This window comes from Arvicola amphibius, chromosome 9 (assembly GCF_903992535.2).
Source record: "Arvicola amphibius chromosome 9, mArvAmp1.2, whole genome shotgun sequence".
Lineage (NCBI taxonomy): Eukaryota > Metazoa > Chordata > Mammalia > Rodentia > Cricetidae > Arvicola > Arvicola amphibius.
In genome coordinates this window covers 58,583,127-58,727,305 of record NC_052055.2, presented here as the reverse complement: position 1 = coordinate 58,727,305, position 144,179 = coordinate 58,583,127, and the positions used below count along the sequence as shown (strand labels likewise).

The 144,179-nt window shown below is 43.3% G+C and overlaps 2 protein-coding genes and 1 pseudogene across 2 annotated transcripts; 2 read left to right on the top strand and 1 right to left on the bottom strand.

Annotated features, from left to right (window-relative positions):
* Nucleotides 1-32,507: 32,507 nt before the first annotated feature.
* Nucleotides 32,508-35,141, top strand: LOC119822687 (annotated as a pseudogene).
* A 1,378-nt stretch (nucleotides 35,142-36,519) lies between these two features.
* Nucleotides 36,520-90,225, bottom strand: Larp4 (La ribonucleoprotein 4). Its single transcript, XM_038341667.2, is given in 18 exon segments — nucleotides 36,520-37,701; nucleotides 40,027-40,195; nucleotides 41,705-41,835; nucleotides 47,945-48,106; nucleotides 49,658-49,706; nucleotides 50,612-50,827; nucleotides 51,359-51,462; nucleotides 52,113-52,325; nucleotides 54,509-54,561; nucleotides 56,066-56,177; nucleotides 58,720-58,823; nucleotides 59,301-59,308; nucleotides 59,642-59,726; nucleotides 59,729-59,769; nucleotides 62,631-62,706; nucleotides 68,436-68,591; nucleotides 69,619-69,757; nucleotides 90,093-90,225. Coding segments are annotated over 18 exon segments (2,175 nt in total). The 5' UTR covers nucleotides 90,111-90,225; the 3' UTR covers nucleotides 36,520-37,362.
* Nucleotides 90,226-104,426: 14,201 nt separating this feature from the next.
* Nucleotides 104,427-143,974, top strand: Fam186a (family with sequence similarity 186 member A). Its single transcript, XM_042055743.1, has 13 exons — nucleotides 104,427-104,528; nucleotides 120,960-121,176; nucleotides 121,519-121,689; nucleotides 130,241-132,971; nucleotides 133,116-133,191; nucleotides 133,387-133,605; nucleotides 133,801-134,007; nucleotides 134,170-134,433; nucleotides 134,542-135,633; nucleotides 135,781-138,392; nucleotides 141,079-141,271; nucleotides 142,419-142,574; nucleotides 143,737-143,974. Exons 2-13 carry the CDS (start codon nucleotides 120,987-120,989, stop codon nucleotides 143,917-143,919), a joined length of 8,094 nt encoding a protein of 2,697 aa, XP_041911677.1. The 5' UTR covers nucleotides 104,427-104,528; nucleotides 120,960-120,986; the 3' UTR covers nucleotides 143,920-143,974.
* The last annotated feature ends 205 nt before the right edge of the window (nucleotides 143,975-144,179 follow it).

The window sequence follows — 144,179 nt, the reverse complement described above, 5'->3', positions numbered from 1 at the left end:
GTACAAACCCTGGGGAAGATTCTTTTAAATTATTTAAATAAATAAACAATTCAGGTGTGGTGGTGCAGATTTAATCCCAGGACTTGGCAGGCAGAGACAAGAGGATCTCTGAGTTTGAGGCCAGCCTGATCTATACAGTAAATTACAGGGCAGCCAGAGCTACACAGAGAGACCCTGTCTCAAAAACAAATCAATCTATGGGGGCCAGGCATAGCGGCTTCTAAACCAGCCTAGACTCTCTTTGCAACGAAGGGGAAAAAAATAAGTAAAATCTACACAGCCCCATGGGAGAGCGCTCACGGGGGTGATGGTGACACAGTCCCACAGCAGAGCGCTCACCCGGGTGATGGTGACACAGTCCCACGGCAGAGCACTCACCCGGGTGATGGTAGACGCTCACTTAGCATGTGTAAGGCCCTGACTCAATCCCCAATACTCCAATAAAGAAAATCATACATTTTAAACACATGGATCTGGGGCTGGCCCAATGATTCAGCAGGAAGGCACCAGCCAACAAACCTAACACCTTAGTTCACCATTCAGACCTAGATGGTGGGAGGGAGAAAACTGACCCCACTGTTCTCTTGATTTCCATTCACACACCATGACACGTGTGTGCATACATGCACATGAGCACACGAAGACACACACACGAGCTCATGTGCATATATAGTATGTAATTAATAATTAATGTAATTTAATAAAAATCTATAGGACTGAGCGAGGGTAGAAATCAGTGGTAGAATGCTTGTTTAGCATGCAGCAATATAAATAAAAATAATCTATATTCCAGACTTGAACTCTTGACGTCAGGTATTTCAGTTGCCTGGGGCGGGGGGGGGGTATGTAGCCTACAACTCCATGAATTCGTGACACATCTGGAGGGAAGTGAGTCCCCGCTGCAGGTAAACAGAAATTTACAAATTTTCTGCTGGTGAAAGTTGACCTGCTCATTTCTGAGATTAAAATTCAGTCTGCCCATATTTCCCCTTTCTTTTCAACTCTCCTACAACTCCTAAGAAGGTGCCCTCTATGTCTCCGCCTCCAACGTGGACTCTGTGCCACTTTCAGGACCTCAGAGACAGGGACTGAAACATGTAGGGACAGGGGGTGTGATGCTGTTCATGCCCAGAAGTGTCCAAACAAGAAAAGGGAGGCTCCCTTCCGGTAAGTGTTGTTTTATCTTAAATACCTTTCCAGCCGCCACTGTCTCTGGGCTGTTCTCAGACACGGAAAGACTTGCTCACCCTCCAGCCTGCACCACCAGCGCTGGCCTAACACCCAGTGCTGTGCGCCTGCCAAATCACAGCCTTTGCTACCAGCCACACAACCTTGTACTTACAGCTCTCTGATGCCTTTCACAACGAGAAAGCTTCCTCTTTCTTAGAAGACAGCCCCTGCGCATGGCTCTATCATGGTCTTGTGTGACTTTTTTTGACTTTTTTTTTTTAGAGATGTCTCCTGGCAGGCTGGCACAGCATCCTGCTCACCTCTGTATCCTCTGCACAGAGAAGGCAGCTGAGCAGCAGGCAGGCACCGTGAATCTGAGAACCGACAAGGCTATGCAGAACTGTGGCATAAACACTGAATGCAGTGTTTCCTAGGGGGGAAATCTGAGCAATCACAACTCAGATACTGCAATCGTCCAGATCCCATGATAATATCACGGATTGAGATAATGGTGCCCACTCGAGGGGCAGTGTTAGACAAAATCCTTTAACCTTTCTGAGTCCAAATTGTCCCTGCTGTTAAACCAAGGGGGGAGGAGTAAATATACCTGTTCTACCCCATCGAGAAGGTTAGTGATGTTCAGATGACAGTGCATAGGAAAAGCATCACACAACAAACGATAGGACAGATTTAAACAGACAATTCTCATCAAGCCCATTACACCAAAGGGGTGAAGTTCAACAGAGCTTACTATCAAGGGAGGACACAAGCAGATCCCAAGAAAAGATAGAAATAGGAACCATGTTAAGAGCCATATCCAATTATCTATCAAGTTCATTTGTAAATTCAGTTTCTAAATGGTTCTCCAGACAGTCCCAGGCTGTCAGTGCAGAAGCGGTCCCTGGTGAGAGGTTGGAGAAGCTGACCCATCACACAGCTCTGCATGGGATCTGCACGGGGCTCTGCACGGGCTCTGCACGGGCCCTCTGCGGCAAACAGCCCAAAGGAGGCACCGACCTACTCTCACCCGATGTGTGAGCAAAGCCTGCAGCAGAACACACACAAACACACACTGATACACACACCAAAGAAAATTCTCTGCCAGTAGTTTGCTCAGATTCTCCTACCTTTAGGACCACTACATCCTGAACCTAAGGGGAAAAAAAAAAAAAAAGGAAAGACTAAATCTGCCAATGTCAGCAAACACAGAGGCCTTTAAAAAGAAAAAAGAAAAGCAAAGTTTTTTTGTCAGAACAGTAAATTATAGAGAAAATATTTTTTTGAAAAGGCTAGTTCAAAATATGCTGCAGATGTCACCACCACAGATTTGGGGACCCCTGCTGATGTCACAAATACCACCAAAGATTTGGGGACCCCTGCTTATTTTAAATTCACTTGAACTCCAAATAGCCCCAACCATCTGTGTACTTGAAGCAAGACAGACAGATTGGCCAATACGCTGACATTGCAGGCTCAAGGTTTTCTCAACTGTTATCTCCTTCTGGAGCAGGGAAGAATAAAACGCAGGCTAATGGCAGTACAAATCCTTAAGAAATAAATTTTAAACTAAGCCATGTGCCAATCAAAACATTCTGCCTGGGAAAATAACCATTCACTTGACCTCCAGCTGTCTAAAGGCTACTGTCTCCAGTTTCTAAGACTTCACACCTTTTTCAGAGAGCAGGGTGAGCTAATCAGCGGCAGATCCTCGAAATAGGTCCTCAGAACAGTCCTCTCCACAGATGTCTAGAAAACACCCCGAGTTGTAAACAGTCACGCAGAGCAGCTCAACATCCAGAGGAAGCCGCCCGGGACTTCCCCCTTCTTCCCGATGAAAGCAATCAGAACCTATTTTAATCTCCCTCTCACGCAAACATCCAGCCAAACCTCCCCTTCTGGCTAATGAAAGCATAGCTGATTTGGTTATAAAAAAAAAAATAGTAACTGTTTTAAAGATTTGAATGGAATTAATCAGACTTAATGACAAACACTTTCATTACAAGGATGACAAGGCAAAGGAAAAATCTTAAGGGAAACATATTTTAACAAACCTACTTCAACTTGATTTTTTTTTAACCTGGTGAATATTTTGACCAAAGGTATCACTGGGCAACCAGCCCAAAGGATTCCTATCTTCCTAAGCACTTCCCAACTGATTAATTGAAAAATAATATGTTGGTAATTACATGCAGGTGAAAACACACCACCCTATACATTGGGAAAGCCTTAAAGTGTTATTAAAATTAATTATTTCCTTCAATTGCTTAAGATTTGTAACACTCAAATTCATCCTGGTTTTTCACTGTAAGTGACTTTTAAGGGGAAAACCCCTTTTAAAAGCCATGATAAGTTAACAAAAGTCAAAACTGGAACTCTCCTGGGAACTTGGTCACATTCTTTCCCCCTACCCCATCAACAGTTTCTAATGCACTTGAAAAATAATGGTGAAGGCCTTTGGCAAGGAATTCAACAATATGTAACTCTGGAGACATCAGCAAAGTACTGACACCCAGCGCGGAGAAAATGCTGCTTTTGTTCAGAGGCCGCCTGTGATAAAAACAGGAACTTTACAGAGAGCTGATGGCAACAGCGCATTCCCTGATCACATGCCCACAGCCGGCATTGCGCTTCTCATTGTTGTCCAAGGGACTTTTCTAGTAACAGTGTCTAGATATAGTCCATGTTTGAAATTATCTAAATAAACCCAACCCTCACCGTACTAATCCATTGTCAAAAGAAAGAGGGTGCTGGCCAGGATTTGCACGTAACCGGTAGCCACCTCTTCAAAGACTCCAAAAGATGATCAGATGCGGAAACCCAGCCTGAATACAGGTGCCAAGAAAAAGCCCCGCTGCCCCCCATGAGAGAAGCGGTCTAAAAGCAGCAGCATCGGGTGTCTCTCTGGGTTAGCGCCACTGCCTCTAACCTCGGACCTTCAATGTCTCCCCAGCTCCTTTCTCATGCCTGTCACTGGTGAGGCACCTCGCATTGTTAAAGAAGCAGGAAGAGATGGAGCTGCGGCGTTGCCCTGGGTCTCTTTCCGAAGGCAGGAGATGGGTGCAGGCGTGCGGCCCTTCAGGAGAAAGGCAGGGCAGAGGGGCAAGGTGTCAGCCGGAGGGCGCAGCTTTGTCTCGAGCTGACCCGTCTCCAAGTCCTGCTGGGGCCCCCCAGGGAACAACAATGAAAGCGCAGCCACGCTCGCGGGTGGGGAGCAGCGAGCACCCGGCCCAGCCTCCCCCGCAGGCCGCCGCCCGCCCGGCCCGCCCGCGCGCCTACCCTCGACAGCTCCAGCTCCAGCTCCGCCAGCCTGCGCCCGCACCTCGGGGGGCAGCGCGGCCACCGTGGCCGGCGACGGCTCCAGGCCTCGCTCCGCCATCGCGGCTCCGCCAGCCACACTCCGGAAGACGAGAGGGGGCCGAAGTGAGGGACGGACTGACGCGGGCCCCACACCCGTTACAGGATCCGGCTCCAGCCGCCGAGAGCCGCTGGCGCCGCCGCTGCCGCCGCCGCCGCCACCATGAGCTGGGATCACGTGAGCACGCGGCCCCCGCCCCCCGCCCCCGGAGGACGCCCCGCCCCGGAGGCGCAGGCACGGGCGTGGGCTACGGCGCCCTCTGCCGCTGAGCTTCGGGGAAAGCAGGAATGGAGTCGTCCTCCTCCCCGGCAACACACAGCACCTTACCTTCCAAACTCTCAAGCAAGGAATTTCCTCCGAGGCTTTTGCCCTACTTCTTCTTCCAGACCCTTTCATCCCATAGAGCATGCTACTGTCCTCTTCTTTCCCCCCACTTTGCCTAATGGCCACCTCTCTAAGAGGACCTGCAACAGGCCATGTCATGTCCACCAGTTACTGAATTCCACCTGGCAACCCCCCCCCCTTTTTTTATTTTTCAGTTACAAGCTTTAAGACAGGAGAAAGCTAAGTGTCTCGTGCATGTAATCCCAGCATTCCGGAGGTGGAAACCGGAGGATTTGAAGTTCAAGGTCATTTTCTTTCCTCAGTGGGAGCCAGCCTGGGCTACCTGAGACCTGTCTCAAAACACGAGAAAAAAGGATTACAGTAGAATGTGCTACATCTTGTCTTGATTCATAAAGAATTATAAAAAATAAAAACAAAAAAAACTGAGTTAGCAGTGGAGGGGGTGGAAGACATGGTTCTGTTCTTAAGACCGCTGATTGCTTTTGGTAAGGACTGAAGCTCAGTTCTCAGCACCCATGCTACAGGACCTGAAGCCTTCTGTGACCTCTGCAGACACCCCCACATTCGCATATAAACAAAATTCTATTTATTTGCTTCTTTGGTTGGTTGGTTTGATTTTTCGAGACCCGGTTTCTCTGTGTAGCCCCAGCTGTTCTGGAACTCATTCTGTAGACCAGGCTGGCCTCGAACTCAGAGATCCACTTGCTTCTACCTCCCAGTGAGTGCTGGGTCTCAAAGCATGCCAGCACCACCACCCGCCAAAATAACTTTTCATTTATTATTATTATTTATTTATTACATACCAATCCCAGAGGCAGGATCAAGGCCTTCCCCCACCGTCACCATCCCCACTCACTACCTAGGCTGAGCAAGGTATCTCTCTATAGAGTACGGGCTCCACAAAGTCAGTTCATGCATTTGGATTAGATCCTGGCCCCACTGCCCATGGCTCCACACACTGCTCACACCACACCAGGGTCACCTGCACTCAGGGGACCTAGATCAGTTCTATGCAGGTTCTCCAGTTGTCACTCCAGAGTCAGTGAGCTCCCAGGAGCTCAGGTCAGCTGAATCTGTGGGTTTCCCCATCATGGTCTTCGCCCCTTTGTTCAGATCATCCCTCCTCCCTCACTTCGATTGTACTCCGGGAGCTCAGCCCAGAGGTTACTTGTGGGTCTCTGCATCAGCTTCTGTTTCTGGAACAGGGTTCTAGTTTCTCTGGGGTTGTGGAAAGGCTGGTTATCCTTTGCTTTATGTCTGATATCCACTTATGAGTGAGTACATACTAGATTTGTCTTTCTGGATCCGGGTTACCTCACTCATGATGGTTTTTTTTTCTAGTTCTGTACATTTGCCTGCAAATTTTAATACGTCATTTTTTTTACTGCTAATACTCCATTGTGTAAATGTACCACATTCTCCTTATCCACTCTTCAGTCGAGAAGCATCTAGGTTGTTTCCAGGTTCTGGTTATTACGATAATGCTGCTGTGAACATAGTTGAGTACATGTCCTTGTGGTATGAGTGTGCCTCCTTTGGGTATATGCCCAAAAGTGGTATTGCTGGGTCTTAAGGTTGACTGATTCCTAATTTTCTGAGAAATCGCCATACTGATTTTCACAGTGGCTGTACCAGTTTGCACTCCCACCAGCAATGCAGGAGTGTTCCCCTTACTCCACATCCTCTCCAGCATAAGCTGACAGCAGTGTTTTTGATAGGTGTAAGATAGCATCTCAGAGTTGTTTTGATTTGCATTTCTCTGAGGGCTAAAGATGTAGATCATTTCCCTAAGTGTCTTTCGGCCATAAAATTCTTCTATTAGATCTGTACCCCATTGTGTAATTGGATTATTTGGAATTGTGTTGTCTAGTTTCTTTTTTAAAGATGTATTTATTTATTCATATGTTTATTTATTAGTTTGTTTGCTTGGGGTTAGTGTTCTGTATCCCTGCAGGCCAGAAGAGGGCACCAGATCTCACTACAGAGCCACCATGTAGTTGTTGGGAATTGAACTCAAAACCTCCGGAAGAACAGTCAGTGCTCTTAACCGCTGAGCCATCTCTCAGATATCTAGTTTCTTGAGTTCTTTATTTATTTATTTATTTATTATGTATACAATATTCTGTCTGTGTGTATGACCGCAGGCCAGAAGAGGGCACCAGACCCCATTACAGATGGTTGTGAGCCACCATGTGGTTGACTGGGAATTGAACTCAAGACCTTTGGAAGAGCAGGCAATGCTCTTAACCTCTGAGCTATCTCTCCAGCCCCTTGAGTTCTTTATATATTTTAGAGATCAGACCTCTGTCATATGTGGGGTTGGTGAAGACCTTTTCCCTTTCTGTAGGCTGTTGTTTTGTCTCATTGAGCATGTCCTTTGCTTAACAGAAGCTTCTCAGTTTCAGGAGATCCCATTTATTAATTGCTGGTCTCAGTGTCTGTGCTACTGGTGTTATATTTAGAAAGTGGTTTCCTGTGCCAATGTGTTCAAGTATACTTCCCACTTTTTCTGCTACGGGGTTCAGTGTAGCTGGCTTTATGTTGAGGTCTTTGATCCATTTGGACTTGAGTTTTGTGCATGGCGATAGATATGGATCTATTTTCATTCTTCTACATGCTGACATCCAGTTATGCCAGCACCATTTGTTGAAGATGCTTTCTTTTTCCATTTTATATTTTTAGCTTCTTTGTTAAAAAATAAGGTGTTTATAGGTATTTGGGTCTTTGATTGTTCTACCTGTCTGTTTTTATGCCAATACCAGACTGTTTTCAGTACTGTAGCTCTGTAGTGGAGTTTGAAGTCAGGGATTGTGATGCCTCCAGAAGTTTCTTTATTGTACAGGGTTGTTTTGCCTATCCTGGGTTTTCTTTTGTTTTTCCATATGACGTTGAGTACTGTTCTTTTGAGGTCTGTGAATAATTTTTCTGGGATTTTGATGGGTATTGCATTGAATCTGTATATTGCTTTTGGTAAGATTGTCATTTTTATTATGTTGATCCTACCTATCCAAGAGCATGAAAGATCTTTCCATTTTCTGATGTCTTCTTCAATTTCTTTCTTTAAAAATTTAACGTTCTTGTCATACAGGTCTTCCACTTAAAAACATAAAACAAAATAACATAAAACAAGGTTTTTTATGTTATTTATGGCTATTGTGAAGGGTGATGTTTCTCTGATTTCTTTCTCAGTCCGTTTATCAACTGTATGTGTGTGTGTGTGTTACTGATTTTTTTTTTTAGTTAATCTTGTACCCTGCCACATTACTGAAGTTTTTTATCAGCTGAAAGAGTTACCTGGTAGAATTTTGGGGGTCACTTATATACACTCTCATATCATCAGCAAATAGTGAAAGTTTGATGTCTTTTTTTTTCTATTTGTATCCCCTTGATCTCCTTTTGTTGTCTTATTGCTCTAACTAGAACTTCAAGTACTATACTGAATAGGACAACCTTGTCTTGTTCCTGATTTTAGTGTAATAACTTTGAGTTTATCTCCATTTAGTTTGATGTTGACTGTTGGCTTACTGTATATTGCCTTCATGATAAAGCTTTCATTTTGTTAATTTGGATAAAGGTTTGTCAATTTTGTTTTGTTCTAGAACTTTCAGGTGTTCTGTTAATTTTCTAGTGTGAGATTTTTCCAGCTTCTTTATGCAGGCATTTAGTGCTATGATCTTTCATCAACACTACTTTCATGGTGTCCCATGAGTTTGGGTGTGTTGTGCAGTCATTTCCATTGAATTTTAGGAAATCTTTAATTTCTTTCTTTATTTCTTCATTGACACAGTGGTGATACGGTTGAGATTGTTCAATTTCCATGTGTTTGTAGGATTTCTGAAATGAGTGTTGTTGTTGAATTCTAACTTTAAGTCGTGGTGACCTGATAAGGTACATGGGGTTATTTCAATATTTTTGTATCTGTTGAGGTTTGCTCTGTTACTGAGTATGTGGTCAGTTTCAGAGAAGGTGTTTATATGTGTGCTGAGAAGAAAGTATATTCTTTTGTGTTTTGGGTAGAATGTTCTGTAGATGCCTGTTAAGTCCGTTTGATTTGTGACATCTGTTAGTTCCCTTCTTTACTGTTGAGTTTCTGTCTGGTAGGCCTGTCCAGTGCTGAGAGTGGGAGCGTTGAAGGTTTTCACTATTGGTGTGTGTGGCTTACTGTATGATGTAAGCTTTAGTAATGTTTCTTCCTTTTGATGAATTTTTCCTGTGATAAGTATGAAGTCCTTCTTCATCTCTCTTGATTGACTTTAGTTTGAAGTCTATTTTGTTAGATATTAGGATAGCTACACCAACTTCTTTCTTGGTCCATTTGATTGGAAAACCTTTAGCCAATCCTTTACTTTGAGGTAATGTCTGTCTTTGTAGTTGAGGTGTGCAGCAGAAGGATGGATTCTGCTTTCGTATAACCTGTGTTTTTTTATAAGCAAATTGAGTGCTATTATATTGAGGGATATTAATGACCCGTGATTGCTACTTCCTGTTATTTTTGTTTATGTTGGTGGTAGTGGCATTGTGCTATGGGACAATGGTCTTGTATCCTGTCACTTGTATTATTTTAATAAAATGCTGATTGGCTAGTAGCCAGGCAGGAAGTATAGTCAGAATTACCAGGCAGGGCAATGAAACAGGAGAATTCTAGGAAGAGAAAAGAATCAGTCTGCAGTTATCACCCAGACACAGAGGAAACAAGATGAGAATGCCTCACTGATAAATGTACCAAGACAAGAAAATAGACTAATTTAAGATGTAAAAACTAGTTAATATGAAGCCTGAGCTAATAGGCCAACAAGTTTATAATTAATGTAGACCTCTGTGTATTTCTTTGGGATGAATGGCTGCAGGACCGAGCCGGACAGAAACTTCTGGCAACAGCATTGTGTGTGTGTTTCTCTTCTTTGGGATTTGCTGCTGTGAGATCATCAATTCCTGTGTTTTTGTGGATATAGCTGACTTCCTTGGGTTAAAGGTTTCCTTCTACTACTTTCTGTAGGCCTGGGTTTGTGAATAGGCATCGTTTAAATCTAGTTTTGTAATGGAATATCTTGTTTTGTCTGTCGAAGCTTTGCTGGGAATAGTAATCTGGACGGACATCCATGGTATCTACAGCACATCTGTCCAGGACCTTCTGGCTTTCATTGTTTTTATTGAGAAGTCGGGTATAATTCTGATAGATCTTGGTCTTTTTCCTTTGCAGCTCATAATATTCTTTCTTTCTTCTGTATGTTTAGTGTTTTGATTATTATGTGGCAACAGAACTTTTTTCTGGTCCAGTTTATTTGGTGTTCTGTAAGCTTTTTGTATCTCCATAGGAATGTCCTTTGGGTTGGGAAAGTTTTCTTGTATGATTTTGTTGAATATATTTTCTGTGCCTTTGAGTGGTACTTCTCCTTCTTTTATCCCTATTATTCTTAGCTTAGTCTTTTTACAGTGTCCCAGATTTCCTGGATATTTTGTGTTAAGAGTTTGTTGGCTTGAACATTTTCTTTGACCGATGAATCTATATCCTCTATCATATCTTCAACACCTGAGATTCTCTCTTCCATCTCTTGCATTCTGTTGTTTATGCTTACATTTGTGGCTCCTGAACATTTACACAAATTTTCTATTTCCAGAATTCCTCGTTTGTTTGTTTGTTTTAATTGCCTCTATTCCAGTTTTCAAGTCTTGAACCATTTTATTCACCTGTTTGGTTGGGGGTTTTTTGTTGTTGTTTTGTTTTGTTTTTTGTTTGCTTTGGGGTGTTTTGGGTTTTCTTTAAGGTATTTGTTGATTTTTCCAATTTGTTCTTTGTCTTTTCCTCCACTTCATTAAGTAATTTTTTCCTCTTTAAGGGCCTCAATCATCTTCATAAAGTTATTTTAAGGCCAGTTTCTTTTGTTTCATCTGCATTGGGATGTTCAGGTCTTGCTGTTAAAGAACTTCTAGTTTTTAGTGGTGTTGTATTGTGGTGTGGGAAGTCTTTCTGTATATGTGTTGCTTTAATTGGTTAATGAATAAAGCTATTTCAGCCAGTGACTTAGCAGAATAGAGTAAGGTGGGAATTCCAAGCAGAGATAGAGGAAAAAGCAGGTGGAGTCAGTGAGAAGTCACGTAGTTGCTAGCAGAAGATAGATGCCTCTGCTGGAACCTGCTGAAACATTGCCGGTAGGCCACCACCTCCTGGTGATGCACAGATTAATGGAGGTGGGTTAGTTTAGTATATAAGAGCTAGCTAAAAATACACTTGAGCTATTGGCCAAAAAGCATTGCAAATAATATAGTTTCTGAATGATTATTTTGGGTCTGAGTGACTGGGAACAAATGAACACCCTCTGTGTGCAGATTGACAACCAACTTGGGGCTAGCTAAATCCACATGAAACCTGATAGAGCTTGGAAAGGAATTCTAGACAAAACAAAGTTTTCTGGTGGGCTGCAGTGGAGATGTCTGTCTCCTGCATAGCTACATCACTTCTCACTGACTCTGCCTACTTGTTCCTCTATCTCTGCTTGGAATTTCCCTATTCTGCTAAACCACTGGCCGAAACAGCTTTATTCATTAACCAATAAAAGCAACACATATGCAGAAGGACTGCCCACACCATTTCCCCTTTTTTGCTTAAATAAAAAGCAAGGTTTTAACTTTAACATAATAAAATTACATATAACAAAACAGGTGACAAGCAAGAATTACAGTTACAGTATTTATATCTACTTTATATTTTGTCATAACTAAGGTAAACTATAATTATAACTATCTATTCTTTAACTCCATCAAAGACCAAAGAAGGATATAATATTATGTTAGTAAACAGGAAGTGCATTGTAAGCAACTTTCAAAACTCTAGAATTGACAGATACCTCTCACTGCCTGGGCAGTCACCCAAAGTTCTTCTGAAACATTGGGCCACCCACTTTCAGCCTACAGGCCCATAGTATCCAGCAGACTTTTCCATGAAGCAGGAAATTTGAAGATCTCTTATGCCTTGTATTAGCAAAGTTTATCAGTTGCTTTCTTCTGTGTTCTGCAGAATGCCTGGCAGACTCTTTTATGAAGCAGGAACCCTGAAGGACAGTCTCATCTTTAGGCAAGTTTAACACTCATTTTTCTGTGGGTCCTGCCTATCCAGTTCATATAGCATAACACCGAGCAGTCCAGACAAGAGTAGTTTCTTGCCCAAATGGCTAACAAAGTCCATAAGAAACTTCTTCATTGCCCATTATCCTCTTGAAGTAGATTGGTGCTGCCAGGAGCAAATGTGTCTCATTGTCATAAAAAAGTCTTAAGTTTTTAAAACATTTTAAATGCCATATTCTGTAGATCTTGGAAAGGTTTGAAGATTATCTAACTGAAATATATGTTTATATATCTAGAAAACCTAGCTAACATGACTACAAGCTTGACTATTATAGATGATTGTCTACTAACCTGTATTTCTTAATTATACATTACATTTTTAAATGAGCTGCACAAACACAATACCTTAATCAAGAGCAGGAATATAAATATAACAAAATTGACCTAAAATTAGTATCAATAGATTAAGATCCATATCAATTTAAACTATTCATATCTATAGTATATCAACCTTTAAATGTAAACAAACATTTATAAACAATCATATAGAGAATTTGGGTGTTGTTGTCTAGACTACTTCCTGCTGATTGGAGATGCTGCTAATTAGATCTGTCATGGGGCATCCTGTGTGGTAGGTTTATCTCAGCCAGCAGTCCTGGAGTTATCATGGATGTTGGACCTTGTGGGCCATTGTCTCAGGGGGTCTTGTTTAATAAAACCACATTAGTTTGGAAAGAATCCACAAATTCTCATCCTCTGTGGAAACAATAGTAGAGCTTCTTTTCCAAAGCAACATATCCTTAGACCCAAATTTTGAAGTCAAGATACCTGTAAAATATATATGCTGGTTTAGTTTAGCAGCCCATACAGTGAAATGTCTCTCTGTAGTTAGCTCATTCACAGTCAGAAAATTCAAAGAACACACAATAATAAACATAATCCAGACTCTCTGTGTATTTTCCACCTTTACATGTACCACTCTTTATGTTTAGTGTATTCTTACCTTGTTGTCTACCCATCTCTTTCTCTAATGGGTATAGGTGGAGTCTGTGTTTCAGGGGGTTCCTCTTCCTACAATTGGTATAGTTGGGGACTGTACTCCGTTGAATGTTTCTTCAGGTACAGGCAGAGCAGAATCTCCAGTGATCACACTCCAGGTACAGGTGGGCCCAAAGACGCAGATGATGTCCTCTTCAAGGTGCATAAGGGTCCTAGCCTCAGTGATCACTCCTCCAGGTGTAGGCAGGGCTTTGGTTCCAGTGATTGCTCCTCTAGGTACAGGTGGGGCTAAGATTCCAGTGGTCACTGCAGCAGTAAGGTATCTCATACAGAGGGTGGCAGTAGATGCTGGCTGGAACACAGGAGCTCTTTACTAGAGGAACTTCTTCTTCTTCTTCTTCTTCTTCTTCTTCTTCTTCTCCTCCTCCTCCTCCTCCTCCTCCTCCTCCTCCTCCTCCTCCTCCTCCTCCTCCTCCTCCTCCTCCTCCTCCTCTTCTTCCTCCTCCTCCTCCTTCTTTTGAAGACTTATTTATTTATTATGTATATAGTGTTCTGCCTGCATGTATATCTGCAGGCCAGAAGAGGGCACCAGATCTTAGTATGGACTGTTGTACACTACCATGTGGTTGCTGGGAATTGAATTCAGAACCTCTGGAAGGGTAGCCAATGCTCTTAACCACTGAGCCATCTCTCTAGCCGACAGAGTGTAGAGGCCCAAAAATGTGAGTCTATTTCCACTTTGACAAAAGGTCAGAGAGTTGGAACTCACCTCTACTTCTTCAAGGTTATTGTGCTTCTACCTCAAGCAAAGGTCCCACCTAGATTTAGATCAGAGAGTTCTGCTCTCCCAAGGTTATTGCCAGTAGGTGTGGCTAATAGTCAGACCTTGTATTTCAGGGATAGAGAAGTAGATATGTAGCTTTGCAGGGTATGGAGGATGGTATATGCTTGGAATCCCAACATATAGAGGGCTAGGACAGGAGGACTAGAAGATAAAGGCCAGCCTGGGCTACACAGCAAATTCCAGATCAGTGGAACTACAGAGAAAAACTTTGTATCAAAAATAAATAAATAAATAAGGGGCCTAAAGAGGTGGCTCAATGGTTAATAGCCCTTGTTGCTCTTGCAGAGAACCTGGGTTCGGTTACTAGCATTCACATGATGGCTCACAACCACCAGTAATTCCAGTTACAGGGAATCTTAATGAATCAGCCTGCCTCTATCTTCAGCTTGAAAGCTATATTACAGTGAAAACAAACTAGGTTCATTCCTGATTATGATTAAATATTTGTTTCTCAAGGATTGGGCTATGGCCAACCTGTAACCTTAGCTACAAATGGTTCTGAACGGCATGTTCCAGGGAACAACAGCTGTGTCTCTTCTTTAGGATGTGGTTATGAACACGTTACAATCATACCTTTGTTTCAAAAAAGTTGTTATAACTACTTATTATAATAACTGTCTTAGTTAGGGTTTCTATACAGTGAAGAGACACCATGATCATGGCAACTCTTATAAAGGGGGCTGGTTTACAGTTTCAAAGGTTTAGTCCATTATCAATATGCAGAGCATGGGTGTCATGCAGGCAAGCATGGTGTTGGAAAAAGAGCTGAGAGTTCTGCATCTTTGATCTGAAGGCAACAGAAGTGAACTCTGTGCTACACTGGGCATATCTTGAACGTAAGAGACCTCAAAGCCTAAACCCCACAGTGACACACTTCCTCCAACAAAGGCTACATTTACTCCCAACAAGTATGTACTTCCCAATAGTGCTACTCCCTATGGGGTCGTTTTCTTTTAATCACCACAATTATTTTGTTATAACCACTTGTTGTTAGACCACCTTGTCATGATCACCTGGCAACAACCATGTCTCTGCTTGAGGAGGTTGTCATAACCACCTGTTACATGATCACTTTGTTACGACTACCTTGTTATGACTACCTTATTATGGCCACCTTCCAACCATGCCTTTGTTTCAAGGATGTTATGAGCCAACTTTGTTTTGTTTATGTTTCTTCTACTTCTTTTACCCAGTAAGCCACCGCCACGTAGGGATACACAGATTAATAGAAATGGGTTAAATTAAGATGTAAGAATTAACCAATAAGAAAACTAGAGCTAATGGGCCAAGCAGTGATTTAATTAATACAGTTTTCTGTGTGGTTATTTGGAGCTAAGCTAGCCGGTGGCCAGGATGAACAAGCAGCCCTCTTCTGTTACAGGTGAGGGTCTTAGACCCTGGACTGAGTTAAACACCCAGATACATCAGAGTGGGAGAGCATAGCTGAACCTTAGCAGGTGAAACTCAATATCCCAGGGAGCCAAGGACATTTAGAAGTGAAGAGATTAGGACAGAGGCAGGGAGGGACTGCAGAGAAGGAGGTCATCTACATATTGGAGGAGGGTGCTAGGACCAGGGATAAAAGTGGAAAAGGTCCTGAGCCAATTTCTGTATGGGGGTTTCATGACCCTCTTCAGCCTTTTTAAATTTCTTTCTTACATCTGGTGCTGACTGAGAAATGAAATGGGTGACCAGGACAGTGGATCCCGCTGGAGAAGCTAGGTCAGGGTGGGTATATTGAACCATGGTCTCTTGTAACCTACTGAGAAAAATGACTGGATTTTCCTCAGCTCACCGTGTAATGTCTTGGAGTTTATCAAAATTAACAACTTTTTCCAAGACATCTCTATACCCTGACAGGAGCAGTGGACCATGAGGACCCACCTCTGCCCGTCATCATGACCTGACTGATAGTCCCACTACGGTTCTATAGCTGGCACCACCCCGTCACCCACAAGAAGCATATTATGCACAAGGCCAGGTCTGGTCAGCTCAGTGTCTTGCTGCTACCTGAATTTGACCTTGTTCCTCGGGAGGGAGAGTGGAGGCCTGGATGACATGGAGATCATGCCATGTTAGATCGTTGGTTTGGGACAGGTAATTGAACTCCTTGATATCAACAGAAGGATTAGCAGAGAAGGAACCCAACCACTTTTCTATCTGTGAAAGGTCCTGAAGGGAGAAAGGAGCATGGAGCCGGGCAGTGGGGGCACATGCCTTTAATCCCAGCACTCGGGAGGCAGAGGCAGGCCGATCTCTGTGAGTTCGAGGCCAGCCTGGTCTACAGAGGGAGTTCCAGGACAGGCTCCACAGCCACAGAGAAACCCTGTCTCGAAAAAAAAAAAAAAAGAAAGAAAAAGAGCATGGACTCGAGCAGTTCCATCAACTGCAGCTTTTTCTCAGAGAGGGCAGAAGGCAAGAGTCTTGGCAGGACCAGCTGTGAGAAGAGACCAGTGAGGATTCAGGGTGATTAGGCCAATGTATAGAAGAAGACCAGGATGTGGGTTGTGGCATGGAAGGGTAGGGAGGAGCTGTAGGAGGAAAGAGAGGAGAGGAAGGTGGGTAAGGAGGAGGAAGTTGCTCCTTGACCTTTGTCCAGGAGGGGGAGGAAGGAAGGAGGAGTGGATAGGAAGAGGAATGTGAGAAGTGTTGGCTACTGAATGGAACATGTGGCCCTGTAGGAAGGGGGTTGATAGGCAGGGTTGGGCAGGAGTGAGAGAAGGGCCAGTGTCTCTGGCAGCACAATTAGGGTGGAATTTTCAGGGTCCCAGTTCCTAGATAGGCAGGAATCTGAAGTGCACTATGAGCCTAGACAACAAGACCAGTTGCCATGAAACAGTGGCTACTGAAGGAAGCGCGGGAGCACAGGACCCAGAAACTGTGGACATAGGGCAGTTCTGTCCACTTTTCCCCACACTGGCAAAAAGTTTCAAGGAGGATTGCTATGGGATGATGCTCTTGTACCCTGTAAAGATTTGTCACTTGTATTGGTTTAATAAAATGCTGATTGGTCAGTAGCCAGGAAGGAAGTATAGGCAGGGTAACCATAGTAGGAGAATTCTAGGAAGAGGAAAGGCTCAGTCTGCAGTCACCAGTCAGATGCAGAGGAAGCAAGATGAGAATGCTTTACTGATAAAAGGTACCAAGCCATGTGACTAACATAGACAAGAATAATGGGTTAGTTTAAGTTTTAATTACTAGTTAGTAGGCCAATCAGTTTATAATTAATATTAGCCTCTGTGTGTTTCTTTGGAACTGAATGGCTGCAGAACCAGGCAAGACAGAAACTTCTGTCTACAGAGGATGGAAAATTCAAAAGTTTCCTCTGGCAGCCATATTTAACATCAAGGACATATTGTGGCCAGGCCTTAGTGCACAGAGAAATCAGGCATTCAGGACATATGGTGTCAGATAGCCCCAATTTAAAAAGATTTTGCAAAAGACACTCCAATGGAGATGGGGGGTCTGGCTTAGAACTGCAACTGTCCATCTAACAAGTCTGTGTTGGAACCCAAACCTAAAGTACTACCGTCCAGAACTGTAAACTTTGGGTCAAGAAAAGGGTGTGTGGGTGTGCCTTAACAGGATGTCTTCTGAAGATGGGGTCCCCACAGAGAAAGGATCAGTGGTTCCTAGTGGTTGCTGCATCTTTGGTAGGATTCACCACCCCCAAAATCAGGAGAGGTCCCAGGCCTCTGAGGACCTTTTGGGATAGGCAATTTACCAGTCCAGAAGCTGATGTAGCCCGGCAGAGGACGGGTTCAGAAAAGAGTGCCTTCCACCCACATGGAAGAAGGCCAACGGGGAGAGAGGGAAGATCAACTCTTTCCTGGAAAATGCATCAAATGAAAGTGCACCCAATATTAAGTCTCTCTGCTGACACAGCCAATCAAACTAAATCAAATTAAGAATTAAAAATTCAGATTTAATAAGCAAAGCAATTCCCAGGTGGTCTGGGGAGGGGAGGAGAAAGCCATCAAAGAGAACCACGTGGCAAGTTGGGGGACCAGGTATTAAATAGCCTGTAGGGCCAGGTGGTGGTGGCCCACGCCTTTAATCCCAGCACTTGGGAGGCAGAGGCAGGCAGATCTCTGTGAGTTCGAGGCCAGCCTGGTCTACAAGAGCTAGTTCCAGGACAGGCACCAAAACCACAGAGAAACCCTGTCTCAGGAAAAAAAAGCCTGTAGATGTGGTACTGGGCATCTCTGGGGAAGAAGCCCGTGTTTCGTGGGCTAATGATTGGCAGGATTTGGAGTTGGGTTGGGGGAGCCCAGACAGAGTTCCACCCAAACAGTAATGTATATCCTGTGCCATTATATGTTGGAAGTATGTGATCTGCTTTTTGATTCTGAATTTAGAGGATGAATTCATGAATCTCAGAAGAGACTGAGTTTATAAACATTGTTGAGACTGTGATAGACTATGGGGACTTTGAAGTTGGACTAAATACATTTTGCATTATGATATTGCTACAAGTTTATGGATATCAGGGACTGGAATGTGGTAGTTTGAATGAAATTGGCCTCCATAATCCCAAAGGGAGTGACACATTAGAAGGTGTGGCCTTGTTGAAGTAGCGGTGGCCTTGTTAGAGGAAGTGTGTCACTGTAGGGGTGGGCTTTGAGGTTTTTTTCGCTTAAGTTTTACTCAGTGTGTCACTCAGTCCACTTCCTGTTTACCGCTGATCAAGATGTAGGCAGCACCATATCTGCCTGCAAGCTGCCCCTGAACCATTTCTCCAATCCTAAAAACCCAACTGTTGATGATAAAACCTGAGGTCAGAGAAGAGCTTTGCTGGGGTTTAGAGTGTTGTGAGATTTAGGATAGTTCTGGATCAGACTTGCTTGGGTCATTAGGGATTATTTATTTTCATGTTTAGACAGGGTCTTGCTCTTGCTGTCCTGGAACTCACTATGTAGACCAGGCTGGCCTCGAACTCACAGAGATCTTCCAACCTCTGCCTCTTGAGTGCTGGGATTAAAGGTGTGCACCACCATACCTGGCATTATTCTTAAATATTTTAATGAGATCACTGTTCTAATAAGTGGGATTTTTCAAATTGCTTTTGGAATTGGGAATATAGTTTCATGGCAGAGCCCACATCTTTCACACACAAATCCTAGATTTAGTTCCCAGCAGGACTAAAATAAGTAAACAATAGTTATCGTTGTATGTGGTGGTGGAGGGGCACATGTATATGGTGGTGGAGGGGCACATGGATGTGTTGCTGTGGGTTCATGTGTGAATTTAGGTGAGATTGCACTTCTCCCCCCACCCCCCTTGCAGACAGGGTTTCTCTGTGTAGCCCTGGCTGTCCTGGAACTAGCTCTGTAGACCAGGCTGGCCTTGAACTCAGAGATCTGCCTGCATGGTTTATTCTGTGCTGGGCTCAAACCTAGAGTTCCGTGCGTGGCAGGCAAACACTCTGTCCACTGAGCTTCATCCCCAGCCTCATGACGTCCATGCTGGCCTCATATGCACTGTGCAGCTGAGGCTGTTCTGGGCTTACAGCGCTCCATAGCCAGTAAGTCATTTTGTACGTTGCTATTAAGCCCTCTGACTTTGCCAGTTTTTATTCCATTTCCCTTTATTTCAGTATTGGGTTGAACCCGGGCTTCACCCACCCTGGGTAAGCGCTCTGCCACTGCTTCTGTGCTCTACCCTAGTCTCCTTCCAGAGGTTCTAGGTCTGTTTCCAGCACTCATGTCACGGGCAGTACCCACCACAACTCTAGCTCCAGGGGATCCAGTGCCCTTTCCCGGCCTCCACAGATAGCAGGCATGCACATGGCGCACATACGTATATGCAGGTAAGACGTATATAAAATAAACTAAAATATTAGGTGGCTGTAAGGCTGTGGTTTTATTTCTGAGCCACCTGACTAACCTTTCCTTTAGAGTTTGATAAGGGGGAACAAGAGTACTTTGGCTGCTTCCTGCTGACTGGGAGGTTGAGAAGAGGAGGTGCCGGAAGCACTAGTCCAAAGCTGTGCAAGGTGGCAAGCCTGACTGTTGTGTTATTTCACTAAACTCTCTCCTTGAGGAAAAGGAGCAACCATTATTATAAGAAGGATAGAGATTAGCGGACTAAGGAGGGGTGGAAGCCAGTGCCTCATGGGGACTCCCCTTCAGCCAATGGCCTTTAAGAGGCTGGACCAGGCTGGGGTGTGACTTTGGGTACCAAAATGCCATGCTCCCGCCTACATGGCCTCTCTCTTCTGTGAGCCACACCTGGATGTCAGACACCATTCCTATTTCCTCTCTGTGATCCGTGAGTTCCCTTTTAATAAAGAAAAACCTTAGAATACTCTATTCGGAGTTAGCTTGGGATTATTTGACCTGCGTTCCCTCCCCCCATTTGACACATTTTTTATCAAGTGCCCTAGAGAGGACTCTGACAGGGATTTCCCCCTGGGGGTTGGCCTCTGGAGGCTGTCGTTTGTAAACCAATGTGTGTAATCCACACTTCCACTTGGCCAGACCAGCTCAAATAACAGCAATATCCTTCATTGGAGAAGAGGAAATCCCCCCACCACTTCAGTGGTTAACAACTTCAGGGCTTCCAGGTTTTGTAGGACCTCTAAAGTTAAAATAAGCGATCAGGTTTTAGAGTAGTTACAGGGCTGAAGTTGGTTCCTGGATGGTATCTGCCAGCTGGCTGGAAACCTGTTGTGACGAAATAGAACTAAGGAGCTTGGGGAATCTTCATTTGGGGGATAGGCTTGAGATGTCTAGGCCTGTCACACTGCCTGGAGGTTGGGGGTAAGAAAGCTGACCAGAGATCAAGTTTTATGTATCAACAGGACCACTGTTTGTACTGGACACTGAACTCCTCGTTGTAATAATAAGTGTCTGCAGACAGCTGGAAGACACCATGTCTTAAATCCATAAACAATAAAGCCTGAAAAAGTTGCCAACATGGATAGAAACATGGAATTCATCTGCAGTAAGACAGAAGTTTCCTGGCAGGAAAGATGAAGGTGGGGAAGAGTTTAGGGATCTGGAAGATGGTTCTGGGGATAAGAACATGAGCAATGAGCAACCTGTGCATACAACTGAGAGCTACAGCAGCCAGTGTTTATGACTTTGACCCAGACTAGATGAATAACTTACAGCAACTTTATCAATATGTTAAGTTCTGAACTTTGAAGTTTCAACTATATATATATATTTTTTTTGAAAGATTATATATATATAATCTTTAAGTATCATTCTTCACACACTTTAAATAATTTTGTCAGATCTTCACTGTTGACATTCAGGCATACCTGGCCTGCCCCTTAGAAACCTGGCAGAGTGTGTCACCCCTGCGTGCATGTCCAGTACACAGGCAGTACCCTGGCCTGCTGTGAGGTCTCTGTGTACATGTGCTGCACCCCCTTTCAAAAGGCAGAATCCCACCTGCTTTCTCTCCCTTTTCCCTCCTCTCCTCTCTCTCTCTCTCTCTCTCTCTCTCTCTCTCTCTCTCTCTCTCTCTCTCTCTCTCTCTCTCTCTCTCTCTCGTTCTCTTTCTTCCCATGAGGCAGCTCTGGACCTCCTATATCTCTCCCTTCTTTCCCCCAATACAATCCTCTATGTGAGTGCTGTTTGCATGGTGTGTCTCTCTCACCTTCCGTGGGGCCTCTTGGCTCCAACCCACCAAGGCTGCTGCCTGCCGTTTTTTAAAATTATAACATTGGTGCCATGATCTTGGCAGGCTCTCCTGGGGTTTCCTCCTGCCCTCCAGCACTCTGAGGTACAACAGGACACTGACATCAAGTCCACATGCTACAGCTTTGCTTCTCCAACTAATGGACTTCTGGGCTCCTCCACCTAGCACCGGTAGGACTGGAGAGCCCCATTTCTCTGTCTTTTTCCCATGAGTAAGGCCTCGTTTCTCGTCTCTCGGACCCAAGAGTCCTTCAGGCTTAGTCCCTCAGCCCCTATTCTTTGAGTGATGACTCACTGGGTGGCTTGTGCCTGAGAGACCCAGGCCCCAGAAAATCCCTGATTCATAGACCCTACCTAGACCCTGAATGGCTCTGCTCCAAACCCCAACCCAACAAAAGAGACGCACCCTGAAAACAGGAACAGAGCCAGGGGAAGAAATACTCTGTCCCCAAACTAAGAGCCAGAGAAAAGTACCTGGCCCTGAAACCAGGACCAAAAGAACATACTAGATTCAGAGCATACCAAAGATTTTCGCCCTGATCCCAAAATTAGGATCAAAAAGGTAAAAAGAATCAAAGAAAGAAACACAGTTTGGTCCCAGATCTGAGCCATCTCTGCCCCTGACACTAAACCAGCCAATCCCTGAGCAAGGAAAACTGACCAATCACTGAGGCCCTAGAAGCTTGGAATTCTCCTCAGGCCTGGAAAGCCTCCTTACATCATAGGGGGCAGCCAATCCTAAGCTTGGAAGTCTCGAATTCCCTCACCCTACTAGGGAACAGCCAATCACAAGCCCAGGGGCTTAGACTTCCCCCAAGGCTCTTTCCTTATTTCAATGCCCTGTGTTTGCTGCTCAGGGTCTCTCCTGTTGCTACTGGCACTGTCTTTGCGGCTATTGCCCTTCAGAAGGATGCGGGACCTTAGTTAACTCACAAATAAAGACTCTTTGTTTTTGCATCAGAGCTGGTCCCGTGATGGTGATTCAGGTTCCAGATTTCGGGCGCAACAGTGCTTTCCTCAACCCTCAGATCCAAGTATCCTTCAGACTTTGTATACACAGTTGCCCAGCATAGCTGGAGAGTAGAGAGAATGCAGAAGGAGCAGGGAATGAGGGAAGCATATGAAAACTTAAGATGCGAGGATCTAAGAATGTTTCAGGGTCTAAGAAAATGACTTAAGGCGTGAGAAGCAAGTTATGAAGGTCTGAGGGTGAGAAAAGAAAGTGATTTGACACATTTAAAAGGGAGGCAGAGGCAGGCGGATCTCTGTGAGTTCGAGACCAGCCTGGTCTACAAGAGCTAGTTCCAGGACAGGCTCCAAAGCTACAGAGAAACCCTGTCTCGAAAAAACCAAAAAAAAAAAAAAAAAAAAAAAAAAAAAAAAAAAAAAGAATAAAACATGTTCCAGGTTTCTCCCTCTCATGATGCCACTGCTATATTAAGACTCCAAAAGTTCGCCAGGCAGTGGTGGCGCACACCTTTAATCCCAGCACTCAGGAGGCAGATCTTTGTGAGTTCAAGGCCAGCCTGGTCTATAAGAGCAAGTCCAGGATAGCTAGGGCCTGTTACATAGAAAAACCCTGTCTTGAAAAACAACAACAACAAGATTCCAAAGTTCGTAGTCTTAACATTAATTGATGAAAAAGCTGATAGCGTATTAAACTGGCAGCACTAACACTGTGTAAGTATACCACCTTTTCTAGAATAGGGATTTTGGTACAGATGACAAATAGTGGGAATGCTAATGTGTCTAATACATATCTATTTAAACACTCAAAAACCTCTTGTGAGACTCCAGGGAGTTGGCTTGGACCCACCTTGAAGAGGTCAGATGCACTGTCAAAAACCGCACTCCAGATAAGTAACTGAAAATCACAGCCTAAGTTTTCCACCTGTCCATTCCCTGGTCTTGGATCACCTCCTCCCTCAAGTACCAGGATCTAAGGAAAAAATTTCCCCTAACTTAACCTTATCTTTCTGCCTACCCAGCATCTTGCCAGGTCCAAGCAGTGCCAGACAGTTCTATAGAGCCTGGACAATGATGTGAAACAGTAAGCTACCTCGGGAGGTGGCCAGCACCTCAGCGTTCTCAGGTCCCCAAGATTCCAGTGCCTCCAGATCAGCAGGAAACAGTCTCCAGAACTTGGCGCCCTCATTCCAAACTTTACCTGCCACTCCTAACTCCTCACCTTTTTAAAATAAACAAAAGAGGAACGTTGGCATTTAGGCATACCTGGTCCACTTCTTGGAGACCTGGCAGAGTGCATCACCCCTGTGCATGTCCAGTACACAGGCAGGTAGCACCTTAGTCGGCTGCACCCCCACCCTTTTAAAAAGTGAAACCCCGCCTGCTCTCTCTCCTCTTCCTCTTCTTTTCCCTTTCTTATTCTCCCACCACTCCTCTGAGAGGCAGGCAGATGGGCGGGCTGGCACAGGCGGGCAGGCAGGCTGGCACAAGCGGGAGGGCGGGCAGGCTTGTATGCCTTTCTCTCTTAATAAACCCCTTTCCGTGAGAGTTCTGTTGTATGGTGGTCCTTAGTGCCGTGTTAGGAAATTGTAACATTCACAGCTTGCTGAAGACTTGGAAACATCAGCCATCTTTTTTGTTTGTCTGTTTTGAGACAGGGTTTCTTTGTGTAACAGCTCTGGCTGTCCTGGAACTTGCTTTGCAGATCAGGTTGGCCTCAAATTTAGAGATCTGCCTGCCTCTGCCTTTTGAGTGCTGGGATTAAAGGTACCTGCCACCACCATCTGGTTAACATCAGGCATTCTAATCTTTACCTTTTACCTTTTCTATCTGGAAACATCCAATCGTTTACCACAAGCCTTAGATGCTTGACTAATGAGGGTAGTCACTGGAAAGGCAAGCCTTTTTGAATTGTCATTGGAGCAAACAGGAATAGTAATGAGCAGTTTCTAAGTAGCAGCAGCAGGGTGGTTTTGAGCCTGCTTTTCATGAAGACTGACCTGTGAGTTCTAGGAAAAGGCAAAGCCTGGCTTTTATGCTTGAAAGCAGGTAACTGAGCTTCATTTTCTAAGCTTTTCTAAGCTTTCTTCTTTAAAAAAAGGTAACTTAAGGCTCTTTTTATTTTCTTTTTTCTGTTTTTCGAGTCAGGGTTTCTCTGTAGCTTTGGAGCCTTTCTGTCCTGGAACTTCCTCTGTAGTCCATGCTGGTTTTGAACTCACAGAGATCTGCCTGTCTCTGCCTCCCGAGTGCTGGGATTAAATATGTGCACCACCACCGCGTGTCCCTTTAAGGCTCTTACATTTGTAACATCAGCAAGCAACATGAAACATGTCCATCGTTGGACTCAAAGTTATTAATAAGGTCAGAACTGGCCAGGCTCCTTAGGGAGGAGCTGGGATGCCTGCGTGTAAACCTGGCAGAGTGCATCACTTCTGCACATATGCCCAGTAAGCAGGCAGTACCTTGACTGACTGCATGGTCTCTGTGCACATGTGCTGCACCCTGCTGCTCCTGGAACAGGTGGTCAGGCTACTAAATCGTCTAATGAGAATAGAGCCTGTCGCTGGGACTTCAGTAGGCACGAGTTAAGTTTGGAGGAGCCAGGAGGAGAATAGAGGAAGGAAGATGGGGGTGCTGGCTGACTACTCTCGCAGTCGCTCTATCTTTAGTAGGGGGCTGGTGGTAAGGGCACAGGCTCTGTAACCGGGTTAGAGACTATGGCACAGTGTGCTTGGTGGGAGCCAGTGAAGCTGAAAATGAGACCTGCTTGTGAGTCAAGCATAGGCAGGACGAGCCAGGGGAAACAGTTGTTGACTTTCAAGTGGTTCTAGGCAGGAATGGGTGAGGTCAGGGGCCTTGGGAAGGAGTGCAGAGGGCTAAGTGGAGGGCGGGAGCCAAGCGATGCCAGGAATCCTTAATAGGAAGGGGATATGGAAAAGTTGGAATGTACAAAGGGACAACGTAGAGAGGCTCTTGTGTGAGAGGAGGTCCTTGAGCTTCTGTAGTGGGGACAACAGAGAGCGACCAAAGCTGAGCTCAGAGGTCTCCCGAGCGAAGTCAGACTGCTGCTGGCACCTGAAGGCAAGGTTGCCATCTTGACTAAGAACCAGATGCCCTTGCAGGGTAGTTGACCTTTGGGGAGATTAAGGGAGGTTCCTGGTAAACAGACACCCACCTTAAGAGATCCACTTTTCTAGTAAACAGAAACGGCCTTTAGGTGCTCGTGGGCGTGGGGCCTCTGCAGCAGAGTAACAAGCTGTGAGAGGCAAGAAGGCAGTTCCGACCAACGCAACTTAGCAGCCAGCGCTGGTTCAAACATCCGGAGTCTGACCCAAGTGGATTATTTTATGCTTATTTAAGCTCAGCAATCTGGTGAAAACTATTCTTGTGAGGTTTATCTCAGTCCCACGTGCACACCACCACATACCTAGATCTCTGAGGAACAAAGCTAAACACGGATCAGACATGACATTAAACTCTTTGTAAAGTGCACGTGACACCTTCCATAAAGATAGGTTCTATAGATTGACCGATATAAACAAGTTTCAAAATGCTGATCTGCGGTATGGCTCAGTGTCTGAAAGTCCTTGGTCCTACAAACTGCTCAAAGGTAACCAGGCTACAAAACACATCATCTCCAGCCTTCTGGTAGTAAAAACATGTTCTGCATTCTGTTTTCTTTTCTTTCTTTTTTTTTTTTTTTTTCTTCAAGACAAGGTTTCTCCGTAGCTTTTGGAGCCTGTCCTGGAACTCACACTGTAGAACAGGCTGGCCTTGAACTCACAGAGATCCCGCCTGCCTCCGGAGTATTAGGATTAAAGGTGTGCACCAGCACTGCCCAGCATATACCTTCTCTTGAAGGAACAACCACGTGTGCTCAACATCCCAGTGTTACGATGTGTTACATTCATTTATGCTGTGGAATATTTACTTAATGATGCAATGACATGTTACATTTGATTAAATAAAATTAACCTGGGATCAGGATGCTGAGTCAGCAACGAGTTGATAGGAAGTGGTAGGGAGAAACCACGTGTGTAGCCAAGACTCTTTAGAGGGGGTGGAGCTGAAAGGCTTCCATTGTTTTGAGGGAGACATGAGCTAGAAGTTGGCTATTCAGTCTGAGGGAGAATTTCACCACAGCCTTTGAATCCTGAGTTCTATAGAGGGATAGAGATCTAGATGAAGTTCCCTTTAGCTACCGTGATGGAGCCGGTACCCGACGGAACAGAATTCCTGTCGGGCTGCCAATTAGAACAGCAGTTGCTTAAGGGGCAACTTCCTTTAGTGCTTGTCTGTGAGCACAAAGACCTCTGTGTCCCCACATCTAGGCTTCTGTTTACCTGGTCTAAGACCTGTTTAGGACATTGTCACCAGCACTGCCATTAACAGTCAACATGGCCATTTTTGTGCCAGCATCATGCTATTTTGTCACTACAGGAGTTTAATACAATTTGAGATTGGATACTAATATACTTTTAGCAATGTTTTCTGCTCATAATTATTTTAGCTCTTTTTGGATGTGTTCTTCCATATGAATTTTGGGACTTTCTCTGTGTCTAAAGAATGTTACTGAATTGTGATAGGACTGTATTGAATCCATGTATTAAGTCATTTTTATAATATTCAGCTTACTATTAACACAGGTCTAATCCTTTCAATCTTGTATTTTCATCAATTTCTTTGTTGTCTTTCATTTTTCCTTAAACATCTTCATTGTAGCGGTCTTTCATACCCTTTGCTAGGTTAATTTCTGGGCTGTGTGTACCTACTCTTCACATCAGGCGGCTCTCAATCACTCTTCACCGTTTGAGACAGGGGCTCAAACCTGGAGTTCCCAATCTGCAGCCAATTTGGCCAGCAAGCCTCATGGATGCTTCTGTCTCCAGAGCTGGTTATGGGTGCACATCACTGCACCTGGGCTGCTTCTGGGGATCAAACTCAGGCCCTCCTGCTAGCACAGCAAGTTCTCCACCACCTGCCCGATCTTCCTAGTCTCTATTACTTTCATTTACTGTGTGTGGGTGGTCACATGTGCCAAGATGCATGCCTGGAAGTCAGAGGGCACCTTGAGAGGGTTAGCTTTCTCCTTCCATCAAACTCAGGTTATGAGGGCTGGCAGCAGGACCCTCCCTCCACCTAACCATATCACCACACCCTCCCCGACTTCGAAACCGTGAGCAGGATTTTGTTCCTGAGTTCTTTTCACAAATTTGTCTTGATTTTTTACCTTGTAGAAGACACAACATCTTGTTAGAAAGTGTTTATACCATCATGGCTGTGGTCCATTTTTTTTTCTTTAAAGATAATCTTACCAGCCTGGCACTCAGTAAGTTAGAGGCCCCAGTGCTGGTATGATGGCATTGTGCCCCGCCCCCCACCATGGCTAGACATTTATGAAATACAGTTGGCGAGAGAGAATCTGGGAGGGCTTGGGAGAGGGAAATTTAAGAGCACCTGTTTGGTGTGGGAGGTCCTTCTGTGTTGCTTTTATCGGTTAATGAATAGAGAAACTGGCTTGGTATATAGCACGGGAGAAGGAAGGCAAAGTCAGATAGAAGCCATGTAGCCCGGTGGAGACAGACGCTGGATCTTTAGCCAGGAAACCACAGCCATGTGGCGATACACAGATTGATAGAAATGGGTTAAGATGTAAGAGTTAGCCAATAAGAAGTCAGAGTTAATGGGCCAAGCAGTGATTTAATTAATACAGTTTCTGCGTGATTATTTGGGGTCTAAGCTAGCCAGGCGGTCAGGGGCCAACAAGCGGCCTCCCTCCTCCAACCCGTTGCTCTTCCAGAGGACCCAGGTTCAACAGCCAGCATCCACATGGCATAGCTTACACTTTTGTCAGCACCCACGTGACACAGCTCACACCTATCTGTAAGTCCATTTCCAGTGCACCAGATATGCCCTCTTCTCAACTCTTCGGGTACCAAGCACACACATGGTACACACATATGTATGTGCAGGAATACAGCAAATCCAATCTAGGAATGTATGAAGATATATATATACCATAAGAAAGCAGAGTTTACCCTGGGTATGCCAAGTAGGCTTACTACTTTAAAGTTAATATGGTACAGGTAACCTGTTGTTTGGCCTTGACATACAGAGTGAAGTATGCAAGCATACATTCACACCTGCTTGTACGCACATAAATATGTTGTCTGTTGGACTCAAAGTGTAGTCGTGTGACAGAGCGCTTCCTTAGCAGTCTCGGAGGTCTAGAGTTAATCTCCAGTACCTTAAACAGATTAGAGCCCTTAACAGAAGAAGAGAGACCCAGCCAGCAAGACCTCTAATTAGTCTTGCAGAGGACTTGGGTTTGGGTCTCAGCATTCACATCAGACTCAAAACTGCCTTTGCCAAGGCCGCCTGGCATCTGTGGGCACTGCATGCACAGATGCACATCAACTCACACGGCCTAACAATACACACGTTATAAATTATAATCAATTATAAATGCTTGGAAGGCTGAGGCAGGAGGACCACAAATCAAAGCTGGCATGGGCAGCAGTGAACTAGTGTCTCAAAATAAACATACATCAACACAATTCCAGAACAGTGACGAAATCTTCCTTGCACAAGTTACTAAAAATGAACCTTAGTTCAAAAATTAGAGACTGGAGAAATGGCTCACTGATTAGGAACGCTTACTGTTCTTGCAGAGGATGTATCAACTGCCAGCACCCCGATCCCTAGCACCCACATGGGGGTTTACAACCATCACTAACACCTGTCCCAAAGATGGCACCCTCTTCTGGTTTCCTACAGAGGCACATGGTACACAGACAGGCAAAACACACATATAGAATAAAAACCTAAAAGAAAAACATTTAATTACACTTATCACTTATGGTGGGTAATGGTGCTTGCTACCAAGCCAGATGACACTCGCTCCCTGGAATCCATATGGCCGGAGAGATCTGACTCCTTCAAGTTGTCCACTGATCTCCTCATGTACCGTGAAGATAGGCACCTCAATCCCCAAATAAAAACACAGAAATTGAAAGAAAGTGGAGGCACAATATTTAATGTTCTCCAGCGCTTCACAGGATGACAAATGTGAGGTTACTAACCTGGCTGCGTCCACTAAGAACACATTCTCACAGGCTAGGGATGTGGCACTGTGGGTACAGTGCCTGCTAGGAATGCACAAAGCCCACCCTGGAACAAGATAAATCAAGAATGGGGGTACATGCCCACAAGCCTAGCTCACCAGTGGCTCCCAACCTCCCTTTAATACAGTTCATGCGGTGGTGATCCCCAACAATAAAATTATTCCATTGCTACTGTAATTTTGCTAGTTATGGAATTACAATGTAAATATCTGGTACACAGGATATCTGATGTGCGAACCCCAAAGGGGTTGAGAACCACTGACTTAGTGAAGGCAGGATGATAAGAAGTACAAGACCATCTTTGGCTAGTGATGTTGAGACCAGCTTGGGATACATGAGACTGTCTCAAAACAATGAAATAAAACAAGGACAAATAGTAATACAGGGTTGGAAAGATGTTTGTAGTTAAGAACACTTATTGTTATTACAGAGGACTGGAGGTTGAACCCTAGCACCCTCAGGCAGCTGGCTCACAACTCCATTGGTGAAACGGACACATCTTTCTGGCCCCTGTGAGAAGACAGACAACACACTTACTGACACACTGACATAAGGCTTCCAATGTTTTCTCAGCATTTACCATTAGGAACTTGTCACTGAGAGAACCATTTTGTTCACTGACAATTGCCTTCATTAAGAAGGTAACTTCAGTGTGCTAACAGCTTAACTAAAGGACCCTGTTACTACTGAGCTAAGTAATTATAAAACAAATACCTAGTTATTTAATGTTTATTATCTAAAATAAAACTGTACCGATTTAGTTTAAGATTACATAATATAATTTAAATCAGGCCACGTTTAGGAAAACTTGGTTTCTACCATTTAAAAACTTATATTAACCAAGAAATTCAGGAATAACTATGGCATAATAGACACACCATTTCTTTTATTTTTAGCAATATAGTATGTTCAATAGATGATCTGACCTATCACATTAATTTGGTAACAGATGCAAAAACTTTTGTCTCAAACCAAAACAACCCAATGGGAAAGGACAAAGTAAACAAAGGACCTAAATTCACTTAAATTTCTCTACCTTGCCCAGAAGTCCTCTTTTTGTTTGAGACAGAGTTTCGCTGTGCAGCTTTCTCTGGTCTCAGATTCGGCTGCCTGTTTCCCAAGAGCTGGGATTAAAGACAGACTTTAAAACAGCCCCACTGCCAGAGAGAGGGTTAAGAGCACTTGTTGCTCTTGGAGAGGACTGGGGATTGGTTCCCAGCATCCATATGGTAGTCCCTAACTGTCTGTAACTTCTGACCTCAGTGGGCACCGGGTACATATGTGGCGCACATACGTTCATACATACATGTAAGCAAAACACTCACTCATGTAAAATAAAATTAAGTAAACAAATAACGCCCAAACCCAAACTTGATTTGCTGTATCAAGGCAGGCCATATATAATCTGTCCAAGACAAAAATCCTTAAACTGCACATCAGCCTATCACTTTGTAGCTGACAACTGCACATCAGCCTATCACTTTGTAGCTGACAACTGCACATCAGCCTATCACTTTGTAGCTGACAGCTGCACATCAGCCTATCACTTTGTAGCTGACAGCTGCACATCAGCCTATCACTTTGTAGCTGACAACTGCACATCAGCCTATCACTTTGTAGCTGACAACTGCACATCAGCCTATCACTTTGTAGCTGACAGCTGCACATCAGCCTATCACTTTGTAGCTGACAACTGCACATCAGCCTATCACTTTGTAGCTGACAGAGGTAGAAATGGAAATTCCCAGAATCATAAAGCTGAACTGATACTGCTCTGCTATTGTTCTACTAACAAAATGCTCTCCCCCCAAAACACAAGAGAGCTTCTGCCCTAGCTCTCACGGCGATAAGTGTGGGCAGCATATAAATTACTGAGAAATACACAGCAGTAGATACACACCACCTGGAGAAAAGAAAACCAGTCCTGCTTTTTGATAATTTTATTTTTTTCTAATTTTGTAATTGTAATTTCCCATAGCACCTTGGCAATGTTGAAAACGAATACAAATACAAAGATGTTCATTTTAACAGTTTATGCATGAGTATGTGCTACACCAATGGGGGGGGGGGGATAGTTTCGACAACAGGGACAAATCTAAGCTACGGACAAAATAGAAGCCAGGTAACTGGTTCTGACACCCCACTCCCCCACATTTAAGATAAGTCACTCAAGGGACACCTGAACCTGCTGAAAAAAACAAAACCAGAACAATGATGTGGATGTCTCTTTACAATACTAATCAGTGTTCTGTGCTGTAGAACTGAAAACAGAATGCTTGGCCCACAGCTCACGGACATCTGAGCTGCACCTTAGGACTGCCTAATAAGACATAACAAATTGTTAGTTTAAAAATAAACATTAAGATATTTAGTAATCAGGTCACTTTTAAAAGAGAATTCTAAATGTCCTCATTCAGCTAATAAAAACTGGAATTTCCATGCATGTTTTTTGAAAGCCCAGACTAGCTACTTAGTATATGCCAGAGTCTAAAGTTAGATTAATACCCACAAATTGTAAGGAAATATAAAAAATTAGAAAAAATCCATCATATATTATATTTATATATATATTTACGTATTAAAAAAAACCCTCAAAAGGAATATACTGTTTGATTTTTATCTTTTCCATAAAAAGCCAGAATTGATACTCTCAAAATATGGTTAAAATATATTGCCAACGCAAACATCAGGAACTGAACCCCAGTGCTATTCATCAACTGTGTCAAAGTAAAAATAGCGAACATTTAAGCCCAGAGACCGATTAGTAAGGCCACACAGAGCTAACAAAACTACACACAGTGCTCCTAGCTCTTCATATTCTCTTGTTCACTTTACCCTCAGGGAAAGACACTAACTTAATTCCACCCCTAAGGCTTTGCAAAGCAAATCTCGTTATTTAAAAAGAAAAAGGAATGTGAACTATTGAAGCTACCTTAACTTTTAGAACTAAAAATAAATTAAAACTCTGCATATCATTTGATTATATGCAAAATATGCAGGTAAGACAACAACAAACTCCCTCAGCATTTAAAGGTCTCGTCTGTCTCCAAAATACAGCTGGGCAAAAATTTAGATAGATCTATTTTAAATGCCAATGACTATATTTGGCAAAATTGAGATTCCTTAGATTAGAGACAGTCATTTGATATTATCAAGACAGAAGACGAGAAGGTTCTGCCGTGCCGCTCTGCGTACCTTCTCTATGAAGCGCAAAGTGATGAGCCTGTGGGATTTTGCTCTTTCATGCAAGGACCCTAAAATATCACTTTATCTACTTTTGGCCTTCTACAATGCAAGAAAATGTTAAGCCATGGGGTGAAGAGAAAGCTTTGATATTCAAATTTCCCCATCTCAAGAACAAAAAAGTAGTTGAAACATTATAAACACCAATTCAATTGGCTTAAATAGTAACGATGGGCAAAAGTCAGTTTCACACAACTCACAGGCATCATCAAACCTAAATCTGCTGCAATAAAATAACTGCCAAATACAACACTGTGAATATATTATATATATATTACACATTAATTTTCATTGCCCCCCAATCCCACATAACCTCCCATCAAATGGGAGCTATTTAGAAGTACTGAGGGAAATTAAAAATCCTATGCTTTAAAAAGTTTCTACACTCAGTATTTTTTTCAAAAGAAAATCTTGAATTTCATTCAGAACTTTGAGAAGTTAGGGTTATACGTCAGTGCAGAACACTTGGGGCCTGTGGTAGGTCCTGGATTCAAGGGCAGCATTGCAAAAAAGCAACCTGCAGTGTTTTAATGGACTACCAGTAAATCACACAAGCTTACAAGAATCTGGAAACTACATCTGTGACACCTTTCAACAAAATATTTTTCATTTTAAGTGCAAAAATAAAGTTTATAATCTTTACCAAATGATTTTTTGCAAAATGTTTATTCTATTAATCCACTGCATTCATAGGATGTTAACACTTTAAATGTTTATCATTTCTAAGTAAACAGAACACTTTTATCATAGATGCAGCTAATGATTATTAATACTTTTAAAAGGATCTAAAGTTCTCCCAATATTTAGTACAGGTAGTTTTATTGTATGCTCCATCTAGTAGATGATTAAAAAATAGTATTTAGAGATAATTGTTTCCAACTGAGCAAATACACCATGTTATCAACCCACCAAATCAAAAGCGTTTGTCAAGCTGAATAAGTTACAAAGAAATAATTCTGGGTTACACAAATCGTGAAGTGTTTTCAAAGCTTTTAAGAATTACCCACTAACACAAATCTGACATGTAAGAGTTAACACGTAAGTAGATAACACTAATTCAGAGATCCAAAGAAACTCAAGAAGAATTAAATAAGGCAAGGGCAAGAATTATAAAAATGGAATGCTGACCATTCAAAAAGTGATCGAATAACTCAGGAACTACGAGCCCAAGTCGATGACCTTACTGAAGCAGGGGCTGCAAAAAGGATTCCAGCGGCTGTGCTCAAAGTACAACTGCAGGAGGCTGACCATGGAAGCACTGAAAGCCTTGCAGAGTGAAAAGTCACGAATAATGCAGAACCAAGCTCTGCAAACTCTTCAGGAGGCGGATGCCACTCTGAAGAGAGAACAGGAGAGCTACAAACAGATGCAGAGTGGATTCACTGCACGCCTTAATAAAATGGAAGCGGAACGTCAGAATTTGGCAGAAGCCGTTACTCTGGCAGAAAGAAAGTACTCTGAGGAGAAGAAGGTTGATGAGCTCCAGCAGCAAGTCAAGCCACACAGGTAGAGCCAGGAATCTTCTAAACAGAAAGCTACACAAATACTCCTGTCTAAAGAAAAATTGATAAAAACAGTTTAAAGGAAGGCTCCAGTTTTGAAGGCCTAGACAGCAGCACTGCTGGCAACATGGAGCTAGAACTTAGGCATGAGAAGGAGATGCAAAAGGAGGAGATCCAGAAGCGGATGGGCCAGATACATCAGCTGAGATCTGAGTTGCAGAATATGGAGGCTCAGCAGGTTAGTGAAGCAGAATCAGCAAGACCAGATAGCTAGGCAGAAAACCTCTAAACAAGATCTGGAGACAAAACTGGACCGGATAAAACAGGAATTTCATTACATGGAAGAAGATCTGCATGGAACAAAGAACACCCTGTAAAGCAGAATTAAGGACTGAGAGGAACCAGCTTACCAACAAAACTTTAAGCAACAACAGCAAGTCGGAATTAGAAAGCCGACTCCATCAGCTGACAGAGACACTCATCTAGCAGCAGACCATGCTAGAGAACCTCAGCACAGAAAAGAACTCCTTAGTCTTCCAACTAGAGCGCCTGGAGCAGCAGGTGCACTCTGTCTCCACCGGGCCCAGCAGCGGATCCTCCATTACCATGTCTGGAATTGACAGTGCTGAAGGGACACACCTGCGAAATGTTCCTGTTCTTCTTAATGACACAGAAACTAACCTGGCAGGAATGTATGGTAAGCTTTGCAAAGCTGCTAGCTCCATTGACCAGTTTAGTATCCACCTGGGAATTTTTCTCCAAAGATAACCCATAGTATGAGTGTTTGTAATTATCTATATGGCTTTGCTTCACCTCTGGGTCATGATTGTCCTGCTGACTTACTCACCAGAAATGCACCATGACCAACTGTATGGCAAGTGAACTGAGCCACTGGTTCCCAAGTATGCCTGCCATTGTCCAGAGCTAGAATCTGTAGAAAGACCAACACCTAAGACTGCTCAGAATAGTGCACAAGATGGTTTCATCATGGAAAGCTTTTAATTTTATTACTCTGGTGCCTGACTCTCCCTTATTTCCATGAGAGTCTCTAAATGCAGACAGTAATTCGACAAATTCAGCTCTGCTTTTTCTGAGTACAACTGCCCTAGAGATGGAGAGATGGAGAGAGAGAGAGAGAGAGAGAGAGAGAGAGAGAGACCTGGGGTGGTTGTTCTGTAGAGACCTTTCTATTTTAGGTGACACTGATTATGGGTTCAATCAGAGAAACTAATTGTATTTAAGAATAAAAATAAAAAGATTTCTTTTTAATAATAAAAAGAGTTGGAAGGTAAGTTTCACAGTAATGCAATTTTAACTTCCACTTACATATATTACTATGATGTTTATGTCACAATGGTGCTTTCCAGTGCTCACAACTTACAATTTCAATTTGTACAAACATAACTCACTAATAGAAGGGACAGTTCTTAGTATTGTGAACTATCCCTAAGCAGAAAATAAACCATCACCCTACATAAAACTATAAAAAGGCTATGACTTAAGACAGATTAATGCAACATGGTTTTTCATATTTGAGCTGTTTTCTAAATACCAGCAGGTAAACTTGCCTATTTAATATATGACAGCTACAACTTTATTCACTGAGAAATTATGCATTTATTTTCTTTAACCACTTTTCTCGCTTTATCTCAAGTTTCTTGACTTGCTGTTTTTAGTCAGTGAATTCTAAACTGTATTTTTTGGGGAGGAGGGGAAAGAGAGATAATTAACACTGTAAAAAGAAAAAGAAGTTCCCCCAAATTAATTTTGAAATTTTTTCTCTTTTATACCACTTAAAAAAAATCAGTTACATTGCTTTGTCTTTCTTATATATTTTTCATTTCTTTGGAACAGGGTCTCTCACTAGGTAGTCTTGGATAGACTGGATCTCATGTAAACCAGGCAGGCATAGACCTCAGCCCCAGCGGTCTTTACCTCAGAAGCTGGGATTGAAGATGTATGCCACCACACCCAAAAGCATTCTGCTTCATTTTTAACACCAATACAAATAAATTAATGGCAGGCCAGCACCATCCTGGGATCTAAAATTCAAATTGCTTTAATAGAAGAATAAAATCTTTCAGTAATCCATTATAATGTTTAGAATAGTCGTATGATTTGATTAAATTGGTCAAAGTAGTGAGAAACCACAGGAAATGGTTGGTTATTTTGCTTCTGGGGGTGAAGAGTCAAAGAACAGAGACTAACAAACAAGTAAGAAAAAAATTGTCTCCCATTTTAAAGAAAAGTTTTTTTAAAAAAAAAAAAAAAAAAAAAAGTCACAGGGCAGTTTGAACCTCTGAAATCTATTTGACCTATCCAGTATTCAGGTCTAAAACAGAAATTTTCAATTGTTTTTGAATAATCTCTATTTCTCTTGAATATCAAACTGATTGGTAGTCACAGCTTCACACACAATCAAGCTTAATAGCTAGCTCAATACAATACAATATTAGTAATGTCAAAAAACAAACTAAATTCCAAACTACAAAAGTCTACTCAAGTATTACATTCAGTTTTTAAATCATTTACTAACATGACAACAGATTTGGCTTCAATCACTTTGCACACACTCACACCCAGAACAGATCCCCAGCCACTGATCTGCTTTGCAACACAAGGCCATTTGTCAGAGATGGCATTCTTCAAGCCAAACTTTAAATAGATTAAAAAAAGTAATTTCTAATTTTTACAGAAATGTTCCTTCAAAAAATATTTTCTCTCACTCCCTCGTCTCCTACACTGAAGGATGTATAATGTTTTTTGTTTTCTCTCCCAAGCTAAATCTGAACTTTCAAAATTGATTCCAGGCAGAAAATCCCTGCAAATTAAAATCAAAAACAAAAATAGAAAAATTATATTTATATATATATGTGTGTATATATATATATATTTATATATATTTATACTGATTGGAATCCTCCAGCATTTGAAAATCATTTAGAGATGAATTTTGGGTTTTTCTTACAATTCCAAAATCCATAATATTTAAGGACATACTTCCCATCTTTCCTGGTTACTTCCTCCCCTCCAAGACAGTTCAATATAGGCTCAAGTGTAGTGGGAAGAGAGAAGTTTCTGAGTAGCTTCTGTTATGTTTGTTTTACTTTGGTGATCTGGGTGGCACAAACTGCTCTTTCCCATTACGTCGAGTCACTCCCTGAGGTATAGCCCTATGGCTAAACTGCCGTCTCTGTTCCCTGATTTTTCCAGCTGCTCCCCTGGGAATGGCACTGCCGCGGAAGCCAGAATGATCCTTACTAGCCCTTGTTTCTGGTTTCTCATATGTTTTTTCAACAGGTTTCTCAGGAGATCCATTCTCTTCATTTCTGGTGGGAGACGCAACATTGGATCTCAGTTCCCGTAGCGGCTGGACAGGAACTGGAGATGGCTCTTTAGGAGGCTTCTGACACACCTCAGCATAACTTAACTTTCGAGGTTCCTATAAAAAGATAAGAAACAAATTATGGAGTATAATTCTCTGAAACATAAATAAATTATTAGCTTTAACCAAAGGGACAGTAAAAGTGTCTAGGAAAATATGTACTCTCATGTATACTGCTATAGAGTATAGTTAATGCCTTTGGAATTTCTCTAAGATTTCTAACTTAAAATTATGATGATGATGCTGATGATAATGATGTTTTTTGAGATAGGGTCTTCTCTGTGTAGTTCTGGCTGCCTTGGAACTCGGCTTTGTAGACCAGATTGGCCTTGAACTCACAAAAATCAAAGATCTACCTGATAAAAGGCATGCACTATCACTGCCCAGTTATCATTATTTTGTGTATGTCACGCAACACGGAGTTTAGAGGACGATTTGTATGACTTAGTTCTCTCTTGACACCATGTGGGCTCCGAGGATCAAATTCAGGTTGTCAGACCAGGTAGTAGTGGCACACCTATAACTCAGGAGGCAGCTTCAGGCAGATCTCTGTGAGTTTGAGACCTGCCTGGTCTACAAGAGCGAGTTCCAGGACAGCCAGGACAGAGGGAGGTGTGTGTGTGTGTGTGTGTGTGTGTGTGTGTGTGTTAAATTCCTACCACTGAAGAACAGGTTAAACTACATAGCTGTGTGTGTTGTACTTGCCTATGTCTGCTTGAAAAATCCAGAGAATGCTGAGGATCCCCCTCTATTGCACTGCACCTTATTTCTAGAGACAGTGTCTTACACTGAACCTAGAAGCCAGCAAGCCCAGGGTCCTCCAGCACTGAGACGCTAAGCATGTACCACTGCACCCAGCTTCAGTGGGGATGTGGGAACCCTAAACTTAGATCCTAAGCTTGCTCAGAAAGCACTTTAGTCATTGGCCATCTCCCCAGTCGCTAAAGATGAAATAACTGATGAAATTAAATGACTCTACTGCTTTCAACACACAAAGCTTCTGTGTTATTCAGAAGCCTGCCTCTGGGTTCAGGGAGCTGCAAGAACAGCAAGGGACATCATAGGACACTGAATCTGGCCATAGCCCCCTCTAGCCCCAGGAAGGAACCACCACACTAGCTCAAACAGCTCACTATCTGCTCGTCCCAGTCCACTGTTGGCAGCTGCTAGCTTACCATGTTGTAGCTTCCTAGCTCACCCATGCTCCCCGCACAGCTTCCTGTAGCAGCACTCACAGAACAACAGGTAATAAGTCTCTCTCTGGCTCAGCTACAGAGCCAAGACTTCAGCCTGGCACCCAGAAAAGTACTGTAACTTGAGTAGACTGGGTATAGTAGCACACACCTTGAATCCCAACACTTGTGAGGCAAAGGGGCGTATCTCTATGAATTTGAGGCCAGCCTGCTCTACAGAGATTCAGAACAGCCAGGGAGAACCTGTCTCATTGCCGCCTCCCCACAAAGAACTTTGGGAGAAATAGGAGCTATTACTCTAATACTATTACTGAATTACAAGATTACTCAACCTATTGAAGACAGCTCCTTTAGGGGGGCTGGAGAGATGGCTCAGTGGATAAGAGCACTGACTGTTCTTCCAGAGGTTCTAAGTTCAATTCCCAACAACCACATGGTAGTCTACTATCATCTGTAATAAGATCTGGCACCCTCTTCTGGCCTGCAAGCATACATGCAGACAGAACACTGTATACATAATAAATATTTTTTTTTAAACTTCATATTTTTTTAGGGGGCGGAGGAAGGGACATAATCTCACTCTAAAGCCCAGGCTAGAATCAAATTCACTCTGTAGTTATGCGTAGCTTTGATTTCAGAGATCCTCCTGCCTCGATCTTCAGAGTGATGGAATTCCAGTTATACACCATTATGCCTGACCTCCCTTTTATTGTATTAGCAATGCAGCAGTCCTAATTTGTAATACTCCCAAATGACTGTGCTCTACCCATGTGTTATGTGAAAAAGCAGTTTAAATTTCTCTGCATAGCCTTGTCTATCCTGGAAATCACTCTGTAGACGAGGCTAGCATTGAACTCACAGAGATCCTCCTGCCTCTGCTCCCACAGAGTGCTGGAATTAAAAGTGTGCACCACCACTGCCAGGATATTTTAAAAGTTTTTAAATTATATTTTATTTATCGTGTGTGTATGTAGATAAACTTGTGCCATGGTGGGTCCATGGTGGTCAGAGGACAACAACAGCTTGCTGGAGTTGGTTGTCTCCTACCAAGTGAGTCCCAGGTGTTAAACTCAGGGCAACATGGCACCAGGCACATTTACTCACACTAAGCCACCTTGCCAGATCTGAAAGAATAAATTTTCTTGTCTAACACACTGCACTTTTTTCTCATATGAACTATTCAACTTACCTGTAGATTCACAGCGGTGGGTACACTGGTGTTACTATTGCAAGGTGAAGCAGTGTCTGCCCTTGATGGCTTTGCAGTAGCTGGAGAAGAAACTGGTACAGTCATCTGACTGAGAGCATCCTTTGGAACTGTAGAATCCTCCAGTTGGTCCTTTTCTTGCTGAGTTGTGCTAAAGAAAACAAGTGATACCAGGGTTGGTTTAATCCACAGGAGCAGCTGAGCTACTGCTGAAAACCTTTTGCAAGGAACTGAGGATGGGGAGTCAGCTTCCTTGAGTGGTGGCCCCTGGCAGGGAATCCAAACTCCGGTAGAAGCCCTACCAAACTCATGTCATATAAGCAGCAGTACTGGACTCAGAGGATTATTAAAAAGAAAAAGAGCTGGGAAAGAGAAAAATAGGGGTAGATATGATCAAAAAATATAAATGAGACCTCAAAAAACAAATACAGAATACATGAAAAAGAAAGTCCCAATCTAAATTTTATGTAAATTTTTACTTTTTATATTTGGTTTTCTCTGACAGAATCTCACTATGTAGTAGCCTTGGACATATTTGAGCTCTATATGTAGACAGGCTAGCCTAGAACTCAGAAACCTATCTGCCACTTCCTCCCAAGTTTTGGGTTTAAAGGTATGTGCTACTACCACATTTGGTTTATTTAGATGTATTTTTTAACTTTTATTATTTATTTTTTATGTGGATATGTGTTTAGCAACCTGTATGGAGAGATGGCTCACCAGTTAAGAGCACTGACTGCTCTTCCAAAGGTCCTGAGTTTGATTCCCAGCAACCACATGGTGGTTTACAACCATCTGTAATGAGATCTGGTACTCTCTTGAGGAAGAGACCTGGTCAGTTGTCATAATCAATTTAGACCATGAAACCCAATATGGACAAGTTCAACAGAACTGTCATATACAGACACCCATGTACACTTCAGCATTGCCAGGGCATAAATTTTAAATTTCAGGTTTTGTATCACATGTGTGCCTGGTGCACACAGAGGTCAGAAGAGGGCATCAGATCCTCAGTAGAGTAGGTTGTGAACACTGAATGTATGCTAGCAATTGAACTCCAGTCCTCTGTAAGAGCAACGAGTGCTCTTGACTGCTGATCCAATTCTCCAGCCAAGGATTTTTTTTTTTTTTTTGGGGGGGGGGGGGTTTGGTTTATTGAGACAGGGTTTCTCTGTGTAACAGCCCTGGATGTGTGGAAGTAGCTCTTGTAGAGCAGGCTGGCCTTGAACTCAGAGATCCGCCTGCCTCTTCCTCCCGAATTAAAGGCATGTGTCACTACTGCCCAGTGGATTTGTTTTTTTGTATGTAGATATTTGTCTGTGCTTATATGTACGCAAGAGTGAAGCTACCCTCAGAATCCCAATGAGGTTATTGAATTCCTGGACCTAGAGTTACAGAAAATTGTGTATTGCCTGACATAGGTACTTGGAAACCAAACTCAGCTCTTTTACAAGAAAAGTATGTGCTCTTAACTTCTGAGCAATCTCACCAACTCTACCCCCAACCCTTTGAGAAGGGGTCTCCACATGTAGTCAAGGCTAGACTCAAACTTTTAATATTCTTCTCAGAATCCCAAGGGCTAAGATTACAACTAGGTACTACCAGAGTAATAAAAAGTTAATGTTGAAGTTCTCTTACTGTGAAAAAGAAAAAAAAGTACCTTAACACAGGAAGCTCAGTTGGACACGAAGGACCGGGACTTCTGCTGGGCAGAAGTTGCTGGGCAGAAGCACTGTCTGCCTGTTCATCCTCTGCAGGAACTGGGCAACTAACTCTCAAGTCTTCATTGTCCTAAAAGTCAAAAGAAGAAAGCTTGAAATTACATTTTAACATTTTAATAAAGAAGATAAACAACTGTCCAGCAAGTACTGAAAGTATGACCAATTCAACCGTAAATGAGACTGCTTTATACTATAATAAAGAGGTGCTCAAGAGCCAGGTGCTGATGGAGGACTTTCATGGGTTAATAAAGAAACTTCCTTGGCTTTTTGATAGGGCGGGATTTGGGTGGGTGGAGTAGACAGAACAGGATGCTGGGAGTGAGGCAGACGCCTCAGGAAATCGCCATGCCTCTCCTGTCTGGGTCAGATGCAATGAAGCTCTGGCCCAAGATGGACATACGCTAGAATCTCCCCGGTAAGCCACCACCTCATGGTGCTACATAGATTATTAGATATGGGTTAAAGCAAGATATGTGAGAATTAGCTAATAAGAGGCTGAAACTAATGTGCCAGGCAGTGTTTAAATGAATACAATTTGTGTGTTGTTACTTTGGGGCATAAGCTAGCCAGGCAACCGGGAGCCAGGCAGGAATGCCTGCTCACCTCATTCTACAAGGTGTGGTGGTAGCACACGCCTTTAATACTAGCACTCAGGAGGCAGAGGCAGGTGTACCTGTGTGAGTTCCAGGACAGCCAGGGCTACACAGAGAAACCCTGTCCCCAAAAACAAACAAAATCTAGCAGTTAAATAAACACAGTTATTATATGACCTTTCAACCAATTCTACTCATGCTACCCAAAAGTAATGAAGAAAAAAAAAAAGTGTCAGGCTGGAGAGATGGCTCAGAGGGTAAGAGCATTGCCTATTCTTCCAAAGGTCCTGAGTTCAATTCCCGGCAACCACATGGTGGCTCACAACCATCTGTAATGAGGTCTGGTGCCCTCTTCTGGCCTGCAGGCATATGCAGACAGAATATTGTATACATAATAAATGAATGAATGAATGAATGAATGAATGAATGAATGTGTCAATGGGGCTGGAGAGATGGTTCAGAGGTTAAGATCACTGACTGATTACTTTCCTAGAAGTCTTGAGTTCAATTCCCAACAACTAAATGGTAGCTCATAACCATCTATAGTGAGATCTGGTGCTCTCTTCTGGCCTGCAGGAATACATGCCAGCAGAACACTATAAATAACAATTTTTTTAAAAAAGTGTGCCCAAATAACAATAAAATTTATCTTACATGAGAAAAAATCTAGTTAGGCATTCTGCCCATACCTAGACTACAGGAAATTTCATACAACTAGAGTATAGGAAATTTCATACAAATAATCTTCACAGCATCATTTATATGAGACAAAAAAGGAAACCACCCTGAGAGGCTAAGGCAGGATCACCACAAGTACTGATCTACTCAGTGAGCTCCAGCTTAGTATAAGCCACAGAAGGTGATCCTGCCTCAAAAAAACAAAAAAACAAAACAAAACAAAAGGAATAATAATAATAATAATAATAATAATAATAATAATAATAATAATAATAAGAAGAAGAAGAAGAAGAAGAAGAAGAAGAAGAAGAAGAAGAAGAAGAAGAAGAAGAAGAAGAAAGCAAAAACCCAGGCTGGAGAGCTGCTTCAGCAGGTTAAGAGAACAGGCTAAATTCCTTGGCACCCATGTCATCTCGCAACTGTATTAAAATACTTGACACAGTAAATTTGTGTCTGGACCCACAAATCACTCTGCTGCTGGGGCCATACTGATCTGGGCGGCCTTTACTGCCACCTGGGATCATGGTGACAACCAGGCCAAGACGCTGCCAAGGACCATGTCAGAGTCTGTGGTCTTACTGTGGCCAGGGTCTATGCTGATATTTGATGCACTTGTTACCATCGAAGGTCATGCAGACCCCCGAGATAGAAGGCCATGTTCGTGTCTCTGGGTCATACTGCTGCTGGGGCAATGGTGACATCCAGACCCAGCTGCTGCTTCCATGGTTCTACTGTGGCTGGGGTATGGGCTGAAGTCTGGGTTCTGTATTGTCACCAAAGGTCACATAAAGGCCCAGGGTTAGTACCACAATCTGAGGCCTTGGTGGTGTCCAGCAGTCAATCCTGACACCAGAACCATTTCCACCAGAGTGGCCTTTCCTTCCACTCAGAGGCAGGATGTCATCCATCCCAAGATGCCACCAAGGGCCATGCCTGGGTCCATGGACCATTTACATCTGGGGTCTGTGCCACCTCAGAAGACCCAGGAACCATGTGCGATGAAATCAGAGACCATGCTGAGCTGGCACCACCATTTGCTGGCCTTGCCTCTCACTGGGCAATAGAGTAAGAGAGCTGGCTCCCACTCCTCACTACAAGCCAGGGTGAACAGACTCTGAGGGCATGTAAGCAGGGGAACTGACTCTACTTCCTCACCTGAGGTGAGTGGTCCCAGGGGACAGGACCGACCAGCTTGTCTACCACCCAGGCCCACAGCTGGGGCCTGGGTTGACCCACCCTAGCATCTAGGATCAGTTGGCGCTGGTGAAGAGACTGGTCCTGTGCAACGGTAGTCACAAGGTCTCCAAGACTTGTGGCAGCCACAGGATATTCTAGGGGAGTTCTGGTGAGGATCCAGTGACGATGGTGTACAAGAAACCAAAGGACTTGAACCAGACCAGTGACTCATTGCAAGTAACATTTGACAGTAAAACTGATGGGTAAAGGGGTATACTAAATAGCATACTGAAGCCTCCAATGTCACCAGGATGAATGAAGTGTTGGAGAGGCAAGAAAGAAGAAGAAGCAAAGATTTCTGTTGTTCTGGTTTTTGGAGACATGGTTTCTCTGTGTAACAGACCTGGCTGTACTAAGAACTCACTCTGTAGACCAGGCTGGCCTTGAACTCAAGAGATCCACCTGCTTCTGCCTCCCGAGTGCTGGGATTAAAGGAGAGCACCACCACCATCTGGCCTCGCTTTGAATTTTTTTGTTTTGTTTTTGCTTTAGTTTGAGTGCTTGCTTACTTTATTTCCTGTTGAAGGGGGTGCTGCAGGGATTAGGGAAAAATATGGGAGGACCAGGAGGCAAGCAGAACTGGGGTGCATGATGTGAAAATTCCAAAGAATATAAAGAAGTTAATAATAATAATAATAATAATAATAATAATAATAAAATCTTTGTTAAATTTGGTAAAAGGGAAGCAAGAAAATTGTCCCTACAAAATTAAAATAATGCTTTTAAGTAAGAAGACAGAGTAAGAAGAATAAAAAACGAGGGAATACACATGTTGCTGCTAAAATACCGAGTGTTTCCAACCCACAGGTGTAGAATAGAATTATGGGGAGAAGCACACATCACTTTCAAAATATACATACATGCCAGTTGTGGTTGCAAAGGCCTACAATCTCAGCACACGAGAGTTGGCGGCCAGCCTGCAGTAGATGGCTACTTTATGTGCCACTGAAACCATGACAGGTTCTAATTTTAAAACAGTTTAATTAGATTGTTCAGTACAAAAAAAAATATACTTCAGAACTGCTGAAACAACCACACTGTTTTCAAATACGTTATGTAGGTAGGTATGTATGTATGTTTTTTTCAGGGTTTCTCTATGGAACCCTGGCTGTGCTGGAATTTACAGAGATTTGCCTGCCTCTGCCTCCTGAGTGCTGGGATTCAAGGTGTGCAGCACCACACCTGGCCCAACATATTTTTAGAGATATATTTTTATTACTTTTAAAATTACGTGTATTTGTGTGTAGGGACTGCATGTGAGTGAGATGCCTCAGAGGCTGAAGTACTAGACTCCCCTGGAGATGGAGTTACAAGTGGTTGTGAGCCACCACAATGGGTGCTGCGAGCCAAACTCAAGCCCATGGCAAGACCAGAAGAACTCAACCACTGAGCTATCTCTCCAGCTTCATTTTATACAATATTTTTAGAAACAGGAAACAGCAACATACCTTTAAAATTCTAAGGGAAAATGATTTGATTGAGAACTATACCCAGAGAAAAACTAATCAAATATAAGAGAAGGAAAACATTTTTAGATAGAAAATGTGTATATAATTCTCCTTCCTTTCTAGACTGTGTGAACCTAACTACTCTGCTCACCAGTCCTCTCCTTCCTACCATTCTTTATTATCTCCCTTTTCTATTCATCAATTATTTAATTCTTCAAGATAGACGTTCTCTGTGTGTAGCCATGGCTGTCCTTGAACACAGATCTTGACTCCACAGTGCTGGAATGAAACATCCTGGGCAGTGCATTTTTAATACGTTTTATTTTATGTGTTTGGAACATCATTATACCCTCCCCCTTTCTTACCACTGTTTAGTATTTCCCTTCTTGTACCCTATTTTTCTTGCTGTCTCTTTCCATCTTTCCTTTCCTAATTACTTTTAGTCCTTCCCTCCTGATCCTTGTATGGCTCTGCCAACTTTAAAATCTAAAAAGGAGGAAATTTACACTTTGGACTTGTGACCCAGCACTCAGGACGATAAGGAGAAGACTCACTGTGCCAGATCAGCTGGTTCTACACAGCAAGTTTCAGGTCATCTCTGTTAAGCAGGCAGGCAGGAGCACAGAGGCACCTTGCCTAAAAACCCAAAAAAGGGCTAGGGGAGGGCATAGTGGGTAAAAAATTACAATGCAGGCCTGACACCTTAAATCTGACTCCTCAGAACTCACACACAAATGGCTGCAGTACTGTGCACACGAATGAATCACTGTGCAGATGAGAGGTGGTCAGAAGGAATATTGCAGTAGTGAACAAGAGAATAAGAAGGTGGAATAAGAAACAAAGCTATGATCTAGTGTTCTCTCATGCATGTGCATTCTCTCCCCCCCCCCCTCTCAGCTGGAGGCGACAGAGTGAGGAAAGCAACCTGTGATGAAGGAAAGTCTTACCAGCCTTGCAAGTAAAAGATCAGTGACTATAAAACCAACCAAACACCAAAACCACTGCCGTCACCACCACCACCACCACCACCACTACAGAAACCAAGTCTACCGGGTAATCCCTTTTACTTGGTATATCTTATCACCAATGACAAACCTATCTGTAGCATGTGAATTAGAAATACAGAACAAAATGAGGGGGAAAAATCTCAAGTTAAATGTAGTTTCAGAGACTGATGCTCTGCATTCTAGGATACATTATGTCTATGTACTGTTATAATTAATAGCCACATTAGGACTAGGGCCTCAGTGGGTAAACCTGTTCAATGCACAAAGCTGGCAACCTCAGTTGACCCCTGGAACACAAGGTGGAAAGAACTGACTTCTGAAAGTTGTCCTCTGAGCCCCATATATGTGCCTTCTCCCACAGACTTATACACACATACACTAATCTAAAAAGAAATTAAGGTAGAAGACAAGAAAAATTCATGAGACCTGTGATTCCAGATATGGAGAGAGGCCCATACTCAAAAATAGTGCCAGACACTGTGGATATGCCTACAATGCCAGAATCTCAGCACTGGGGCAGCTGGGGTAGGAGAATGGAAAATTTAAGGCATGCCTGGGCAATGCAGCAAGACTCCCCCCAAAAATCAGACGTGTTACCATACAGGGAGCCGATTTGCCGGCCACCATCACAAAATGGCGCTGAGCCCCTGCAGCGCCAAATAAACAACTCCATATTAGACAAAGCTCTAGACAAAACCTCCCACAGACACAACCCGTGTCCACTCTCCCTATATAAGCGGCTGCCGTTTAGTGCTCGGGGTCCCTCGCTTTCAGCTCTCCCTTAACCAAGAGGCTCCAATAAAGCGAGATTTAAAAAAAATCCTCGACTCGATGGTTGTTCTTCCCTGCTGGCCAGGGGGGTTCGCCACATTACCACATTGGTTGGTATCTACTTAGAAAGTCTGAATTTACCAAGTTATCTTAGAATTTATTACATCACTAGCTAAATATAGGCCCTTTTGTGGAAATGACTCCTCTTTTCCCCATTAATGTAAGCTACCAAACTGAACTGACCTACACAAAAACCAAGGGACACTTCCTTGCTACTTTGAGTTTTATAATACATCTTTTTAAAACTCTCAAAATATGGTGAAAATTCTAATAACTGAAATTATAAAACAAATAATTAAATGCAAGTGAGAATTTATATAACAGCTCTGATAAATATAAATATAATCTAGACAGTGGAAGAACAGCTGGGACACTTCAGTGTTTACCTTTTCTTTGCAGACACCTTTAACAACATCAGACATTCTATTCTCCAGAACAAGCTCATCTGGCATTCTTGACGAGCTTCCAGGTAAGGGAGGAAAATTTGTAGCTAGTAAGTCAAACTTTGGTGTTGGAGCCTTCACTTCAGTTGTTGAAGGCTGAGGTCTCTACAAAACAAACGGTTAAAAAGGTCATGTGCCTAACATTTTCTCTGCTCCCAAAGCTGTAAGTAAAATAGGACTTCTAAAGGGCACAGAGCCACACCGCCTTAAAAATTCCTGGATCTTTATCTCAGTCTTAACTTCCTCTTCTGTTTCCTCTCCACACACCCCCTACTTTTTTTCCTCCTCCTCCTCCTTTTTTTTTTTTTTTTTTAAGACAGGATTTCTTTGTGTAGCCCTAGCATGGAGATCTGCCTTCTCCACCTCCAGAGTGCTGGGATTAAAGATGTGCACCACCAACCACTGCAAAGCCCTTCTGCTTTCTTTTGAAAACTCTGCTACATCTCTTAACTCCTAGCCAATGCCTATAATTCTTTGTTTCCTATCACAAAAATAAAGAAATAAAACCATTGTGACCCTACTTTTAATCCTTTCATATAATCTCCACACAGAACAATATCCAATATCCCTCCTGCTATACATCATGCTTGGAAAGTTCATCTCTTCTTTCAACCTATCAGCCTACACATCCTCCAAGAAAACTCCCGTTCTACTCTTACCATGTCCTCACCACTGTGCAAACTGCAAATCTCTCTCCTTCCCCCCCTCAACTTGCTTTACTGGAACTTGTAGCCCAAACTGACCTTGAAACTGAATATCCACCAGCCTCTGGCTTTTGAGTCCTGGGATTAAGGGCGTGCAACCACTACTACTTTTTAAAAATTATTTTTAACAGTATTTTGTGTGTGGGTGTTTGGCTATATGTATGTCTGTGTACTACGTAAGCTTGGTCACCAAGGAGGCCAGAAGAAGTCATCAGATCCTGACTAAAGCACCTGATAATTAAGACAAATTAAGTAAATATAACACATCTTTACATAGTTAAAGCACTCTTTCACAACAGACAGGAGCTGGGCACTGCAGAGCACACTTATAATCCTAGTATTTGGGAAGCTGAAGCAGTAAGACAGAGTTTGAAGCCAGTATGGGCTCTACTACAATGAAACACTGCCTAAACACAAACAACAAGTAACAGTAATGTAATAAACCTTCAAATTTAATTACCTGTCCTGCTTCTTTTTAATACAGGCTCTCTCACAATGGATCCCTGGCTGGTCTAGAACTTACTATGTAGACTAGACTGGCAAGAACTGCCTCCTCTGGGAGCTGAAATTAAAGGCAAGCACCACACCTGGGTCAAATTACTTTTTAAGCAACTTGAACATGCTAGATATAAAATCTTAGCAATACGCCAAGCAGTGGTGGCACATGCCTTTAATCTCAGCATTTGGGAGGAAGAGGCAGTGAATCTCTGTAAGTTCAAGGTCAGCTTGGTCTACACAGTGAGTTCAGGACAGCCAAGGCTGTTACACAGAGAAACCCTGTCTCCAAAACCAAAACAAAACAATTAGCACTAGAGGGTGAATGTATAAATGACTCTCAGATCAATATCAGGCTCAATTATTTTTGTTTGAATAACCAACAAAATAAAACCAGAAAGAAAAGACAGACCAAAAGGAGTAACAACAATGAAGGTATAAAAAGGAGAGTACTCACTGGGACCCTGTCATCGTCTCTTCGCCTCCGACCTCTGAAAAGAGCCCTCCTGTGAACAAAAGAATGCATATAAATTTCTTGAAATACATACTTATTTTTAATCTACTTAAAATATTTAATTTTTCAAAATAGGTGCTATTCTTCCATTATTACTAAAAAGTTAAGTAAATTTTTTTAAGAGATCTTGAGCTAATCCACAAGAAATTTCACTAACTACCACCACCACAAAGTTAGCTGGACCCATTTCTATTATAACACATTTTCCACATCAAAAGCATTCAAGTCTAATTTAGACAGAATAGTCAAAATAGCCCTCTGCTCTTACAGTTGATAACTAAGAAGAAATTGAAACTAGAAGGCAGAACCAGACATGGAGATGTACACCTTTAATTCCAATCCTTTTAGAAGGCAGAGGCAGGTGAATCTTTGGAAGTTTTGAGTCCAATCTAGTTTCTACATGGCAAGTTCTATGCCAGGCAGGGATAAAAACAAAACACATCCCTCAAAACACACACCAACCCCCCACCTCATTGATTCAAATGTAAAGAAGTAGCTTGGTGGTAGTACTTAAATGAGATGTTTGATGCCTAGCAGTGCCAAACCCTTCAAACTAAAATGAAACCTTCCCAAGTCCTATTAACTTATAAGAACAATGAATTCATTTTTTAAAAGATTATTTATTTATTACGTATACAATATTCTGCCTGCGTGTGTAGCTGTGCCCCAGAAGAGGGCACCAGATTTCATTATAAATGGTTGTGAGCCACCATGTAGTTGCTGAGAATGAAACTCAGGACCTCTGCAAGAAGAGTTAGTGCTCTTAACTTCTGAGCCATCTCTCCAGCCCCCAATTAATTTATTTAAGATAACCACACACCAATTAAAATAAGAACAAAAATCACCAGTTTTCAGCATTGAAGATCAGCATATTATGATTAAATCAAGTTTACTTACCTGCCCCTAACAAGGTCCCCATTCTGTTCCATCTGTAAAATGGGAGCTTCCTTTGGAAGATAAGCTTGTTCTTGACTCCCTGTTACTACTGTAGTATTATGCCGTTCAGAGAGAAAGTTCCTTGAACTAGATCTGCTTAATGGTCCATCCCCCAATGACACAGAGCCCTCTGTTGAGTGTTCTGAACCACTGGATGACCTAAAATGAGGCTTCACACTAAAATAAGGAAAGAAAAAATATACAAAGAATAAATCAAGAAAATGTTATATCTCTTATGTAGTATTTTTAAGAAAAGGCAAAGGAATTTCCACAACATGTAATGGGGTGGGGTGGGGAATGAAGTGCCACATAAAGCTACTTCTAGCTCAGCATCAAAAGCAAGCCTAGTGGTGCATGCCTTTACCCAGCACTATCACTCATTCTGATCTTGAATTATATACTAGTAATTCACGAACGTGTTATAAAAATAAACAAAAATAGTTATTGAGTTTCCCAACATGAACATGGAAATAGCTGGACGGTGGTGGTGCCAACTTTAATCCCAGCACTAGGGAGGCAGAGGCAGGCGGATCTCTGTGAGTTCAAGGCCAACCTGGTCTATAAGAGGTAGTTCCAGGACAGACCTGAAAGCTACAGAGAAATCCTGTCTTGAAAAACCGAGAAAAGGAAAAAAAAGGAAAATGGAAATTTCTGAGGAATTACCAAAAATTGTTTAAAATAAATTTCAGCTATCGTTTTTTATCTTACCGATTTTTTTGGAATGGTCGGCCCATGCTCACAGCAGCAGCATTTGTTTTATAAGATCCCGGTGAACTAAAGCCATTCACAAAACTACCATTAGGGAAAGGAGCCTAGAAAAAAACATTAGTGTTTAATGGTAAGGATATAATATAATACTCCAGAGAGGGTTTTGAGAAACCCAAGTGAGCCAAAGTAACACCAATTTCTTCAATAAGTTTTAAAAAAAAAATAGAAAAATGTACTTAATAATTTCGGCAATGTTGCCACCACACACTATTTTATTATAAATAACATATCCACTCTTTGATGTGGTGCACATCTTACGTCCCAGCACTCTAGAGGCAGGCAGACCTCTCTGAGCTCAAGGCCAGCCTGGTCTACATACAAACAACAGACTTAGTTTCTTTTTCAATTCACTTAGCAAAATGTAAAGAATCAAACTGGAGAAACCAACAGCACAACCTTAGTAATATGCTTACTGGATAAGGAGTTATCATAGTTTACCCACAAAGTAGCAAACACAAAAATCAACCAACTGGATTAGCTTGTTGGGTTTTTTGGTAACTTTTTGACAACTATGACTGGTCTTTTACTTTCTATGCACACTAGCCTGGCCTTGAAGTTGCAATGATCCTTCTAATGCTGCTTTCTGTGTGCTCCAATTACAGGCAAATGCATCTCTACTTGGTTTTTAGATGTTTTCTTTACATTTAAACTTGAACTAAATATTGTGTTATTTTTTCCTAAAGGTCTCACTTACCAGTGGTGTTTCAAAGTAGGGTGCAGGGCTTGGAGACCAAGACTGAGGCACAATACTATACACTGAGTACTGCTGATGAGGGTTATACACTGGCTGCATAAAGACTGGTGAGGGATATTGGGTTGGAGTCTGAATGGGTTGAGTATACAGACTAGAATCCATTAATCGATAACCATTCTTAGCAAAAAACGTATTAATGGCTTTTATCCTTGCCTAGAAGAAGAAAACATAATAATAAAAGATGAAATGTATAATACAACAAATATGTTTCAACTTATTTTTTTACATGTGCTATTATTTATTTCTGTTTAGAATCAAAATGAATTAGAACCAGAATTAATAGAAAAATCTGGACTTGAGAAGAACCACAATAAAACAAGGGTAAAAATAAGAACAAGAGCTGGACTCAATAGTTAAAAGTGACTATGCTACTATTCCAGAGGATTCTCTAGCTTTACAAAGAGGAATATCACCATCTATAACAACATAAACCTGGAATACATTAGGTTATAGGAAACAGCTAAGAGCAAAAGAGTGTCCCTGGCCTCTGAAGGCACCTGCACTCACATGTGCATGCTCACATACAGAAACATACATGTCAGAAAATTAAAAAAATAAGTACTAAAGTAAATTTAAAGTTTAATTTAAAAATTGCTATTCCATTAACTTCAATATTGCTTTGTTTCTTTATTGACACCAGATAAATAAGAATCTACGCAGCAAATTCATAAAATAATAAAGAAAAAAAATCACCTACAGTGAAGCTGTCATAATGAAGACAGCAGTAGTGGCTCAGGGAAGTAAAGACTGAGGAAAGAGATCAAAGACCCCTAACAGACATTTCCAAAGAAACGTGACAGGTTCAGCCAACAAGTAGACAACTGTCCAAATTAAAAAATAATTTTTAATTTATTAAAATAAAAAAAAGGGGGGGAGTTGAGAGATTGCTCAGTGGCTAAGAACATGTACTGTTCTTGCAAGGCAATGGTGGCGCACACCTTTAAGCCCAGCACTCGGGAGGCATAAACAGGAGGATCTCTGTGAGTTCGAGGCCAGCCTGGTCTACAGAGCGAGTTCCAGGACAGGCTCCAAAAACTACCGAGAAATCCTGCCTCAAAAAGCAAAAACAAAACAAAGAAAAAAACAAAAACAAAAGAGCATGTATTGTTTTCACAGAAGACCTGAGTTCAATTTCCAGCACCCATACCAGGCAGCTTAAACTGCTTATAATGCCAGCTACAGAGGATGCTCCTAATCTCAGGTATATACACACATATATATAGACATACACATATAGACAAATAAATAATTAAAATGTTTAAAAATGCAATTAGGTTTTAGTCTACAATATATACCAAATTAATGAAGTTTTATCAAAGATCAAAATATACATAAGAAATCTTTAAGTCATTGGGAGACACAAAACAGTATTGCTGTAATTTCAAAGGAAAACGGTGATTTCAAAAGAGACAAAGGAAGCTGGAATAATTAGCAAAGGAAACTCATTTGTAATATGGAAACTCGTATTATCAGACTCCACACAGTTCACCAGATTTAAACGTCAGTTTTTACAAGTAGTGTCTTGTACTATTTGTGCAATATGGTATTGGTGCAAGTTACTTGTACCAATCGTTTTCCTTACTAGTCAGTCACATGACACTAGTTTAGCTACTGCCATTTTCTTCAGTAATCAAAGTGGAGAAAACAAGAGCACCTATCTCAATCAGGTGTTCTTTCAAATGTACAAGTCTTGCCTTGAACTCTCACTATGTAGCTCAAGTTAGCCTGAAACAACCAATTTTCTTGCCTCATTTTGTTTGAAAAGATGAGTTAATATGTGTACAGTGCTTAACTGAAACAAACAAGAAAACAAGGAGTTAGTAATCAGTGGTTAAGAGGCTACACCAACTGTCAAGTCTAAACAATAGCAATAATGATAGCAAGAAGTATGAAGATAAATTTCATAGAATTTAAGAATAGAGTTAACATGTAAAGGCACTGTGTAAATTTATTATCGACAATTCCCTCTCAAATGGATATAACTGTGGTAACACAGTTAACTGACACAGGGATGGAAGAACTGCAAATGATTTTCATCATTATTAAGAAATTATACTTATTCATTTTTAGATCTAGAATTATAGGATGTAAACTAGTATAAAAAACTTTGTGATTCCCTGTAAAAAAAATTCTGTAGTCAGTATTTTCATGTTTTCTATCAATTAATTTTCTGAAGAACACAATCAGAAAAGTCTTTAAAATTATTATAGCTTTTTATAAAACGTCTTTCATGAATTCTTAATTCTTTTAAAAGAAACACAAAAAACCAACCATCATGTTCTATACAAAACCTCTTATTTCACACTAGTATCTAATGTATTTACAATGTTTCTTACCATGATTGGCTTGCCCTGAAATGTTTTAACTTCTTCTCTTAAATATTTAAAAGGCCTGTTTAAAACAAAAATGAACTTCTATTAGCATTTACACATTTCATTAAAGCCATTTTCATTCTATTAAATCAGCTTACTATTATCAGTCCTAACTAAACAAAAAGGTCTTGCTGTGTGGTGATGTACACTTGAAATCCCAGCACTTAGGAAGCTACACAGGAGAAAGGCTTGCTGTGAGCTAAGCCACCCTTTCACACAGCAAGGCAAAAACAATAAACCTTGAGAAGGACTAACAAGAAAACAACACATTCCTTGATAGGGCTTGTAGGCAATGCAAGAAGTTGGTAAGGAGCTGTGACAAAAGGCACAACACAAGGACCCTGGTAACAACCTCTAATTGGGAGTGGTGGCTCTGACACAGGACTGCCAAGAGGGAGGGGCCGGCCTGGCCAACCTTACAAGCTCACAGAGAGCACCTATCTCGAACAAATACAGATAAGACCAAAAAACAGCACAAACAAACCACCACACACCATTACTACAACCCATCAACAAACAAAAACCCTAGACAACCCAATCTCAAAACAAAACAACAAAAAAGAATTTGATTTCCACATCTTTAGGTTCAGTCCAGGGATATACAGCACCCTTTTCTTGCCTTCTTGGGCACCAGGCATACACAGACCGACAATACACTCATACATATTAAAGAGGAAAAATGGGGAATAAGATCATTGTGACAGCTCACATCTGTATCCCAACATTCAGGAGGACATGAGGAAGGATGACTGCCACGTAGCCTAGGCCTCCCTCCATAAAACTACCATTGAATACAATTCTAAATCTTTGCGTATGTTTAAAGTCTATGTTCATTTATTTTTCTTTCAAATAAAAAATTTTTTTTAATTAAAACCGATAAACCCGAAGTTGGGCAGCGGTGGTCCTCAGCCTTTAATCTCAGCACTAGGGATGCTTAAGCACATGGATCTCTGAGTTCAAGCCCAGCCTGGTCTACAGAGCGAGTTCCAGGATGGCCAGTAAAACCCTGACATGAAAAACCAAACACAAAACAACAACAAATCTGTTAAAATTATATGCAGATAATAAAAAACAAAGTAAATACCAATTTTAAAAAGTATGACCAATCTTGGTAAACCTTTCTTCTTCTTTTGCCATGGTCTCACTTTGTAACAACCTAGGCTAGCCTTAAACAGCTTCAGTATCAAGTGCTTTGTTAACAGGCATGCACCATCACTACCAAGTCCTAATTCATATTTTCCTTTTATAAAGTTTTGATACAAGATCTCATATAACCCAAGCTGGCCCCAATCACACTTATGTAGTCAACGTTGGTCCTCAACTCCTGATCTTTCCTGTCTCTCTCTGCCAAGTTCTATAACTATAGGAGGGAACTACCATATCTGGTTCTTTCCTTGTGGTACTAGGAACTGAACCTAGGACCTTATGTACCCTAGACCTGTACTCTACCACTGGGGCCACACCTCTACCCCAAACACATACACTCCACTGAGATTTTTATTGGAGGAAGCTCTCCTCTCACCTGCTGCGCATCCGTGTCTGACTGGAAAGTAATATACCAATTGCTGTTGTGTGCAAATTCACAGCTTATGACTTTTGGGCAGTTTCATTTTTAAACAACGCTTTTACTTCCCTAAAAAAAGAGAAAAATACAGTCAACGTGTGAAACGAAAACATGGCAGTTATAGTGTAAAACTTGCACCAAACTTTATCTTATGAGTAACAAAACAGAAATACTTCAGTTGTAATGGCAAGCTAAAGTTTCCTTATTTAGCTCTCTCCCAAGTCATTTTCCTCCTCAACAAGGAGAAGTTTGTTTGTTTGTTTATCTCAGACAGGGTTTCTCTATGTAACCCTGGGTGTCCTAGAGCTAGCTCTGTAGACCAGGCTGGTCTCGAACTCACAAAAATATGCCCTTTTCTGCCTCCTGAGTGCTGGGATTAAAAGTGTGTGTTATCACCACCCAGCAAGGAGAAAAGTTTTTAAGTTATGATCTTTACTAACATAATACCACTCATACATTCTTATCTAATTTAGATATTTTCTTTGTATCAGAATCAGATACAAACATCTTTCCTATAACTATGTAACTTACCAAAAAATAAATCCAGAAAAAAAAACTGATTATAACAAAACTGAGATTTGTTAAGGCAAGAGTTAATAGCTGAAAAGAGAGTTTAAAGTTTGGTGGTGGGGGCTTGTTTGTAGTTAGAAGCCGAGTTCAGAGGTAGCTGAGTGCAAGTGAGACCCCTGCCTACATTAGGGGTCTCATTCTCCTCCTTTTCAGCCTCTGGGCAGAGAATCCCCATGCCCTTCTTCTGAGCCCACCCTGAGCAGAATCAGAAGCAGAGGATTGTGGGGGGAGGGGAGCTTCAGGGATGGACAAGGGGGAACCCCTGGGGACAGTGAGTGTGGCAGGGAGGGAGGCAGGCCTTAAAAAAAAAAAAAAAAGGCCTGTCAGTGGTAGCGCAGGCCTGTGAGTTCGAGGTCAGCCTGGTCTACAAGTGTTCGCTAGTTCCAGGACAGGCTCCAAAGCTCCAGAGAAACCCTGTCTGGGGGGTGGGAGGGGGGGTGGGCGGGGAAGTTGAAAAGAACATACAAAGAGCAGGAAAACAAACATTTCCAGGACTAGCAGAGAGATCAAACAGTAATTTAATAATGAAATCGAGCCTATTCTGAAGCTATCTGCATCTGTTTTCATCATTTCAGTCCATTTACTATCTAGGGTTAGGAAGTCAACATTTCAGATACATAACGTGAATGACACTGGGCAAAAAGATTTAACTATAAAGTCATCATATAAAATCATATAAATAGGGCCTAAATTTTTTTGTCCCCCCCCCAATTTTTTTAATCCTAACAAATTACAGTAAGTCAGTAACTACACAATTCCTTCTTTGATTTATTGACATGCCACATGCAATTTATAATGAAGCCCTTAGCAGAGCAGTTAAGAAACATAAGCTCTGGAATTACACAAAGTTTCAACCTAGTCTGCCATGTAATCTAACTCACTTTGAAAAAAAATTGAAATTTATGCCCTGGCAATGCTGAAGCATGCATGAGCAGCCCGTATATGGTGGTTCTGTTGAACTTGTCCATATTGGGTTTCATGGTCAAAGTTGATGAGGACGACTGACCAGGTCTCTTCTTCAAGAGGGCACCAGATCTCATTACAGATGGTTGTAAGCCACCATGTGGTTGCTGGGAATTGAACTCAGGACCTTTGGAAGAGCAGACGGTGCTCTTAACCTCTGAGCCACCTTTACAGCCTAATCTAACTCACGTACACTTGGGTAATTTTTTAAATCATCTTAAGGCTCAGTTACTTTGTCTATACAACACATAACTATGGCTTTAAATAATTGTAAAGTTAGAGCCGGGTAGTGATAGCCTTTAATCCCAGCACTCAGGAGGCAGAGTCAGGCGAAATCTCTCAGTTCAAGGCCAGCCTCATCAACAAGAGTTCCAGGACAGGCTTCTAAGCAATATAGAGAAACCCTGTCTTGAAAAATCAAAAGACGTAAAGTTAGTCTGTGATTCCTGGCAGAATTACTAAGTAAATATTTGTGTATTTTTAGAAGGGTAGGATTCTGAAGTATGTTGTTTTATTCAAATATTATTTTATTCCCAAACCTGAACCACCCCTGATCCTTATGAATGTGGCTTGTTTTACATTTTTGCAACCAATTCTTCAAAATTTTTTCATCCACTTTTATTAGATGAATCCTCCTAGTTAATTGTCAGTCAATACATTCAAAATTAATATTACTGGGGGCTGGAGAGATGGCTCAGAGGTTAAGAGCATTTCATGCTTTTCCAAAGGTCCTGAGTTCAATTCCCAGCAACCACATGGTGGCTCACATCCATCTGTAATGAGGTCTGGTGCCCTCTTCTGGCCTGCAGGCATATACACAGACAGAATATTGTATACATAATAAATAAATAAATAAATATTTAAGAAAAAACAACAAGAAAACAAAATTAATATTACTGCAATACTTAGATTTATTCTCCTAAGAACAAAGACATATACATTCTTCCTCCTTTATTCTATTTTAATACTTCAGATTTCACAAGTCTGATAAGAGGGTATTGATTTTTACTTTGCTTGCCTACTTCCTCTGATCTAAACAATTAAAGAACAGTTAATCTTAGTAATAATCAATGATTACCTCTACCGGTGTAGTTTCAGGAATTTCTCTGAGAATTACAATGCAACGCTTATGACTTGGTCTCACCTTCTCCCCCTTCTCATCAACCTGTACCATAGGGGAAGCTGAAATTAAAAAAAAAAAAAAGCACATCTCACTTAAAAGTGACAGGTAATGAAATTAATAATGTCATTAAAAATTGTTCATTTCAATTTCTTAACAAATAAATTGTCAAATGCTAAGGTAAAATGCCAAAAATTACTGTCATGCTTAAAAAAAAGAAAAAGGGGGGGAAAAAGGAGGTTTGTATGCAAAGAGCAAAAATGATTACCAAATGTTATTTGCTAACGTAAGTATCTGGAGCACCTACACTGTAATTCAATGTGCTGAAAAGAATCCTCCAGGGGAAAAAAAAGCATTTATTATAACGTCCATGTATATCCCCTTTTCCTAGTGATGAGGATAAAAGCCTAGGATTCACCCCAACATTTTTGTTCTTATACAAAGGGACTGGGGGGTACAAATTAAATAATAACTCCAGGAGTTATTTATCAAACTATACATAGGTCAAAACTCATTAGTAGGTTGTGAAATCATAAAACAAATGAGGCTATTCCTATACAACAACCTTTGACCTGCTAATACTTACTATGTGTACAGATTAAAAAGAACATACATACTAACACATACACACACTAAAGTCTACTTAAAATGTTCCCTGTATAACTAGAAATAAAAATCGTTAACTTTGTAACTATAAAAGAGCTAGCCAGGCGGTGGTGGCACAAGCCTTTAGTCCTAGCACTTGGGAGGCATAGGCTGGCTGATCTCCATGAGTTCGAAGCCAGGACCAGTTCCAAAGCTGAGAAAACCCTATTTGGGGGGAGGGGTGAAGAGAAAAAAAAAAAAAAAAAGCTAAAAAGTCATTACATACATCTCAAACACTTCAAGAATTAAATCTGGATCTGTGGTCAGTTTTTGTATTTCTTCCATGTTGGCCAACGGTCCATTTGGGATGAACTGATCACATCCATTTGAGATATCAAGTAAAGATCCTTTGATAAATTTTCTCTGAAAGAAATAAACAGAAGCAAATATAGCATACATAATTCTTAAAAAGCATCTAAAGCAAAAATGTACCATATTCATGTTTATCACTATGTCTAGAGAAATCAAAGTAGCTAAAACACTAAGATGAATTATGAGAAGTTCGACAGTTCTCTTAGCTCAACTTGAATATACCAACAGAATCATACCAGTAACAACTTCAATAGGTTTTGAATCCCAATGCATATGGAAAAAAATGGTAGTTTAACCATAAACTGAATCATAGAAATTTAATTTGTAAGTGCTTTTTTCATAAACATGCTTGACTATTGAACTTGAAAGGTATTTAAAATTAAAATTAAAATTTTAAGATACTCTGCTCATAGCTGGCATTACAAGCTATGTAATGTACATGTATGCTATCAAGACCAGTTTAAGGGGCTGGAGAGATGGCTCAGAGGTTAAGAGCACTAACTGCTCTTCCAGAGGTTTTGAGTTCAATTCCCAGGAACCACCACTAGCAGCAGCAACAAGAAATGGATAGAGGGGCAGAGAGATGGCTTAGTGTTAAGAGCACTTTCTGCTCTTGTGGAAGACCCAGGTTCAGTTCCCCACACCCACATGTCAGCTCACAAATGTCTCTAACTCCAGTTTGAAGAGATCCAATGCCTTCTTCTTGCCTCTGAGGGCCCTGCACATAAGTGATGCACATATACACATATAGGTAAACAGTCATATACATAAAATTGAAAAAAAAGATAAGGGTTGAACACATTTTAAAAAATATTTATTATGTATACAATATTCTGTCTGTGTGTATGCCTGCAGGCCAGAAGAGGGCACCAGACCCCATTACAGATGGTTGTGAGCCACCATGTGGTGGCTGAGAGTTGAACTCAGGACCTTTGGAAAAACAGGCAATGCTCTTAACCTCTGAGCCATCTCTCCAGCCCCGGTTGAACACATTTTTAATAATCCCAGAACATGGAAGGCAGAGGCAGGTGGATAAATATGAGTTTAAAGTCAGCCTGGTCTAAACAATGAGCTTCTGGCCACAGCTAGAACTACACAATAAAATCTTGTTTAAAACTAAAAAACAAAAAGCAGGGGTGTGTGTGTGGGGGGGGGTTAGGACATGATAACACAAAATACGACAGAAGCAGTTCCAAAAATAATAAGCCATTTTGTAAGAACCTTACAAATAATTACTAAAAGTATTTTATAAAAAAAAGAATTATGCTCACATCTAATTCCAGCACTAGGAATGAGGAGAAAGAAGGACTGGTAAGAATTCAAGATCAGGCTAAGCTCACAGTGAATTTCAGGTTAGCCTTGGCTAGAGTAAGATCTTATTGTCTTAAGGTCTTATAAAGTAAATAATTAAAATCTAATTACATAGTGTGTTGTGATACCTGCAGCTTAGAATTCCAAAATTCCTAGGGTGGCTGAGGAAGGAGAATCTGAGGGCTGCTTGGGTTGCCTAAGTCTGTCTCAAAAACAAAAGAAAATAACAAAAAAAAAAAAAAAATGAAGTATGTTTCCTTGTAGTAAAATATCAATTACCTAGATTGCAGAAAGAAAAATTGGAGGAATTAGTACTGGGATAGGCTGAGTACTTGCCTAGCAACTCATGAGGCCCTGGGTTTAATCCTCAGCACCACATAAAGAAAGAGATGGGGATGGGGACAAAATAATTAGAAAACCACAACAATAGCCATTTGGTAACCACCCAAAAACCAAATTATTCATATGAGAACCAGCGCTGAAGATAACAGCCCAGTGGCACAGCACTTAATTGTCCAGCATGTGAGAGGCTCCAGGTTAAAGATCAGGGGGTGGGTGGATATGCCTAGTATGGTAGTGCGTGGCTCTTAATCCTAGCACTAAGGAGGCAGAGGCAGACAGATCTTTTAAAAAAGCTAGAGCTACAAATTGAGAACCTGGCTCACAGAATCAAAATTCAAAAAACAAGAGAGAAAGGTAGCATAAAATCTATGCTTCTGAGCCAGGCGTGATTGGGCACACACCTTTAATCCCAGCACTCAGTAGACAAAGGCAGGCAATCTGAGTTTGAGGTCATCCAGACGAAACAGAGAAATCCTATCTTGAAACCCCCTCCTCCCAAAAAGTCGATACTTCCAGCCTACAAGGAGCTCGAATAACTGTTTCACCAAATACTAGAAAAATGGAAAACCCTCCATCTGCATGTATGTCCAAATTTTCAATTATTCCTAACAGCTTTTGTTCTGTCTGAAACAGTCTTATTATGTGCCTCTGGCTGTCCTGGAGTCTCTATGCAGATGAAGCCAGCCTTACCTCCGGGACTCACCAGCTTTTGCCTCCCTAGTGCTGGGATTAATTAATAATGTATGTCATAATGCCCAGTTGTAAACAGTTTTATATACTGAAACTTTATAGTTTCTAAGCAACAAATATTTCTACGTAATTCTCACCTGTAAATAAGCTATTTTGAAATACTCGCCTAAAAGGACTTCATGTTTAAGAAAAAAAAAAAAATTCTTGACCTATTGGTTTAGGGTCTTGGTAAAATTACTCTGTTCAAAAGTTATAAGAGCCAACTCCTAAAAACTTAAAATTGAGATTTTTTTCCTTCCTTTTATTCCACTAGTTTTTAAAAATTATTTTCCTTTCGTTTTTAGAAAATGCAAACTAAATATGAGCCTAGGAAAAGTATGCAATGGGTACTGTCATCTGCTGAGAAAAGAGAAAACAAATAAAGGCTACCCTTAAGTCTAATTAAGAAATATGCTCAAGAAAGATAGCAAAATCTGTGACTAAAGAAAATGATAACTGCCTATTGCACAGGTATTTTATATCTACTCATTAAAAACAATAAAAAGATTATCAATTAAAAAGATCTGTACCGTGAGAAACAGAACTCTAATTGTTTTCTCAGACATTCTTTTAAATCTTCTGTAGAAATTGTTGAATTGCTTTCTCCTGATGACAGAAAATGAGAGAGAGAAAACTGTTAAAGTTGTCACAGGTGAAACTTAACACAGATACTGAAGTCACCGATTAACTACAAATTAAAACGTACAACAAAACTATATTATTAAATCAAGTCTAATTTTTTTCAACTTACACTTTTTCCAGCAGTACTTCATACTGACTGAAGCTTCATCTTACTGAGCTGGGGCTGAACTCCGAAACACAGAGACAAAGTATTCATCTAGCATGTGTGTGGCAATGGACTCAATATACGTTGTCACATACATAGTTCATACATATGTTCAGTCAGTACACTGCTTGTCATACAATCATGAACCCCAAGTTCAAGTCCCAGAACACACATTAAAAATGTCAAATGTGATGACACCATAGTGCATACTTGTAATGCCAGTACCATGGAGGTAAAAACAGGAGATCCGTGGGGCTCTCTAGCCAGCTAGCCTAACCTAATGAGTGAGCCCTAAGCCAGTGACCTGGCTCAAAAACCAAGGTGGAGAAAAGCATACACGTGCACGCACACACTTCTCCAAGAAATAAGGAAGGGCCATTCGTACTAAAAGTATTTGACTACTATGAAGTTAAACATTGATTGTCCTGATCTCATTTGTAAAATTGTGAGGCAGGCAGATCTCTAAGTTTGAGACCAGCCTGGTCTACAATGCGAGTTCCAGAACAGCCAGGGCAACACAGAAAGACAGACCACTTAAAAAACAAAAACATAAAAAATTGACAACTACTCAGTTCTTCAAGGGAACACAAAACAAAACAAGAAACCCCAAGCTAAAGGTGATCTAAAATTTAAGAAAGGAACTAAAGTGGGATAGATTATGTTTATGTAACTATCTGCTTTACTAGCAATATATCCACTGTGAGTCACACTCATAATTCTCCTTATATCTTTTTTCATTTTTGACTTGTTTCCTCAGTTTCTTGGTTTTGACTTTTTGAGACAGAATCTTAGGTAGTTTAAACAAACTTCAAGAGCCGGGCAGTGGTGGCGCATGCCTTTAATCCCAGCACTTGGGAGGCAGAGGCGGGCGGATCTCTGTGAGTTCGAGGCCAGCCTGGTCTACAAGAGCTAGTTCCAAGACAGGCTCCAAAGCTACAGAGAAACCCTGTCTCAAAAAACAAAAAACAAAAACAAAACAAAACAAAAACCCAAAAAACAAACAAACTTCAAACACACTATGTGGGTAAGCATGACTTTGAATTCCTAACTCTTCTGCCTCTACCAACAAGTGCTGAGATTATATTGCACAGGGTAGGTCTTACTATGTAGCCCAGGATGGCCTTAAAACAGACTATAAATCCTCCCCGCAAGGAAGGAACACAGAAAAAAATGACTAAGAGCAAATGTCCTCTCATGATTCTAGAGAAGCTAAGTAACAAGATGAACCCTAAGAGAAACATATACAGATCCACCTGGAAAGTCAAAATAGACGAGATTGCCTGACAAAACTGGGAGCATGGGAGTGAGGGGAGAAGGGAGGGTGTGAGGGGAAGGGGGAAAAGAAAGGGGAATGGAGGAGGGGAAGGAGAACTTGAGGGAATGGATAAATCTAGATGGAGGAAGAATAGAGATGAGAGCAAGGAAAGAGATATGTTGACTGGGGAAACCATTATGGGGCTGGCAAGAAACTTGGCTCTAGAGAAATTCCCAGGAATCCACAAGGATGATCCCAGCTAAGACCCTAAGAAATAGAGGAGAGGGTGCCCAAACTGACTTTGTCCTGTAGTCAGACTGATGAGTATCCAGCAACTGATGGAAACAGAAGCAGAGACCTGCATCAGAGCTCTGGACTGAGCTCCCAAAGTCCAGTTGAAGAGTGGGAGGAATGATAATATGAGCAAAGGTCAATGTACCGGCAAAGGTACCAGCGGTTATAGGGGTTAGGGAATAACCACGATAGTCCTTTATAATAAATCAGTTTTAATACAAGGGAAAATAAGGAAACTTATAGAACCAAGGGTCCAGCGGAGAAGGTACGCAGGGGAGAACCAAACGGGGCTCCTTCCGTCGCCCCGATCCTATTTAAGGGGTATGCTACTCCGCTGGGGCAGCCACGCCCCTGAACGCAGGGATTGGGCCAGCTGCCCCAACATCTCCCCCTTTTGTCTAAATAAGACAGATTCAGAAACCAAATACAACTATATACAATGGGAACAGATCATATAAAATTACAAGAAGTAAACAATATCAGGCGAGGAGTATATAACAAAAAATTTTTCTAATCACTCTACTTTGGGAAGTCTAAATAATCTAGAAGGTAGCTACCATTATCTAATCTTCAACCCCATCAAAGATCTGAGAAGGAGAGTAAAATTACCAAAGCAACCAGGAAGCACAAACAAGAAACTTCCAAAATGTGCAACATAAGACAGAGACAATTTAAGGGGTATGCTACTCCGCTGGGGCAGCCACGCCCCTGAACGCAGGGATTGGGCCAGCTGCCCCAACAGGTCAAGGCTATGATGGGTTCACCCACTGAAACAGTCTACCTAAGCTAACAACGGGAGCTCACCAACTCCAGCTGGACAGGGAAGAACCCAGCCTAGGTCCAAACTAGTCCCTCTGAATGTGGTTGACAGTTGCGCGGCTGGGGCAGACTGAGAGGCCACAGGCAGTGGCACCAGTATTTATCCTTACTGCTTGTACTGGCTTTTTGGGAACCTATTCTCTTTGGATGGATACCTTGCTCAGCCTATAGCAGAGAGGGCCTTGGATCTTCCCCAAAGCAATGTGCTTCACCTTCTCTGTGGAGTGGATGGGCAGGGAAGATAAAGGGAATGGAAGGAGGGGAGGGAGTGGGAACTTGGATTGGTATATATAATGATGCATGTGTGCATAGAGGTCAGAAGTCGATATTTAGTGTCCTCTATCATTCTCCACCTTAGAGATAAGATCTCTCGGTGAACCTGCTATGGTTGCTGGCTAGGAATCCCAGGATCTGCCTGTCTCTGTAACTAGTACTGGGGTTAGACTCAAATCCACTATGTCTAGCTTGTATGTGGGTGCTGGGAGTCGGGATGTAAGTCCTCCAGCAAGTACTTCACTCACTGAGCACCTCCTCGGCCCTAGTATTTCCTCAATGATTAGTTGCTAAACTTAAAAATATACAGTGATAAATTAATTTCAGCAGTGCTGAAGGTTTTTCATTCTAAGTACACACATCCCTCTTTCCGTTCCTTCCTTCCTTCCCTCCCTCCCTCCCTCCTTCTTTCTTTCCTCTTTTGAGACCGTTTCTCTGTGCAACAGCTCTAGCTACACTGGAACTCGCTTTGTAGACCAGGCCACCCTTAAACTCAGAGATCCTCCTGCCCCTGCCTCCCGAGTGTGGGATTAAATGAGCACACCACCACTGCCCCAGTAATACATGTAATCTAAACGGTTTTTTACATTATTATTTTATGAGTGTTCTGTCTACATGTATCCCTCTGTATCACATTCATGCCCAACGCCACTGGAGGACAAAAGAGGACATCAGATCCCATAGAACTGGAGTTATGGATGGTTTGTGAGTAGCCATGTGGGTGCTGGGAATCAAACCCAGGTCCCCTGGAAGAGTGCTATTAATCAACGAGTGAGTCATCTCTCTCCAGCTCCTGTGGAATCTTGTTTTTGAAAAAATTATTGTGGGCTGGAGAGGTAACTCAACAGTTAAAAAGAGTACTAACTAATTTTTGTAAATGACCCAAGTTTGGTTCCCAGCACCCAAGATGAGAGACTCACAAACTCCAGGGAGATGCAACCTATGGTCCCCACAGGCACAAATATATACACATTATTAAAGAAAAAAATTAATAGTGTGTGTTTAAGAAAATGTGTGTAGGCGTGCATATGGCAACCAGAGGAGAACTTTGTTGGGTTGGTTCTTTCCATCTACCTATACATGTGGGTCCTGGGAACTGAACTTAGTGTGGCAAAGCACCAATACTCCATGAGCTTTTTCACCTGTATATGCAATCTGTTATATAAAAGTCACCTCTCCAAATGCTAAGTGAATAACCAATTTACTCAATTTTCAATGTCATTTACAGGAAGCACATTCAAACTAGTTGCACTACACCATTTATCAAGCCTATATTCAAAGTAGCCAACTGTTAACTATAATATGACCATAAGTTGAAAGGAGATATCACTTTTTTTGTTAATTTACTCTTAATAATTAATTAATTAATTAATTTTGTTTGTGGGCCACCATGTACCTGCCTGGTCCCTGCAGCACACTGGATCCTCTGGAACTGAGTTACAGACTGGAGTGAGCTGCCTCACAGGTGTTTGAAGAATGTAGAGCAACCAGTGCTCTTAACCACTTAGTCATCTCTCCAGCCTATGGACTTATCACTTTAAATTTTCATACAGGAATAGCAACCCAACATCTCAGAAATGACCTTATAAGTCAAACGACTTAGAAATCTATCCTGAGAATGGATATGCACACTAGGTAGGAGCTAGCATGAGGAACTGAACTGAGATTCTAAGCACCCAAGTAAAAAGTTAAGCATGGCAGCCTGTCCCTATAACCTCAGTATCAGGGGGCACACTAGTAGTCACAAGCTCACACCAGACACACAAACAATTCTAAGTATTTAAAAGGTTAATTAAAGCCAGGAATGGTACTGGACACTTCAATACCAGTACTTTGGAAACAGGCAGATCTGAGTTTGAAGCCAGCTTGGACAACTTAGCAAGTTCTAGGCCAGCCAGGGCTATATACGTCATATGACACAGCCTCAAGGAAAGTGGAATAACTGAAGACAATTACTTATAGATTTTGTTCTAAATCACAGGGTTATTTGAAGCAGAAAGAGATATGCCTATTACAATTATTTTTCCAAAAGACCCTTTAGAAAAATAAAGTTAAATAAATACAATCTATAGTTCAGTTCCTTTTAAATTTCCTCCATTTTTATGGCTACAGAGATGGGTCAGCAGTTAAGAATATTTTTGCAACCCCTTTAAATCATATTGACTACTACCTCCTGATTGGATCAATATGGAAAAAAACAAAAACGAAAACAAAAAACCACTGCAAACAGAATCACAGAAGTCTGTTGCTGACACTAAAGACAGACTCCATATTATGCCTAAACGAGCTTCAAACTCTCAATCCAGTTGCCTCTGACTCCCAAGTGCATGGATTAGGAGTGAGTGCTACCCCTGCCATCTAGAACTATGTATCCCTCCCCCCACCCGACAGGGTTGTTCTGAGTGGACCTGGCTGTTCTAGAACTTGCTCTATAGACTAGGTAGGCCTTAAACTCGGAGATCCACCTGCCTCTGCCTCCAATGTGCTGGGATTAAAGCATCACCACTGTTTAATATATACTTTTTTCTTAAAATTAATCTCTGAAATACAATACTTATTTTAAAATAAATTTCATGCTGACAAAAGTGATAGAAAAACTGATAAAACTGCAATGATCAACTAATAAATTGAGAAACTCATAACTTTTGAAATTTGGATCTCTTTTAATTACTTTCTCCTGTTATCTTTAATCTCACGCTTTTCTTTAACAGGTCTCTGCAAAGACTTCCTCTACAAATTTTATGTCTGGGTACTAGCCAACAGTATTTTTAATAATCACCTAAAAGTTGTTTGACATACGCTTCTTTTCAAAAAAGAAAACAAATTGATCAATATCATGTTTATCAAAGCAATGATATGAACAGAGCTAAGGATAAAATTCTCATTTTAGAAATAAATAAAGGTTACCAGAAACATCATATATTTGGTAACTCAGATCTTCTGGTCCTAAAATCATTCCATCAGCTGACTCTTCAATGTCTGTAGTATTTCCTGTAGTTTCACAAGCGGGAGAATACATGACTTCATACTCTTTGCACATATCTTCTGAAAGTTCTGGATTACCTGTTTTTAAGAAACAGTATTAAAAGTAAACAGGAATTATTTAAACCCACCTTCAGTGACTAAGTCATCCTCTAAAAACAATTTCAAGGAACCGTACCAGCTGGAGAAAATTTCCCCATGGGCAAGAGTTATTTCTGAGCTGGATGGTGGTGGTGCATGCCTTTAATCTCAGCACTTGGTAGGCAGAGAAAGGCGGATCTCTGTGAGTTTGAGGCCAGTCTGGTCTACAGAGCAAGTTCCAAGACAGGCTCCAAAAAAGTTATTTCTGAAGACAGACAAGTTTTGACTGTATCCAGCTGCTGGTCTAATTCCTTTGCTTACTTTCCTGGAAGCATCAGACACTATGATGGGTTATCACTTTCCGTTCTTTCTGTTCTGCAGATGAGGGAAATAAGCATGCCAGGTTAACTGCCCAACACCAGTGAGTCAACACATCTGATGATGACAGACCCAAGCAAATCTTATCAGAACTTATTAAGAACATGGGCTATAAAATGGGCTAGATGCTGACTCAGAAGCATTCACAAATAAATTCATCAAATCTTTGGACCTGAAAAGTGCAACCAAGTGCTTGAGATAAAAGCTTGGCACCCAGTGTAGCAATATTTGGATAAACCGTGACTCACTCCATCATTTGTATTAATCTGAGCTGAAAATCTTAGCAGCTCTTAGGAAATGATGGCACCCTAAGAGGTGGAGCCTAACTGAAGGTAAGAAGAGCTTTGTGGTGGCAGGTCCTAAGCACTTTTCTTTCGGGTTCTTTGTTTGCGGGTCCAGTGATCAGCAACTCTGTTTCACCAAGAGACTCAAAATGCCCAAAGTGATAGGACCAAGTTACTATCAACTGAACCTCATGAGTCAAAATAAATCTTTCTTCATTAAAGTTGATTTTTCTTATAAATTTTGTTCAGCACAAAAATGTTAATCAACACAGAAAATAATCAAAGGCTATCTCAAAGTTGTTTGAGCTAATTTAATCATACATTTAACCAAAATTTAATTTTTCCAATAAATATTTAAGACTCACCCTCAGGATGAGATCCAGATGTGGCTGCAGTTTCATGCCAAGTGCTTTCCGTTACAGGAGTGCCATCTGGATTTCCAGAAGGAATTTCTTGCCATACTTTGGCATTAGGATTTAAACCAGTGCCTTTTGATGTCACCTGCTAAACAATCAAATGATCTGTGTAAATTGAGATCAAGGGCTTTTTAATTACTTAAATTTGAAAATAAAACAAAGCAAAATAAGATAAAAACAGCAATGCTAACAGACAAAGAGTACCTAATTATTAGGTCTGTGTGCTCCCTACTCAGGGTCTCTGCACAGCTCCCGTTGCCATCAGTCTTTGTCTACTTCCTGAGCATCAGGATTACACCCAGCCAAACACTAGTTTCTGATCCATGTGAAAATAAAACTTTTAAAAATAATTGATCTGAGATAAGAATTTCTGATTTCTGTGTGAAATATGGCTACCCATGTAATAAAAAATACACACCTCTACAAAATATTTTTCTTGTGAAGATAGGGTCGCACTGTGTAGCCCAGGCTGGCCTTAGGACTCACAAAGATCTGCCTCCTGAGTTTGGCATTAAACTCATGTACTACTATGCCTGATCTTTTTTAAACACTCTTTAAAATACTGCCTGAGCAGGGGAGGCATAGGTCTATACTCCCACACTTGGTAAAGGCAAGAAGATCAGAAGTTCAAGACTGACGTCTATTAAGTTTGAGGTCATGTTGAGCTACATGAAACTATCTCAAAATAACATACAAAATTTTATTTTTAAAATAAATTGAGGCCTGGCAGTGGTGGCGCACACCTTTAATCCCAGCACTCAGGAGGCAGAGGCAGGACAGGCTTGATAACTACAGTGAAACGCTGTCTCGAAACACACACACACACACACACACACACACACAGTCCATTTAAGCATAATTCCCTTTTTTTATAATTCGCATTTTTTTCCACAAAATAAAATAAAATGACAAAAAGGGACTTAGAGACTTATAACTTATTAGTTGGGGAGCGTCTTAGAAAAAACTTAGTGAACTGAAAGAAGATAATTGCTTAGAATGCAAAGCCTGGCGTGGTGGTACATGCTGGTAATTTCAAAATTCAGAAAACAGATACCGGTGTATTTTTGAAGTTTAGGTCAGTCAGGACTAAATAGTAAGGTCCCTTTTCAGGGTTGGAGGAAAAAAAGGACAGATTTTTTTTTTTAAAAAGTTTGATACATGGAACAGATGGTGCACAGATGCGAAGGTGTATGTATGTTGTATTGAAGTTCCAGAAAGAAGTAATGAAGCAGAGGAGCAAAATGTAAAGAGATTATTTTTAAGAATTGTGTAGAATCAATGAAAGACAAACCACTTTTCAGGGCCCAGTGCCAGAAAGCACTGAGACAGGCAGATCTCTGAGTTTCATGCCAGCCAGGACTACACAGAGAAGGCCTTATCTTGAAACAACAAAAAGATTCCGTATTTAAACAGTAATTGCACCCCCCATAACATTGACACCAGCAAGTTTTAAATATCAATATTGTTGAGGAGACTTAGGCTAGCACAAGTTCTTTGTAGTTCTGCTATCAAAAATTGTTCTGTAACTAAATTAACAATCACTAACCAACAAGTAACTAATGGCAGAGTGATGGGGAGTACTGAAGTACTTGTTCTTAAAATATGATGATCTTAGACACGGCACACAGTATACCTGATCCATCTCCCTCCAGATTTAGTTTCAAAACTTAAAAAAAATCAAATGTATTACTATTAGTATGTGTGTGGAAGTGTGTGTTCATATATGCCATGGTGTGTGTGTGTGTGTGTGAAAGTCAAAGGGCAACTTTGTCAGTTCTCTTTTATGCACGTTCTAGGGATCACAACCGAGTTGTCAGGCATGGCAAGTCATTTACCTCCTAAGCTATTTTGCTTGCTCCTATAACCTTTTCAGTTGATAAAAGAAAGCAGTTAAGAAATATAAGCCAGGTGGTGGTGGCACACACTTAATCCCAGCTTTCAGGAGGCAGAGGCAAGTGGATCTCTTTTAATTTGAAGCCAGCCTGGTCTACATGGTGAGTTCCAGGACAGCCAGAAACGCTATCTTAAAAAACAAAGAAAAACAAACAGAAAAAGAAATATATATGGCAAACAGTAGAGTGTAACAAAACAATATTCCATTGAAGATTACTGGGAGAAACTCAAGTAAAAGATTGATTTTTTTAGAAGAGTATGGGATAAATTCATGACTCAATTCAGGAAAGACAGACAGGCCTCTTAGAAATACATACATATGAGAGAGAGAAAGAAAGGGGGGGGGGAGATTTTTAAGTGAAGGGTTTGGTAAGACAGTTTAGCAGATAAAGGCATTTGCCACTAAGAAACCCGAGTTTGATTCCCAGGGCACACACGATTGAGAGAGAAACAACTCTTGAGTATTATCCTCTGATCTCTGTGCATATACATACAGTAAATAAATAATTTTAAAATTCAAAGAGAGCTGGAGAGATTCCGCAGATGAGAGTGCCTACTATTTTTGCAGAGGACCTGGTTTTGTTCCCAGCACCCGCATAAGGAGTCCACAACCTCTTTTAGCTCCAGTTCCAGGGATCCAGAGCCCTACACCGAGCAGACCTTTGGTTTTGACTTAGAAGAGAATTTCCACTGAGTGAATCATTCAGACTTAGAAATCTGACATTACTTAGGTGTTCTGAAAATTCCTATAAATAACTAAAAGCATTGCTTTTAGAAACATTTTAGATATGTGAATTAAAATTTCATTATCTTTTCAAATAGTTTGGGGTAAAATAGTATTTTCTCTATTTATGTATTTATTTATTTAGGCTTTTTCGAGACAGGGTTTCTCTGTAGCTTTGGAGCCTGTTTGGAACTAGCTCTTGTAGATCAGGCTGACCTCAAAGTCAGAGGGATCCACCTGCCTCTGCCTCCTGAATGCTGGAATTAAAGGTGTGCGCCACCCCCTGCCTGGTGCTTAAATGGACTCTTATAAAGAAAATTTATTTTCCTTTTCCAGGTGCACCGTGAACCTTAAATTATCATTCTCATTCATATTCATTCATTCATTCATTCCCTCTCTCTCCTCCCAAGATCCCCCTCCCCCACCTCCATCTCTTAAGTGTTAAGATGTAGGCCATGCTCGCTACCTTACATTCTCAATCTAGGGTTTTTGGGAAACAATAGGGTAGTGAATTTTAGTCATATTCCATGGGAGTTGGGAGAGACTGGGGTTAGAATTATTGAAGGCCTTTCCCATACGAATCAAGGCTAAAAATCGGCAGTTTCCCTTTTCTCTAAGAACTATCACTTTTTGATTCTAATTCTGCTTCTGAGCACAAAGCACTAGGCCACCAAGGATCAACAAATACTAAGGGTAGCCCAAGTTTTATCAACTTATACAGGTAAGTACTGGTACAGCTACTTTCTTAGTGACTCAACACTCCTAAGTATCACATGGAGAAGCAGAAGAGAGTGCTCTGATGGGCTGAGTACATTGAGTAGCCTTGCTTTACAGCCAGCTCTTGACAGAAATGCCCAAAGAGACCAGAGCCACTTGTTCAAGACAACACTGCTTAGTCACTGAGGAAGGAGAACCCTCATGACATCATAAACATTCCATAACTTCAACACATCACACCAGGGATAATATGATTCTACATTAACTGTGAGAATAAACCGTAACAGTAAAGAATCCAGTTCTAAATTTTCCCAGAAGAATACAATATTTTTTTTTAAATTAAAGAGCAATTCTGACATTTGAGAAGTATGCAGAAAAAAACACTATTGTTATTAAATAATTATGTAATTTTAGGTTTTACATCACTAAAATCATAAGGCACTTTTATCACATTATGGAGGCTGGAGAGACAACTCAGGTTAACACTGACTTTTCCAGAGGACCCAGGTTCAATTCCCAGTACTGAGATGGCAGCTCACAACCGTCTGTACTATATATAGCTCCAGAAGATCGAATGCCCTCTTTTGGCCTCTGTCTGTACCAGGCACAGACATACATGGATGCTAAATACCCACCCATGCAATAAAATAAAAATCTGTTTATGCTTTATACATTTCTTGAGCACCTTTGTTCTGTTTTGTTAAATGTACTTTATTCTATCAGAAACATAATCGTTTACTGAGTACATATGCCTGATATTTAGGCAATGGGTCTCAAAAAAAGAAAGAAAAAAAGGCAGAAAAAGTCAGGCAGTGGTGGCGCACACCTTTAACCGCAGCAGAGGCAGGTAGTTTGAGTTTGAGGACAGTCTGGTCTACACAGTGAGTTCCAGGACAGGTTCCGAAGCTACACAGAAAAACCCTGTCTCAACCCTTGCCCCCAAAAGATAATTCGTTAATTTAGTTAGGAACGAGCCTAAAGTAAAGCCAAGCTTTCATAATTAATAAGAAGTCTCCATGTTATTTGAAAGACTCATTACAAACAATCCAGTTCACTCCCATTATTTACACAACTTCTCTACAGAACTGGCAATACTGGTCAAAAAAGACTTACATGTACACATTCATTGGTCAAGAAATTATACTTAATTGATTTACTAAGCAAACAAAAGAACAAGTATTGAAAAACGTGACAAAAGGATGTTCATCATGGTTTTTATGGAAACATTAACCATATTTACTCATACAATAACCCTAGTTCATACATATTAGAATACCCAAGCCTTAAAACCAGACTATGAACTCTGAATACACTTTAACAATGTCAATTTGTTGTTTACCCCATGTTTATGCAAGCCGTTAGTACCAGATGAAACTACGCATAAAGCACACAAGACCACCTATACAGATCCACAAGTGGGAGGAATTATTAAGTGATTAAGGAAAATGTTCATGAAAACCTTTATAAAGAAGAAAGCAACTCTCTTTCTATGTATGAAACTCTCTTTCTATGTATTTCAACTGTATGAAAACAACACACATGTACAAGAAAAACTTGTAGAGATCAAAAATAACTAAACACTACCCCTAGGCAATAGTGCCTTTTATTTCATTGTTGTGCTTTTCTACATTTTCCAAAACTTAATGTTACTTTTATTATTTAGGTTGACAAGTAAAATTTCACTTATTTTAAATTATATTTATTTATGGTATATAAATGTGACATTTAAAAATGTATAGATACTGGCAAAAACAAAGTTACAAATACTCATCTATTAACATACATTTATAGAAAATGTGTGGCAAGATTACTTTCCAACCAAAAACATATATGGAAAGCCAGGTGTGGTGGCACACAGCTGTAATCCTAGTCAGATGTTAGTTTAGTTTATATTAAAATCACACTTTTCAAAAACTATTTTTATTTCATGTGCATTGATGTTTTTGCCTGCATGTATGTCCGTATAAAGGTATTGGATCCCCTGGAACTGGGGTTACAGATAGTTGTGAGCTGCCACATGGGTGCTAGGAATTGAACCAGAGGCCTAGCAGCCAGTGCTCTTAATCACAGCCCCCCCAAAATCACACCTTTTTTTAATATATGTATGTATGTATGTATGTATGTATGTATGTATGTATACTTTGTTGTTGCCGATGATTCGGAGAAAAGATCTCATTAAGTTCAGGCTGGCCTCAAACTCACTATGTAACTGAGGATGACCCTGAACTTCTCACTATCCTATCTCCATCCAAAGTGCTGGCATTTATGGGCATATGCCATGACACTAGGATAGTGTCACCTCCCTTCTTTTTTGAGACAGAATATGTAGGAGAAGTAATCTTCAAATTCAAAAAATCCTGCCTTGACCTCCCAAAAAAAGTATAGATAAACAAGTTCTAGATAAACAAGTTTGATTCAACCTAAGGATTTTTTTCCCGATTGATTGATTGATTGATTGAGTATGCAGTGTTCTGTTTGCTTGCACACCAGAAGAGGGCCCCAGATCTCATTACAGGTAGCTGTCAACAACCATGTGGCTGCTGGGAATTGAAGCCAGAACCTCTGGAAGAGCAGTCAGTGCTCTTAACCTCCAAGCCATCTCTTGGGTCCGACTAAGGTTTAATAAAGTCTTGCATCCTATACAGCTTGGTAACTGTATAGAATAGGCAATTATCAAACAGCTAAACTGCTATTCTCCTGTAATCTCTGTATAAATATTCTCAGAACTCAGCAGATTGAGATTAGGAATTTAAGGCTAGCCTGGGCTACACAGAAAGACTGTACTTCACCCCCCCCCCCAAAGTAGCTTTGAGTTCCATGTCAGTCTGGGCTACAGAGAAAGAGCCTGTCTCAAAAATCCAAAAGATCAATACAAATCCTATAGAAGTCACTGAGGCTACACAGTTGCATAATGTATTAACAAACTAACCAGTCAGAGTAGATACTGAAAGTGTTACCAACTATTGCCAACATACAGTAGCTGTGTCAGTATAATTACCATACAAAAATAACCCTAAAAGTCAGATATGAATTTATTCCTCTTATTTCCCCTGCCTATTACTTTTTTTTTGAGACTGGGTTTCTCTGTATAGCCCTGGCTGTCCTGAAACTCACTCTGTAGGCCAAGCTGGCCTCAAACTTACAGACCACAGATATCCACCTGCCTCTGCCTCATTAAAATTGTGTGCCACCACCAACCGGCCAATCACAACCATTTTAAATCAATGTATCTCATTCCCAGAGAATCCAAGAGCAGCCATGATTTTTGTAGAATTTTGTGCAAAATCCTTGCTGGATAAGAAAGGAAAAAAGGGGGGAGCTTCTAATTCTTCTTAAAATGAGTATCTTATTCTAAGAGACACCACTTTTAAGGCAAAAAGTAACAAAAGGGGGCTGGAGAGATGGCTCAGAGGTTAGGAGCATTGCCTGCTCTTCCAAAGGTCCTGAGTTCGATTCCCAGCAACCACATGGTGGCTCACAACCATCTGTAATGAGGTCTGAGGCCTCTTCTGGCCTGCAGGCATACAGACAGAGTATCGCATACATAATAAACAAACAAACAAATAAATAAATATTTTTAAGAAATAATGGGGGAATTATCATTAAATATGTAACATGCAACCTTTTGTTTTACTTCCATATTTATTATTAGAAACAGGAGTCCCAATGAGAGAGCAAGAGAGAGAGAGCGAGAGTGAGGGGGGGGGATCAGCTGGAAGGTGGTGGTCAAACCTTTAAATCCATCACTTAGGAGGCAAAGACAGGCAGATCTCTTAAATTCCACACCAGTCTGGTATAGGACAGCCAGGGCTACACAGAGAAACCCATCTGTTCCTCTGTCTCCAAACACACATACACAAGCAAACAAGTAAATATTTTAGAAAAGAAATCAAATATATAATTGGTTAAATTTATTTACCCCACAATAGACAGGATATCCATGGTTTTGTTTTGTTTTATTCTGCCTCAAAAATCTCTCTCATCCCACTACCACCCCAGCAACAAGGAGAGTTGTAGTGAGGAGCTGCGAGCAGGCCTGCTTTTCATCCCGCCTGGCTCCCGGCCACCTGGCTAGCTTATGCCCCGAAATAACAACACACAAACTGTATTCATTTCAACACTGCCTGGCCCATTAGTTTCAGCCTCTTACTCACATCTTGACTAACCCATATCTGTGTAACACCACGAGTGGTGTCTTACCAGGAAAGATTCAGCATGACTGACCTGGTGGATGGCTCCATCGCGTCTGACCCAGAAAGGAGAGGCATACTAACTTCCCTTCTTCCCAGCATTCTGTTCTGTCTACTCCACCCACCTAAGGGCTGGCCTATCAGATGGGCCAAGGCAGTTTCTTTATTAACAAATGAGAGTCCTCCATCAGAGAGTCACATTTCCTTTACCAGGTAGGTTAAGTTTTCATACTTCCAAGATCAATAGGACCATTAAATTTTAAGTAATTATGGGGAAAAGAAAATTTAAGGCCAGACACAGGTATACAGCTGATATCCCAGCACATAGGAAGAGGATCAAAAGTTCAATCTTTAGGACTCCGAGGGCCAGCCTGAGCTGTAAAAGACAATGTGACAAAAACAAAACCATGGGCTGGAGAGATGGCTCAGCAGTTAAGATCACTGCCTGATCTTCCAAAGGTCCTGAGTTCAATTCCCAGCAACCACATGGTGGCGCACAACCATCTGTAATGAGATCTGATGCCCTCTTCTGGCCTGCAAGCAGACACACAGACAGAATATTGTATACATAATAAATAAATATTTTAAAAAAGCCAGAGAAGCCGGGCGGTGGTAGCGCACGCCTTTAATCCCAGCACTCGGGAGGCAGAGGCAGGCGGATCTCTGTGAGTTCGAGACCAGCCTGGTCTACAAGAGCTAGTTCCAGGACAGGCTTCAAAGCCACAGAGAAACCCTGTCTCGAAAAACCAAAAAAAAAAAAAAAAAAAAAAAAAAAAAAAAAGCCAGAGGCTACAGATGTCTCAGCTTCTGAGGCCACTTATTTTTGCAGAGAACCCTGGTTTTTTTCCTGGCACCCACAAGGTAGATCACAACCATCTGTAACTCCAATTCCAGGAGACTTGATAACCTCTTCTGACCTCCAAAGAAACCAGGCATGAACACAACCCACACATACATGCAAACAAAATACTTAAAGATGTAAAATAAATTTGAAAAAAGAAAAACACGATTAGCTCCAAGAATAGAAAAAAAAGAAAAGAAAAAAAACCCAAAAAACGCATGCCAATTCCTCAACTATGACTATGGAGTATTTTTTTGGTTGAGGGTTTCTGTATAATCCTGGCTGTTATCAAACTCAGAGATCTGCCTGCTTCTGCCTCCCAAGTACTGTGATTAAAGGTATGCACCACCACACCCAGATTTTCAGAAGATTCTTAACGTATTTTATGAAAAAAATAGAAAATAAAAATTAAAGTGGGAATCCGGTCTAGCACACCCATAAGCTAGCACTCCCAAAGCAGAAGTAGGCAGATCTCTGAAGACAAGACCAGCCTGGTCTACACAGTAAGTTCCATACCAGCTAGGACTACAAGATGAAACTCTACCTCAAAAAAGGATGGAGCTTCTTCATTCATTCAAAGAATAATTAATAATATTGACAAAAGAGCTCACCTTTATAACAACTCCAGTTAAATATAATCAACATTTTACAGATTTTTCAGCAGAAAACTACCTTATACTAAACTAATCTGCCCAATGCCCAGGGTTGTACACCTAGTAGTTAAAAAAAAAAAAGCCAGTATTTAAACCTTGGTAATTAGTCTGGAAAGTACATTCTTTTTGTTGTTGTTTGTTTTTCGAAACAGGGTTTCTCTCTGTTGCCCTAGCCTAGCTGTCCTGGAACTAGCTCTTGTAGACCAGGCTGGCCTCGAACTCAGAAATTCACGTGTCTCTGCCTCCTAAATTCTGGGATTAAAGGCACCAACACCACCCGACTTGGAAAGTGGACTCTTAAACCAATAAAAATGGATGCTGCCTAAAAGGCATAGGAAAATGATAAATCTCCTCTCCAATCAAATGACCTCTGACCCCAGTTTTAACCCTAAATGAATAATGATCAGTAAGAACCAGGGTCCCCAAGGCAAACGTTAATTTAGATCTTTTCCATCCCAAAAGCAAGGTGAAGCCGGGCAGAGGTGGCACATGCCTTTAATCCCAGTACTCAGGTGGCAGAGGCAGGTGGATCTGTGAGTTTGAGGCCAACCTGAACTACAAGAGCTAGTTCCAGGACAGGCTCCAAAACCTACAAAGAAACCCTGTCTCAAAAAACCAAAAAGAAAGGCACAGATGAATTTCAGTTAAAGGAAAGAATAACAGTCACAGTAATTTTCCTAATAGTATGTAATTTCTATGACAAAATGCTTATTGTAATTTAAAATTTTGAAATTATTCTGTGAACTCCACCACAGTGGCAGTGACTGTGGATTACTGTCCTCTAACACCTTGGAGAGTTTATGAATAGTCAGAACACAGATCTTCAAGGATCATGGCTGAGTATATAGTTATGTATGAATGTTTTCTCTTCATGCATGCCTGTGTACCATATATGTGCAGGGCCCAAAGAGGACAAGGTGTGCTTGATCTCCTGGAACTTAAGTTACCACATGGGTGCGGGAACTGAATGCAGGTTCTCTGAAAGAGCAGCCAGTGCTCTTCTCTACTGAGCTGTCTCTCCAACCAGAAAATGTACTTTTAATCTAATGTGAAGTTAGCGAACTTTTTGTTACTTTCAAATGAGAATGAACATGAGAATATCTTTCGTACATATTCTAAGGCAGCAAGAGCTCCCATAATCCTTTAATTTTAAATGTTTTACCTTGTCATTCCTCTTAACAACTTTGTCATAGGTTTTATATATTATTAGTAAAATCCTCAACTTACAAAATACAAAACCAAGAAGCAAGGGTTAAATAACTTGCCCAAAGGCACAAAACTAGAAAGTAACTAAATCTAAGCACAGTTTATCTGTCTGGTCAAAGGTCCAGTTTTTACTTGTTTTGTTTTGAGAAAGTTTCATTATGTTGCCCAGGATGCTCTTGATTGCCTAGGTTCAGACAAGCCTCTCATTCTCAAGTAGCTAGTGTGTATCAACCACCTGCCTTTTTTTGCATAGTGATGGATATTGAAGGGCCTCACATCAACTGATCCACTTGCCTCTGCCTCCTGGGTGCCCCAAAGACTGCTATCTTCAGGTGTTTTTTATTTGTATTCTTTTGACTCTTTCATCTAAATGTGTATTTTAACAACACAATAATCTTCATTTTTGCTCTAGAAGTTATAGATACCCAACAAAAGGATATTCTTTACTAAGAAAAAGAAATTGGCAATACCAGAGATTGAATGCAGTTGAATGTAGTTGACTGAAGGGATTTATACATGACAGGTAAGCATGAGCTACAACCCTTGGTCAGTTGGTAGTATAAATCTATTTTTTTTCCAAGACACTATGAAGCTAGCCTGGGCTACAAAATGAGTTCAAGGCTGGCCTGAGCAACGCAAAAAAGTTTCCTGAATGCAAGATGCCAATCCCAGCAACTAAAAACTAGGATCCGGAGTTCAAGGCTAACCTGTAGAAGGAACAGCGGGCTGTGTCCCACCACCCGGCTAGCTTTACCCAAAATAATTACACGGAAACTGTATTCTTTTAAACACTGCCTGGCCCATTAGTTTCAGCCTCTTATTGGTTAATACTCATATCTTCCTTTAACCCATATTTAGTAATCTGTGTAGCACCATGAGGTGGTTGCTTACCAGGAGAGATCTTAACCTGTGTCTGTCTTGGAGAGGAGAAGCATAGCGACTGTCTGAGCCATCTGCCTCACTTCCTTTTTCCTGTTCTGTCTACTCCATCCACCTAAGGGCTGGCCTATTAAATGAGCCAAGGCAGTTTCTTTATTAACCAATGAAATCAACACAAACAGAAGACTCTCCCACATCATTTCCCCTCAGTCGGCAGTTGAGCGAAGTAATTTTTTTAAATATTTACCTATTTATTATGTATAAATTTCTGTGTGTATATGCCCTACAGGCCAGAAGAGGGCACCAGACCCCCATTACAGATGGTTGTGAGCACCATGTGGTGCTGGGAATTGACTCAGGACCTTTGGAAGGGCAGACAATGCTCTTACCCTTGAGCCATCTTCTCCAGCCCCCGCGAAGTAATTTTTTTGAGGGTGTTCACAGCAACCTTTCAGGAAGGCGTGGGTCTATCATACCATATTGGATCTAAGCAATCCACAGGGTGTATCCTCTGTGAAAACAAAAGAAGACCCTCTCCAAGCATTCATAACCTTAATCCAAATTCTGAAGTCATACCCTTGTAATATCCATTCTGGTTTAGCTTGGCAGCCCATATAATGAAATGTCCTCTCTGTACTTAGCTCCTTTACAAGTCAAACAATTTTAAAGAAAAACACAATACAAAGAATCCAGACTCTCTGATGAATTTTCCATTTTTATGTGGCTTTTCTTTACTTCTTTTAATCTATAACTATCTGTACTCTGTCTCTTTAAAGACTTAACCCTTTTTAAGGCAATTAACTTTATTTTCTATATTCTTTTTCTTCTCTCTTCCAATCCTATGTATACTCATCAACACTGCGACCCATTTAATGTCTGAATCCGCCTATTGTGGATCTGTAATTATTTACTGTCCAGGAGCACTTCTTAAAATGCTAAGCACTTCTTAAAAACTTAAGTCGCACAATTTAGAGGTCCTGCCCAGTCTAAACCTTAACTGCGCTGTTATCATGGTAATTACAATAGATCCTGCCTGAGAGCAGCACAGTTCAGCATGGCGGAGCAGAGCCAGAGCCGCTCCAGCCTCAGTCATTTGGTGTCCCTGAGCCACACACAGTTCCAAGCACACAGCAGTCCGCATTGGAGCCGCACTCAGCAGTTTAATTCTGAGACTGAGCGTGCAGCACAGAAACTCTTTTCATCCAAGTTACAGCCAAATCTGATGCGCAGAGCACCATGCAGCCTGGAAATATCTCTCTGTATGGTGGCAGGAATCCGCCATTCTCTCCCGCTTGCCTAAGCCTGATTCAGCCATCTGCCTAGGTGCAGGCAGGGAGCAGTGAGCCATTGGCATGGTTTCAGAGTACTTTCTTTCCGATCCTGAGTGGGCACACAAACATCCAGTCCCATAAAAGCCATTGAAATGCTTTAAAGCCAGAGTTCGCTTCGGTGGCACAGCACAGGAAGCTGCGTTTTAAAACCGCCCCGGTACGGCTGCCGAGTCAGGAAAATTTCTCTGCGGCACGCCAGCAACAAACAGCAAAAAATCTTTGTTAAACTCTCTCTCCCGTTTTTTAAAGCCCTCTCAGGTTTTTAAGTGGATTTAGTTACCACATTGGGCGCCACTCTGTAGAAGGAACAGCGGGCCGGCTAACTTTACCCAAAATAATTACAACGGAAACTGTATTCTTTTAAACACTGCCTGGCCCACTAGTTTCAGCCTCTTATTGGTTAATTCTCATACCTTCCTTTAACCCATATTTTGTAATCTGTGTAGCACCACGAGGTGGTCACTTACCAGGAGAGATCTTAACCTGTGTCTGTCTTGGAGAGGAGAAGCATGGCGACTGTCTGAGCCATCTGCCTCACTTCCTTTTTCCTGTTCTTTCTACTCCACCCACCTAAGGGCTGGCCTATTAAATGGGCCAAGGCAGTTTTTTTATTAACCAATGAAATCAACACAAACAGAAGACTCTCCCAAGCCGGGCGATGGTGGCGCACGCCTTTAATCCCAGCACTCGGGAGGCAGAGGCAGGCGGATCTCTGTGAGTTCGAGACCAACCTAGTCTACAGAGCTAGTTCCAGGACAGGCTCCAAAGCCACAGAGAAACCCTGTCTCGAAAAAAAAAAAAAAACAGAAGACTCTCCCACATCACTGACCTCTGTTATACAGCAAGTTAGAGAGGCTAGTCTGAGCTACAATGAGACCGTGTCAAGTAAATACATAAACAAATACTTAAAACCCTACATATTTCAGTGTCAACAATTTACTTATGTACTTATATCAATCAACATCTCACACCATATTACAGCTATATATGTACCACATATTAACCTGCTACCAGAATGTATATGATTTAAAACGGAAGCATCATAAACATAACCATGTCAGAAGATAGGAACAAATTACACATAGGAACTTGAGGCTCAGGAGTTTTACTGAGGTTGAGTTCGTCATCTGCTAACATTACAAGCAAAGATTCTCAAATCTTTATAGAAAGTAACAGGGCACAACACAACACTTATGCTTTCAAGATTGAGAAAATGCTTCATATTTTTACAGAAAACAAAAATTAAGTAAATCCCAAATTACAAGTATAATAAATGTCAAAGCAGAGTCATTTTCCATTTTCAATTAAGAATATGTAAAGAAGTCCTTTTTATAACAATACCTGGATTAACAAGTTTCTCAACATCCTCAACCGCATATGCCGCAGCAACTCAGAGTTAGACTACATTTCAACTACAACAAAATCTTGCTTTAGATCCAAGGCAGAAAACCAAAATTACAGATTTGAAATGTTTATCTAGTATCAACAATTACTTTCATTAACTGGGAAGAAATATGGAGGAAGCAGACAGCCCAAACAAATCTAAAATGACTAGTATCGGTATTTTCAGTAACTTGCTTTTTACAAACTAGAATCTGCAGCTCCAAAAAACACTTTTGTACCCTTCTTTAAAAATTCCAATTAACCTTTTATTCCTATGGGAGCTTAGCCTGTACATATATCTGTGCATGATGTGCATGTAGTACACACAGGCCAGAAAAGGGCCCTGGACCCCCTGGGACTAGAGTTATAGATGGCTATATTATGTAGGTACTGGGAATCAAACCTGGATCCTCTGAAAAACCAGGCCACTCTGTGTAGCAATATTTGTATTGAGTTTCTAAAGGCATATTTGTTTCTAATAAATGCTAAAAAAAAAAACCCACAACTGTTCAAAAACAAAAGCTATTCATTTACTCATAACTTTTCTTGGTAAAATTTACACAATTTAAAGAGGCTGGGGATGCTTAGTGCTTGAATGCTGTTCACCATATAAAAGCTCAGGTTTAATGGTCCATACAAGAAAAAATGAAGACTAAAAATATTTACAAAGTGCTCATACACTTTCTTCCTCCAAATCATTCTTTTTAAAAAAAAAATATGAGAGTTGGGCCAGGCAGTAAAGGCACATGCCTTTAATCCCAGCACTCGGGAGGCAGAGGCAAGCAGATCTCTCTGAGTTCGAGGCCAGCCTGGTCTACAAGAGCTAGTTCCAGGACAGGCATCAAAAACTACAGAGAAACCCTGTCTCAAAAAAAAAATAAAATAAAAAATAATAATAATAATAATAATAATAGGGCTGGGAAAACAGTTCAGTCAGTGGAGTGCTTTTCCATGGAAGCATTAAAACTTGAGACCTATCTCTAGCACCTACATTTAAAAAAGAGAGAGAGAGACCTCTCAGGAGGCTGAGGCAGGTAGAATTCAAAGCCAGCCTGGTCTACAGAGTGTGTTCCAGGAGAGCCAGGACTACAAAGACCCTGCTTGCAAAAGTAAATAAACAAAATCTGATAGCATGGTAGTCCATGCTCCTAAATCCAACACTGGAAGCAGAGGCAGAAGGATCTGTGAATTCAAATTCACTCTGGTTGGGCTGGAGAGATGGCTCAGAGGTTAAGAGCATTACCTGCTCTTCCAAAGGTTCTGAGTTCAATTCCCAGCAACCACATGGTGGCTCACAACCATCTGTAATGAGGTCTGGTGCTCTCTTCTGGCCAGCAGGCATACATACAGACAGAATATTGTATACATAATAAATAAAATAAGTATTTAAAAAAATTCACCCTGGTCTAGACAAGTTCCAGGCCATCAAAACTGCATCATAGTGAATGAGACTGTATTTCAAAAGAAAAAAAAGGGGGGGGGGGGCTGGTGAGAGGACTTAGTAGGTAAACTGTTTGCCATTAAACATGGTGACCTTTGATGGATCCCCAGAACACATATGATGGAATAGGAATGTCTCCTGCAAGCTGTCCTCTAGCCTCTACAGGTGTATCATGACACAAAAAAGGAAGAGTACATGTATATACACAAACACACAGATAAATGTTGAGGGGGGGGGCAATTCTAGGGAAGACACCAGGAGCTGGCTGGCCAGTCAACATAATCAAATTGGTGAGCTACAAGTTTAGTAAGAAACCTGTCTCAAAAAATTAGTGAAAAGCAATTGAGGAAGACATCCAACATTCATCTTGACCTCCAAAGCATGCACATATCCACATATTCAATATATACAAAAGAAGACATAGGAGGTTAAAAAAACCTACAAATATGTACACACAGATTGATTTTCTATGATATCTAACAACACTAACTAAAAAAGTAAAAAAATTGAAAGCCAGGCAGTGGTGGCACACGCCTTTAATCCCAGCACTTGGGAGGCAGAGCCAGGTGGATCTCTGTGAGTTTGAGGTCAGCCTGGTCTATAGAGCAAGTTCCAGGACAGGCTACAAAGAAACCCTGTCTCAAAAAAACCAGTAAGATTTAAAAAACAAAAACAAAAAACTGAGAACTGTATTTGAGGCAAAAGGCATAAGATCACCTTTAATTAGCATAAAATAAAGTTATTCCACACCTTATTTTATTTCATATTTGAAAAAGGGTCTATGTAGGCCTGGCTGTCCTGGTACTCACTATGCAGAACATGCTGGCATCAAAGTCACAGAGATCCACCTGCTGACATGCAGTGATTAAACGCATTCCCTATCACAGCATATAATGCTAATAATATAAAATTTAAATGCTACAATCAGCCAAGCGGTGGTGGTACACGCCTTCAATCCCAGTGCTGGGAGGCAGAGGTAGGCAGAGTAAGTTCCAGACCAGTCAGGGCTGTATAATAAAGCAAAATCTTTGAAATATTTGCCTATCTTTTTTTTTTGTTTTGTTTTTTGAGACAGATCAGAGATCCTCCTGCCTCTGCCTCCAGAGTGCAGAGATTAAAGGCATGGACCACCACCGCCCAGTTTTGCCTGTCTTTTTTAAAAAAAAAGTCAAGGGCTGGGATACCAAGTGGTAGAGTGCTTGGCTAATATCCACAGGGTCTTGGGGTCAATCATCAATCTCATCAGGATAGAGAAGTTAAGGGGTGTAGAGCAAACATCCTAGAATTCAGAGAAGAGGCTCTGTGTAGATCAGGCTGGCCTCAAGCTTTCTGGCCTCTGCCTCCTGAGTGCTGGGATTAAAGAAGTGTCACTATTGACCAGTTTACTGTGAGGGGGGGGGGGGGGAGAGAGAGGAGAGAGAGAGAGGGAGAGAGAGGGGAGAGAGGAGAGAGAGAGAGGAGGGAGGTAGAGAGAGAGAGAGGGAGAGAGAGAGAGAGGGAGAGAGAGAAGGAGAGAGAGAGGGAGGAGAGAGAGAGTTGGTGTACACCTTCAGGTGGATCAATGCTTTCAAGGCCAGCCTGTTATATGGAGAGAGTTCCAGAACAGCCAGGGCTACACGAAGAGAAACCCTGTCTCAAAAAAACAAATATAGCCAGGCAGTGGTAGTGCACACCTTTATTCCCAGCACTCGGGAGCAGAGGCAGGTGGATCTCTGTGAGTTCGAGGCCAGTCTAATCTACAGAGTGAGTTCAAGACAGGATTCAAAGCTACACCATCTCGAAAAACCAAAAACCAAAAAAAAAGAAAAAACCAGACAAATATATGCGTATGTACATACACACATACATTTATGTAAAATTACAGAGCAAGCCAATTATACTGAACAGTAGTTATCAAAACATCTTAAAATTGTATATTTAAATGTATCTAAAATTGTACTATATTTAGTAGGAAAATAAGGGATTTTTTGGTTTGTTTTTCAAGACAGAGTTTCTCCATGTAGCCCTAGCTGTCCTGGAATTCAGAAATCTGCCTGCCTCTGCCTCTCAAGTGCTGGGATTAAAGTTGTAGGCCACCACCACTCAGCCAACAAATAGATTTTATTAACAAACTAAATAATTTTAACATATCAAGGAATAATGAGTATAAATGCTTCAAATTACCTACAAAATTTGAAATAAAATATAAAGACGTGATTTCTCTTGGAGACAGGAAAAGACCCCATTACTTCAACTATGACTTAGAATTTTCAATTCTTTTTTTAGTATTTATTTATTATGTATACAGCATTCCTTCCATGTATGGCTGCAGGCCAGAAGAGGGCACCAGACACATTACAAATGGTTGTGAGCCACCATGTGGTTGCTGGGAATTGAACTCAGGATCTTTGGAAGAGCAGACAATGCTCTTAACCTCTGAGCCACCTCTCCAGCCCCCTAGAATTTTCAATTCTTTACTAACTGCAGTCCAGTGAGAACTGAGCTTTGGTCCCTTGTTGAGAATTTCTGTATCATGAGGTTATGAGAATCAATACTAGGTGCTGGGTATCAGTAGTACAGCTTATTCCTGCAGTGTTCAAGACCTTGGGTTTTACACATCCTCAATCACCTAAGAATCAATACAGTGTTTTTTTTAATGTCAAATAACCAATGTCTTGTTTCTGACTGGTTTTAGTACCACATATTAAGTCCTGAATATTTCAGAACACTAATTTTCAATAAACTGCAAGAGAAAAAAAGATAAACTGAGCCAAAGAAATGACTAATGGGGATATTAACTTTAAATAGCTGTTTAGTGAAAAACACAGTAATAATACAGCCTCAATATTCATTACCTGAGCCATGTGTAGAGGTACACACCTTTAATCCCAGCACTTTGGGAGGCAGAGGCATATACTATGTCTATACTGGGAAATTATGGCTGGTTAGTTCGACTTGGATCTATATTATTTCTATTGCTTAGCATTTACTAAGTTTTTGTTTTGTTTTGTTATTTTTTGTTTTGAGACAGGGTTTCTCTGTAGCTTTTGGAGCCTGTCCTGGAACTACCTCTTGTAGACCAGGCTGGCCTCGAACTCAAAGAGATCTGCCTGCCTCTGCCTCCTGAGTACTGGGATTAAAGGTGTGCGCCACCACCGCTCGGCTGCTAATTTCTTTTAACCTCTCAACTTGTTCCCTCAACTGTAAAAACATTGCAATGTTGTTTTAAGAGACAGGAGAGAGTCTGGCAAAAACACTAAAGAACATACCTACTAGTAAATTTCACATTTTAATAAAGTCAAATCAACTTGAAACTCTCAATTTATTTTGGAAATTATATAGACAAAACGAACTTCACAATCTTGTCTAGTTTGCTGTCTCTTCCTTTCTCTCCTTAAGGCCTGCAACATAGCTGGGTGCTGGTGGTGCAAGTCTTTAATCCCAGCACTCAGAAGGCAGAGGCAGGCAGACCTCTGAGTTCAAGGTCAGCCTGGTCAGACAGCAAGTGACAGGACAGCCAGGACTACACTGAGAAACAGTCTTGAAAAACCAAACACAAAACAAAACAAACAAAAACCTTGCAATATTTGCACAGCACAGTAATTTCTAAAACAAATTATCCCAGATTACAAAAAACCTGATTTCTTATTCTGTTAAAGGAAAACAAGGCGGGTTTTAAAATTCTAAAGAATTTTAAATTTAAACAAGGTGGATTTTAAATTTAAAAGAAAAAATAGAGCAGTCAAAACTGTTAGTGTTTTGCTTCAAATATCCAAATTAAAACATACACTAAGTGTATTCAACGTTTAATTTATGGATCCCAAGCTTATCAGCTACATAAACTTTCAGGGAATGTAAAAGGTAGAATAGCAGAGAAAAAAAGGAGCGAATAGGAATTTGCCTAATATACAATACACATGTCTGTGTTACAATATCCTTATGTAACACAGTACCATGTACAACAAATGTACACAATGAAAGTAAAAATAAATAAAACTGCTTATTTCTTTTATGCCAGACTATGAGGGAATAAGATTTACCCGCCACCTCAGAACACCCTTCCCCCGATAAGTAGCCCCAGCTTCCAAGACCATTATACAACCTGTGATTCCTGCCCTCCTGAAAAGATTCTTTTTATGGGCATAGTTAACAAATGCCAAGTTGCAAAGTTGCACTTTGCTGGATTGACGTTTTCACAATGTAAGAACAATATGATCTGGAATCTACTCAAAGCATTTGCCAGGCAGTCAGCTGATGTTCACTGAACACAACAGGACAGAAATGAGAGAAATTACACTTCATTATTTAAGCCAGGTAATCACTACCTTGAAAACTCAAATAGGCGGACGGTAGACGGTCCAATGAAACAAAGTAATTCCACTGATTCAACACCACCACAAAAACTCAGCTTTTCCCTACGTTTTCTCCGCTCTTGTAATTTCCCGTGTAAATTGCTTTTAATAGGTTCGCGGGATCAACCCGCAGAACGCAGCCGCAGCACGAGTAACTTTTACAAAAGGTCAGAGCGGTGCCTTTCAAGGCTGCCGACCCCTGTCGGGCTTCGCCGTTCAAACTAAGTCGCTTTCACCCACAGAACGTTCCAGACCCAATTACCCAGCCCGGACAGAGTTTTAAAAGGTAAAGCTTGGGGGTCGGGGTTGGAGGGTGGGGGTCTTTCCGTTCTCTTTTAAGAACACGCCCCTCCCCAAATGAACCAGACGCAAGCCAGGACCCCCGCGCGCCGCCGCGTCCCTCCCGCGGTCCCACACGTTGCCCAGCCGTCCCGGCCGCCGCGCGAGGCCTCCGGGCCCCCGAACGCGCCCACCTGATCGCCCTTTCTCCGCAGACTCCGCCCCCCGCCCCCGCCCGTTCGCCGCCGCCGCCGGGAGCTCCATATGGGACACTCGGCTCCCTCGCCCTCCGCGCCTCACGCCACCTCAGCTGAGCCCCCGCCGCGCCACCTCCCTGCCCCGCCGCCGCCAGCACGGGCGCCGACCCCCACGGCTCGCTGCAGTGTGCGGAGCGCACGGCGGGGCTGCAGGCCTGCACGGCCCAGGTGCTGTGTCAGCCTCTCGGCGGGCTCCGCGGCGTGTACGGCCTGGCAAGTCACATGGCGGTGGGACCGGCCCGCGCCCCCGACACTTCGGCTCCTCTCAGAGCCAGGCCGGACGACCGAAGCCACTCACCTCCACGAAGAGCAACATGTCTGCTTCCGCTCGGCCCGATCGCTCACGCTGCCGCGACTCCAACTGGCTCCCAGGCCCGGGCCCCAATCGCTAGGATAAGGACACTCGCCTTGCCCCTCCACCCGGCAGTGGACCGGCTCCTCCCCCGCCGTCAGCCGCTGCGCCCTGACCCGCCCGGTCCCGCCTCCCTTGAAAAACAACTGTTTCCGGTTCTACAGACAAACTGCTTCCGGGAGAGGATCCCTCCCCACCCCCTCCCCCCGCTGCGTGCTTTGCGGTGGCTCGCCCTCCTCGGGCGGCGTCAGCAATAGCGTCTCGCTCGTGTGGCGTGGGCGCACGCTGTGCAGGCCTCACCGTTTCGGGCCGCGGGTTGTGGAAGCTCTCACCGACTTGTTTTTCCTTTTCTCAGCTAGGTGACCGCCGCACCCCTAAAGATCGCGCAGTTGTCGGAGTTGAGAGTCTAGGTTTGATTAAAAGGCGGCTGTGTGCGTCGCCTCGACCCTGCCCCTGCTGAAAACGTGGAAGGGGGTGGGGCAGGCTGCGGTAGCTGCTCGAAATTAAAAGCGTACCGCGTGCCTGGCACTCTTCCTAAACATTTTGCATGAGTTCATCTCCAGACCCTATGAATAAATCGTTACTATCCCTGGTTTGTTGAAGGAGCCCTGTAGCACATCAGATTCCTTTAAACACGAATTTAATAGAACTTAGCCCCAGGCCCCTTGGAATCAGGGCTTCATTAACAAGATGATGCTCCACTTGGATGCTTAATGTGCTGCTAACTAATAATTAGTCAAGATCTCTTTTATTGCTGTTTACCTAGTCAAATAAAAGTCTATAAAGCTTTTAAAATCCATGTTGTTTTGTTATTTTGCTAGAGTTATTTTTCTCTTACCAAGTCTCCTTTAATTGCAACCCTCCCCCACCAGCACCTTTTTTTTTAAAGACAGTTTCACTATGTAGTCCTGGATCCTACAGACCAGGCCACACCCACAGAGATCTACCTGACTCTGCCACTGCCACTGTCTCTGGAGTTCTGGGATCAAAGGCCTGTGTCCCACACCCACCTCACACTTTTTTTCTTTTTCTTTCTTTCTTTCTTTCTTTCTTTCTTTCTTTCTTTCTTTCTTTCCTTCCTTCTTTCTTTTTTTTTTTTTTTTGAGACAAGGACTCTTTGTAGATGTTGACCAAACATTGCCTCCCCAGTGCTGAGATGAAAGGCCTGTGCCACTCTACCCAGCTGCACTCACCTTTTGAAATACTTTGTCTGCCAGATGTAGTGTCATGCATGCTCTACAGTGAAACGTTGTCTGTTGAGGGCAGGACTTTTAGTTGCCTTCATATTTTCCCCATTCAGTGATTTAAAAAAAAAAAACAAAACTTAAAACCAGGCAGTGGGCTGGGCCGTGGTGGCACATGCCTTTAATCCCAGCATTCAAGAGGCAGAAACAGGTGCCTCTCTGTGAGTTCAAGGCCAGCCTGGTCTTTGAAGTGAGTTCCAGGACAGTTTCCACAAGTTCCAAAGCTACAGAGAAACCTTGTCTCAAAAAACAAAAATTAACAATAATGATAATTTTAAAAATACCTTAAAGTGAGGTTTTCATTTTCATGAACTCATGCTCGTTCGTCTTCAAAACCTTTCCCTTCCCCAAAATTTTTATTAAATTATATATATATATATATATATATATATGAATCAGATATGTGCCTAAGGTACATGGAGGCCAGAAGAGAGCATCAGATCCCCTGAAATGGGAGTTACAGATATTCGTGAACAACTGTGTAGGTGTTGAAAATGAACATAAGTCATCTGTGAGAGCCCCCATGCTCTTAATCACAAAGCCATCTCTCCAGCCTCCATTAAAAAAAAAAGAAACACAAGCCGGGCGGTGGTGGCCTTTAATCCCAGCACTTGGGAGACAGAGACAGGTGGATCTCTGTGAGTTCGAGGCCAGCCTGGTCTACAGAGCAAGTTCCAGGACAGACAGGCTCCAAAGCGACAGAGACACCCTGTCTCGAAAAACCAAAAAAAAAAAAAAAGAAAGAAAAGAAAAAGAAAGAAGAAACACGATTCATTTTTACTATCTTTGTGTATTGTGCATGGATCTGAGTTCAGCTACGTGCTCATGAGAGAAGAGCCCTTGATGGCCTGAAGCCACAGATTCCCCTCAAAGGTGGACGTGAACCACCAGATGTGGGTGCTTGGAACCCTCTATAATAGCAGTGCTCTCTTAATAGCTGAGCCATCTCTTCAGCCACAAGATCTTCCTCTTACCTTTTTAAAGGATATAAGCATCTTCATTTCGTATGTATGATTGTGCTGTACACTGTGAGTATTACTTTCACTGGTTAATAAAGAAGCGTATTAGGTCTATAGCAAGGCAGGATAAAGTTAGGCAGGGCAATCAACCTGAGGGCATTGGAAAGGAGAAGGGCAGAGTGAAGAGACCCCAACCAGCTGCCAGGGAAGCAGAACATGTAGAATATGAGGTAACATGGCAAAGCATAGATAAGAAATATGTGTTAATTTAAGAGTTAGCTCGTAACAAGCCTGAGCTATCGTTTGAGCATTTATAATTCATCTTAAGCCTCTGTGTGAGTTAATTTGAGAGCAGGTGGTTGGGGCAGGAAATCTCCACCTATATGGTTGTTTGCCTACATGGATGTCTTTGCACTGGGAACTGAACCTGAGTTCTCTGCAAAAGCAACAAGTGCTCTTAACCGCTGTGCCATCTCTCCAGTGTCTTTGCACTGGGAACTGAACCTGGGTTCTCTGCAAAAGCAACAAGTGCTCTTAACGTTGTGCCATCTCTCCAGCCCCAAGCTTTCAATTCTGTTCTCTTTCCCTCTCCCTTTTCCTGAAACAAAGTCTCTGTAGTCCTGGCAGTCCAGGAACTTGCTGTGTGTATAGGAGGCTGGCCTCTAGCTCACGGAGATCCGGCCTCTGCCTCTCCAACACTGAGATTAAAAGTGTGCGCCACCACACCCAGCCCCACCCTTTTGTTTGTTGTTTGTGTTGGTTTTTCTTTTTCTTTCTTTTTTTTTTCTTTTTGCTTTTTTTTGTTTTTTGAGACAGGGTTTTTCTGTAGCTTTAGAGCCTGTCCTGGAACTAGCTCTTGTTGATCAGGCTGGCCTCAAACTCACAGAGATCCACCTGTCTCTGTCTCCCAAGTGCTGGGATTAAAGGCGTGTGCCACCACCGCCCGGCTGGTTTGGTTTTTCAAGACAAGGTTTTTCTGTGTAACATCAGCCCTGGCTGTCCTGGAACTTGCTTTGTAGACCAGGTTAGTCTCAAATTTACAGAGATCCATCTGTTTCTGCCTCCTGAGTGCTGGGATGAAAGGTGTGCACCATACATACCCCTGTCTTTCTATTCTTAGTCCACGTAATCTCCTTCGGTTTGCTTCACATGAAAAACGAAAAACAAGAAACAAAACAAAACAAAACAAAACACCTCACTTTCTCACATTGATACCAAAGTCTATTCACCATTAAATTACTGATACTTTTCTTAGCCGGGCAGTGGTGGCGCATGCCTTTAATCCCAGCACTCAAGAGGCAGAGACAGGCGGATCTCTGTGAGTTTGAGGCCAGCCTGGTCTACAAGAGCTAGTTCCAAGACAGGCTCCAAAGCTACAACTTTAAAAAAAAAAAAGCTGCTGATACTTATATTTTAGTCCCGCTTTATTCTCCTTGCCAGTAAATTCTCATTATTTTATCTCAGTCATTAAACTCTCTCCCAGGGCTGGAGAGATGGCTCAGTGGTTAAGAGCACTGGCTGCTCTTCCAGAGGTCCTGAGTTCAATTCCCAGAAACCCACATGAAGGCTCACAACCATCTGTAATGAGATCTGGCGCCCTCTTCTGGCATGCGGGCGTACATGGAGGCAGAATGTTTTATACATAATAAAAAAATAAAACCTTTAAAAAAAATAAATAAATCTCTCCCACTAGGATAGAAATTTTAGCACTGACCTCCAAAGCCATGACTCAGGGTGTCTTTCCTTTTTGTCAGTCAACCATTTCCCTCCGTAAGGTTCTCCCAAAGACTGCGTGCCGCAGCTCTCCCAAAGACTGCGTGCCGCAGCTCTCCCAAAGACTCTGCGTGCCGCAGCTCTCTTCTCCATGTCTTTTGTTAGCACCTCACAGTCTATCTTTTCTTTTTCTCCTTTTTTAGTTTCTTCACAAAAACTCTATGGTGCGGTCTTCTTGGTTTAGGATACTCGCATCGGCATAACGGTATCTCAGCGAGTGCTTTTCAGTCAGAAGGGAAGGGTTTTCACTGCCATTAAAAGGCTTCATTTCCCGTTGCTGATGAGCTCCGTGCTACATGAAAAGAACACCAGAGTGAGAGAGAGTTAAAGTTGAATCAGCTCAGTTGGCAAGTATTAGTTGAAGCGCTTTGTGGATGCTTTTCCTTATGCAAACTAAAAGGGTTTTGAGGCCTTTATAATTTGACAACAACAAAGTAGGAAATTCTGAACCTTCCGAATTTCTGGAGTAAATAAGCCTGAGTTATTTATGATTTATGGGAAAAGAGAGGGAGTAATCACTATAGGTGACAGGGTGAGACTGATTTAACAGTCATTGTATACTGGACCTCAGGAAATGCATGTGAAGACTCCTACTGAATGTGAGAAAAGCAAAAGTCACAGCCAGATGCTGGCAGCTGGTGCACACGGGCTACTGCACACCGGTTAGTGCACACCGGCAACACGGCGGCTAGTGCACACTGGCAAGGCAACACTTGCGTTTGAACAAGGAATAAGACAAGTTAGGAAGTTACTTGTGGACAGGAGGGAGTCACAATCTTTATTTTACTTTTGCAATAGAGTCTCAGTCTCCTTGTTATGGGGCAGCATAGCTATAGACAAAGTTGTATCTGTTTGGGAAGTGAGAAAAATCAGAGGTGGCGCTGAGAGCAGCCTTTTCATGCCTATGGCGCTGGAAAGGTATGTGGAGCTTCACAAGGCCAGCCACGGCAGGGGGGGAGGGGGAAGAAAAAGAAAAAATAAAAAAAAATAGGGTTTCAAGTTCTGAAGGTTGAACTTGAACTCTCAGCAATCCTCTTGCCTCAGCACCTGAGCACTGGAATTACAAGTATGAGCCACCATGCCTAGCTGACAACGTCATCTTAAAGAGAAACATTTCATTTGATCTGCATTTATTACCTTTAAAGAGAACAACAGCTGGGCCTGGAAGAGCAAGGCCTATCATCCTAGCTGCCTGGGATCTGAGGTAGGAAGATCAAAAGCTGAAGACCCAGGCCAGTGAAGTGACTCAGCAGGTAGAGGCTCTTGCCACTAAGCCTGGTAACCTGAAGAGAGTCCCCAGGAACCACGTGGTAGGAGAAAACTGACTCCCACAAGTTACACACACACACACACTTGCTCATTCGATTGATCAATCCATCAATGTAATATTTGCCGGGCAGTAGTGGTGCTCACCTTTAATCCCAGCACTCAGGAAGCAGAGGCAGGCGGATCTCTGAGGCCAACCTGGTCTACAGAGTGACATCCAGGACAGCCAGGGATACCCAGAGAAACCCTGTCTCGAAAAAAAAAAAAAAAAAAAAAAAAAAAGAAAAAAGAAAAGAAAAAGAAATTAAATTCAAGTCCAGCCTGGGCTACAGAGTTAATTCAAGCCCAAGCTGGGTAATTTAGCAAGAACTGTCTAAAATTAAAAATGAAATAAAAGGGGGTGGAGCTGGGTATGCAGCTCAGTGGCGGCCTGTGTGGCGTGCAGCGGCACTGCGTCTGATCAGCAATGCTGGATGGAGGGATGGAGGAGAGAAAAGAGCAGCCACATTGCGGTTCACTTCTTTTCCCTAGGAGCTAAAACACCTAAATTGTATTCTCTCCAAAATTTACAAGGGGCCTGGCGGTGGTGCATGCCTTTAAACCCAACAGTTTGGAGGCAGAGGTAGGTGGATCTCTGTGATTTTGAGGCCATTCTGGTCTAGAGAGCAAGGTTCAGGACAGGCTCCAAAGCTACACAGAAATCCTGTTGTTAAAAAACAAAACAAAAACAAAACAAACAAACAAACAAACAAACAAAACCCCAGAGCAATAATTTTGCAATGTTTCCAACTAGGACGCAACATAGGAAATTTTAGAGAGAGCTTAAATTTTAAATTATACATCTATAATTTTTTTTTTTTTTTTTGGTTTTTCGAGACAGGGCTTTCTCTGTAGCTTTGGAGCCTGTCCTGGAGCTAGCTCTTGTAGATCAGGCTGGCCTCATACTCACAGAGATCCGCCTGCCTCTGCCTCCCGAGTGCTGGGATTAAAGGCATGCGCCACCACTGATCGGCTTACATCTATAATTTTTTAAAAAAATATAGTACCTATCAAATGATACTACAAAGTTTATGAATGCATAAACACAATAAAACTATGTCAAGGATCGACTATACATGGGTACAACACATTCATGATTAGTTACCTCTGAGGTAGGATAGAAGAGGGGACAGACGTCCGGGAAGAACAAAGGGGCACTCAACTTTATTTCTAATGCTTTTTCCTTTATTTAAAGTTCTCTGGCCAGGCATGGTCATGCACACCTGTAATCCCAGCACCTCCCGTGCAGTCAGTCACCCTCTTCTTGGGTAGAAGCAGGCTCTAATGGTCCCTCCGATTTTGTGAGTCAGCTATGAAACCCCAAAACCTTTCAGGCTCTCTTCAAAAAAAAAAAAATCAATAGTAAGGGAAACTGTGGTACCCTTCCAAATACCTTCTAAGTTATCAAATGCTAGAAAAGTTAAGGGCCAGATGGGGAGCTCGTGGCCATTCCGTTACAGGCTTAACTTAAAGCTGCTGTAGCAGAGCCCCAGGAAGAGAGGCGCCAACAGTTACACTGGGAACACAGGAGCTTGGACTCTAACACTTAGAATCTGCTCGTCGATGCAGGACTGTGTCTTCTATTCCTTTAGAGTTCCTGCTATCTGGCCTTTCCTTCCCTTCTCCCTTCTACTGTCAAGGCCCACAGAATGTCTAGTTCTCTCCACAGAGTAAGCATTCTAAAATGTTCTAGTCAATGGCAATGTCACAATGGGCCTATTAATAGCATCATCAAGACTTGAACATTAGAAGGCCTCTAGTTGGTCCAAGCAGGGTGAGCCACAACCTCTTGAAGTAGGCTTGCGGTTTCTCAGTGAACACTTTTATTAACATCTGCCTATATTCTGTGAGAAATAGAAGAAATATAAACAAATCGCCCAGATTTTCAAAATGTTCACCATAAGGCAAAATGATTTCAACAGTGAATCTGATTCAGATGACGAACCCAATGATTTTTTCATCAAGAAAAGAAAGTCTGAAGGTGGTTTTGATAACGCAGGGGGTTCCAACCTCGAAATCCCATTATCAGTAAAAGCAGTCATCAGTAAGATTGAGCAAGCGAAGCTCCTTCGGGCCAAAGAGGTAAGTAGTCAACTGACTTATAAACCACAGATATTTAGAAACTTGTATGGCCAGGTGAATTTTTGTTTGAAAAGAAAACACTGGGGCTGGAGAGATGGCTCAGCGGTTAAGAGCATTGCCTGCTCTTCCAAAGGTCCTGAGTTCAATTCCCAGCAACCACATGGTGGCTCACAACCATCTGTAATGGGGTCTGGTGCCCTCTTCTGGCCTGCAGGTGTACATACAGACAGAATATTGTATACATAATAAATAAATATTTTAAAAAAAGAAAACACTTTACGTCCAAGAGAGCTGACTGACTTTAGTTAACTTTGATTTCAAATGACACTTTTAAAAAAAACAGACTGTGGATAGCAAGCTCCAATTCTGTATCAGTCTGATCAAGATAGAATTAGTCAAGACATTTAAGAAGTAAATCAATCAATATGGCCGCACATCTGTAATTCCAGCACTCAGGCAACAATGAAGGCGGGAGGAATTTGAGTTCAAGCATGAGGCCAGGTTGAGCTAAACATTAACAAAGCTTGCCTCCTAGGGGTGGAGACATGGCTCAGTGGTTAGGAACACTGACTGCCCTTCCAGAGAATCTGGGTTCAATTCCCAGCGCCCACATGGCAACTCACAACCATCTGTGTGTAACTCCAGTTCCAGGAAACCTGAGACCCATGGCACAACACCAATTCACATTTTAAAAAAAATTAAACTGGCTGTGGTGGCGCATGCCTTTAATCCCAGCACTCGGGAGGCAGAGGCAGGTGGATCTCTGTGAGTTTGGGGCCAGCCTGGTCTACAACAGCTAGTTCCAAGATAGGCTCCAAAGCTACAGAGAAACCCAATCTCAAACAAACGAACAAACAAACAAACAAAAAAAACCCAGCTTTATCAGTCGCCTTAGTTACTTTTCTATTTTTTCTATTGCTAGGATAAAACACCTTGTAGAAGGAACGGTGGGCTGCATCCCACCACCCAGCTAGCTTTACACCCAAAATAATTACACAGAAACTGTATTCTTTTAAATACTGCCTGGCCCATTAGTTTCAGCCTCTTATTGGTTAATTCTCACATCTTGCTTTAACCCATATTTAGTAATCTGTGTAGCACCACAAGGGGTGGCTTACCAGGAGAGATCTTAACCTGAGTCTGTCTTGGAGAGGAGAGGCATGGCGACTGCCTGAGGCATCTGCCTGACTCTGCTTTCTTTCTCCCACAATTCTGTTCTGTCTACTCCACCTACCTAATTTTCTGTCCTATTAAAGGGCCAAGGCAGTTTCTTTATTAACCAATGAAAGTAACACATAGACAGATGACCATCCTCCATCAACACCTGATCAAGGCAATGTATAAAAAAAGTATTCAGTGTCAGGCTTACAGCTTCAGGGGGTGAGAGTCCCTTATGGCAGACCAAAGCCGGGGTGGCAGAAGCAACTGAAAGCTTGTATCTTGATCTGCAAGTTGGAAGCAGAGAGAGAGCTAACAGGGAATAGTGTGGGCTTTTGAAGTCTCAAAGCTCACAAAAAGTATTCAGATAAATAAGCCTATGGGCCATCCTCATTCAAACTACTACATTCCTCACCTTGGTTTCCCCGCAGGCATGTGGTCATATCATAATAGAAAATTCATGTAGTCCAACTTCAAAGGTCCCCATACTCTTTTACAATCTTAACACTGTTTAAAAGTCCAAAATTCCAAAGTCTCTTCAGAGATTCAAGGCAATCTTTTAATCTGTAATGCCCTGTAAAATCAAGATAAAAAAGCAAAGAACATATTTACAATACACAACGGCAGACAACATACATTACCATTCTAAAAGAGGAATGGGGTCAGAGTGAAGAAATAGCGGACCAATGTATACATCTATAAGACTGGAAGCTAAAAGTGCACACTCCAAATCCTGTAGTTCCTTGTCTGATGTCAGAGGCCTCAGATGGCTCCATCCTTCCAACTTTGCTGATTGCACCTCGTTAACACACTTTCTACCCTCTTGAGCTGGTGCTGCTCCCTATCTTCGGCTCCCCTTGGCAGGATACCCCACAGCTCAGGCATCTCCAGCATTGTGGGGTCTCCAGTGCAATCCAGTCTTCACTTTATGAACTTCATACAATGGCATCCCAGGGCCTCCTTGAAGGGACTTACTCCCTTTCCACAAGCCTGGCCTCGATGGCTCTCCTTCACCGTAGAGGGAGGTTCCATGACCCTTGGCATGTATCTTTCATGACTCTAAAAGTCAGAACCCTGTGGTTGAATTCTGTTGCCTGCTTGCAATGGAGCTGGACCCCTGAATCACGTTGACACAAGCTTTTCTTTGTTGTTGCTTTTTAGGAGTAGAAAATTCCTCAGGCCTTTAGAAGTTTAGCTGGACGAGGTCTTGCCCTAAGGGCACACTTCCTTTGATCTTTTTCAGAGCAGGCCTTTAATTTCCTCGCCTCTGAGCATAAACCTTGGTTCCAACATTACATTTCTTGGTGCACTTTCTTGCTTCAAGCTGTACATTTTGTATTTTTGTCCTACTTATTTTTTTCCTTTGTAGAACCACATAAGTGATTAATAACTGAATGAAAAGAAATAAATAGAGGACATGACTGCTTTTTATTATAGATATAAGGTGTTAGGAATATTTTCCTAACCGAGTAACTCTGCAAATGCAAAATAATCTCAATCAAGCCAAATCAGACCAAATTAAAAGATATCCAGGTTTAATTAGATACCTGCACTCCCATGTGGTCCCAAGGGGAAATGGGAAGCCACCAATGTGACCACCAGAGAGGAAGAGGGAAAACCATATGTTTATTTTCTGGGGAGCAGTTTAAATAGCCTATGGGAGTGGTCTTGACCTTTCCTGGGGAGGAGTCAGGGTTCAAGGGGCACAGAAGAGGGGTCTCAAAAGATGGAGGCTGAGGCTGGGATTTACATTCCAGACTGTTTGTATAAGGGGTGACAGGAAGCTGAGTTGATATTTACGATCAACATTTTAGCTCTCTTTGGAGAAAGGGGCATCAACTCCAGTCTGGCTAAGGGAGAGCTGGGTGTTGATGGGTTTATGCTCAGCGAGAGGTGTGGCTGGAGAGGCATCCTGTTTACTGTCATCCCCAAGACACCAGGCATCTGTTTGTTGAGGTGGGTAAGAAGGCAGGTGTCAAGTGTTCTGAGTAGGTGCCTGCTTGAGCCTAGAGAGATGGTACCAGCCTGGGTGTCCCAGAAGCTTGGCAGCCAGGGGGGTGGTGAGGACTACCCTGTGAAGTCCTGTCCATCGAGGTTTGAGAGATCTAGAAGTTGTCTATTTGAGGAGTACTCTATCCCCTGGGGAGAGGGAGGGCAGGTTTAGGGGCATTAGGGTCAACTGGTGTGGGGGCAGGTAGACAACGTCAGTGTGTGAACAGAGAAGGGACCTCAGAAGGGAGAGGTAGGTAGGTACCCTGCCAGTGGAGGAGTTTGGACTGGGAGGTGATGGTTAAGGAGAAAGGGCCTGCCATAAAGCAGCTCAAAAGGCCTAGGACCCGTAGGGGAACGAGGGGTGGCCCTGAGACTAATAAGGGTAATGGAGAAGGGAGGGCCAAGATAACCTAAGTTCAATGGAGAGCTTGATTAGCTGTTGTTTGATGAGTCCATTGGCCCTCTCCACCTTTCCCGAGGATTGTGGATGGTAGGGGATGTGGAATTTCTAGGAGATGTTGAGAGCTTCTGACACAAGCTCTATGACCCTGGGCCACCACATCTGCTGTTTTCCTGGAGGCCGGAAACACTTCTATCCATCCATGATTGGTCTGGACAAGGTGCTCTTGAGAGCCTCCCGAGTGAGTTCAGGGCTGCTGCCAGGGCTCTCAGGCATGGTTGCCATCCACAGACAGTGAGGTCCAGCTGTTTGGATAAAAAGGCAACAGCTCGATTTGAAGGCCCAGCCTGTTGAGTTAGGACTCCCGTGACCACTCCTGACTTCTCATCTGTATAGAGATGGCAATGGGGTCTGGAAGAGCCAGGGCAGGGGCTGATAGGAGGGTGTCTTGCAGTAGAGAGAAGTGGCGATCTTGGCTGTAATGGCAAAGTTAGGGATCCAATGGCCAAAGAACCCTAGCAGGCCCCAAAATGAGAGGATTTGAGCCCCTGTGGTTGGAGGCTGTAAATCCCACAGGGCCTGGACCCTGTCAGAGGTGAGGGTTTTAGACTCTGGGCTAAGTTAAACACCACTGTAGGAGAGCACATCTGATCCTTAGTTGGTCAGACTCGATATCCCAGGGATCTGAGGAAGTTTAGGACAGTAAAGAAGGCATGGTTTAGGTCCAGAACAGTAAAGTAGGAGGTGGTGGGAGGGTCGTGCACAGAGGTGGCCTGTTGGGACAGAGACAGTGTAGAACTGCAGAGAAGCAGGTCGTCGTCATATCGGAGGAGCATGCTAGAACCTGCGTCAAAGTTTGAGCAATCTCAAGCCAGAGCTTGGCCAAAGAAATGAGGGCTGTCCCGAAAACCCTGAGGGAGAACAGTCCATGTAAGCTGTCTGGAGGACCAGGAGTCGGGGTCCTCCCACGTGAAGGCAAAAAGGGAGTATGAGTCAAGGTGTAAAGGGACAGTAAAGAAGGCATCTTTTATGTCCAGAACAGTAGAGGAGCCTTGTGAGAGGAGGCTGTTTGTTCGGCCTGGCTGCCCAGAACCAAAATAATCACACAGAAACTGTATTAATTAAATCAGTGCTTGGCCCATTAGCTCTAACTTTTTATTGACTAGTTCTTGCATATTAATTTAACTCATTTCTAGTGTTCAGTGTATTGCCACAAGGCTGTAGCTTACCTGGAAAAGTTCGGGCATCTATCTCTAGCGGGACTACATGGCTTCTCCCTGACTCTGCCTCCCTTCTCCCTGCATTCAGCTTAGTTTTTCCCACCTATCTAAGTTCTGCCCTGCTATAGATCCAAAGCAGTCCTTTATTAACCAATGGTATTCATGGCATATAGAGGGGAATCCCACATCACCATTTATTGCAAGGAAGGCCACTAGTTAGTTTCTGGCTGCTTAGCCCCAAAATAATCACACAGAAACTATATTAATTAAATCACTGCTTGTCCCATTAGCTCTAGCTTCTTATTGGCTAACTCTTATATCTTAATTTAACCCATTTCCATTAATCTGTGTATTGCTACGTGGCAGTGGCTTACCCAGTAAAGTTCCCAGCATCTGTCTCTGGTGGCGGCTCCATGGCTTCTCTCCAACTCTTCCTCCTTTCTCCCAGCATTGTTTAGTTTTCCCTGCCTATCTAAGTTCTGCTCTGCTATAGGTCCAAAGCAGTCCTTTATTAACCAATGATATTCACAGCATACAAAGGGGAATCCCATATCAAAGTAGGAGATGGTAGGAGGGATGTTAGACAGGAGATTATGTGGGTTGTTAACCAGCGGGTAAACTGGAATAACTGCCTCATTTATGAGGTGGAGGTCTTGAACCAAGCAGTAAACACCAGAGAACTTACACATGGGAAGAACTGGAGTGTTATAGGGTGAGTCAATAGGAAAAGTCCTTGAGATAGGAGACGGTGATGATAGGCTTAAGGCCTTGGTGGTGGGTTTCAGAAATAGGAAACTGGGGTCTGGAAGGAAAGGATGAAGGGTCTTTATGGCAAACTAGCACTGGCTGGTGGTGAGTAGCAGTCATAGGAGTGGAAGTGTCGTCCCATACTTGGGAACCTACTGGATCAGGGAGAGTAGTGACAGAACAGTCTGGGGTAGGGACCTGTGAGGCTATTAAAGTGAGAAAAAAGTGTGACTCAGGAGAGTGGCGGGGGCCAAAGTGATTGTGGCTCTGAAGCGACTGAGAATATCCTGACCAAGTAGAGGTGCAGGGCAAGTAGGTATCACTAGGAAAGAATGAGAGAAAAATTGTCCTGCAAGAATGCAAGGCAGTTGCAAAGTTTTAAGTGGGGAGGAACAGGTCCCATCTACTGCCATAACTGAAATTGGTTAGGGGAACATAAGGCCTGAGTGAGATGTTAAAACAGAGTACGTAGCTCCCGTGTCTAGAAGAAAAGCAATGGACCTGTAGCATTACCCTAGGCTCGGAGAGGGCTATGGGGGTCACCACGTCTGGGCTGCATCAATCCTCTGCAAGTCCGAGAAGTTTGAAGACTGGCACAGGCTCACTTGCTGATGTTGGTGAGGCTGGACCTCTGTGGCATGGCATAGAGGACAAGCCCGCACAGGGGCATTGTTATTTCTAGTGTCCAGATTGCTGGCAGATAAGGTATGGCCTCACAGGAGGCCCAGGGCAATATCGTGCCAAGTGGTCATTTAGACCACATTTGAAGCCGACTGCCGGCGAGGTTGACATGGGCTGAGCTCTGCCAGGATGGAGCCTCGTGGCTGACTTCCCCTGTGCCCCTTCCAGTGGCCTTAGGGCAGCTGCTAAGGCTTGGGCCTGCAGCATTGCTGCCTGTTACAGCCTTGTCTGTCGGGAAGACTCAGCTGTGTCTTCTCGGGCATTAAAAACTTTAAAGACCATTTTCAGCAATTCTTATATGGGGGTTTGGGAACCTTCCTCAGCCTTTTTAAACTTTTTTCTTTCTTTCTTTCTTTCTTTTTTTTTTTTTTTTTTTTTTTTTTTTTTTTTTTTTTTTTTTTTTTTTTTTTTTTGAGACAGGGTTCAGGGTTTCTCTGTAGCTTTGGTGCCTGTCCTGGAACTAGCTCTTGTAGACCAGGCTGGCCTCAAACTCAGAGAGATCTGCCTACCTCTGCTTCCTGAGTGCTGGGATTAAAAGTGTGTGCCACCATTGCCCGGTTTAAACTTTTTTCTAATATCTGGTGCTGGCTGAGAAATAAAGTAGGAGCCAGGATTGTGCTCCCACTGGGGAGGCTGGGTCCAGCCTGGTATATTGGACTATGGTCTCTTGTAATTGATTTTAAAAATCGCTGTGTTTTTGTCAGCTAGCTGTGTGATCTCTTGAAGTTTGTCAAAGTTAACTACTTTTTCCGAGACCATTTCCATATCCTGAAGGAGGCAACGAACCATGGTGTCCCGCCTCTGTCAGCAGCTTTGGCCAGGTTGGTAGTCCCAGTGTGGTTCTGTGGCTGACAGTCACTTCCCCCACAGGGACCATACTGTCTACCAGATGAGTCTGGTCTGCATATTGTCTAGCTGCTGCCTGAATTCTACTTCGCTCCTCAGGAGTGAGACTAGAAGCTTGGATGACATAGTAGTCATGTGAGGTTAGCTCGTAGGCCTGGAACAGATAGGAAACTTTAATATAAGCAAAAGGATTAGCAGAAAAGGAACCCAGCCACTTTTCTATTTGAGAAAGATTTGAAAGAGAAAAGGGAACATGGACTTTAATAATGCCATCAACTCCTGCTACTTCCTGGAGAGGGCAGAGAAGGGCAGGGTTATGGTGGGATCTGATATGAGAGGAGATGTGGGGGAGGGAAGGGGAGGATTGGAGGGGTTAACCCAGTGCTGCGGTGGGGGGGAGGGGAGGAGGGGAGGAAGATGGGTTAGGGGAAAGTTGACCTTGAACTTCAGCTTTGGCTAGGGAGGGAGTAGGTGAGTGTGGGTGCAGAGAGGAATGTGGAGAACCCCTGTCTCCAAAACCCCATTGCAACGAGGTCTCTAGAGAGAGGAGTTGTGTCTCCTCTATGGGGTAAGCTTTTAAAGGCATAACTACAAAGAGGCTTTTTGAAGCTCCTTTGGCATGGGTGCAAGGACTTTTGCTCCCTCCCATCCTGCTAAGTCAGCTTTCTCCTTGGTTTTTTTCATTATTTATTTATCTAGTATATAGCATTTTACCTGCATGTTTGCCTGCACATCAGAAGAGGGCACCAGATCTCATTACAGATGGTTGTGAGCCACCATGAGGTTGCTGGGAATTGAACTCAGGACCTCTGAAAGATCAGCCAGTACTCACCTCTGAGCCATCTCCCCCCCCCCTTGTTTTTTTTTTTAATCACCAGGTGGCTAGCTGACCTTGTGCTCAGGATCTCCCGGGAGGGGGGGGGGAGAGGGGGAAGGCCACTATCTTCCAGGGAAAACATTCTGCTAGGAAATTTCTTCCCGCCCCTTTGAGAATAAGGGGTGAGAGTCCTATACTCCACAGGAGAGGGTTGGGTAATGGGGGTTCGAGGGAGTGGGGGAGGGGCCAGTGCTTCTGGCTGCATGGTCAAGGCTGAACTATCTGGATCCCAATTCCCAGATGACCGGGAATCTAGAGGCGCCATGATCCTAGTGACCAAAACCGGTGCTGCGAGACACTGGCTACTGAGGGAGGGGTGAAAGGGCAGTGCCCAGAAACCATGGACATAGGAGAGCTCTGTCCATTTGTCCCCACAGTGACAAAAATTTTCTAGGTCCCGGAGGACGGCAAGCTCAAGGCTTCGCTCTGGTGGCCATCGCGTTCCATTGTTAAGATCGTATTGAGGCCAAATCTTAGTGCACAGAGAAAATAGCTGCTTGGGACAGATTGTATCGGACAGTCCCAATTTATAAAGATTTTGTAAGAGGCAGTCCAGGGGTGATAACGGATCTGGCTTTGAATTGCAAGCGCCCATTTTAAAAGTCTATGTCCACTTGTGTGGCTCAATTCTATTACAGCGCGTCTGCTGAAATAGCTCTTGAGCCAAAACGGGGCTGTGAAAGTTGAATGTCAGGTGTCCTGGACAAACAAAATTCACTTCAGCTAAAGTCTCAGCTTTCGCCGCATGGGTCAGGCTTTTGGTGCGGACCATGTCTTCAACAAAAGCCCGAAATCAACAAAAGTAAACACGAACACGTTCCCCAAAATCCTAGTAGCATAGACAAGAGAAAGGGACTCACCAAGACGAAGCCAATCTAGCCCGGAAGCCGGTTTTAACCTGGTGGAGAGCAGGGGGGTAAGGATGTTCCCAACATGTGGCCATGGGTCCGCAGGAAAAAAAAAAAAAAAAAAAAACCCTTGGTGGGATCTCTAAGACGTTAGGAAATGGGAAGCTGCCAGTGCAACCACCGACCACTGGAGAGGAAGAGGGAAAACCATGTTTATTTTCTGAGGAGCAGTTTAAATAGCCTGTGGGAGTGGTCTTGACCTTTCCTGAGGAGGGGTCAAGGTTCAAGGGTGGAGGCCGAGGCTGGGATTACATAAAGTGGAGTCCGGATGAACATGGCCAGACTGAGCTGGGCCTTGTGAGGACAAGAGAAGAGCCACCAACCAGGAGGGGCTGCATGGACCAAGAGACCAAAAAGGCAAACGGGCCAAAAGGGGTTGGGGTAGCCAAATAGCTAGAATACATAGGAGTATATTGGAAGGGCAGCCCTGAGCAACGGACTGGGGAGGTCATGGTAGGGTAGGGCTTTGGCCAGGAGGGTCCTGTAACAAGTAGGGACAGAGGAATGCTGGGAGAACCTGGTGGCCAGAGTCTGCTTTGATATGCTAATAGGCACCTGATCTGTTTGTCCTGGGTTTGAATATTAGCCTGCTTTGAAATCTCCTCCCCCAAAGAAATTAGTCCACGATTTTTATATTTAGACTGAGGCAGATTCTTGGGACAAAGGCAGAAGGCAGCCACATTCTTTGTCAAAATATCACAAGACTGGCCTCTAGCCAAGTTACTAATGTTCTAAGTACTAAGCTCTTGAGTTGGTCCTCCATAATCCACATCCCTCTCAGCACTTTTGTTGCCCCAGCTCCTACTTGGGTATTCCATTAAATCCTGCTTATAGTATTCAGACACTTTCCTAATCTGATGTCCCAAAGTCCTCCACATTACGCCGAAAGCCAGCATGGTCTGGCCTGTCACAGTAACACCCCACTCCTGGTACCAACTTCTTCTTAGCTTTTTTTTTTTTAATGCTGTGATAAACTACTATGACCAAGGCAATGTATAAAAGAAAGTGTTAAACTGGGTGGTGATGCATGCTTTTTATCCCAGCACCTGTGAAGCAAAGGCAGGGCGATCTCTGTGAGTTTGAGACCAGCCTGGGCTAAAAATCTTGTTTCAAAAAAAATATACACACACACACACACACACACACACACACACCCCAGAAAACCCAAGAAAAATCACCACAAAAGTACAAAATTAGAAATCAAAATACACAAGTACAAAACCAATAAGACAAAAAATGCCCTCCAAAATCTATAGGAGATAAAAAGTTAACAAAAAATACCATTGAGTTAATTTTGTATTGTCAGCTACTCTGTGGGGTCTACTTTGAAGTGTGCTTAAGGTACTCAGAGAGACCCCACTGGAGAAGACTCATTTTTCCTTTGCAAACAGATACCAACTGTACTCAAGAGACAGAGGTAGGCGGATCTCTGTGAGTTTGAGGCCAGCAGAGGGGAGTGCCAGAACAGGCTCCAAAGCTACACAGAGAAACCCTGTCTCAAAACAAACAAATAAACAATAAATAAAAAACAAACAAATAAAAGAATTTATTTTTTTTTAACTCACTCTGTAAACCAGGTTGCTCTCAGACTCACAGAGATCCACTTGCTTCTGTTTTGTTTTTTTTTTTTTTTTTTTTTTTGGTTTTTCGAGACAGGGTTTCCCTGTAGTTTCTAGAGCCTGTCCTGGAACTAGCTCTTGTAGACTAGGCTGGCCTCTAACTTAGAGATCTGCCTGCCTCTGCCTCCCGAGTGCTGGGATTAAAGGCGTGCACCACCACAGCCCGGCTTGCTTCTGGTTTGTGCGGTTGGCTCCTTTTCTCACTCTTCTCCACTGCCCAGATTTCTCATATTCATTCTCTCTGCCTGCCGGTCCTGCCTGTCCTTTCTCCTCCTTGCTTTTGGCTGTTCAGCTCTTTATTAGATCAATTAGATGTTTTAGACAGGCAAAGAAACACAGCTTTACCGAGTTAATCAAATGCAATATAAAAGAAAGCAACACATCTTTGCATCATTAAACAAATGTTCTGCATCATAAATAAATGTAACACATCTTAAAATAATATTCCCCAACACTGGTATGTAGAAAAGCTATTGAGTTTTGTATTTTGTATGCTAATTTGTACTCTGCAACTTTGCTGAAAGTACTTATCAGATCCAGTGGAGCCTGTTCTGGTGGAGTCTGTATAGTCCTTCAGTATACCATGGCCTCTTTGACTAGGGATAGTAGGAATTCTCTCTTTCCTATTTGTATCCTAACTTTGCTGCTTTTCCGTTGCTGTGAAGAGACACTAAGACCAAAACAGCTTAAAAAAGGAAGCATTTAGTTGGGGGCTTGTTTGCAGTTTCAGAAGGTGAATCCATGACCAACAAGGTGGGGAACATGGCAGCAGTAATGCAGGCATAGTGGTGGAGCAGCCACTGAGAACATAAATTGTGGCAGGAGTGAGACTGGGCCAGGCATGGGCTTCTGAAACCTCTAAGCCCATTCCCAGTGATACACTTGCTCCAACAAGGCCACACCTCTTAATCCCCCAAAACCAACTAGCAACCAGCGTTCAAATATATGAGCCTGTGGGGGCCATTCTCATTCAAACCACCACGGATCCCTTCTCTTTCTCTTGGCAAATTGCTCCAGCTAAGAATGTATGCAATATGTTGGCCAGAGCATATACAGTGAGCACTTTGACTCTTAGATTTTACAGGAAATGCTTTCCTCATTTTTTTTCTCCATTTAGTATAGTGTTGGCTACAGGTTTCTCAGATATGTGCTATTGTATCAGGGTACATTCCTTCCATTCCTAGTTTCTTCAGCACCTTTATCATGAAGGCATGTTGAACTTTGTCAAATGCCAGGTTTTTTGTTTTGTTGTTTTGTTTTGTTTCTACAGACACGGCCCTGTGATTTCAGTCCCTGGAGGAGAGTATACGGTGTGTTACACCTCTTGATTCACATTTGTTGAACCAAGCTCGCATTCTTGGGCTGAAACTGACATACCAATGAAGTGTGATTTTCCCAATATAGTCTTGAATTCAGTTTGCAGGTATTTTGTTAAGAAACTTTTTATTTACACTTCTCCCTTTTGCTGTGTCCTCATCCATGGGGGCTGGCATGGTCCTGGTTTGTAGGAGGAAAGATAGTGCTTTTTCCCTATGTTTGTTTGTTTTTCAGTACAGGGTTCTCTATGTAACAGCCCTGGTTGTCCTGGAACTCGCTCTGTAGACCAGGCTGACCTTGAACTCACAGAGATCCCCCTGCCTCTGCCTCCCAAGTGTTGGGATTAAGGGCGTGTACCACCAACGCCCGACTGCTCTTTCCCTTTTTACTTTATAAAATCACCCCCAAGCCTTGGTGTTGGGTCTTCCTTAAAAGACTAGGAGATTCAGCAGTTAACGTGTTCGGTTCCAGGCTTTTCTTTGTGGAAATATTTGAAAATTACTACTTCAGTGGCTGTGTATGGTGGCACAAGCCTTTACTCCCAGCACTTGAGAAGCAGAAGCAGGTGGATCTCTGTGAGTTCTATGTGGCCTGGTCTGTAGAGTGAGTTCCAGGCCATACAGAGCTACATGAGATCATGTCTCAAAAAAAAATTCTCATTGCTTGTTATAGTTCTGTTTATGATGTTTCTTATTAAAAATCTATTTGTGCCTTAGTTTTAGCAAGTTGTATGTGTTGAAGAATTTTCCCATTTCTCCTAAATATTTTAGCTTAAAATTTTTTTTAATTAAAATATAATTAGATAGTTGGGGATACTGGCACCCACCTTTAATCCCAGCACTCACAAGGCAGAGGGAAGCAGGCAGATTTCTATGAGTTCAAAGCCAGCGGTCTTACAAAGAGAGTTACAGGACAGCCAGGACTACATAGAGAGACCCTGTCTCAAAAACAAACAAAACACACACACACACAACATCATTTTCTCCTTTTCCTTTCCTCCCTTTCAGCCCCTCCTCTCTTATTCTCTCTCTAATTCAAGGCCTCTGGCCTCTTCTTTGTTATTTAATGTGTATGTGTGTGTGTGTGTATCCCTAAATATATAGATACAACCTGTGCAGTCTGTATATTGTTACTTGTATGTATATATTTTCAGGACTGACCATTTGATATTTGATAACCAATTGGAGGGGCTCTTCCCTGGAGAAAACTATTTCTCTCACTCAAAATCCTTTGGGTTTAGAGTCTTTGTCTAGAGTTGGGGTCCTGTGAGATATCCCCACTTGAACATGAGCACAACTACTGGTGTTGTCCTTGTCCAGGCCTTGTTTAGGCAGTGTGTTATTGTACTTCCTGGGTGTATTTTCCCTGACACTTCTAGGAGACACAATCTCACAGCAGATGTCCTGTTTCTCTGGATCCTATAATTTTTCTGCTCTCTCTTCTAGGGTGTTTCCCGAGCGTTTGGTGCAGGAGTCGTGTTGTCCGTGGATCACCCGGGGTGTTTCCCGAGCGTTTGGTGCAGGAGTTGTGTCCGTGGATCACCCGGGTGTTTCCTGAGTGTTTAGTGCAGGAGTTGTTGTCCGTGGATCACCCGGGTGTTTCCCGAGCGTTTGGTGCAGGAGTTGTTGTCCGTGGATCACCCGGGGTGTTTCCTGAGTGTTTGGTGCAGGAGTCGTGTTGTCCGTGGATCACCCGGGTGTTTCCTGAGTGTTTGGTGCAGGAGTTGTTGTCCGTGGATCACCCAGGGTGTTTCCTGAGTGTTTGGTGCAGGAGTTGTGTCCGTGGATCACCCAGGGTGTTTCCTGAGTGTTTGGTGCAGGAGTTGTTGTCCATGGATCACCCGGGGTGTTTCCTGAGTGTTTGGTGCAGGAGTCGTGTTGTCCGTGGATCACCCGGGTGTTTCCTGAGTGTTTGGTGCAGGAGTCGTGTTGTCCGTGGATCACCCGGGTGTTTCCTGAGTGTTTGGTGCAGGAGTTGTGTTGTCACCCGGGGAACCACACAATCACTTGTTCTCTGTATTTGATCAGTTGTGGTTTTCCTTAATGGTCTACATCTTTGGTGAGCGGTAGCTACACTTATCTGTGGGTGAAATTACCTGGTGCAAGTGAGAAGGAAACGTGGAAGACGCAACAAACCCGCTTAGGACTTACAGGACTGGTGAGGTCAGTGTGTAGAGAGCTGGAGATGGTGCGTCCGGCTTTTAAAGGCTGCCTAGCACATGCACACAAGGGGATGACGTGGCTACGTCATACACAAATGATGGAACTCACGCATGCGCACAAGGGCTCACGTGGTTGCTTTATATGTAGATGATGCAATCATGCCACACAGTGGGTCACGCCTGAGGGCTTGTCCACGCATGCGTTGCCCTGGAACCCAGAAGTGTCAGCCATATTGTGGCTGAAATCATAACATTCCACCCTTTTGTTTATTATAAAAATTTGGGGAGTTTGGGGTCTTTAATGGGAATGGGACATCATAAGGTCTCTCGTGACTGCTTCCTGCTGATTTTGTGGGCGTGGGAGAGTTGAGATGTTTGACCACGTCCTGGGGTGGCTGATTACTTTTGTGTTTTTTCTGGGCTCTGTGGAACTGGCTGGCTGGCTGGCAGCTTGCACCTCTCAAGATGCTGGAGAGGCAGAAAATTATGTCTGGAAAAAAACTTAGGTCCTGGTGGTTAAGGAAAGAGAGTTCCAAGATGGAAGATGGGGGAGGGGGTTGGGGGTGGAGGAGGAAATTTCCCAGGGATTTCTGAGACCAGGAATTATAAGGGGAGAATTAAATGATACTTATTCTGGGCGAGTCTGGTCCGTTTAGATAGGTCCAATTGGCTCCCTGGAGCTTATGAAAAAATGTTTGAAAAGAAATAAATTTTAGACATATTAACAGCTTATGATTACGATGGTATGGTATTGGAATAGAAAACAGTGGGGAGGAGGGAGGAAAAGAAGGAGAAATTATTAGATCCCTCACTGTTTTACCTGAAGCAAATTAAGGCATTAGTTCTCCTAAACATCCAGGAGACACTGCTGCAGTAGGTGATAAAGCTGTTATGCTAAAGTTTGTTTTGTGAGTTTTTGGAGTCTGGGCTGTGAATGTCCCCAAACTTGTTATTGTTTCTTACCATCTGGGCTTTTGACAGTCCTTGTCTCTCCCGCTCTATGTTTAATGATGGCCCTTGTAATAACAGCTTATACAGAGTTTTTGGCACAGGAGAGTTGAGTACAGTGATGAGACTTATTTTTCTGGAACTGGAGAAAGAGTGGCTGATCTTGGTGCCCTCTGGAACTTAAGGGAACAGGGCCCTGTTTGAGTTACCATACATGAGGGGGAATCTTGAGCTGGAAGAGTAAAAGGGGACAGGTGGATCCAATGAGAGAGTCCCTCGAGCTTGGCAGCTGTGGAAGTTACAAGAATTACTTTAAAGGGGCCCTGCCATTTAGGAGAAAGGGGTGAGGGGTGTTCATCTGGGGGGAGAGAATAGTACCTGATCTCTCTCTTTTTTTTTAAATTTATTTATTTATTTTTTTTTCTGATCTCTTATTTCAATCGGTGGTGGGCATGAATTGGCACATGGCTGAGGTAATGAGTAGTCAGTAAAATCTCATAATACGGAATGAAGATGGGATAACAGTGGAGTAAACAGGTGATCAGGTGATCATGACGTGGGTCATGCCTGAGAGCTTGTCTGCACATGCGTGGACCTGGAACTCGGAAGTGTCAGCCATATTGTGGCTGAAATCATAACAGTGGGTATAAGCAAAAATACTTAGGCTGCAGATGGAGATTATGCTAGTTTAGTAAAATGGCAGTTGTAGGTTTTCCCCCAGGACCCAGGACCTCACTAGCTCCAAGGAGTTGGCTAGGTTTCCAATACCAGGAATGATTTCCTTCCAGTTGAGTGAGTTTTAAATCCAAATTAGAGGGATATTGGCTGCCACTGAGGTATGAGAGCCACTGTTGCACCTTTAGGGTCCATGCCGTTCATTGTGTTCATAGGCATTGTAGCTGGGTCCACACCATTCATTGTGTTCATAGGCATGTTGGACTCTAGAGTCCAAACACCGAGGAGGAGTCACCCCCAGAGACCACCCCTCACACCACAGCTGATGCAAAAGCATGAAGATTTTATTAATTCTGTCATGACAGGGTCCCTCAGCATTTGGGAAGCCGAGAGACCTTGAATAGCTGGTACAGGCTACTTTTAAAGGAGAAGGCCACAGAAGCAAGGGGGGTTGTTCTTTGGCTATTATGATTGGCTTATTTGAAAGGGCTATTACCAATAATTGGCTGGAGACCTGTTGCCAGATTAGATGAGGTAAGAGGTCATTTTGACCCCATTTCCCAGGGGACTGAATCAAAACATGTGTATGGGTAATTGTTCAGGAACTGAGTCAATATCTTAAAAGTTATCTTGCCCCAATTTCTGGAGAACATATGTGCATGTGTAGCTGTTAAGTCCTTGGTTCCCAGGGGAGGAGGGGAAGCACTAAGGCACGGAAGCTGAGAGGGTTCAGAATTGTCAGAAATGGCTCAGAATTGTCTTAAAGTTTTACAGGCATTGAAGCTGGGTACACACCGTCCATTGTAGTTCATAGGCACTGTAGCTGGGTACACACCGTCCATTGTAGTTCATAGGCACTGTAGCTGGGTACACACCGTCCATTGTGTTCATAGGCACTGTAGCTGGGTACACACCGTCCATTGTAGTTCATAGGCACTGTAGCTGGGTACATACCGTCCATTGTGTTCATAGGCACTGTAGCTGGCCTCTAACTCACTTTGTAACCACAGATGACCTCAAACTTCTAATCCTTTTGCTATTATCTCCCAAGTGCTGGGATTACAGGAGTGTATCACCACACTTGGTTTTATGCGTTGCTGGGGATGGAACCCACAACTTCATGTAAATGCCAGTTAAGCACTCCGCCAAGCTGCATTCCAATCCTAGGAAATTACATGGAATATTTTCATGTAAAGTGAAATTTTCAGTTTCCCCATTTGGGTAATGGGGACAAAGTAGGTAAAGGTAATTTTTTTTCAGTTTATTACAGGGCTAAAACTGGAGAAAATAAAATCCATAGTAGTTGTCCTGGGCATTGAGAAGGGGAAGCTCCTGAGACACAAGGCCCAGCAACCTTTAACTGTATCTTCTGTAGGAAGTGGCACAGAACTGCCATTTGGTATTGATGAACTGCTATGTGCATCTCTGGGTTCGTCCTGCTTCACATGACTCTTCTCTGTGACTTTACTCTCTCCACTCATGGAGAGTATCTGTCTGTCTGTCTATCAGCCTGCCTGCCTGCTTACCGACCTACCTACCTACCTATCTATCTATCTTAAGGTTTTTATTGCTGTGAAGAGACACCATGACCATGGCCACTCTTATAAAGAAAACATTTAATTGAGGTGGCAGCTTACAGTTTCAGATATTCAGTCCATTATCACCATGGCAGGGAGCACGGTGGCATGCAGGCAGACAAGGTACATCCACTACCTTGAGAGTTCTACATCTTGCAGGTGACAAGAATCGGCTGAAAGTCACACTGAAGGAAGCTTGAGCAAGAGACCTCAAAGCCCACCCCTACAGTAACACACTTCCTCAACAAGGTCACACCTCCTAATAATGCCTCTCCCTTTGGGGGCCATTTTCTTTCAAACCACCTCACTGTCTGTCTGTCTAGTTAGTTTTGAGATGGGGCCTTTCTATGTACCCCTGGCTGTTCTGGATCTTACTCTGTAGACCAGCAGGCTAGTGTCAAACTCGAAAAGATCTTTCTGTCTCTGCCTCTCAAGTGCTGGGATTAAAGTACTATGCCACTATGCCTGGTTAGTAAGCAGTTAATAACCGGTAGCAGGTCACGTTTCCCATGTTCTATTCATGGAAGAATTACTGGATCACATGGTGGTGGCACACACCTATAAATCCAGCTCTCAAGAAACAGAGGATTGCCAGGTGGTGGTGGCAGACACCTTTAATTCCAGCAGAGGCAGATGGATCTCTGTGAGTTCAAGGCCAGCCTGGTCTACAGAGTAAGTTCCAGGACAGCCAGGGCTACACAGAGAAACCCTGTCTTGAAGACCAGAAGAAAAAGGTTTTCTCTATATTTTCTTCTAATTGTTTTGTAGCTTTATATATACCTTACATTTAAGTTTTTAATCTATTTTGAGTTAAATGTATATAAGGTAAAGATATAATGGATTCATTTACACGTTTTTCTTATATCATCTTTTTAAAAATTGCTTTTCCTGGGCTAGAGAGATGGCTCCGTTAAGAGCACTGACTGTTCTTCTAGAGGTCCTGGATTCAATTCTCAGCAACCACATGATGGCTCACAACCATCTGTAATGAGATCTGGCGCCCTCTTGTGGATGCAAGCATACACGCAGTCAGAACACGATATACATAATAAGTAAATAAGTAAGTAAATAAATAAGTAAATGTTTTTTAAAAAATTGCTTTTCCCATCAGGCAGTCTTGGGTTGATCTGACTGTGCATTCTGAATGTTGACCTCTCTGTTTCAGGCTATAATTAGCTTGTCTCACTAGTGACAGGACTTGATTTGTATGGCCCTGTAATACACCTGCTGTTCTGAACTGACAACCTCCAACAGTCTTCAAGGCTGTTTGATAGTCGAGGTTACTGGCGATTTTTTTGTGAATTCTATATTTTATATGGAGGGGGCGGCTGTGGTGTTGAGAGAGAGAGAGAGAGAGAGAGAGAGAGAGAGAGAGAGAGAGAGAGAGAGAGAGGTGTGGTGTGTGTGCGCGTGTGTGGAGTATGCATAAGATATGTACTATCACTCAGGGGCCAGTGGAGGACACAGGTGTCTTCCTCAATGACTCTCCTTCTTTGAGAAGTCTCTCACCAAATCTGAGGCTCACTATTTCAGTAAGATGGCTGGTGTGTGGTCTCCTGGGGACCGTCTGTCTCCACACCTTGGTATTGGGTTACAGCCTCACTCAGTTCGTATGCAGATTGAACTCATCATTTCTCTTAGTCACTCAGCCTCCACTGTGCCTTCTCAAAACACCTTATTTTTGTTAAGTCAGAATCTCGTGTAGCTCAGGCTGGCCTTGAACCCACTAGTAGCCAGGAATGACCTTAAACTCCTAATCCTCCTACCTCTGTTCCCTCTGCCATCACCCACTGGAATTATAGGCATGTGTCTACAGCTGGCTCTCAAACGCTTCCAACATTTCTTTGATTCTTTTAAAATTACATTCATACTGAGTGGTGGCTGCACACGCCTTTAATCCCAGTACCTAGGTATATAGGCCATACAAATCAAGTACAGGCAGATCTCTGTGAGTTCAAGACCAGCCTGGTCTACAAAGAGTGTTCCAGGACAGCCAAGGCTGTTACACAGAGAAATCTTGTCTTAAAAAAAATAGATAATCCCAGCACTCGGGAGGCAGAGGCAGGCGGATCTCTGAGTTCAAAGCCAGCCTGGTCTACAAGAGCTAGTTCCAGGACAGGCTCTGGAAACTACAGGGAAACCCTGTCTCGAAAAACCAAAAAAAAAAAAAAAACACAAACAAACAAAAATAGAACAGGGGCTAGAGAGATGGCTCAGTGATTGAGAGCACTGCCTGCTCTTTCAGAGGTTCTGAGTTCAGTTCCCAGCACCCACATGGTGGCTCAACCATCTGTAAGGAGATCCTATGCTCTCTTCTGGCAAGCAGGCATACATGGAGGTAGAACACTCTATAATAAATAGGTAAATAAATAAATCTTTTTTAAAAAGAGAACAAATAAACAAATATATTCATAAATGTTCTATCAACTATAGATATAAATTAAAATTAATGTGACTATGAATAAATAAAAGGAAATCAATTATTATATCATGCCTCTCAATGTTTAAGTACTAGGTCAAATTTAACTTGAAGTAGAATACATGGGCTTTCATATATAAGTTAAACTGAATAAAAGTGAAAGCTACAAATAGATCCTGAATCCAATTCAGCTTTATTGTAGCAATGTTAAGAACAACTAGCAGCAATGCCTTTTCTTCCCCCTGAGATGGGGCTTCTCCGTGTGGCCCTGGCTGTCCTGGAACTAGCTCTTATAGACCAGGCTGGCCTCTAACTCACAAAGATCTGCCTGCGTCTGCCTCCCTAGTGCTGGAATTAAAGGCGTGCACCACCATTGTCCGACCAACAGCAATGCCTTTTTATTGGTACAGTTTAGTTTGCTTTTCCTGTTGCTGTGAGAAAGACCAACAGCAACCTGGGGAGGAAAGGGCATATTTGGCTTTTGGGTTCTAGTCCATTTTCAGGGGAAGCCGAGGCAGGAACCCGGAGGCCAGAAAGAAGCAGAGGTCATGGAGGAGAGCGGTCTACTAGCTTGCTTTTTATGACTTGCTCCGTTTGCTGCCTTAGGTGACACAGTACTATCTTCCCAGGCTTCAAAGGCTTGCCTACAGACCAGTCTGATGGGGGCATTCTCCCAACTGATATTTCCTCTGGCCGGAGGGAGCCTCAGTTGAGAAAGGGCCTCCATGAGATTGGGCTGTGAGCAAGCCAGTCCGCAGCTCCTCTCCATGGTTTCTGCTTCAGCTCCTGCCTTAGGTTCCTGCCCTCGCTGCTTTTGGTGGTGAATTGTTGTATGGAACCGTGAGTGAAATAAACCCTTTCCTCCCCAGGTTACTTTTGGTCATGGTGTTCCATTGCAGCAATGGGAACCCTGACAAAAGCCACCAGATGACCCTACTTGTGCCAAGATTATGACAGGCTTATCAGCACAGGTGTTGTGTGTGTGATCAAGGGCTCACGTTTCACCGCACTGTGAGGAGGTCAGAGGATAACCCTTAGGAATCCGTTCCCTCCTGCCACTAGTAGGATCTGGAGATGGAACCCGGATGTCACTTTGGCAGCAAGCACCTTTTCCGATTAAACCATCTCACCAGCCCCCTCAGTACCTTTTAGAAGATGCTAGTAATTCTTCTCTCTGATAATTCTCACAAGTGTGTTCCTACAGTTTTTCACTGTTTGCTTGTTTGTTTGTTTGAGACAGAGTCTATTTTAGCCCAGGCTAGTCAAGGATAACCTTGAACTTCTGATCCTTCTGCCCTCATCTCCCATGTGTTGGGATTCCAAACACACCAACTTATTGAGAGGGTTCCTGAATAGGATGTGCAAGGCCTGGGTACAGGGCCCACTTCCACAAAAAGGAAGTAATTCAGTTTGCCTTTAGTCATTTTGCTTTATAGATAATGCAGAGGCAGTCGAGAGATGTAAGTGATACCAAATGCTATTTTAATGAAAGTTCTGTAGTTGGGTCCCAGGAAAGCCCAAAACCCAGTGATCTTCAGTCTTGCTAGACGATGAATGCCAAAGAATTACTTCTTTTCACTTATTTGGAGAGTTGTTGAGACAGGGTTTTATGTAACCTGGGTTTGGCTTCGAACCCCCTATGTAGCCTACCTAGACAGGCTAACTAGCAAGACTTTTTAAAAATTTTCAAAAGTCTCCACAGCCTATCCCAGTCTCAAACTTGTTTCAAAGGACAAAGTCTCTTCTGAGACTCATAAAATATCTTAACTGTAATAATTTCCTGTAAAGTCAAAATAAAAAAGCAGATCACATACTTCTAACATATGATGGCACAGGACAGACATCACTGTTCCCAAAGGAAGGGAAGGGTGAATAGTGAGGAAATATTTGACCAAAGACAAGACTGAAAACCAGCTGGGCACACGCCAGACTCTGCATCTCCGTGTCTGATGCCAAATGCTCCTGAGCTCCTTTCAGCTTGTTGACTACAACAGTCTTCTTTCTCCCGGGCAGGTTCCATCCCTGTTAGCAGTTCTCCTCAGAAGGTATCTCACGGCCCTGGCATCTCCAACATCTTGGAGTTTCCCAAGAAATCCAGACTTTTCTTTTACAGCTTCACACAACGGCCTCTCTAGGCCTCCATTCAGGGACACTGCTGACAGACACATGCCTGGCCTCAGCAGCTCTCTTTAGCCATGGAGGGAGATTCCATAACCCATGTCTCCGTCTTTAGCTCTAAAGTTAGAACCACGTGGCCAAAGCTGCCAAGTTCTGATGCTTGCTGGGGCTAGAACATGGCCCCTCCCTTGTTTAGTTACATCTTCACCAGCTTTCTATTCTCAGTGGGTTATCTTCACTGCTTAAGCTTGGCTGTCCTGGAACTTGTTCTTTAAACCAGGCTGGGCTTGAACTCAAAGATCTGCTTGCCTCTGTCTCCTGAGTGCTAGGATTAAAGGTGTGTGTCACCATGTCTGGACCAAAGCTTTTCTTTAATTACTTTTCACAAGTTGGATGTTTAGCAGGGTAGGATCCTGCACTGAGGGTACCACTCCCTTTATTCCGTTTACTACCAGGCTTTGCTTTAATCCATTTAACTCCTTGAACACAGGATTTAGCGTCATTCTTTTTCCTGGGGCTCCCATTACTCCTCGATGTATTTTGTTTTTTTCCTTGCTCGCTTCTTTGCATTATAAATCTTTATAAGAGTGAACACTAATAATTATATAACAGAGTCTATACTAGGCTGTTTGATAGTTTCTCTGCTATCAGGAGGTGGTGGCACATACATTTAATCCCAGGCAGAGGCAGTGGGATCTTTGTGAGTTCTAGGCCAGCCTGGTCTACAAGAGCTAGTTCCAGGACAGGCTCCAAAGCCACAGAGAAACCCTGTCTCGAAAAAAAAAAAAAAAGATTTTTAAATTGTGTGTGAGAAAACAAAACAAAACAAAACAAAACAAAACAAAACAGTTTCTCTGCTAGTGGAATTAGTCCAAATCTCTTCCCTTTAGCCTCAGGTAAACTCTTGGATAAGAGCAAAAACCAACCAAAATATCATAAGAACATCTCTAGGAAACATACTAAAATTCTTCTCTGAAATCTCTTGAACTAGACCCCCACAGTTCAAATCACCCCCAGCACCACTGTCTTCCATGCTCCCACTAGTATGGCCCATGAAACCTACTTAGTGTTCAACTGCTTTTCTAATTCCAAGCCCCCATCTACATTCCTCTAAACAAAAATATAACCAGGTCTATCACGCAATAGCTGAGTCCCTGGTACCAACTTCTGTCTTTGTTAGGGTTTCTATTGCTGTGGCGAGACAGGATGACCACAGCAACTCTTATAAAGGAAACCATTTAGTTGGGTTCAGAGATTTATCCCATTGTCATCATGGCAGGAAGCATGGTGGCACAGGCAGTCATGGTGCTGGAGAGACCGCTGAGAGTTCTGCCTCTGAATTCACAGGAAGTAGAAAGAGACAGTGACATACATACTAGGCCTGGCTTGAGCTTCTGAGACCTCAAAGCCTGCTCCCTAGTGATGCCCTTCCTCCAACAAAGCCACACCCACTCCAACAAGGCCACACCTCCTCCAACAAAGCCACACCCACTCCAAGGCCACACCTCCTCCAACAAAGCCACACCTACTCCAACAAGGCCACACCTCCTCCAACAAAGCCACACCTCCTCCAAGGCCACACCTCCTCCAACAAAGCCACACCTACTCCAACAAGGCCACACCTCCTCTAACAAAGCCACACCTACTCCAAGGCCACACCTCCTCCAACAAAGCCACACCCACTCCAACAAGGCCACGCCTCCTACACTGCCTTTCCCTATGGACCTTTGGGGACCCTTTTATTCAAACCACCACACAAACTAATGTATTATTCCTCCTTTTTATAGGATATTCTTACACGGCTGATTCACATAATGAACAAAGTGGAGCTGATAATGACTCGTTACACTATTGACAGCTCATCCCCTGGGAGGAAGGGCTCCCTCACAGAAAACCAGAAAAAGAAGAGAAAGGTTTTCTTAGAGAAGATAACTGAATACATTAATACGATTGATTTGAGAGAAAGGATTCTCATCAAGCTGCTGTCCTGGATGGAAGAATGGAGTAAGTGTCTAATAGCTTCCGAGGGAAGGAAGAAAGTTAATGACAGAGTAAGAAGTTAAACCAGATGAAGAAGGCAAAACTGGGCCATTTGGGGGAAACAAACCCTGGGCTTTAACCTGGCTGATATTCTCTTAACTTGCTGATTTCACATTAGGGCTTCTGTGGTCTTCCAGTTCTCCTCCTGTATAATCACTTAACAGAGAAAAGCCTCAGGGCAGCACAAAATATCTCTAGTCCCCAATGGAACCATGATATATATATGTTATATATACCAGAAGCCTATATGGATATAACTGTGTTGTTGTTTCTTCTGTAAGATGGTTTTCTCTCACTCTCTTCAAGATTTCCTTCTGTCCGACGTGGCCGAGATTGATATTGACGATTACTACCACTGGGCTGCAGAAATGGAGATCATGCCGGAAACGCTGAAAGCCATCGACACCAATGTCAGCACTCTGTGTCAAATCACCGTGTCGCTTTTCGAAGAAAAAAAGAGACAAAAGAAAAAATTATGTAAGTGTACTTTGTAATACTTAGAAATGGAGCTTAACTTTTTACAAAAACACTGCTCTGCTGGCGAGTGAGAGATGGCTTGGCGGGTAAGAGCACTAGGTGTTCTTCCGAGGACCTGGGTTCCGTTCCCAGCACCCACATGGCAGCTCTGGTGCCGAGGGAACAGTCTTCTTTTGGCTTCCTTAGGCACTGCGTGTACGTGGCACACAAACATATATTCAGACAAAAACCTCATATACATAAAATAATAATCAAAAATTTAAACACATCTTTATTGAGGTATAATTTGCATTCCATAAAAGGCACTTGTGCCATCTGTTCCATGACATCCATGACATGAGAAACTGCAGTGACATCAAACAAGAATATAACTACTCATTAAAGGTGAGATCAGATGTCCACATCCAAAAAAATGGCAAAAATAACCTAGTGAGAGATGTATAGGTCCCATGACCTAAACAAAAATTACTTGGATAACCAAAACAGTTTGTCTTCATTTCCATAAACTCTCAGAGTTGTGTGATCATTGCCTTTTCCTGATTGGTGGTGACACTGGAGGTTGAACTCAGAGCCTCATACTTGTTAATCTATCATTGGCCACCCCCCCAGCCCGTGACAGTCTGATTTTAAAGTATTTTCATTATGCTCAGGTGGTGGTGGTGCATGCATTTAATCCCAGCACTTAGGAGGCAGAGGCAGGAGAATCTCTGTGAGTTGGAGGCCAGTCTGGCCTCCAGAACAAGTTCCAGGACAGGCTCCAAAGCTACAGAGAAACCCTGTCTCAAAAAGCCATTTAAAAAAAAAATCTGTGCTCATGTGTAGACAGACTTTATTCCCGGCCACAGTCCTCAACAACTATTAGTCTATTTTGTCTCAATAAAGTTATTTGGATTATTTTATATAAACGAACAGATCATATGTAGGTTTTTGTATTGTTTTGTTGAGACAAAGTGTTGGTATGCAATCCAGGCCGGCCTGGAGCTCACAATTCTCCTGTTACAGCCTTCTAAGTGCTGGGATTACAAGTGTGAGCTACTCCACCTAGATGCTGTGGACGGATTGTCCTGCCTGTCTTCTTCCAGGCAGACTGATGCTTCTTTAGCCGTGTCGTAGGGAACGCAGGCAGTCTGCTCCTCTATGCTGAGCTTTGTGTATGGTTGTCAGATGTGTTCCAATTGGGGGATATTTGAATGCTTTCATCATTTGACTTTTCTGAATACTGCTGCTATAAACATACGTGTTTCTGTGAGGCACATGTTTGTGTGTGTGCATGTACAGTACTGTGGACAAATAGAACATCTGTTTTCTAAGTGGTTCACTGTTTTGCATTTCTAGCCTTGCTGCATCCTTGGCACTCATTACTCTCTTTTATTAGCAAAGAGGTAGCATTAACGAAGAGGTGTTTCCTGCAGGGTTTTACATTTCACATCCCTCATAAATAATGAGACCAAATTACACGTGCTTTTCAGCCACTCGGATTTGGTGAAAATATCTATAAAATACTTGTTCTTTTGCATCTTTCATTTTACTCCCTACCTCTTTGGTTTTTGTTTTTATTTTTTGAGACAGACTCTCATATGTTCTGGGCTGGCCTTGAACTTCCTAAGTAGCTAAGAGTGACTTTGAACTCTTTATCTTCACTACCTCCTGAGTCCTAGGACTGCAAATGTATGCCGCCACGTCCAGCTCATCTTTTATTTTTCTATAAACTTTGCATTATTATATCTTTATATGTACCGATGTTTTACATACATGGGTGTCTGTGCACCACAGGCATGCTTGATGCCCAAGGAGGCCAGCAGAGGGCGTTAGAACCCTCCAGAACTGGAGTTACAGATGAGCTCCGTGTGGGTGCTGGAATTGGAACTGGTATCTCTACAAGAGCAGACAGTGGGGAGCCCCTTTTATTTTTTAACTGTACTTTAAATTGTCTTTAAAATTGTCCTCAGACTATTCCCAGTGGGATTTCTATACACTTTGTTCTGTACTGTCTGGAGAATGATCTATGATAGTCGTGCTTTCCGTTTCTAATGAGTGAGCTTCTTAGACAAGCTGCAAGCAAAAGGGAAGAAATGGTAGGAGCAGGCAGCTAGAAGCGCCACAGACAGCAAAACATCACATCAGTTTACAACATCCAGCAGAGAGTGAGTACCTGACTGAAGAGCAAACCAAACCCAGGTGTGGTGGCCAAGCCTTTAATCCCAGACTACCCTGGTCTACATGGGAAGCTCTGGCTTCATCTCCCTCCCACCCCCAAAGAAGGAGAAGGCAAACCATGGAAACATCATCCGATTAGGGCTTGCATCATCATCATCAATCTCCTATGGAAGCTGGGTTTCCCTTCGTGCGCTCCCTCCATGTCTGAGTTTCCAGGTTGCCTTTCCACTGCGGGTCTTTTTTATACCGTGGGATAAACATTGGCGTCTGTTGGAAACAGTTCACCTTTGGCTTCCTCAGGGGCAGGGGGTGCTCACCCTCGGGGTGTTTGCTGTTGTTGGCTCTCCCCATGACTGAAGCCAGTCATCCAGGGCATTTTGAAGGAGTTAAGGGAGGGCCTCACAGCCCCCAAGTCTGCTCTCAAGTCTTAACTAGTGCCTGACCACTCAGCAGTAACTTACAGCTTCCCATCTTCAGATGTTCAAAGCAGGGGCTTTGCTGCTACATCCCTAAGTCTTATTATCAGCACTCGGGAGGCACAGACAGGTGGATCTCTGTGAATTCAAGGCCAGCCTGGTTTACAGAGTGAGTTCCAGGACAGGCTTTGTTATGCCCAAGTTTCTGGTCCCCAAATGATATTCACGGACCTGGATTTCCGATGCAAATTACATGAAGGTTTTTTATATTCAAACTCAAGTTTAGACCAACCCCTTTCCAGCACCCCAGCTTGGTGGGTGCAGAAAGTGTGGCAGGAAGCCCTGGGAGGGCAGAACTTTTAAAGGGGAAACGCCGAATTCAGGGGAGTTCATGTCCTGTCGTTTTGGGATTGGGTGAGGAGGGAATAGGATAAGGTAGTTTCTGAAATCACTGGTAAGGTTTGGGCCACAAAAACCTAATAAAGAGCCATTAATAACTGACAAGGTATCTTCAAGGACAGGATGCCTCCTAGGAACATCCGGACCTTGTTAAATTTGTTAGATACATGTATGTTGGCACTTTTAATAACTTCCTGATAGACTGTTTTTCAGTATAAAATGTCTTTTATGGTCTCTAGAATCATGCTAATTTTTATTTGGAGGAGGTCTTATTATCTTCCCTAGGCTGTCCTTAAATTTGTGATCCTCTTGCCCAGCCTCCTGCATAGCTAGGGTGTCAGCTTTGTTGCATCATGCCATGGTGTGTGGCTTGCTGTGGAGACCACGGGGACAATTTGGGAGGATTAGTTCCACCATGCGGGTCCCAGGGGTCAAACTCAGGTTGTTAGGCTCAGTGGCAAGTGCTGTTACCAACTGAGCCATGTCACATGACCCCTGACAGACCTCTAATTTGTTTTTCAATTTTATGTGTACAGGCGTTTTGCTTGTAAGTATATCTATGTACTACTTGCATGTTTGATGCCCATGGAGGCCCAAGAGGGCATCTGATGTCATGGAACTGGAGTTACAGATGGTTGTGGGCTGCAATGTGAGAGCTGGGAATTGAACTGAATCCTTTGGAAGACCAACCAGCCAGTGCTCTTATCACTGAGTCATCTCTCCAGCCCCCTCACATTAAAAAATTATACTTATTTATCTATGGGGCCCATGTATGGAGGTCAGAGAGTAAGTTGAGGGGGGTCAGTTCTCTCCTTCCACGGTGTAAATCCTAGGATTATACTCCTTTCTCAGGCTTAGTAGCAAGTGCCTTCACTTGCTGAGCCATCTTGTCTACCCCACCCCACAACCCTCTGCCATTTTAAAATCATTCACTTCACTTCAAACCTATTTAGGCCTTTGAATCTAAGGTATGCCATTTACAGCAGAATACTTTTTTTCTTTTAAAAAGATCTAAAAGTCTCTGATTTTTTTTTTGTTATTGTTGTTTGCTTGTTTGTTTTTCGAGACAGGGTTTCTGTGTAGCTTTGGAGCCTGTCCTGGAACTCACTCTGTAGATCAGGCTGGCCTTGAACTCACAGAGATCTGTCTGTCTCTGCCTCCCAAGTGCTGGGATTAAAGGCATGAGCATCCACTGTCTGGCATGTAGTGTGAGTGTGTGTGTGTAGGGTGTCCATGTACTTTTATTATTGCTGCTGTTTGTTTTTTCACTGTAGGAGCTAAGTATGGAGAACAAGCTAGTTTTAAACTTGTAATCCTCCTACTCAACTTCTTGAGTGCTGAAATTACAGGAGTGGGTCAACATACCTTTTTGTTTTGTTTTATTTTTGTTTTTTTTTTTTTTTGTTTTTGTTTTTTTGAGACAGGATTTTTTTCTGTGTAACCCTGGTTGTCCTGGAATTCACTCAGTAGACCAGGCTGGCCTCAAACTCACAGAGATCTGCTTACCTCTGCTTCCTGAATGTTGGGATTAAATTCATGTGCCACTACTACCTGGCTCCTTCTTTTCTTCTTAAGGCAATTTCTTACAGAATCTAGGCTGGCCTCAGATTTGCTTGGTTGTTGAGGATGACCTTAAATTCCTTATCCTCCTGCCTCTACCTCCCAAGTGCTGCGACTTTAGACAAGTGTCACACACTGTGCTCTAAGCTTTGTATTTTAAATAACCCCAATGTGGATTTAGAGCAGTACTTAATTCAATGCCAGCAAAATACAGAATATTACCAGGAATGGTGCCACATGCCTGTCATCTCAGCACGTGGAAGGTTGGAGGCATGAGTTCGGGTCTGAGGCCCACCTGGATGTGTTTATACAGAAAAGCACTTTCTGTGATATCATTGGCATGTGCAGCACATATTTGGAATCTCAACCATACAGTTTTCCTGAAAGATGAAGCCTTGTCTAGTGATGTCTGTTTGTGAGTTTGTGCATGTGTGTGAAGTGCCATGGAGCCCAGAGGCAACAGATCCTGGAGTCATAGAGGCTGGGAGCTGCCTGATGTGGACAATGGGAACCGAATTCAGGCTCTGTGAAAATTGATCTTTTAGCTGCTGATCTCTCTCTCTCTCTCCAGCTCCCAAAAATACAGGTTTTGTGGGTTGGTTGGTTGTTAATTTTTTTTGAGACAAGGTCTAAATAGCTCTTGGAGTTTGATATGTAGACCAGGATGGCCTTAAATTTGCAGACATTCTCCTGAGCGCTGGGATAAAAGGCATGTGCCACCATATCTGGCCTAATAAAACAGTTTTATAATTATTTCTTTATCTCGCTGGCTATTAGATATTTGTGGGACTCAAACTCATGCAGCAAAATTCAAATATCAATATCTAAATCTAAATATCTAATATCAAAATCTAAATATCAAGAGGTTTCTGGGAATACAGTTGGGTCACATGGGCAAAGTCTTACTGCCTTTTACTCTTTAAATGTATTTACTTATTTTTATGTGTATGGGTGTTGCCTGCATTATACATTTGTGCACTGTGTGCATGCAGTGCCTGTGGAAGCCAGAAGAGGCCACCAGACCCCCTGGAACTGGAGTTTATAGAAAGTTAAAAGCTGTCATGTAGGCTCGGAATCAAATTCTGGATCCTCTGGAAGATCAGCCAGTGCTCTTAACCACTGGGCCATCTCTACAGCCCAGCCCACTCCTGCCTGTCCTGGAACTGACCCTTTAGACCAGGCTGGCCTCAGATTCCTAGATCCACTTGTCTCTGCCTCCCAAGAGCTTGGGTTAGAGGAATATACCTCTACATACCACCCCCGGCTCATCAGCATGCACCTTTACTTTTTGTTTTGTTTGGTTTTGGTTTTTTGTTTTTGTTTTTGTTTTTTAGGACAGGGTTTCTCTGTGTTGCTTTGGAGCCTGTCCTGGAACTCACTCTGTAGACCAGACTGGCCTCGAACTCACAGAGATCAGCCTGCTTCTTCCTTCTGAATGCTGGGATTAAAGATGTGCACCACCACTGCCCGGCATTACCTTTACTTTTAAATGGACTTTTTTTTTTAGAGCATTTTTAGGTTTTAAGGGAGGGGGGAACCCAACAGAGTTCTGTACACTTCTCCATAGTTCCCCTTACATCAAAGGGCAGGCAGGTGGTTCCGTGGTTTATCTTACATCAGTGGGCATGCAGATGTTCCATGGTTTATCTTACATCAGTGGACACGCAGATGGTTCTGTGGTTTATCTTAGATCATTGGACATGCAGATGGTCCCGTGGTTTATCTTACATCAGCGGGAAGGTGGATGGTTCTGTGGTTGCTCTTACATCAGTGGGAAGGCGGATGGTTCCGTGGTTGAGCTTACATCAGTGGATACGCAGATGGTTCCATGGTTTATCTTATATCAATGGGAAGGCAGATCGTTCTGTGGTTTATCTTACATCAGTGGGAAGGCGGATGGTTCCGTGGTTTAGCTTACATAAGCTGGAAGGGGATGGTTCCATGGTTGAGCTTACAGCAGTGGGAAGGCGGATGGTTCTGTGGTTGAGCTTACATCAGTGGGAAGGCGGATGGTTCTATGGTTGCTCTTACATGAGTGGGGATGCAGATGGTTCTGTGGTTGACAGCACCGCCTGATCTTCCAGAGGACCCAGTTCAATTCCCAGCACCCACATGGTCACAACTGTGTATAACTCCAGTTCCAGAGGATCTGATCCACTTTTCTGTTCTCCATGGGCTCACATACATGTATTCATACATGCATGTGCACATGCGCTCGCGTGCGCGCGTGCGCGCGCACACACACACACACACACACACGATAATTTGTACTGGCTAGTTTTATGTCAGCTTAACACAAGCTAGAGTCATCTGAGAGGAAGGAAGGAGCCTCAGTTGAGAAAATGCCTTCATGAGGTCCAGGCATAAGACCCGGCAGAGCTTTGTCAGCTTGAGGCCAGCCTGGTCTACAGAGTGAGTTCCAAGACAGCCAAGACTACATAGAAAGGGTGTCGTCACACACACACACACACACACACACACACACACACACACCAAAAAGATTCAGATGTAAAACATTGTCTTAATTGGTAATTGATGGGGGAGGGCTCAGGCCATGTGGGTGGGGTCATCCATAGGCGGGCAGTCCTGGGTTCTTTAAGAAAGCAGGCTGAGCAAACCATGAGGAGCAAGCCAGTAAGCAGCTCCCCTCCATGGCCTCTGCATCAGCTCCTGTCTCCAGGTTCTTGCCCTGTGTGAATTCCTGTCCTGACTTCCTGCAATGGTGGACTGGAAGTATGAGCCAAATCGACCCTTTCCTCTACAGCTAGCTTTTGGTCATGGTGTTCTGTCACAGCAATAGAATCCCCAACTAAGACACCCTTTGATTATATCTCTCACATTAGTATGTGCCCTAGTTACATTTAAGAAGCCAAAGTTGAAGCTAGGTGTGGTTGCTCACACTTGTAATTCAGTATTTGAGAGGTAAAGTCCAGAGGATCCAGAGGCAGCCTTGACTACACAGCAAAAGTTCAACCTCATCTCAAAGAACCAAAAAAGAAAAAGGAAAGGAGAAAGAAACCAACATCGGCACATTATTGTTAGCTAAATTGCTTAATATATTCAGACCTCCTGGCCCTCACCTACCTACTGTCTCTTCCTGTTTGGGATATGAGCACCGCATTACCTTGGGCTGTCTCATCTGCTTAGCTCCCTCTTAGCTGCCAGAGTTTCTCAGACTTTTCCTTGTGTTCAACGTCCTTAGGAATCTGGAGAAACAATCAGGAGATGTTATAAGATGCCACTCAGTGAAATTTGCCCTGGGATTTGCTTGGGATAAAGAGCGCACAGTGAAGCTCCATTTCATTCAGTCCTACCACATCTCAGCCAAAAGAGTGCTTGCCACACAAGCGCGAGGTCCTGAGTGTGGGACCCAACATCTACATACAAACTTGGGGTGCAGCCAGGGCCATCTGTAGTCCTGGACTGTAGAGCTGGGGGGTCCTTGGACTGTGCTGGCCAGACAGGGCCACTGATTTGATGAGCTTTGGATTCAGGAGAGACTCTGTTTCCAAAACTAAAGTACAGCTGGGCGTGGTGGCACACAAGGGCGTTGGTGGCACACGCCTTTAATCAAGCACTCTGGAGTTAGAAGCAGGCAGATCTCTGTGAGTTTAAGGCCAGCTAGGTCTACATTCCTAGTTTTAGACCATTCAGGAGACTTTTTTAAAAAAAAGTTATTACTCCTCTTGCTTTCTTTTGGGAGAAGCAATCTTTGGAGGGAAGTCTATATATGCAGCCTATAGGCAAGGCCAGTGCAGCTGCTGCTCTTGTAGGGTGGAGCATCTACATGTTATTTACATTCTTGTGCACTGGAGGCTTGCCTCTTTCCCTCAAGTATCGTCACTATCTGGCTTAAGTGAGATCATGGCTATCTCACCTTTGGCTGATGATTATAAAATCGAACACATTAAACCCTTCTGATGAGCGTTTGCCCTGTCTGTACTCAGGAGCTGAGGTTGAGCTCCGTAGGCACAGCAGAAAAGAAGAAATGACGCTGCATTGTTTCGTTTCTCTCCCAGTGACTCGTGGCACTCTCTGGAAAGCTTGGAAGGAACGCGTTGTAAAGCGACCCGCCACGGCCCACGCTTTAAGACCGGATCAGATGATCTGTGACCAGCTTGCAGTAAATACTAAAGTTTCAGAAATTCAAGACATGTTACAGGAACTCATCAGCACAGGCATGTTCAGCAAACTGGAAAACAACGCCATCAAATACATCTCAGCAACACTGCTGAATCTCTCCAAAGCCTTGAGAACAGTCAACGAGGAGCTGAAGCTCATAAGCTCCCAATTTAGGAACATGGTTGGGGATGAAGAAGAGGAAGGGGAAGAAGAAAAAAAAGAAAAAGAAATCCCACAGAAGGCCTTCCAACATCTCTGTGAAGAAAATGAAAAGCTTCATCAGAGACTTAAAGAGAGTGAGGAAAAGAGCGAGCAACTTATTCGAATCAAAAATTTTCTAGGACGTCAACTATTGTTCCCATCTGTATCCTTTAGAACGTTGTTGGCGAAAATACCCATAGGCAAAGATATGGAGCCAGGGGAGACTGACATTCTTTTAAACAAAGAGCTCGAAAATATTATGGATGAGTCCCAGAAGAAAGGGGTCGGAGTCCCCGCAATAAAGTGGGACTCCACAATGTCACACATAGCCCAAGGCGAAGCGGCTCCAGAAGCAGCTAAGTTGCTAGTTGAAGATCAGGTTGATCATGCCCAGAGAAAGCTGTACCTTCCCTCCCTACAGTCAGTCGAGACCTTGGCTGCAAATCTAGAGGAGGAAAAGGTAGTCTCAGAGTCGGAGACTAGTGAATTCTCTGATCTACAAGCACTGGACGTGAAGCGAAAAGGCGAGAAATCCTTTTTAGAAGGCAAACCGAAGGGCCAAGGAGTCCAGAGTGGAACAGGTAACATGTGGGAACGGCTCAAGAAGGTCAAATCACAAAACTCACTTGGAAAAAGCCCAGTGCCATCAGAGGCTAAAATAGAACCCACTGTTAGGCCAAAGGAAAAAGAAGCCAAGACTGAAGTAGAACTGCCCAAGATAATCCAGCCGGAGATCCCAGAGCCGCCCAAAACAGAAACCAAAGGGAAAAAGCCCGTGCCAGGGAAGACTGAAGACATGCCAGGCTCCACAAAAGCACACAGTAAATTACAGCCCAGGACCCCTAAACAGATGACAGTAAGCCCCGAAGGCAGGAGTAATCTAGAATCATTTCAGAGAGCCATATTGGCTTTCCTAAGAGAGAAAATGAATAACGTGGGGAAGGCTTTTGATCCAAAGATTATACAGGAGGAGGAGGACGCCTTAGGAAGAGTGGAAGTTGAAAAATTAAACACCATAAAGTTAAAAATGGAGGAATACATCCAAAAAGTGACCGAAACTGTAACTAAAACTGTGAGGACATACAAAGAGGCAAGAAAGAAACAATTTCGAGAAATGGTCATCAAACAAAAGTTAGCCCTCACTACACCACAGCTGCATCCTAAGCAGACATTCATGAGTTCCAAGGCTGAAATCAGAAATGTGCTCTTAAGTGAGATGACAGACCCCGTGATTAGGAAACTCGTTCAAACACTCTTGGATGAGCTAGAAGGAGAATGGGAGGGCACAACAGTGGGCAGAAGGATGGAGGAAAGGCAAGAGCCACAGAAGCAGGAAGAGGAGGCCTGGAAAGAAGAGCAAAGACTTCAAAGGGAGAGCGAGCAAAAGCAGAGAGGAAGGGAGAGAGCGGAACAGCTGGGAGAGTGGAGACAAACATCAGAAGGGTCAGAGGCGAGCCAGGCTCAGGAGACCGACAAGGAGAAGCCGAAGGCTGTGAGAGAGGCAGAAGATGGCCAGCGGCTGAAAGGCAGCAAGTTGAAACAGCTAGTGAAGGCTGAGGGCCAGGCTAAAGAGCTGTCAAAGATGTTTACCCAGAGTGCAGTGGTGCTAACATCCAGGTCTATGAAAGTCCTGAAACCCCCGACGAGTCAAGTGCCATTATTCCAAGTGGATCCTGACACGGTGGAGCCCCTTGAGGAGAAGCAGCCCTCCTCTTCCAGGGCCACCCTTGGCTTTGCACAGCTCCTCCCAAGGTCTGTCCCTGAGTTGGCCCAGATAGCTTCGATTTCAATGCCACAGGCTCCGAGTGGTCCTCCTAGCCATGGACACATGAGAAAAGCACAGAGCGCTCCTCCCACAGCAGAAGAGGAACGAGAACTAGGGTCTCAGCTGACAGTTCCTGGCATCCTGGAGCAGACATCCACTCCAGAGCAAATGCAAATCCCCCAAACAACTGCTGAACAAGTACAGATATCTGGGGTCACAGTTACCCAAAGAACAGTTCTGCCCCTCCAGCAGATCCAAGCAAAAGACATTACTCTCACATCTCAGGAGGTCCTGGGTCAGGGGATCACTCTCACTCCTGAGCAGGCCCAGGCCCTGGGCATCACTCTTACCCCTGAGCAAGCCAAGGCCCACAGGATTAGCCTGACCCCTCTACAGGCCCAGACCCTAGGGATTACCCTCACTCCTGAGCAGACCAAGGCCCAGAGGATCAGCCTGACCCCTCAACAGGCCCAGACCCTAGGGATCACCCTCACCCCTTGGCAGGCCCAGGGCCTGGGGCTCACTCTCACTCCTGAGCAGACAAAGGCACAGAGGGTCAGTCTGACCCCTCAACAGGCCCAAGTCCTGGGGGTCTCTCTCACCCCCCAGCAGGTCCAAGCACAAAGGATTAATCTCACCCCTGAACAGGCCCAGGCTCTGGGGCTAGCCCTCACCCCCCAGCTGACCCAAGCGCAGGGACACATTTTCGCCTCTCAGCTGGTACAAGCACAACAGATCAACATCACCCGAGAGGAAGCCCAAGCCCTGGGGCTCACTCTCACCCCTGATCAGGTCAAGACTCAGAGGGTCAGTTTGACCCCTGAGCAGGCCCAGGCCCTGGGGATAACACTCACCCCTGAGCAGGCCCAGGCCCTAGGGATAGCTGAAGACTTGGGAGACACTTTTACCCCTGAGACAGGCAAAGAACAAAGGGTCAGCCTGACCCCTGAGCAGGCCCAGGCTCTGAGAATTACTCCCACTCCCAAACAAAGTCTACCACAGGAGATTAGCCTCAGTCCTGAGAATGCCCAGTTCCTGGGGCTCAAACTTACCCCTCAACAGGACCAGCTATATAAGATCTGTCTTACCCCTCAGGCGGCCAAAGCTATGGGAATCACTCTTACACCTGAGCAAGCGAACAGACTGACGATCAGTCTGACCCCTCAGCAGGTCCAGGCCCTGGGGATTACTCTCACCCTTGAGCAGGTCAGGGCCCAGAGGGTCAGTCTAACTCCTGAGCAGGCCCAGGCTCTAGGAATCACTCTCACCCCTAAGCAGGCCAAGGCCCTGGGGATGGTTGGAGCCTTGAGAAAAATTTTTACCCGTGAGCAAGGCAAAGAGCAAAGGGTCAGCCTGACACCTGAGCAGGCCCAGGCTCTGAGAATTACTCCCACTCCCAAACAAAGTCTACCACAGGAGATTAGCCTCAGTCCCGAGGATGCCCAGGTCCTGGGGCTCACACTTACCCCTCAACAGGCCCAGATAAACAAGATCTGTCTTACCCCTCAGCAGACCCTAGCTATGGGCATCACTCTTACACCTGAGCAAGCCAACACACTGACGATCAGTCTGACCCCTCAGCAGGTCCAGGCCCTGGGGATTACTCTCACCCTTGAGCAGGCCAGGGTCCAGAGGATCAGTATAACTCCTGAGCAGGCCCAGGCCCTAGGGATCACTCTCACCCCTGAGCAGGCCCAGGCCCTGGGGATAGCTGAAGCCTTAGAAGACACTTTTACCCCTGAGCCAGGCGAAGAACAAAGGGTCAGCCTGACTCCTGAGCAGGTTGAGGCTCTGAGAATTACTCCCACTCCCAAACAAAGTCTACCACAGGAGATTAGCCTCAGTCCCGAGGATGCCCAGGTCCTGGGGCTCACACTTACCCCTCAACAGGCCCAGATAAACAAGATCTGTCTTACCCCTCAGCAGACCCAAGCTATGGGAATCACTCTTACACCTGAGCAAGCCAACACACTGACGATCAGTCTGACCCCTCAGCAGGTCCAGGCCCTGGGGATTACTCTCACCCTTGAGCAGGCCAGGGCCCAGAGGATCAGTATAACTCCTGAGCAGGCCCAGACCCTAGGGATTACTCTCTCCCCTGAGCAGGCCCAGGCCCTGGGGATAGCTGAAGCCTTGGGAGACACTTTTAAGGAGCAAAGGGTCAGCCTGACCTCTGAGCAGGTTGAGGCTCTGAGAATTACTCCTATTCCCAAACAAAGTATACCACAGGAGATTAGCCTCAGTCCCGAGGATGCCCAGGTCCTGGGGCTCACACTTACCCCTCAACAGGCCCAGATAAACAAGATCTGTCTTACCCCCCAGCAGACCCAAGCTATGGGAATCACTCTTACACCTGAGCAAGCCAACACACTGACGATCAGTCTGACCCCTCAGCAGGTCCAGGCCCTGGGGATTACTCTCACCCTTGAGCAGGCCAGGGCCCAGAGGATCAGTATAACTCCTGAGCAGGCCCAGACCCTAGGGATTACTCTCTCCCCTGAGCAGGCTCAGGCCCTGGGGATAGCTGAAGCCTTGGGAGACACTTTTACTCCTGAGCCAGGCAAAGAACAAAGGGTCAGCCTGACCCCTGAGCAGGTCGAGGCTCTGAGAATTACTCCTATTCCCAAACAAAGTTCACAACAGGAGATTAGCCTCAGTCCCGAGGATGCCCAGGTCCTGGGGCTCACACTTACCCCTCAACAGGCCCAGATAAACAAGATCTGTCTTACCCCCCAGCAGACCCAAGCTATGGGAATCACTCTTACACCTGAGCAAGCGAACAGACTGACGATCAGTCTGACCCCTCAGCAGGTCCAGGCCCTGGGGATTACTCTCACCCTTGAGCAGGCCAGGGTCCAGAGGATCAGTATAACTCCTGAGCAGGCCCAGACCCTAGGAATCACTCTTTCTCCTGAGCAGGCCCAGGCCCTGGGGATAGCTGAAGCCTTGGGAGACACTTTTAAGGAGCAAAGGGTCAGCCTGACCCCTGAGCAGGTCGAGGCTCTGAGAATTACTCCCACTCCCAAACAAAGTCTACCACAGGAGATTAGCCTCAGTCCCGAGGATGCCCAGGTCCTGGGGCTCACACTTACCCCTCAACAGGCCCAGATAAACAAGATCTGTCTTACCCCTCAGCAGGCCCAAGCTATGGGAATCACTCTTACACCTGAGCAAGCCAACACACTGACGATCAGTCTGACCCCTCAGCAGGTCCAGGCCCTGGGGATTACTCTCACCCTTGAGCAGGCCAGGGTCCAGAGGATCAGTATAACTCCTGAGCAGGCCCAGGCCCTAGGAATCACTCTCTCCCCTGAGCAGGTCCAGGCCCTGGGGATAGCTGAAGCCTTGGGAGACACTTTTAAGGAGCAAAGGGTCAGCCTGACCCCTGAGCAGGTTGAGGCTCTGAGAATTACTCCCACTCCCAAACAAAGTCTACCACAGGAGATTAGCCTCAGTCCCGAGGATGCCCAGGTCCTGGGGCTCAAACTTACCCCTCAACAGGCCCAGATAAACAAGATCTGTCTTACCCCTCAGCAGGCCCAAGCTATGGGCATCACTCTTACACCTGAGCAAGCCAACACACTGACGATCAGTCTGACCCCTCAGCAGGTCCAGGCCCTGGGGATTACTCTCACCCTTGAGCAGGCCAGGGCCCAGAGGATCAGTATAACTCCTGAGCAGGCCCAGGCCCTAGGGATCACTCTCACCCCTGAGCAGGCCCAGGCTCTGAGGATTGCTCCCACCCTCCAACAGGCTGAAGCCTTGGAAGTTACTCTGACCCCTGAGCAGGTCCAGGCTCTGAAGATTAGTCCCACTCCTGAGCAGACTCACACCTTGGGGATCTCTCTCAGTTCTCAGCAGGCCCGGGACCTGGGAATCACTCTAACCCCTAGGCAAGCCAAGGTACAGAAGATATGTCTGACCCCTGAGCAAGCCCAGGCCCTGGGAGTCACTTTCACTCCTGAGCAGGCCAAAGAACGGAGAAGCAGTCTGACCCCTCAGCAGGCCCGGGCCCTAGGGCTCACTCTCTCCCCTGTACAGGCCAGGGCCCAGAGAATCATTCTGACCCCTGAGCAGGCTGACGCCCTGGGGATCACTCTCTCTCCTGAGCAGGCTGAAGCCCTGGGGATCAGTTTCACTCCTTCAAGATTACAGAAAAAGGGCACTCTTCCTCCAAAGAAATTCCAGGGTTTGGAGGCTACATTAACTCATAAACAGGCAGCAACATTGAGGGGCCGTCCTACTACAGAGCAGATTCAACCCCTAAAAATTCCTATTATCCCAGCGTCTATCCAGACACCAAAACCAGCTGTGGCTTCTAAACAGACCCAGACAATTGAAATCCCACTAAGCACTCAATGGTCCCAGCAATTTGGAGTTCCACTTCCACAGAGGCAGGGCAAGGTATTGGGAACCAACCTCACACCAGGGCAGACCCAGGTATTTGAGCAAGTACAGGCATTGCAACTTCCCCGTACACCCTGGCAGACCCCGTTGCCAGGCCAGCTTGGTCCAGGAGAGACACAAACACTAATGTTCACTATCACACTTGACAGAGCCCAGGATTTGGGTGTCATTTTTACCCAGGAGCAAACTCAGGCAGCGGCTGTCACCCTTACCTCTGAGCAGGTGGCAGCATTAGAAGATGCGCTCACTGAAGAACTGGCCTGGAAATGGGGGGGTTTAATCATGCCAGAAAAGGTTCAAAGGGCAGCAAACGTCATTACTCCTGAGCAATTACAAGCACCAAGAATCGCTAGATATCAGCCAGCATTTCGTATTCCTCTTACCTCAGAAAAGCCTGCTGCATTGGTTTCTTCTCCCGACAGACTACTTCAACAATTGCAGGATTTTCCTCTAGCTATTCCACTTCAGAAATTAAGGCAAACCCCACTTCCTCCTAGGATAGGCCTAGGACTGAACATTCTTCCTGACTCTGAGAAGCTTGAAGAACCACACCTCTCTCCTACTTACAAACAGATTCGCACAGACAGAGGGCAAGTCACCCCCACACAGCTCCTAACACCAGAAGTCCCTCCTACCCGAAGGCAGCTCCCAAAACCTGAGACTCCTTCCACTCCAGAGCTGCCCTTTGCTCCTTGGCATTTCTTCAAAACTGGAGACATTCAGCCACCTCTAATACCAGGAATCCCCTTCCCCTCCAAAAGGTTGACACCACCTCCCACAGCTGGGGTCCTCCCCACCTCTGGAGAGTTTCCTGGAGGCTTTGATGTCTCCAAAAACCTCCTACTATCCAGACTCTTCCCCTACCAGCCTCCAGCCATCCACGAACAAGTTCCCTTCATGCAAGGACAGCAAAGGCCGCCGCTGATCATTGCGGAGCAAGAAGAGTCCTCTCTAAGAATAACTCCAGTCCCACTGCATCCATCCACAGCAGAGGAGCTCTCAATCCCTGGAGAGCCTCAGAGAATTTCTCCCTCTTCAGTCCCTCAGAAATGGTCAGGAGCTGTTTCCCCTCCAAAACCTGAACCGGCCAGAGCTCATCCCAGTGCCTCTCTGGCACCTTTCCCTACAGAGAAGATCCGAATAGCAAAGGTTCCTGACACTTTGGAAGAAACTGGGGTACTCCAAGATTCTTTCGACATGAAACCACTTGGAATGTTCCAGCCTTATGTCACCAGTTCTGGGATACCAGGATCGAAGCTCCCGCACATTGGTGAGAAAGCCCCTTCGGGTCTAGAGAAGCCTACTGCAACACTAGCGTCTCTTAGCCCTCAACTCTCCCAGACATCACAGGCCGTACCTTCCGCAAGGGGCCAGAGACCACGGCTCCCCGCTATAGATAAGCCCTGGATTCTAACCCCAGCTTCTGACACCAGGAAAGCCAAGGCCATGGGGTCCCCTCTCACTGCCCAGCTCCCTGAAGACAGATACTTCGTTGATGTGGAGGCTCAAAGGAAGAACCTGGTTATATTAAATGAGGCTGCACAAACTTCTGGATTTCCTTCACAGTACCACACAATTGCCAGGAATCTCATAATTGAACTGCTTCATATGAATACAGTTAGGCTGGGGTATCTGTGCCGCAAGTATGTTGCCTATAGGCTGATCCAGCTGGCCAGGTAGGTACAATTAGTATACATAACCATTTTTTCTGCTATAATCCTGAGGTTGAGCAACTTTCTTCACTGCCTAGAATTTTCATGTTTGTCATGCCATGTGTTCTATTTTTTTTTTTTTCAAAACAGGATTTCTCTGTAGCTTTGGAGCCTCTCCTGGAACTAGAACTAGCTCTTGTAGACCAGGCTGGCCTCAAACTCACAGAGATCCACCTGTCTCTACCTCCAAGTGCTGGAATTAAAGGCACATGCCATCACTGCCCAGCTTCTAATTATTTTGTTTTTATTTTACATGTAGGAGCATTTTGTTTGCAGCATGCATATCTGCAGCATGCATGCTAGGCCTGTGCTCAAAGAGGATGTTGGATCTCCTGAAGACAGAGTTATAGTCAGTTGTGAGCTATGATGTGTGTGCTAGGGATCAAACTCGGGTCCTCTGGAAGAGCAGCAACTGCTCTTAACCACTGAGCCATCCCTCTAGGCTCATATCATATGCTGTGATCATTGAGGGTCTGCAGGATGGAGGTTTAAGACAATAAAAGGAAGTCAGCACATCCTTGTGTTCTACTTCTTGGGAGCTGGAGGCAGGAGGAGTGTGTACATTTAGCATTCAGGGCTTAGAGGGTGTGTGTGTGTGTGTGTGTGTGTGTGTGTGTGTATTGCACGGAAAAGCTAGAGGAGACTGGAGGATTCCAGATGTTGTTCTCTGTCCCCCTACACCTGTTCTGCATCTCTCCTGGAACCTTCCCATGAGGCTGGCCGGGACAACCTGTTTCCCTACCAATACTCCACCAATATGGGGATTACAGGCATGTGCAGCAGCCTGATCTACCTATTTATTCTGCTTTAGTTTTGAGATAAGGCTCCCCCTGAAGCCCACACTGACCTGAAATTCACTGTGTAGCCCAAACTGGACTCCATCTCTTAGCCTCTGGCTGAGTAGCAGTATAGACATGGGCCATCAGACGTGGCTCTGCATCACATCTGAAGTGGGAAATTAACACCTTGTGTTACCATAGCAACTTTATTGTTGGCCCTGATTTTTTTTTTTTAATATCAAAAAAGGCCAGGCATGGTAGTCTACACCTGCAATGATTTTGAGTCAGAGGGACTTTGGCAGCAGGTAAGAACCCATGGCAAGAGGAGACCTTGCCAGGTGAGAGCCAGAGGCCCTCACTCGCCAGAAGGCAAAACTGAAGAGTTTTATTGAGATAAAGCAGATGGGGAGGGAAGAGAGAAAGAGAGACAGAGACTTAGAGACGGAGAACCTGGTCTACATAGTTCCAGGCAAGCCAGGAGAACTTGTCTCACAACCAAACAAAAGTCTTTCTCAGTTTGTTTTCCTTGCACGTTTGGCTCACACCACTCTACTATGAGATCTGGGTCTCTTATTTTTCATTCCTAGTTACTTGGTCACCACTTGTAGAATAATATACCTTTCCTCCCCCCAAGGGAATTTAAATGTACATCAACTATGAATTCTTTGAGGGTTTTTTGTTTGTTTGTTTTTGTTGAGACATGGTCTCCCATAGTCCAGAACAACATAGACTCACTATGTAGTCTATGCTGACCTCAAATTCATGACAGTCCTCCTACCTTGGTGTCCTGAGTGCTGGATAACAGCTACCATGCCCAGCTAGCCTTCTCACCTCCCAATATTTAAAAAAAAATACTTTTAGTAGTTTCTGTAATCAATACCAGATAGATAAACCCTTAAATATTTAATGTTACCCTGGTCCGAACGGGAAAAATTTAAACCTAACATTTCTAGACCAGTACCACCCAGGTTTTAAAATTGTTTCTGTTTTGTTTTGTTTTGTTAAGATGACAGGGAAAAGACCCAGGGTTTCAGAAACACTAAGTTAGTGTTGTCTGCCATTGCACTAACAACACAGCCCTTCTTTTCCTTCAACTTTTATTTTTTTCTTTGAGTATGAATGTTTTGCTTACATTTTTGTCCTTGTCCCATGTGCACACCTGAGCCATCTCTGCAGCCCCAAAGACTGTCTAATCTTTAAATATCCAGCTTTTGTGTCTTGCATATGAATTGGTTAGTACCCCCAGAACTGTTTAAAAACAGTGATGATAGTAGTCTGAGGCATAGCTCGGTGGTAGAAAATATGTGCAGCAGGTGTGCAGCATGTGTGCAGCAGGTATGCATGTGTGCAGCAGGTGTGCAGCAGGTGTGCATGTGTGCAGCAGGTGTACATGTATGCAGCATGTGTGCAGCATGTATGTAGCAGGTGTGCATGTGTGTAGCATGTGTGCATGTGTGCAGCAGGTGTGCAGCAAGTGTGCAGCAGGTGTGCATGTGCGCAGCATGTGTGAGGTACTGGGTTCCACCCCTACCCAGCACTACAGAATTTGTTTGTTTGTTTTCCAGACAGGGTTTCTCTGTGTAGCCCTGGTTGTCCTGGAGCTTACTCCTTAGAGCAGGCTGGCTTTGAGCTCACAGAAGTCTGCCTGCCTCTGCCTCTTGAGCACCCGGATTAAAGGCGTGCACCACCACCAACCACTCAGAAATTTATTTGTATATAGGAATCAGATAAAGGCCTCATTTAACAAGTCTCCCACCAGCTCTCATACCTCTTAGGAACTCAAAATAAGATAGGAATGGAACGAAACAGAAGTTAGATTTGCTATGGTAGCTTTGGGAACTATATGGATCTAATTCTTGACTTTTTTCAAGAAACAACATAATCAGACGATTAAAAGCCATCCAAAATACTGGGAAAGGGTATGAGACTCAGAACCTGTACATCATGCTGGACAGAACTGATAAATACCAGAAGAGGGTGATGCGGTTCTGGACAGACAAGCAGAAGCAGCTAGAGCAGAGGCGGAAGCAGTGCCTATGTTTCATGACGCAGTTATTCAGCCAGGTAACTTGCCTTCTGCTCCTTCTTTCCAGTGTGAGACGAAGAAGTAAGGGTTGTTTTAGTTTGTTTGAGACATGATCTCTCTCTTGTGCATGCAACTATGGCTGCCTTGGAACCCACTATGTAGACCAGGCTGGCCTCGAACTCATAGAGATCCACATGCCTCTGCCTCCCCAGTGCTGGGATTAAAGGCGTGTGCCACCACCGCCTGACTCATTAACATTATTAATAGAGGTCAGTCTGGGCTACATAATGAGTTCCAGGTTATCCAAGGTTTCATAATAATACCTTGTCTCAAAAAATAAGTCAAAATAATTGATTAATTGCAAGCTTTGCTCACTTGCGTCTTCACTTAGGACAGACTTCTGATCATTGCTGGAGTAAAGTAAGATATTTTGAATTTTCCATAACAATTATATTTTAAATATTATAGCTCTGTTAAACAAACAGCAAAAACACCTCTAATTCTGGTTTGGTAAATATGGTCTTTGTAGGTGGAGTAAGAAAGGTGGCGTGTCAGTAACGACAACGACCTGACAGGAGTAATAGCAGTGCCCTGGACGTTTCAGAGGAGGGGCAGGCTCTGAAGCAGCGATTCTTAGCCTGTGGGTGCGACCCCTTGAGCTGAATGCTACATGGGTCACCTTAGACTATCGGCAAATACAGATATGTTCATTATGATTCATAACAGTAGCAAAATTAGAGTTATGAAATAGAAACAAAAATAATTTTATGGTTGGGGTCCCCACAACACGAGAAGCTGTATGAAAGGCTGAGAACCTCTGGGCTAGAGTCAGGTGGTGATTATGGGTGCCAAGGCCTAAGAAAGGAAACGGTAAAGGGAGAAGGCTCTCTCTGGTCAGGCTACAGAAGCAGACAGACAGCAAGTGCAAGCAAGGCCAGGCTACATATATAGAGTTTCAGACCATGGTCTCAGCTCCCCCCTCCCCCGTCCTCCAAAGGGAATCACAGCTGTAGATGTATAGGTTCTGCTGCTCTGCTGCTGTCTGGATTCAAAGCCAAACTTCCTAACACCTCTGGCTTTCCCTGGTGCTCCTTTCTACATTTCACTTCCTCCAGAGGCTGAGACCTGAGAAATGTGCTTTCTTTTATGTATGTATTAACTTGTTCTTGTTGATTTTGCTTCTAGATCGAAAAGGTATTTAAACTAAATCTTAGCCAGCCTGTGCCCTTGGTCTCTGGCTTTAAGCAGATACCCGATTTTACCAAAATTCAACGTCCAGTCTTGGAGTTATTCATTGAAGACAACAAAAAACCGGACATTTTCAAAACCTTTGGGTATGTAGTATTAAACTTTCAGTGATAAGTGGTACACAATGTCTAATTTTTTTTAAATTAAACTATTTTAGTTCTACCCAAGGGCTTTCCTTTCCCACACTTACGATGTGGTACAAGAGTGTGGATGTACTTATTTCCTTAGTGAATTCAGCAAGGTGTATTGTTTCATTTGTTTTGAGAAGAAACATTGTTTCGTTTGTGTAGCCCTGGCTGACCTGGAATGCACAAAGATTCTCATGCCTCTGCCTCGTGAGTGCTGGAATTAAAGCTATATGCCATCATGCCTGCTTTAGCAAGGTTTATTTACATATATTTCTACTTAAATATTTGACATTTAATTTTGAGTTTTTTTTTTTTTTTAAATAAGCAAGATGGCTTAGGCGATTTGGGTGCTCTCATTGGTCACACCTTTGGGTGCGCTCACTGGTCACACCTTTGGGTCTAAGCTCCAGGACCCACACAGTGGAAGGAGACACCCAAAGCCACAGAGTTGTCCTCTGACCACCACCTCTCCCTCCCTCATTTTTTTTTGAAGGCTGCTGGGCCGGAGGATGGCTTAGCCTTAGGTGAAGGCACAGGCTGCCAAGCCTAGCCATCTGGGTTGGCTTCCTGGGACTTATGGGGCGAGAGAGCCGGACTGTATGCCACAGGTGTCCTCTGACCTCCACAGGCATGCCATGGCTCACATGTTCCCACACACATACGAAATAAATAACATGTAAAAGTATGTTTGAAAAGCTGATTCCTCCTAAGGAACAAATTATTTCAAGAATATCTAATAAGCTTTCGTTTTTTTGTCTTTCCTTCCTTCCTTCCTTCCTTCCCACTTTCCTTCCTTCCTTCCTTCCTTCCTTCCTTCCTTCCTTCCTTCCTTCCTTCCTTCCTTTTCTCTTTGTATCTCTCAGTCCCCCTCCTCTGTCTCTTCCCTAAGAAGCAAAAGCTTTGGAAGGAAAAGAGACTTTGTCTGTGTACTGCAGGAGGCTAAGAAGGAAGCGGATGACTAGGTCATAGTGGTCCTTTCCCTTGTCTCTGTCTGATGGTACAACTGAGGTTCCCCGGAGCATGGGTGGGCAGTTCATGGGTGGGGAAGAGAAGACGCGTGTTTCAACTGGCTGTGGTGATCAGAGGAGCTTCATCCCCTACCTCATGTGCTCTGACTCTCTAGACAGCAGACTCAGATGGAGTCCATCTGGAATGCTGACCTGTCCACTTCAAGCTACCCGATAATGGAGAAGACATCTTTGAATACGCTCTGGGCACAGCTGGGAGGGTACCCGGATATTCCCAGGCTGCTGCAGTTAGATATTCAGTGGACCTTCAGAAAAGCTCTTGCTTCCCTTGGGTCACAGTGAGTAAAGGTTTGGCTCCTCTGCTGTCTTTCTAACTTGACTTTCTCTGTAGCACCAAGGAATTACCAAAGTAAGTATTTGGTGAAAGCTTAGTTTAGAATCACAAAGTACTCCAAACGAATTCACCACTGGTCAGTGTTTCTCTTTACAGACCTACAGAAGTCATCATTTAATGTCAATCCAATAGTTATACCGGAAGCATAGCAAGGCAGGGGAGGAGTTCAGCTTAGAATTCTTTCCTGAGATTTGTCACTGCTGGCAAC

Excerpts from the sequence above, each read along its gene's own strand:
- Fam186a (XM_042055743.1), top strand. The coding sequence starts at position 120,987 with ATGAACAAAGTGGAGCTGATAATGACTCGTTACACTATTGACAGCTCA. Across the intron at positions 134,008-134,169 it reads TCACCCCTGAGCAGGCCCAG|GTCCTGGGGCTCACACTTAC; the intron begins GCCCTGGGGATA and ends GAGGATGCCCAG. Across the intron at positions 135,634-135,780 it reads TCTCCCCTGAGCAGGTCCAG|GTCCTGGGGCTCAAACTTAC; the intron begins GCCCTGGGGATA and ends GAGGATGCCCAG.